Raw genomic sequence first — 144,179 nt, forward strand, 5'->3', positions numbered from 1 at the left:
GGTCCTCTTGACTCCAGGGCCAGTACTCTTATCTACTGCACCACCTACTGCCCCTAGGGATGATTTCTTAGAGAGAATCAGAACTCTATAGGGAAAAGTAGCTTCTAGTCCAAGCCCACAAAAGATCTGTTCTATGAAATATTTGGGAAATGGTGAACAATTACATGTATTCATTCCAAAGATATACATTATTTACTCACAATGAAATGCAAACCCTTTGAGATTAAGGACGGTCTTATTTTTGTCTTTGTATTATTAGAGGCTAGTACAGTGTCTAACATATAGTAGCCATGTAATAAATGCCTTATTAATTGAATCAAGTCGCTTATTTCTTTGTGTGAGGTTGTCTGGTGTAGCAGGAAAAACCACCAATTCCATAGTCAATGGATCTGGGTTCAAACTTCTCTTCTGACACTGATTTTTTTAATCACTTAAACTCTGTAGGCCTCAGTTTCTCCAAGTGTCAGGTGAGAGAGTTGAATATGTTGATGTCTGTTTTTCCTAACATCTCTAGATATTATGATCCTCTACAATCTTTGTGGTCCTTCACAACTTTGAGGATCTGTAATTCATCACTCCAGGGACTTCTGCCTGCTATGTTAATCATGTCTTCCCTAAAATTTAGTAGATTGTGAGAGTTATAGACAAGACAGCTTGGTGTGATTTAAAAAACACTGAATCTGAAATAAGAGAGATTTGAGTGCACATTCCAGTTATTCTACTTAATACCTGTGTGATTTTGAGTAAGTCTTTTCAACTCCTTGGGACTCAGTTTCTCATCTATAAAAGGAGGAGGTTAGGCCAAATGATATCTGAGGTCTGTTTCAGCCCTAAGTTTGTGATCCATGATCTATAACCAAATTTGCTAATGAGTCATTCCAAATTAGGCTAGTTTGGTTCATGGAAACAGGCCTTTATTCACTCCAGAACTGAGCCCTTCTGAGAAGCCTTTCATATTTGGAAGAATATGTCATAGCTATGGCATTAGTCTGCCATAATACTGGTGAATAATCATCAAGGTAGGATTTTAGTAAGATTAGCACATTAAAAGCCCAATAAATATTTGTTGATTTATTGATGAATTGATCCTTATGAATGCTGACACATACCTCAGAACAATATGTGTTTCTCTTATCTGTTTTCTCTGACTCCAAAGATTTTCCAGACTCATGTTCCCTACACAGTTCTACTTGAGCAAAGGACAAGTAGATTTAAGTAATGGGGTACAAAGAGTTAAATTCAAAACTAGGTTACTCTTTCTTTACAGAATGCATGACCCTCAGCTTCCACAATGACATCTTTTCTGCACAGCAGCCAGATCTACTGCTGAGCAAAATACAACAGTAATGAGGGACTAGAAATCCACAGCCCCATGTGCCGTTTTGTTAAGTTCATTAGTCAACATGGGTTGTCAAGCCTTGCACTGACTGAATCCTCACCACTGGGGAGAGACATACTGCCTTCTCTGTTTTTCATCTTCTGAGGCCCAAATTGGAGTGCATTAACAGTATTCTATGCAGGCAGAGAATTCTGGTGGCTATGCTGAGTCTTTTTTTTTAAATGAAGAATTTTGTCCTCTCCATTTCTGGGTCTGGGGATGCTATTTTCCTTGACATATGTTGTAATAACCTCCACTCATTTCTTCAGAGGATAGAAGCAGGCTATCATCTGCCCCATCTCCAAACAATAAAGAACTCCCGTGGATGAAATTACAGATCTTTGGAATACTGGAATAACTGCAAGTTCCAGCTGCACCATGAAGCATTATGGGGCATGAGCACAAATCCTGGCTCTCCTATGGACGCTTATGAATAGCCTTGCACAAGATGTATCTCTGAACCTCAGTTGCTGCTACACCATTAGTGCATCAACTTAGATGACTTCTATAGTCCCTTTCAGATAAAGGGACTTCCTCTTCCATCCTTCTTCCTCTACTGCCATAGGGATTTGTGTTACTTGGCAAGACCGCTAAAAAAAAGGGAATGAAATGCCCAGAGCACAACTTTCACATCCTAGAATTAGGGTCGTGGCAGGTACTTTGTGATCCTCAGTGATTGTGGTAGGGAGAAAAAAGTGCCATGAGAGCAATTATTGTTTAACTGTTAGAGAGCCTATACTTTTCCTCCATGATTGCCATTTTCACTGACCATTGTGATGCAAAGCTTTGATTGAATAGACTTGTCCCCATTTAAAACTGTTGATTATGATGATTTTAACATTTAATAAACTTCCTAAACCTTAGCTAAACTTACACAGGTCTGCAATTTCAGGGTCCATGCTGTGGTCAGAAACTGGAATTTGAGCTATGGGTATCTTGGGTATTCCTTCTTGAGTACAAGCTTGCTTGCTGGGAGTCTTAAATGAGGCATTAAGGGCCCAGCTAAGTTTACTCTGAGTGAATAATTGTATGCATATTTCTCCATCTTGCAAATGTTCACAAATGGACTTTGATTCTCTAAATCAGTCTTCTAATGCTGACCTTTTTTTTTTAAATCTACTCTTCTTATCTCAGGAATATATAATTAGTACTCTCCAGTTCAGAGAAGACAAATGATTTCTTGTTGGTTCAACAAGTCCCCAAGTTTTATTTCCTTCAGGGGAACTTCAGCCTTCTCAGATAAGTGCTAGTTTCATTTCCTTATCCCAGCTCTTCTAGTCCTTTTTGACCTTTGCCTCCCTTACCTCCTATGGAATTTACCATTTGTACCACTCATTGTGGTACTAGCATATAACACTTGTCAGTGTTATTTGACTGCCTATGACTTATCTTTCCAACTATAATTCAAATTCCTTGACAGAGAATATTGTACAGTCAGGTCTTAATGAGTACTATAACAAATCACATGATATAGCAAAATATGGTGAATGGTTCCAGCCCAATGGAAAAACTGCAAATTCTATTAAGGTGATCATTTCAGAGGATTGGTTATTTGCAATAATCAGGACCTATTTAGCTATTTATCTCTTATCTCTGTATCTTCCTAGCACAGTTATGTACCCATAAGCTGAAATGCATCAGCTTCCTAGTAAATGATTGCTTGATAGAATTAAATTAAATTGGCTACTATTCAGTCAATTTCTCTCATTGCAAAATGATTTCAACAATGGAATGCCATATAACAATCAATTAAAGGAACTGGGGATATTTATTCTGGAGAAGAAAATATTTAAGGTAGACATGATAGTCATATCCAGATATTTGAAAGGATGTTGTCTAATATGATGTATTTGTTAGAACATTAAGATTTGAGTTAAAAGTCCTGAGTTCAAAATCCTTGGACAAGACACTTAAGCTCAATTTCTTCATTTGAATGATAAAGTGGTCGAACTAGATGGTATCTCTGGTCCTTTTAAGATTTAGATAAATGATCCTATGAGCTACGGAAGAATAATTTGGACTATTATGCTTGGTACTAGAAGATACAGCAAATAGAGATTATTGGAAGTTCTAGAGAGTTTGGTTTAAGCTTATTGTAAGGGATGAGGGGAACATTTCTCACATTTAAGGCTATCTTAAAGCAGAGTGTCATGTTTCAGGATCCTGTAGATTTCCCTCACTTTAGGATTAAAATCCATCCATCAGATATTTGTAGAGTGAATTCTTGTCTATGTATGGACCTCTGATTTTCTGTCTTACTTTGAGATGATGTAATATATTAATTTATTCATTTAAGCTACATGATGAAGGTCCCACAAAAATTTCCTTGTAACTTGAGCAAATGAATTCTATACATTGCAAGACAGAAAATGTCAAGCCAATGACCTTGCAGTCTTAATGTATAATGCTTAATAAAGCCCATTTACATGACTTAGGCAACTCAGTTGCTGCTGTGCATCTCATTTGAGAAGATGGACTGTCATCAGAAGGTGAGAGAACCTGACAAATCATAGTAGTTTAGAACTGAGCATATGGCCACTGACTTGGAACGCTTACACAGTTAAATCCTTTGTCCTTCTTAAGTAGTGTCACGAACAGCAGTGTAAAATCAAGAAAGAGGAGAAAATGGTATTATTCCTCAAATTGTACTTTTTAAATTCTGTGGTGACAAGAAATGTTTGGTTCTTAGAGCTCTTCATAAGGTCTCTTCTCATCTTTCTAAAATGTACTTCACTCCCCTCCATTCACTCTGTATTCCAGTGACACTGAACTTCTTGAGTAATTCTGACATGATACTCTATTGGTTAAATCTGAGTCTTTTCACTGGCTGTTCCTGATGCCTAGAACTCTCTCCATCCTTATTTTTACTTCATGGTATAAAAAGGTTTTGAAGTATGTCCAGATCACCTACTTGGAGGCAGCAATGTAGGAATAACCAAGAACCTGCTTCTGGGAGAAAACATTTCCTACTCAGTGTGCGTATGTGGGGGTGGCAGGGGGAGAGCATCCAACACAGAGCTGGAATTTTATGTTGTTTATCTTACTTGTGTCTTTTAGTTAAAAAGCATAAATGAAATCTCCAGACCCAGAATTGAACTATGGTGGCCTTAGAGGCAGCTGTTGCTGCCAGGAAAGTAAGGAATTCCTAAAACACAGGGATGACTGAAACTTTACCCCAAGGGGAACTTTAGACTTGGAAATTGGTGGGACTGTGCTATATAGAAACTGAGCTAAGCTAGGAAACCATTTCCCTTCTCCTCCGCAGACACTGAGGTGGTGGAAGGACATTATACCTCTAGATGTTGGGGGAATGTTTATATCTTTATTCTTGCTATATATTTGAAGTATATACTCGTTTGTAAGAGTTAATCTGACTGTTAAATGGAACTGGGGTTCAGGAGCCACTTAGAACTTTGTGAACACCATTGGGTAAAACTATAGTCAATGGCATAGAATAGACTCTCCCCAGCTCCCTTAAGGATTACTAGAAACCCCTGGGAGGAGGGGTAAAATGTATCCTATCTGGTTGTCAGGCATTCTGATATTCACTGCTAAACTGTCTTCCCTGACTCCCTTTACATTTCAGTTAAAACCCCATTACATGAAAGAAGATTTTTTTTTCTCTTTAACGTTAGTGCCTTCCTTTTGAAATTACAGATATGTGAAGTCTTCATCAGTTGGAAAGTCTTTCACAATCTGATTTTTCTATAGCACACTTTTCTGCTTAAATGATCTTTATGGAACACATGAACTCCAGTCATTATAAGGGCATTATCATGGAAGTTAAGAGATTAGTCAGGGAAAGACCAGAGGATCATAGTTTTACACTTGGAAAATACTTTAGAGGTCATCTTGTCCAAACCCTTCATTTCACAAATGAGGAAAAGAGAAATAAAGTGACTTATTCAAAACCACATAGCCAATAAGTAGGAGAAATTTTAATTGAACTGAAATCCTCAACTTAAAGTGTTAGTTATCCTTCAAAAGTTAATTTAAATTAGTTATGCTTGTATCACTATTCCTGAAACTCTTCACCAGTTTTCGGTTTTCAATGTGTCTAAAGATGATTCTGGAGAGAGGGGAGGGGGAGAGACAGTGACAGACAGAGAGGAGGGGGAGGGAAAGGGGAAGAGGGAGAGACAGACAGATAGATGGAGGCAGACAGTGTTGAGGCTTTCATGGAGAGTTGCATCTATAATTTTCATGAGTTCAAATCAAATTATTTAGTTTATCTTTGCTTTTGCTCTGAGGATGTTCTGAAATTGTCACCCTAATGACATTCTAATTTGTGAAAAGCATGGACAAATAGACTGTGTTTGCATTTTTTAACCTTCCCTATAAGATCTTTCTTCTACTTTCTTTCTTATACCTTTCTTTAGCTGCCTTATACTTCCATGAGAAGTTCTGTGGCAGAATGGATGGAAAGCCAGCCTTGCCAAAACGATGAGCTCCTTGAGATTCTGCCCCTGTCATGTAGTGGCTGTGTGACTGTAGCCAAATCACGAAAGGTTTTGTGTTCTAGGCAAATCTCTAATAAGTTTCCAAGAATATGTTAATCTGCATTAGAGGAGGGCTTTTCCACAAATGGGACTTCTCTATAACACTAAAATCCCGGGTCCAGTCCTTATACTTATATTCTCAACGTGCTTCTTTCTTCTCAATTGGCTCTTGTATTCTCCAAAGACATGAAGTTCATGATCATTGGGCAGGTATCCCTTCTGATTTGGGTGAGTGGATCCTTTAGCTCCAAAGCCTCTAAACCTTAGGGTGGTAGGCACACTGATTTCAATAAACTTTGTTTTGCATTGCAAAATATTCAAGTCAATTCATACCAAGCCCATTCTTTTTCTGAGTGCTAACTATTCACAAGAATTCTTTTCCCCTCCCCCTTTCTGTATGAATCTTCTGGGGCCAGACCATAGTCCCTTGGTAGGAGTCAACTAATAGTAATTGTGTACAGAAAGAAAAAAATGAATATTATCTAAATGCTCATTATTAGCAACAGTAGGATTGCTTATCATAAGTATTCAGGCAGTCTGAAAAATGACATTATTGATAGACTGAAGAAATGATCAAATATGTGTAGAGAAAATAGGTGAAAGATTTAAACTGAAATGACCTTCTTGGACCATTTCTGTCTATTTGTATTTTTCATTTGATCTCTTTAAAACACAGATTTATTCCTGTATTCTCTGGGGGAGGGGAGAACCACCAAAAAAATACATCAATCTGTTAGAGTTTTTCTCCATAATTTTCACTTTTTTAAAAAAATCTAAAACAATGATCTAAAACAATGGTTAGCAGGATTAACTTGACCAGGAAAACTGCTGCTCCCAACAGACCCTTAAAACCTGACAATATATAAAGGATGAAAATGAGGTGGTATCACAATACCATACAATATGATCAAGCCATAACATTTTTTACATCATCTTCCCTTCATTCTTCCTATTAGGCATCTAACTCACAATTAAGCCTTATTCATGTAAAGTAACATTGAGATACCATCACATAAAATGCACATTAATTGTCTTTTCTGGAGTTCTATATTAAAAAATAAATAAAAATGGTTAAAGAGGCATAGAGCATTAAGATAACTGTTTTTGAGATGCCATAATAGGAAATGCTGATCTATGAAAATTAGAAAAAGAAAAAGAAAAACCAAAAAGTTATCCCAAAATGGAGAGAAGTGGATGTCTTGATACACTTAGTACCACATGACTGGAAGCTAGGAGATGGGAGGTATTATTTGGTTCAAATAAAGAGTAAAAGTAATATTTTTCTTGTTTATAAGTGGCTATAAATAAAAAAGACCATATTTCAAGGAAGTTTCCAGGAAATAATTTTCAAATACATCTTAAAATGTGAATATTGTTTCACATGGACATTCAACCCTCGAACATTTCCATTTGGTTGAGAGTAGGTGCTTATATCTATACATACACATATAAAATATATATGTACATATATAAATATATATACATGTATAAATACATATGTATATGTAGATATACTCTCATATTTGCTCTCATTTTTCCAACAACATAAAACATGACACTCTGCTTAAATATGTGTCTTAGAGAGATTTGTCTGATTTTTTAAAAATTTCACAGTTCCTCAATAGTATTTAAAATCCTATGCCACCTGCTGGTGGTAAAATTACTTTCCTTTTACTTGTATGAGGTAGACAACCCAAATAGGTAAGAAGAAAAAAAAGGTATGAGATAAAAACAATTTTCCTTTTTTTCCCTTTTTTTAATAGAAGACCCCTTTCTGTTTTGTTTTTCAGGTGAGATGGATAACTTAGTCAAGGAAGTTTCTTAAAGTGACCTGCCTGACCTTTCTGATGTCTCTGATTCACCCTCCTGAGAATAGAATGGAGATGAGTAGCCATAGACTCACCCCACTTCTTGGAGGAAACTTGAAGTGGATGGCTGTGGCCTCATGTCTTCTCTGGGGACTAGAAGACTGCTGTGGAACAGTTTTACAGGTGTGATTAGCCACCATGTGCATGCTGCTGTGATAGTAATGGCAATTCTTTGGCTGAGGAGGTAGATTACATTCTTTGATATGATGATCAAGGCTGTCACATTTGTAGCATCTATAATTCCTGTTCATTGTAGTCAAGTCTAATTGTGCATCAAAACTGTGTCATGGCCAAAATTTTTGGGACAGAGTCAAAGCCATCCTTAGAAGAAAAATTATATCTCAATCTCCTTTTGGTTTTCTATTTTGCAGTGTCTTCTCTTTGGACTGTTTCCCACTTCCTAAGCAGGGACTTCCTCAAGGGCCCATTATCCATATTCATTCAAGTCTTTTGGAAGATTTTTAGATTGTGAATTCCACTGGTTCTCCTTCTTTTAGGCTTCTGTATCTTTCCATAAACAATATGCTTTCTTGTACAAACACATAGACTGGAATATCTAAGGGTCTTCCCTCTCAGTTTATCATGGAGATGAATCCAAATCCCATTTGTATGTTGAACCATTTTCAGTGACCTGTTCTATGCAAAACCCTCAGATTCTTCATCTTGTTTCTGCAGCTCTCTGAATTTGTCTTCATCACCTTTACTTTCCCCTCTTTGATGGAAATTAACAAAAAACATGGAATTACTAGTATGATACCAAATGGCATATATTGTAATAAAAGGAGAGAGCTTAAGAGAGTGGGAAGGAAAAAACTTCATAAAATCTTTTGAATCATATTTTCTAAAAGTAAGCAATCATTTCAAAGGAGGTACCTGCAATGTTCTATAGATCAGATTAGCACCCTTGTTTCTGTATATACATGAATTTTTTTATTGAATTCCATCTTTCACTTACATTATTACACTACAGCACACACAAAAAATAGTTAGTTTAACAGTGATTCCATTTCCAAAAGGAAACGTTCAATGAAATTATTCTCTCTTTGCCAAGCATGGAGAGGAAGGAGGAAACCAGGAAGATTGCATAACTCCTTGTTATTGAAAAGCAATAAATAGTACTGGAATGAGGATTAATTTGCAATATGCATCTCCAAAGAAATAACTTTCAATTACAGTTAGGAGGGAATGGGAGAAAGAGAGCAGGTGTATCCTATCTGTCCATTTGGACACTTAGCTTCTTCCAATTAATGACAATCTACATTTTTTAAGAACAGAGATTAGGACTCATTTTAAATCTTTAAAAAAAAATATGCATCCTAAAATTGTCATTGTATTTGCATGAAAACCTTACAGTAGATATTTTAAAAGCTATTTTTGCTCTTGTTCTTAAAAATGAATTTATTTTCATATTATGTATTTATATCTATAACAGCCTATCCCATAAGATTGAGTAAGGCATTTTAAAATAATTTATTCCAGAGATGTTCTGGTAAATGTTTATCAACTGTCTCTCAAAAAAAGTTTGCAAGATACATTTTTAAGTTTAATTTACATTATCCATACCTTCTCCATCCTTTCTTAATTCTTTCTTACATTTTTAAACGATAAACAGGAAAATAATAAATCAAGTCCTACTTTATTGCATTTTCTGATTTCAGAAAATTTGTTGCATCTTCTGATTTCAAGTCTGACACTTAAAAGTTAACAATTGGGGACTGGAGCTAAGAGGGCAGAGTAGAAAGATGAATATACTCTAGCTCTTCCCCCATAGCCCATAAAATATCTCTAAAGAAAGCCTCTCAACAAATTCTAGAGCAGTAGAAGCCTCAAAACGACAGAGTGGAGGAGATTTCTAGCACAGGGTGACCTGGAAGGCCTACAGGCAAAGACTGTTGCACCCAACATGAGCAGAGTGCAGCCCTGCCTTGGCCACATGGTACTGGGAGGAGCAGGGCCTGAGCAGGCCTCGAAGGTGAATTCCCAGCCACAACAGTTGAAGTTTGCATATCCCTCAACCCACAGGCACTAAAGGTAGCTTCAAAGGTCAGTGAGAGGGCTTTTTCACCTCTGTGAAAAGGGAGCAGGGCCTTCTCTTGAACCTGGCCCCAGCCCCGGCAGTGGCAGCAGTGGTGGCAGTGGCAGTAGTGGTGGCAGTGGCAGCTGTGGTGGTGGCCACTCCAAGCAGCAGCCAGCATCCATTGTTCCAGTGTTGGAGCCCTCAGCTTAAAACCCCTGGGGGAATTGAGCAGCTGATGTGAATCTCAGCCATGAGCCAGGTCAGGGAATAAACTCCTCTCCCTTGATTGTGACATCTTGGAGGAACTAAGAACTTACAGGTACCTAGAGCATACCCTACTCTTGACAAAGGACCCAAAAGTCAAGTAACTGGTGGGAAAATGTTCCTCCAAAAAAGGAAAAAACAATAAGACTATAGAAGTTTACTTTCTTGGTGAACAGGTATTCTCTCCCATCCTTTCATTTGAGGAAGAACAATGTTTACCATCATGGGAAGACATAAAAGTCAAGGCTTCTGCATCCAAAACCTCCAAAATAAATATGCAATGATCCCAGGCCATGGAAGAGCTCAAAAAGGACTTTGATAATTAAGTAAGAGAGGTGAAGGAAAAAATGGGAAGAGAAATGAGAGTGATGCAAGAAAATTATGAAAAGCAAGTCAACAGCTTGTTAAAGGAGGTCCAAAAAATGCTTAAGAAAATAACACCTTTTGAAAAAGGTCTGTCGCACACAGGACGTCGAGCAGAGCCCAGCCCTGCCTTGGCCACGTGGAACCCAGGGGAGCAGATAACAGCTTTAAAAAGAGGCTAACTCAATTGGAAAAAGAGGTCCAAAAAGGCAAGGAGGAGAAGGAGGTTTTAAAAAGCAGAATTAGCCAAATGGAGGAGAAGGTTCAAAAGGTCACTGAACAAAATAATTCTTTGAAAGAGAGAATTGAGTTCAGGGAAATGAATGACTATGAGTTAAACCAAGAAGTTAGTAAACAAAACCCAAAATTTGAAAAAAATAGAAGATAAGGTCCAACAACTCATTGGAAAAACAACTGACCTGAAAAATAGCTCCAGGAGAAATAATTTAAAAATTATTGGACTACCTGAAAGCCATGATCAAAAAAGAGCCTAGACATTATCTTCCATGAAATTATCAAGGAAAACTGCCCTGATGTTATAGAATCAGAGGACAAAATGGATATTGAAAGAATTCATCGATCACCTTCTGAAAGAAACCCAAACAGAGAAACTCCTAGGAATATTGTGGCCAAATTTCAGAGTTCCCAGATCAAGGAGAAAATACTTCAAGTAGCTAGAAAGAAACAATTTAAGTACTGTGGAAATACTATCAGGATAACACAGGATCTGGCAGCTTCAACATTAAGGGATTGAAGGACTTGGAATGAGACATTTCAGAAGTCAAAGGAACTGGGATTGAAGCCAAGAATCACCTACCCAGCAAATCTGAATATAATCCTTCAAGGGAAAAAATGGTCATTCAGTGATATAGTTGAATTTCAAGATTTCATGTTGAGAAAAAGAGCAGATCTGTATTTAAAAATTTGACTTCCCAAGACAAGAATCAAGAGAAGCATGAAAAGGTAAACAGAAAAGAAAAGTCATGAAAGACTCTCTAAAGCTGAACTGTTTACACTACTACATAGAAAGAAAATATTTTTAACTCTTGAATCTTTTCTCAGTATTTGGGTAGTTGGAGAGATTGTACATACACACATACACACACATACACATAGATAGATAGAGAGTATAGGGTGTATTATATCAGAAGAGATGATATCCACACACACACAAAAATTAAAATGAAAATTAAGGGGTGAAGGAGGAAAATTTCAGGAAGAGATAGTGAGTAATGGAATGGGACAGGCTATAACTCATAAAAGAGATAAGAAAAATCTTATTCAATGGATTAGATAAGGGATAAGGGGAGAGGGGGAAAAATAAAGCTACTCTCCCCACATGTGGTTGAAGAAGGGAATAACATGCTCACTAAATTTGATATGAAAATTTATATACACCACACCAGGAAAGTAGGAGAAGAGGCAACAAGTGGAGCGAGGGGAATGTTAGAAGTGAGGGCAAATGTGAGAAGAGAGTCATCAGAAATAAACACTTTAGAGAAGGGACAAGGTCAATTGTAGGGGGGGGAATAAGGGGGGATAGGGTAGGTCAGAGGGCAATATAATTAGTTTTACACAACATAATTATTATGGAAGTCTTTTGCAAAACAACACATATTTAGTCTGTTTTGAATTCCTTGCCTTCTCTGTAGGGCTGGGGAGGGAGGGGTGGAGAGAGAGAAGCTGGAATTCGAAGTATATTAGAAATGAATGTTGAGAATTTTTATTGCATATAATAGGAAAATAAGAACTACAGGGATAGGGGTATGGAAATTTATCTTGCCCTGCAAGAAAAGAGAGAAGATGGGGATAGGAGAGGGGTGGGGTGTGATGGAGGGGATGGTACATTGAGCGAAGGAGTAATCAGAATGCAAGGTATTAGAAAGTGGGGAGAGGGGAGTGATGGGGAGAAAATTTGAACATGTTACAAAGTGAGGTAAAAGCAATTAGTATTAAAACAATAGACTGAATTAATTACTGAGAATAAATCAATGACATCTTTAGTTTGGAGAAAAGAATTTCAGTCTAAATTTCCTAGAAGAAGGTAATCTCAGGTAAAATTTGGCATTGGTGGAAAAGTCAAGGTTTTAATGGTAAATTTGATTTTATGATTGCCATTTAATCAGGAACTAGAACATGTATAGAAAGGCATGTAAGCCACTTAAGACCTGCCTCAAAAGATGTTCCTTAGCCAAAGTGAAACTATAATCATATTTGAAACCTGGTTATTGGAACATGCCATCTTTAGATGCTATGGGACTATTAAGTGACTGTTCTTCTGAGTCTAACTGCAGGTATGGGTGGCAAGAAAGTCAATCTGAGACTCTAATACATGATGCCAGTAAGCTGATTAGATGCTGGTATGAACTGTATAGGTGATCTCAAGGGAAGAGTGGGAGAGTGGCTGTTCAGCATGGGCTGAGGTAGGATTCTCCTGACTCAATTTCCCCACTGTCACCTGGCAGACTTTAAGTCTGACTGAATTGCAAGTGGATAATCTAATCCTGTCTGGAAAGGACATGAAGTTGGGGTGATATTGTATCCCTGAAATATCCTTACTATTGGTGGCAATTTCCTGTAGTCAAAAGGTATGTAAGCTTAATACCAGATCTATTCAATTATAGATTATGATTAGGGGAACATACGAGGTTATCTAAAATTAAGCTATTAGGCATAGGACTTTAGACCAACAACAATAAGTTTGGGTCCTTTAATTCTTGGTAACACTGTGGAGACAATTAGATCAAGAGTTTGTGAAATTAGCAACATAAATATTATTTGTGTCTCAGTTGGTTAATGATTAAAAAAAAATTCTTTTGTGGTCCATATTGTAAATGCTTTAAAAAGAAGTATCACCTGTACAAAAGTTAGAATTGCTTTATCTGTTATAAACTGTGTTAAAAATAAATAAATGAATGAATGAATGAATGAATGAATGAGTAAATAAATAAATAAATAACAGAAAATAACACCTTTAAAAATAGGCTAGCTCGATTGACAAAAGAGGGACAAAAAGTGAATGAGGAGAAGAATGCTTTAACAAGCAGAATTAGCCAAATTGAAAAGGAGATTCAAAAGCTCACTGAGGAAAATAGCTCTTTAAAAATTAGAATGGAACAGATTGAAGCTAATGACTATGAGAAACCAAGAAATTACAAAGCCAAAAGAGTGAGAAAATGGAAGATAATGTAAAATATTTCATTGGAAAAACAACTGACTTTGGAAAATAGATCCAGGAGAGAAAATTTAAAAATTATAGGACTACCTGAAAGCCATGATCAGAAAAAGAGCCTACACATCATCTTTTATGAAATTATCAAGGAAAACTGCCCTGATATTCTACAACCAGAGGGCAAAATAAATATGGAAAGAATCCACCAATCACCTCCTGAAAACGATCCAAAAAGAGAAACTCCTAGGAATATTGTAGCCAAATTCCAGAATTCCCAGGTTAAGGAGTAAATATTGTAAGCAGCTAAAAGGAAATAATTTGAGTATTATAGAAACACAATAACAATATTACACCTTCCACAGTAATGGATAGAAGGGCTTGGAATATGATATTCCAGAAGTCAAAGGAACTAGGATTAAAACCAAGAATCACCTGCCCAGCAAAACTGAGTATATTACTTTAAGGGGAAAAATGGTCATTCAATGAAATAAAGGACTTTCAAGCATTCTTGGTGAATAGATAAGAGCTGAAAAGGAAATTTGACTTTCAAACACAAGGATCAAGAGAAGCATGAAAAAGTAAACAAGAAAGAGAAATCACAAGGCACTTACTAAATTTGAACTGTGTACATCCCTACATGGAGAAATGATATTTGCAACTCTTGAAACTTTTCTCAGTATCTGGTTAGTTGGAGGGATTATACACACACACACACACACACACACACACACACACACACACACACATATATGGAGAGAGAGAGAGAGAGAGAGAGAGAGAGAGAGAGAGAGAGAGAGAGAGAGAGAGAGAGAGCGAGCACAGGGTGAGCTGAATAAGAAGGAAGAATATGTAAAAAAATAAAACTAAGGGATGACAGAGGAATATATTGGGAGGAGAAAGGGAGAAATGGAATGGGGCAAATTATGTCTCATAGAAGAGGCAAGAAAAAGCTTTTCCTATGGAGAGGAAAGGAAGGGAGGTGAGAGGGAAAAAGTGAAGCTTACTCTCATCACATTTGGCTCAAGGAAGGAATAACATGCACACTCAATTTAGTATCAAAATCTATTTTACACTACAGGAAAGTTGGGGAGAAGGGGATAAGCAGGGTGGGGAAGATGATGGAAGGGAGGGCAAATAAGAGGAGGGAGAAATTAGAAGTAAGCACTCTTGGGGCAGGACAAGGTCAAAAGAAAGAATAGAAGAAATGGGGAGCAGGATAAGATGAAGCAAAATGTAGTTAGTATTACACAACATGACTGTTATGGAAGTCATTTGCAAAACTACACATATATAGCCTATATTGAATTGCCTGCCTTCTCAGTGGGGATGTGTAGGGAGGAAGGAAGGATGAGAAATTGGAACCCAAAGTTTTAGGAACAAATGTTGAGAATTGTTTTTGCGTACAACTGGGAAGTAAGAAGTAAAGGTAATGATGTACAGAAAATTATCTTGCCCTACAGGACAAGAGAGAAGATGGGGATAAGGGAAGGGAGGGGTGTTATTAGGGAGGGCACATTGGTGGAAGGGACGATCAGAATGCAAGGCATTGTGAGGTGGGGGGAGGGGAGAGATGGGGAGAAAATTTGGAACTCAAAATTCTGTGGAAATGAATGTTGAAAACTTAGACAAATAAATGAATGAATGAATGATTAAATAAATGAATAAATAAAAAAAATAGAAGTTAACAATTGGCTCTCAAGCACAAACATATCCCTGAATTGTGCTCTTTTGAACTAAAGATCTAATACTTTGACATACTTTATCTTCCTACTATACCCACTACGCATTAAAACTATTTTCTTTCTTGGTCAAATGTTATGGTACTAGAATTTATTTTGTCATGAGATTTAGACACGAAAAGGACTTGAAAAATCATATATTTCAACCTTTTTATTTTATTGGTAAGGAAACTCCTATATTGTTATCTAAAACAATCAACAATTTAAATTAGATGACTTGAACAATTTTCTAATATAACCTGTGTACATATAATATGAAATATTTTTTCTTAAAAGATAAATCTTAATATAACTAGATCCAAACTACGGAGGCAATAATGGTATAGTAGAAAGATAATTGTACTAAGAATCTGGGGACCTGGGCAATATTTCCAATTTAGCCAATAACTCACTAGTTTACCCCAACCAAGTCACTTTCCTTTCTCTGTCTCAGTTTTCTTCATTTGTAAAATTAGTAAGTTGGACCTCCTCTTATCTAAAGGATATAAATTGCAAGCTAGTACTGTGGGAAAAGTGCAGGATTTGGAGTCAGAGGACCTAGAGTAAAATCTCAGCTCTGGCAACTTACTCATTTTCTCTAGGCCTCAGCTTCCTCATCGGTAAAATGATGTCATTGGACTAGATATCATCTAAGATTCTTTCTATGGCTTGTAAACTTGTTTCAAGTCACCACATTCTGTCATTCTTTTTGCCAAATCCTGTTGAATTTGTCTTTTGAACCCTACTTTCATGGCTGAAACAAAGACTAACTAGCATATTTTCCACTAGTCACAAGTTTCTCAATACATATCAAAAGTCTAATCATTTTATTGTATTTTTAAAAAATTCTTCTAAAACTAAATTATATCACTAATTTATTGTCTGATGAAATTTTTTAGTGATCTATTCACAAAACACAAACCCTTCTGAAAGTAACGGTGAAGGATTTTAGTTTGAGTAACTCATCTTTGGTGTCCTCATGCCACTTACCAATGGTTGCATGAGTCCTACTTGTTCCATGGGACTTCAAAGATGACACTAGAACTAAATGTTCTACCCTCCAGAGGCTCATGTAAATTAGAAGGCTCAGCTATCAGTCATTTATCAACTGTTTACTGTGTAGCTTCTTTGTAAGTGGAGAAGATGTTTTCCCAACTCTCAGGGAGGTGTAGTCCAGGTGAGGAGCCATGACAAACATTAAAAAAAATCAAAGACCATGCAGTAAATTTAATAGTTCTGTGATTTTTCCACTTAAACTGGACCTACAGCCCATATTCATCAGAATTTCAGTTAAGTAACTACCAATAAATAAGAGATTTTACTGGTGCTATCTATAATAACAATTGGCATGGCATAGAAACACAGCCTGAGGCAGAAAAACTTGGCTTTTTGTACTTGGGTCCAAGTTCACCCTCTGATATATACTAGGCAACCTGAATATGTTCTATAACTTCTCAGATCCCTAAGTAACTCTCTAAGTAGAAAAAAATTTGCAGAGCTATTAATGATCAGTATTGATAGAGGGACTTTCTTGACTAAGAATTCCCCAAACCAATGCAATTATAAGTTTGGAAGACAAACAAATAAATAGAACACTTGTACCCATGATAATTCTTTATCAAACAATGCCTCCACTTATTATTTTAATGTTTCTTGTATTCACATCTTACCAACCAATATAAAAGCATATATTAAGCACCTACTATGTACGAGGTATGATAGGTGCTAGAAAGTATAAAGAGTTAAACAGTTCCTCATCATAAGGAGTTTACATTCTTATGGGGGAGACAACATATAGGACATTTACAAGTAAACTGAAAATCCTCAGGTGTAGAAACTAAGAGTTGTATTTATTATTTTCTGTTGCTTAGTGGAAAGAAGGAAGTTTTGAAGCCAGAAGAATTCACAACCTATCTGTGATTTTTACTAGTTATACAGGTGTTAGAATCTTTCTGAACCTGTTTACTTATTAGTAAAACAGAGATAGATAAGAGAAGGAAATAAGGAAAAGAAAAAAGTATTCATATGGCACCTACTATGTGCTAGGCACTGTGATAAGAACTTTTAAAAATACCATCTCATTTGATCTTCGTTAACGACCTTGTGATGTAGGTGCTGTTTGTATCTCAGTCGTATAGTTGAGGAAAGTGAGACAAGCAGAGATTGACTTGCTCAATTCATAGGACTATTATAAAGAACAAATGTGATAATGCACATGAAAGAATTCAAAAACTTTTATATAAGTGACAACTATTTTTAAAGAGTTGATGGAGGGAGTCCCCAGTCAACTTTGTGTGCTTACAAGACAGTGAACCTTTTATTTCACCACAGTGTGCTAAGTAGACATCTCCACAGGTATTTATAGACCCAGTCAAACTTCACTGAGGATAAGTGATTGAATCTCATCAATTGGACATGAAATGCATAGAGGATGGGGACTGGACATGTGATTATTTTTTTATTTTAATAGGAAACTCCAGGGCAAGAAACTCCTCAATTATTACAAGTTATCATCTTACCTGTAACATATAGCCTTAGGGAGCAATCGAGACCACTGAAAGGCTAATTGAATTGGCCCAATGTCAGTAGGTTTCCCAGACAGAACTTGAAACCTGGTATACAAAGATATGCAATCTTTCCAAACGCTCAATAATGTATGGAGTTGTTCATGTTTGCTTTGGTTCAGAGGCAGAGAGAAGTTGAAAGTGATCTCCACATTACAGCCTGAAAAGAGTGTGTATTCCAGGTTCTAGAATCTCAGTTTCTAGAGAGCAAGAAGTAATGATACTTAGACCAGTGCTAGCCTAGGAGTCACCCATCTAGCAGTCTCAGATTTGAGAGTTTGGGGAAATGAATGATCCTGTTAGCACTCAACATCTTGGAGATAGAAGAAGATGCCAGAGTCCACCCTTTTCATGAAAGAAAGGAAAGTTCCTTATCAGTGCTTGCCTCAAGGGAAGATGATTATCTACATTGTGCCAGAGTTGGATAAAACAGGAAGCAGAAATTAAGCTACAAGGCAGCTTGTACTGTGAGAAGACCCATTGTTCATAATCACCAGAGGAGACCAAGAATGGTCTTGCAAAAGAATCCATTCCGTATTCTTATGCAATATTACTCCTAAATTTCCTAAATGTGTATACATACAGGATGTAAACACTACAATTTTGGAAGAAAGAACACATATCATTCTAAGTAAACTTCTCATTTCAACTTCTAATTTCATTGTTCATTATTTCAATTTTTAACTCTGAGAGGTCATGACCTGATTCTAAAAGACACCGACATAAATATCTGAGTAGGGAAGGAATATTTATTTTTACTCACTCTTTTTTAATAAAATAAGAATATTTTGCAAGGTATGAGAATATTTTATTATTTTATTGTAAAAAGGCTCTTATTGGTTAAGGTTTTAGGCATCCTTCAACATCAACTTTCTACTGACCACCTTTTTCTTTTCTCCAATCACTTATCACAGAAACTAGTCATTTTCAGTGTTGCACTATCTCCTGTAGTTTTCTTAGTATGTGTTTAATGCTGTGTAATGGTTACGAGACTCTCTAAAAGGAAGTAGCTGCTTAGTTGAGTTTGTGGGGTGAGGGTGGGCTCAGATGACTACAGAACTCTTGATTTGCTGTTGTTATCCACTATCTGCTTATCCCTTTACCATTTAGTGCAAGATCCTTCTTTCTACAAACATCAGTATATCCAGTGAGTAGCAACGGCTCAATAAGTATATTCTAGGAACCTGTGGTTTACCCATTTTGTAGGCCAAAAGGGAAAGTATCACATAGTGAATCAAGTGGGAATTAATAACGAAGTATTGAAAATAAAAGTGAGAATTCGGGAGGGTTGGAGAACAGGCACTAGAGAAAGGCTCTGGCACTCTTCTAAGGTGTGAGAATTTTCTGACATTATAGACAGAGGGATAGAAAGCTAACTATGATATAATTAATATAAATATACATGATATAAATATTGATATAAGAATAGATATGGATATAGATACCTTCTTTGTATGTAGTTGTTTTTCCTGTTGTTTCCCCCATTGTTCTTTGAGCAATTTGAAAGATGGAGTTTTTTGTCATTATTTAGCTTTTTTTAAAAAAACATTTCTTTGCATCTTTAGTTCTTAGCACACTGCCTGGCAAATATTAGATGATTAATAAACCTTTGATAACTTGACTTAAAAGTTTATTCTTCATTTTTAGAAATCAGGAAGGTGAATAAGACTTAATAAGTTTCAATTCAGGATTTCCAACACTCAAGTTTCTTTCATACACTCCTACACTTTTAAATGTAGTGATCAAATATGTTGACATTATTTTGGGAATGTGATGCAGAGCTCTGAAAGTGATATTTGGTTCTTAAAGATTTTGGGAGTAGAGCACAATCTCTGTAAAAACCTAAGTTGAAAAAGGTTTCAAGTATTAGCCTGGTGATAGCCTGTCTTCAAACTTATGCAGCTGTTTTTTTAATTGCATTTTTATTTTTGTTTTAAATTCTCTCTCTTTCTCTGCATCATCTTTCATTTGTTGAAAAGGTAAGAAATTATATCCATTATACATATGATATAATGCAAAAACATATTTCAGCATTAGCAATGTTCCAAAAAAAAAAAAGATAAATGAAGGGGAAAATGTGCTTCAGTCTGTACTCTGAGTCCATCTGCTCTTTATCTGGAAGTGGAAAATTTTATATCATGAGTTCTTTGGAACTGTAGTGGATAATTGTATTTATCAGAGTTACTAAGCCTTTCAAAATTGTTATCTTTCCAATACTTCTGCAACTGTATAGCTTCTTCACCTAGTTTTCCCTCCACTTTCCATCAATTCAGATAAGTCCACACTTTTCTGAAACTATCACTCCCATCATATATTATAGTGCAATTGTATTCCATTACATTCATATGCTTTAACTCTTTCAACCATTCCCCTATTGATGGACATCCTCTCATTTTTCGATTCTTCGCCACCACAGAAAAGAGCTACTGTGAATATTTTTGTACATGTGGGTCCTAAGTAAAATTTGGAAGAGTTTAATCACCCACCATAAATTTGGGCACCAATCAATAAATTTGAGGACACCATAGATGCTTCATTCAAAGGCCACAATAATCCTTTTGCTGGATGACATTCTGCCCAAAAAGAGATGCTGTTTCAGTTGGAGTCAGTAGAGGGAGGCATTCAGTGATCTGTGAACTGTGAGCCAGGATTTCACATTATCCTTCCAACATGCACATATCATTAAGCTATAAGATGATTAATCAATGAATAAACAAATATTTGATAATTTCTTTTTTATATTTTTCTCAATTACATGTAAAATCATTTTAACATTTTTTTAAAATTTGAATTCAAAATTCTCTCCCTCCCACCCCTACCCCTTTAATGGAAAAGGCAAACAATTTGATATAGATTACAACGCACAGTCCTGCTAAACACATTTACTTGTAAGTCATAATATGAAAGAAATAACAGACAAAAACTGAAATAAGCAAGAGTATCTGTGACATGCATTCAGGCTCTACCAGTTCTTTCTCTGAATGTAGTCAGCACTTCTCAGTATAAGTCCTACAGATTTGTTTTAGATCATTGTATTGATAAGACTAGCTAAGCCACAAGATGGTGGGGTATAAGCAGGAACTTGCTGGAGCTGCCCCCAAACTTTACCAAATACCTGTAAAAATGATTGAACAAGTTCTAGAGCTGCAGAACCCACAAAATGATGGAGTGAAACAAGTCTCTAGCCCAAGACAGTCTGGAAAGTCAATCAGGAAGTGTCTATAATGTAGGACTGGGAGCCTAGCCTAGTCCACATGGGCCACACCAATGCAGAGAAGGCCTGAACAGGCCTCAGGGAACTGAATCACTGGCAGTTGTGGTGGTTTTCAGACAGGTGGGTTTCAGCCCACAAATGCCAAAGACAGCATAGAAGGTCAGTGGGAAAACTCTGTGGAACATGAGAGGGGAAGGGGAACAGTACAGTTCCAGCCCTGGGGCAGCAAAGGTGGGTAGACAGCGGCATCAGCAGCAGCAACAGACAGCCGAAGTGTGGTCACCTCTTGAAAGAGATCCCAAAAGGAAAACTCCCAGGGATATTGTAGCCAAATTCCAGAGTTCCCAGGTCAAGGAGAAAATATTACAAGCAGTCAGAAAGAAACAATTTGAGTATTATGGAAACACAATCAGGATAAAACAAGATCTAGCTGCTTCTACATTAAGGGATTGAAAGGCTTGGAATATAATACTCCAGAGGTCAAAGGAGCTAGGATTAAAACCAAGAATCACCTACCCAGCAAAACTGAGTATAATACTTCAAGGAAAAAAATGCATATTCAATGATATAGAGGACTTTCAAGTATTCTTGAGAAAAAAACAGAACTGAATAGCAAATTTGACTTTCAAATACAAGAATCACGAAAAGATAAACATGAAAGAAAAAGCATAAGTTGAACTGTTTATATTCTTACACGGAAAGATGAAATTTGTAATTCATGAGACCTTTCTCAGTATTCGGGTAGTTGGAGGGAGTGTGTGTGTGTGTGTGTGTGTGTGTGTGTGTGTGTGTGTGTGTGAGAGAGAGAGAGAGAGAGAGAGAGAGAGAGAGAGAGAGAGAGAGAGAGAGAGAGAGAGAGGCACAGGGTGAGTTGAATATGAAGGGATATCTAAAAAATAAACTTAAAGGGTAAGACAGGAATATATTGGGAGAAAGAGAAAGGGAGAGATAGAATGGGGTAAATTAGGTCCCTTAAAAGAGGAAGAAAAAACTTTTACAATGGAGGGGAAGAGGGGGAGGAGAGAGGGAATGAGTGAACTTTACTCTCATCAGATTTGGCTTAAGGAGGAAATAACATATATACTCAATTGATTAGCTTACTCTACAGGAAAGGAGGGGGAAGGGAATAAGAGAGGGAATGATAGAAGGGAGGACTGATTAGGGAAGGGGGTAGTTGGCAGCAAACATTTTTGAAAAGGAACAGGGTCAAAGGAGAGAATAGAATAAATAAGGGGCAGGACAGATTGGAGGAAAACATAGTTAGTCTTTCACAACATGACTATTATGGAAGTGTTTTGCACAACTACACATATATAACCTATATTGAATTGCTTGATTTCTCAATGAAGGTGGGTGGGGAAGAAAGAAGAGAGAGAATTTAGAATCTAACATTTAAAAAAGAAGTGTTAAAATTATTTTTCATGCAACTCGGAAATAAGATGTACAAGAAATGGGGTATAAAAATCTATCTTGCCCTATAAGAAAGTGAGGGAGAGGGGGGATAGGAGGGGTGTGATAGAGAGGAAGGCATACTAGGGAAAGGGGTAATCAGAATGCATGCCATCTCAGGGTGGTGGAGGGGAGAGATGGGGAGAAATTAAGAACTCAAAGTCTTGTGGAAATGAATGCTGACTAAAATAAATGAATTCATAATATTAATAAAAAGAAGAGCTAAGCTATTCATGACAGATCATCATACAAAATTGCTGTTCCTATGTACATTGCTCTCCTGGTTCTGCTCATTTCACTTTGCATCAGTTCATATGGATCTTACCAGGTTTTTCTGAGAGCATTCTGCTCATCCTTTCTTAAAGAGCAGTAGGATTCTATCACAATCATATATAACAACTTGTTCAGTCATTCCACAATTGATGGACATCACGTCAATTTCCAGCTCCTTGACACAATTAAAAGAACTGCTATAAATATTTTTCTACATATAGGTCTATTTCCCTTTTTTATCTGTTTGGGATACATATCTAGCAGTGATATTGCTAGTTCAAATTGCTATGGTTCATGAATCTGTTAACTATTATTTTCTCAATGAGGATCATTACTGATTCTCTGGGGTTTTCCAAGTAAACTATCAGTAAACAGGCATGGTTCTACCTCCTTTGTGCCAATATTTATTTTTTAAAACCCCTTTCTCTTATATTATTGCTATTATTAGCATTTCTAGAACTATATCAGGTAATAGCATGAAAAGTGCATGTTCGTGGTTCCCTCTTGTACTTATTAGAAAAAGGTTCTAGTGTATCTCCATTGCACATGATGCCAAATTTTGGTTTTAGATATATGTTTTTATGTTAAATCATAAGATATTAAATGATTATTAAGTTATATTAAATCCCTCTATGCCTTAAGAGCATTTTACTATTTCAAAAGCTTTTTCTGTATTTATTGAGATCACATAGTTTTGGATGTTTTGCTTTTAACATGAGTAATTGCTTTTCTAATGTTGAGCCCTTTTTGTATCCTTGGTATCTCTCTTATAATTTTTCTTTCTCTTTTAAATCACTCAGAAACAAATGTGTTGTGTTTCAATGTTCTCAAGTTCCATAGGTCTCATCAAGTGTTGAATCATTTTCCTTCATTTTTCAGTCTATATTTATAGATGCCTGAACTTGTTCTAGATATAGAGTCTATATTTCCTTCTATTGTTGCCATTTATGTTTTTATGTTCAAGATCATTGAAATTTCTTCTTCTTAGAATTTTTGGTACTTTCAGTCACTCTGTCCCCTTATTTTTCTCATCATTCACTTCTTATCCCCTCCCCTTTGCTTGTGGTTTCCATGAAGGCTGGATTTCAAAATGACTGAGCCTCCTCTCACATTGGACAATCTATGGTTCGCCAGCATAGGTATTTGCCCCAAATGACTTTTGGGTGGTGATAACTGGCATGAGCTGAATTTGTACTCTTTAGCTGAGTACTGCAAAGCTCCTTACATGCATAGTATCTTGTCCCTATTACCTGTCCCATTCCCTCTATTCCTTAGTTCTCTGATGAGAAGAGGCAGATCACAGCTTGCTGGCACCTAGAATCCAGTCTACTTTTTGCATAATAACAGAAGCTGCATTCCCCAATCCTCATGTCTGAGGAAGCTTCCACAATCTGTAATGTGGGTTCTACAACACTGGAAAGAATAAGAGGAACTGGGGTACAGGAATGAATTTTGATGTAAGTCTTTGTTGTGTCCTTAAATCTGTTAATACAGTCTCAATGCCATTTATGTGGGAGATATAGGAGGAGTGAGCACAGGGTCAATTAACTTGTGTGTGTGTGTGTGTGTGTGTGTGTGTGTGTGTGTGTGTGTTACCTGGTTATCCTGAACCATGGAATTAGCTGAAGTTGCTTTATTTTTGATACATAATGTCTGTTTAGGAGAGGTGTGAGAGATTATAGGAACTGGATAAAATATCTATTTAGCCACCTCATTCCTCAAGTGACCTAGAAATCATTAGGTGACATTTTCTATCCGTGAAACTCTCTCTACCCTAAAATAGTAATGATGGAAAAGAACAAGGCCTTGACAAGGATGGGCTAGATTTTAAAAGCAATGATACTTGTATACAGATATTGATTCTACTGATAATAGGACTAGAATGGATGAACAATTTCCTTATGGTTCAATGTTATTTCTATCATAATATGCAAGTTTTATTTCAATGAACATGTCCTGATGCTAAGTATGTCCAAATCAATGTAATAAGGAGCACTATTCTAAAATAGGATATTTACAGTATAAAGAAATATTTCAGATAATTTTTAAAGCCAATCCTGGAAGCGATATTTTGTGACAAGTAGAAATGATTGTGTTAAAAGTTCAGTTTCACTTTAATTATAATCCACATGGAGATGAAATTATCATAGGCAGAAATATTAATAAAACTCATATTTACTTAATGCGTTAAATTTTGCAAACAAGTTCCTTATATATCTATGTGAGGTTAATGGTGTAGTTATTATTATCCCATCTTATAGATGAGGAAACAGGGTGTCAGAGAGAACAAATTACTTGTCCTAGTTATAAAATTCATGAAAATGGCATTAGCTTTGGACAGAGAGGACCTGAGCTTAAATTCCACATCACCCTTACCAACTTTGTGTTTTTGGGCAATAATAATTCACTTAGCTTCCTTGAGTCTCAGTTTCCTCATGTGTCAGATAAGAGGTTTATATTAGATGGCACTTAAGGTCACTTCCAAATCTTAGATCTATGGTCATATAATATTAAATCTGGAGTAAGATTTGAGCTTGTCTATTGAATCCAAGTCCATGGCATCATGCTGAAGCCAACTATTTGGTACAAATTATTACCTGGGATTTGATAGAGAAAAAGCATGTCATAATTGAGCAATATGGTTTATGAACAAGGGAGTTCAGAAGTCGTTGAGCCTAAAGCCTCCTTGTATATGAATTCATTCTCCAGCACACCCAATGAGTGGTTCCCATCCTACATTTTCTATAAGATATCCACAATACTGAAAAAAATGAGCAAGGTGAAGTGTCAATAACGCTAGATGTGAAATCATTATAGACTTTGATTAGACCTTGCTTCTGACACTTAACTGCCTGTGACTATGAATAAATCACTTAAATTTTCAGGTACTCAGATCCCTCATCTGACAAATTGGGATGTCAGTAAGACTCCATAACACCAACACCACTAGGTTCTTGTGAGGATGCGATGAAATAATTTATGTCAAATGATTTATTAACCTTAATGTGCTATATCAATTGATATTTTCACATTTTCCAGAGAATTTGCAACCCTTTCTCTCTCAATGCTCATTCTCCAGCTCATCTTTCCTTGCAGGTCTCTTCCTTGCTAGGCTTCGGGTGATGAAAAGAAAAGTAGGTCAAATCCTAGAAGCAGAATGCATTTCTAATGCTCATCTTGCTCCCATTAGTTGTTTAAAATTTCAATGTATCTATTCAAGCATGAGCAATCTTCTGTCAATCACGGGGTTTTGTACAGTTGGTGAAATTTAGTTCTCACAGTTAAATCCATCTGAAGCGAAAGATTTCCTGAACAAGGCCCAGATGTATTTTGTGGTCATGGGTTATCCAAGGCAAACTTTAATTGTCTTTAGTCATCTCTATTCATGAATCCATTTTCCCTATACTGTGTAGGTGGTGCTTGAAAATTTAATTTAAATTCAAATTGTTGCACTTCCATTGTTTAAACAATTCAGTTTCCTTCCTCACCTACAGGGATACTGCCAAGTGAGTTTGTTCTATGATGATTTCTTGAGTGACTTCAACAAAAAATCCTTTATTTGGAATGAACAGATAAATTGGTTCAAATCCTGGCTCCACCACTTTCTATCTGGATGATTCAGGGTTATTACTTAACCTGACTCAGTCTCAGTTACCACATTAAAACAGTCCCTGTATACCCCAGGTCTTAAGTCAAATATTATGGATTGAAAAGTATTATACAGATGTGACATTACCATAATTAAGTTTGTAACAACAACATTAATAGCTGAAGGCATGTATATATATATTCATATACAATAAATACATATATTCATATATATGTGTACATATATACATATATGTACATATACAATAAATACATATATTCATATATATGTGTACATATATACATACATATACTCATATATATATATAATCAATAAAGGACTAGCCTTGGAGACCTAAAGATCTGAGTTATAATCCTTGCTTTGGAATATACTACATTTGTGACAATGCCAAAGTCATTATATCCTTAGGAAGTCATCAAAGGCCATAAATGTCAGAGATAAGTTTTGTTGGCATTGGTGGAATGATTTTTTTGTATTTTGATGGAATCACAGAAGTGAAACTCCTATCATAAATAAATGAATTAATAAAAGGAAACATTATGAAAATGTTACAAATTTCCATTACTTTTCCAGTGATCCAGATGTTAAACCATAATTATAGAGGGGGCTTAGACTAATTTGGATGCCATTAAATTTTAATTTAACTTCAAATTAAAATTTAGCTCCAAAAAATATCACTTGGATTTCATTCCCTTTTCTCCTGTCTTGAAAAACAATAGAAGCAGAGAGAAGGCTTATTATTTGCAAATCCTTCTGATTAGAAATAGACAATTGCACTTTAAGGTATTTACTAACTTTTGAGTTATGTACCTTCATTTTATTCAGGACATTTCAGTATTATTAATCATTCTAAGTATGCTTGAGCTTGAAGTGTTAAGTTTGAACATATCCATATTTCATTTCTTTCACTATTAAAATCATCACTGAAAAAAAGAAAGAATGTTAAATACACAAGGGTTCATGCATAGGCAATAATAAGACTGCTTTTACACCTGGGTGTTTGCCAAATTTACACTGATTTCTAAAGATGATGATCTCTCCATGTTTGCTTAACTGCTAACAGCTAAATGAAGGTTTGGTGTTTTAGGGATATGTCATTTTCTGTGAGTTATAGTTTACAAGTCAAAATGTCTCATCCCCTTAACCTTCTTGTAAGAAAAGAAACATCCTGAAATCAAAGGCACTAGCACTGGGGTGGCCCTCTCTGGGGTGGCCCTCTCTGTGGTGGGAGAGAGAGAGAGAGAGAGAGAGAGAGAGAGAGAGAGAGAGAGAGAGAGAGAGAGAGAGAGAGAGAGAGAGAGAGAGAGAGACACAGAGAGAGACAGAGAGAGGAGAGACAGAGAGAGAGAGACAGAGAGAGAGACACAGAGAGAGACAGAGAGACAGAGAGAGAGAGAAAGGTTGACAACTTTTTGCAAATCTTCCTTCAATTTATACATGTCAAATGATAACACCCATACCATTTTGCCCCTTTTATCTGGCAACAGGCAAGTTTTGAAGCAGTCAGTGTGAATAAAATAGGAGTTGTAGTCTCAACTTCGCAGATAGGTGGCCTAGGTCATAGGGTCATCTTCCCACTAGACTGAAGCAGTAGTGGGATTCAGCAGTCCTCTGGGTCTTTGAGCAAGCTTTTAAAAGACTGCACAGGTCACCTCAGAGTGAGGAAGGGGCTAGAAAAAGTATCCTAAAAATTGTATCCTTCACTTAACCCATCCCTGGCCTGATTATTGCAGCAGCTGAACTTTCTACCCTTTGGTTGAAACACACACACACACACACACACACACACACACACACACACACACACACACGTACAAAAACCTTTGTGAAGATGATTCATTAACCAAATAACCACTTTTCTGAGAGACAACATGAAATCCAGCAGACCTTAAAGGACAGCTCTTTTTGTGAGAGAACTTGGCAGGTATCACATCTAAATATCAGTCCTAAGTGAAATAAGGCTGATATTAGAAGGTCAGTTTACTGAAGCCAGAGGCAGATACACTATTTTCTAGAGTGGCCATAGTGCTGGGGAGTGGAAGATGGCATAGTTTTCATAATCAAAATTAGTCTAGTCAACTAGCTTATATGACTCTCAAAAAAGAGTGAATGACAGGCTCATGACAATATGAAAGCTACTTGTAGGAAAGCATCATTCTGTCATCATCCATGTGTATGCTGTCACCATGATGATACCTGATAAGGTCAAAGAAAAAAAACACAAAGACCTGGAGACCCTCATTTTCAGTGTTCTGAAAGAGGATAAGCTTGTAATTCTGTGTGACTTTAATGCCAGAGTAGGTACAGACTATCAGACATGAAAGCAAGTCCTTGGGAGGAAGGTGTAGGAAACTAACAAAATTGGTCACTTATTGCTAAAGATCTGTGTGATTAATGACATCAACATCAACACTGGATTCGGTTTATACAATAAACCTTCCTGGATACACCATCACAGCAATCACTGGCATTTAATAGACTATGTCACTGTAAGGAGAAGAGATGCGTAGAATGTAAGTGTGACGAAGGTGATATATGGCTCAGAGACTTGGGCCCATCATAGACTTATCTTCTCCAAATAAATATTCAAATTCAACAAAAAATGGTGACCCAAGACAAGATGATTGCCAGAAGACTTAATTCAGCAGATTCTCTTCTCCATATGTGAAAGGTTTGTTGCTAACTTGAAAGGAAAGCTGAGCCAACACGTGGCAACAGTGAAGCAGAAAAGGATTGGGCAGCTTTCAGAGCTTTGATATATAGCATCACATTTACTTATCTGGACCAGAACACTTTCAAACATCAAGATTGGTTTGAAAAAAAATGTTGGGGAAATTCAGAAGCTGCTGAGCAAAAACCAAGAACTCCATAGCATAGCTTCATTTATCTCTAAGAAGGCAGTGCTTAACTCCATTAAAAAGGTAAAGTGAAAGCAAAGATAGAGAGATGCAGGATTCTTGACTCAGTAAGATGGAAGATGAAATTCATTTTTATGCCAATAGTAACAATCCAAAGTGTTTTTTGATACTCTGAATGTCATTTATGGGCCAAAGACCTATGGTGCATCTCAACTGCTCAGTGCTGATGGAGCCACATTGATTAGTGATAAGGACATGATACTGGAGAGGTAGACTGAGCACTTCTATAGCATTCTCAACAAACCATCATCAATCAATGCTGAAGCCATGGACTATATACCTCAGGTTGAAGTCAATCCCTCTCTAGCTGAACCTCTAACAGAAAAAGAGGTTTTGAATGCCACTAGGCTCTTCTCATTGTGGTAAAACACCTGATGCTAATTCTATTCCAACTGAAATTTCCAAGGCAGGGAATCCATTGTTTATATAAAAGTGGACTGATATTTTCCAGGTTATATGACAAGAGGAGGTTATCCCCTATGAGTTTAAGAATGCCTCCACTGGGGGCGGAGCCAAGATGGCGAAGTAGAAAGACGCACATACACATAGCTCCCAACACACAAACCACAGAACGGCTAGAGGGGACCAAGCCAGGGCGAATTCTGCACCCAGAGACCACGGAGTATTGGAGCTAGGGAGATTCCTGCTCCAGAGAGACCTGCGGACCTCTCGCAGGGAGTCCTTCGCGCCACAGACTGGGCGCTGGGACGGGGAGAAGAGTATGGCCCTGCCGCGGCCGCGACACTGAGGGGAGGAGATCCGAGAGGGCTATGGGGACGGGATCTCCAGCGGCCACGCGGGTCTCCCCACCCACAGAGGGACCTGCAAACCTCTCGCAAAAGGTCCGTCGCGCTGCAGACACGGAGCCCAGCCCGGACCTGCGGTGGCCGTGGCTCCGAGAGGCACAGATCTGAGAAGGCTCCAGAGACGGGATCTCCAGTGGCGGCACAAGCCCCCCCACCAACAGGTGACTGACAGGGGTAGGTGAGAGAGTCTCTTTGGCGGGTTGAGAGGGGAGTGGGGTGCCCCCATGGCTCGGGCCCCCCCAGGAGATAGAAGCTGAGAGGTGGCTACAGACAGGGGCTCCCCAAACGGGCAGGAGCCTGGATCCATTGTGGAAGGTCTGTGCATAAACCCCCTGAGGGAACTGAGCCAGAGAGGCGGCCCTGCCCCTGACCACCTGAACTTAATTCTCACACTGAAAAGCAGCCCTGCCCCCGCCAAAAATCCTAAGGCGGGAAGCAGCATTTGAATCTCAGTCCCCAAACACTGGCTGGGAGGACCAGGAGGCCAGGTGGGTGTGAGAACATTCAGAGGTCAGGCCACTGGTTGGAGAAAATGCCAAGAAAAGGGAAAAGAAATAAAACTATTCAAGAGTACCTTATTGGAGAAAAGACACTTCCTCCCTTCCTTTCTGATGGGGAGGAACAATGCTTGCCATCAGGCAAAGACACAGAAATTGAGGATTCTGTGTCCCAGCCCACCCAATGGGCTCGGGCCATGGAAGAGCTCAAGAGGAATTTTGAAAATCAAGTTAGAGAGGTGGAGGAAAGACTGGGAAGGGAAATGAGAGGGATGAGGGAGAAGCATGAAAAGCAGATCAGCTCCCTGCTAAAGGAGAACCAAAAAAATCTTGAAGAAATTGGCACCTTGAGAACTAGCCTAACTCAGCTGGCAAAGGAGGTGCAAGGGGCCAATGAGGAGAAGAATGCTTTCAAAAGCAGAATTAACCAAATGGAAAAGGAGATTCAAAAGCTCACTGAAGAAAATAGATCTTTCAAATCTGGAATGGTACGGATGGAAGCTTTGGACTTTTCGAGAAAGACAGATATCTCAGAACATACCGCGCAGATTCGAAAAATGGAAGATAATGTGAAATATCTTATTGGAAAAACAACTGACCTGGAAAATAGAATCAGGAGAGACAATGTAAAAATTCTGGGACTACCTGAAAACCATGATCAAAAGAAGAGCCTAGACATCATCTTCCATGAAATTATCAAGGAAAACTGCCCTGAGATTCCACAACCAGAAGGCAAATTAAATATTCAAGGAATCCGCAGAACACCGCATGAAAGTGATCCAAAAAGAGAAACTCCTAGGAGCATTGTGGCCAAATTCCAGAATTCCCAGGTGAAAGAGAAAATATTGCAAGCAGCTAGAAAGAAACAATTCAAGTATTGTGGAAATACAATCAGGATAGCACAAGATCTGGCACCCTCTACATTGAGGGATAGAAGGGAATGGAATAGGATATTCCAGAAGTCAAAGGAACTAGGACTGAAGCCAAGAATCACCTACCCAGCAAAATTGAGTATAATACTTCAGGAGAAAAAATGGTCTTTCAATGAAATAGAAGACTTTCAAATTTTCCTGTTGAAAAGACCAGAGCTGGAAAGAAAATTTGACTTTCTAACACAAGAATGAAGAGAACCATGAAAAGGCGAAGAGCAAAGAGAAATCATAAGGGACTTACTAAAGTTGAACTGTTTACATTCCTACATGGAAAGACAATATTTATAACTCTTGAAACATTTCAGTATCTGGGCACTGGGTGGGAGTACACACACACACACATGCACACACGCACACATACATAGAGACAGAGTGCACAGAGTGAATTGAAGAGGATGGGATCATATATTAAAAAAAAAATGAAATCAAGCAGTGAGAGAGAAATATTGGGAGGAGAAAGGGAGAAGTTACATGGGGCAAATTATCTCTCATAAAAGAGGCAAGCGAAAGACTTATTAGTGGTGGGATAAAGAGGGGAGGCAAGAGAAAAACATGAGGTCTACTCTCATCACATTCCACTAAAGGAAAGAATATAATGCACACTCATTTTGATAGGAAAACCTATCTCATTATACAGGAGAGTGGGGGACAGGGGCACAAGCAGGGTGGAGGGAAGGATGGAGGGGAGGGCATGGGGAGGAGAATGCAATACCAGGTTGACACTCATGGGGAGGGAAAGGACCATAAGAAAATAGAAGTAAAGGGGGACAGGATAGGATGGAGGGAAATATAATTAGTCCTATACAACACAACTAGTATGGAAATCATTTGCAAAACTAAACAGATATGGCCTACATTGAATTGCCTGTCTTTCAAGGGGAAGGGGTGGAAAGGGAGGGAGCTAAGGAGGTTAGAACTCAAAGTGTTAGGACCAAATGTAATGTTCTTACCACTGGGTAACAAGAAATACAGGTGAAGGGGTCAAGAAAGCTATCTGGTCCTACAAGACAAAAGAGAAGATGGAGACAAGGGCAGGGAGGGAGGATAGAGAAGAGAGCAGATAGGTCACAGGGGCAATTAGAAAGCCGGGGTTTGGGGGGGGGAGGGGATAAAAGGTGAGAAAATTTGTAACCCAAAATTGTGTGAAAATAAATGTAAAAAATTAATAAAAAAAAAAAGAATGCCTCCATTGCCCATCTCTATAAAAAAAAAGGGAAATAAGTTGTCCTGTGACAATCATGGGGGTGGAGGGGTCTTTTTTCTCAGTCATTACTGGCAAGGTTCTTCCCAGAGTCGTTTTAATTGTCATATCATTCAGCTGAAAATGATCATCTACCTGAGAGCCAGTGAGTTTTCAGAAAAAAAGTCAATATGGTTTTGCAACTGGACAACCCCGGGACAAATGCCAGAAGCAGAACAGAGTTCTGTATGCAACATTCATCAATCTGACCAAGGCTTTTTATACTCTTAGTCAATAAGGGCTTATGGAAGAACATGGAAAAATTTGGTTTTCTGAAGAAGTTCATTATTATTGTAGACCAGTTCCCTGACAGCATACTTAAATGGATTCTAGATAATGAATGGTGCTCTTGCACTTTCCAAGTCATCAATGAAGTGAAGCAGGACTGTGTGCTTGTTCCCATGCTTCTTAGCATGATGTTTTTAGCTATATTGTCAGATATGCTCAGCAAGGACAAAAACATCAAGGTCAGCTATTGCACTGGTGGTAAATTATTTAACTTGAAAAGGTTACAAACCAAGACTAAAGTGGAGAAAGACTTGGTGCATGACTTCATTCACAGATGATTGTGCAATCAATGCAGAATCTGAGATTGAAATACAACAGAGGGTAAATCAATTCCCTGCATTTGTTCTAATTTTGGCCTGACAATTAACACCAAGAAAACTAAGGCTCTCCACCACCCAGCACTGTATCACCATACTTGGAAGCATAGGTTACAGCAAATGGAAACATTCTGAATGCTGTGGATAAGTTCACTTACCTTGGCAGTATACTGTCTAAGGATGTGCACACAGATGATGAGGCTGATTCAAATATTGCCAATTAGCTCAGTGTTTAGGAGACTCTGAAGGAAAGCATGGGAAAGAAGAAGTATTAGATTGCCTAAAAATTGAAAATCTGCAGAGCTGTTGTGCTGACCTTATTGTTTTATGCCCGTGAAACCTGGGCAGTATCCCAGTGCTATGCCAGGAAACTGAATCACTTCATTTGAATTGTCTTAGGAAGATTCTGAAGATCACCTGGCAAGATAAGGTACCAGAAACCGAGATCCTTTCTTGAGCTGAATTGCCAAGCATATAAACTCCTGCAGAGAGGTCAACTCCAATGTGCTGGCCATGTTGTTCGAATGTCGAACATATCTTTGCCTAAAAAAAAGTATTATACAAAGAATTCACTGCCAAGATGGAGGTCCAAAGAAGCAATAAAAGGCAATCTAAAGATCTCTCTGAAGAACTTTGGAATCAATTATGAGATATGGGAGACACTGGCACAGAACTGTCCAGCATGGAGAGTCCACATCAAAGAAGGCACTGTGCTCTACAAGCAAAGAAAAATTACAGTAGCTTAAAGGAAATGTGAGATGTACAAATTTGGAGACATCTCCTCTCCAAATGTTCATATGAACTATTTTTGTCTAACCTGTGGTAGAGCTTTCTGAGCTTTTCTTAATTCGATCAGCTACAGTCAGCTACACTCCACCTTGACCTGCAGCTAGTGATGTCATTTTGTTGCTCCTCAAGCATGAAGGACAACAACCAACCAACCTTGGATCAGTCATTTGACTTCTGTGACTTTTATTTTCCTCATATGGAAAACAGTGGGGGTGAAACTTGGGAATCTCACAAATTCCTTCCAGTTCTATAATGATAATTTGTTTTAACACTTGATGGTTATCTCACAAGACCATCCATTCCATGTTTGTATAGCTTATCTGGCTGTATGGTATTTTCAATCTATCAGCTCTGGACCTGGGTTTGAATTTATTATTTGCCTTTCAGTACCTCAGTTTTGCCAACTGATGAGTGAGTTATAATGCATGGTTCATCACAATCCTGCAATTTAAATATTTATTTATTACTATTTTTTCATTTATTATTTATTATGCTATGATCCTGAATTTACTTTCCCTTCTGTGTGACTGTGCATCAAAAATTTAAAGCCCACTACAATATCTCAAACCAAGGTAGTAATCAAAGTTCCTATTGCTGTCCATATATTATTTTTGGAAAATATTAATACTTCTGGTGATCCATAAAGTGGTAACACTCAAGTAGGGTTAATACTGTTAAAATTGAAAAACAAAGAAGAAAAACAAAACCGCCCAACTGGTTATGTTGTCAAGAGAGCTCAGTTAGCATATTCTGGCTTCTGTGGAAGAATACTAGCAAGCTATTCTAATATTCTAATAGCAGCATGTTGCCAACTTTATATCTAAGATATCAGAAAAGTCAATAAGGACAACTGCTTATTAACTTTCCATGGATAATTTATATGTAGCTGGAGTTCTCTCAAAAGTGACTAAAAATAAGCAATATTCAAGACAGTATATTCAGTCAGTTCTTAGTTGAGTGCTGGCTAGATTTGAACTCAGGGTGACTCTCTTGCCATATTCTAGCTGTGTGGTCATAGGCAAGTCAAATAATCTCTCAGTATAATAGGAAACTGTCTGTCTTTGTTAGTTACAGACAGTTGCCTATCTCCACTACCAGAGAGAATTTTCATAGTGGGAGTCCCGAACTCCAGTGATAGCAAATGAAGGCCACCACACTCTTCATCAAAAAGAAACAGTTTAAAAATTCTAAGGGTAAGGATAGAAGAAATAAATTTCTGGGAAAAGCAATTCAGGAAAACCAGGTTTATTTATTTTAGCACTATCTGATTTGCAGATGGCATAGACAATTGGGAAAAAGTTTTGAATGGTGGAGTGCTTAGATTTTAAATTGTATGGAATAGACAAAAAATGTGACCTAGACTGATGAGTTCATTTGGAACATATGAAAAGGGAAAGGAAAGGAATGAGTGTGTATTAAGGATATAAAATGTATATTACCTCATTTGATCTATTTGAATGACTCCCATAGATCTCTACCAATTTCTTTGCTTACCGTGCCAGGATAGTGTTGGACTTGTGTGTCCGAACAGCTCTTTGCTTGATATCAATCTAATAAAATTAGTATATTTCTAGGATGTACATTATTACCATGTTTAAAGCCTTGGGAAAGAATTGAATTGTTAACTTTATGCTGGAAACCTGTCAGGTCCAATTGCTATTTAAGGTGATAGTGGCTATGCCCCCACAGAAACTTCCATAATGACCACTTTTAGTGAAAAAGAAAACTATACCATCTTGCTCTTCATAATCAACTGTTAAGGTAATGATGCTTTCAGTCACACGGATGCTGCTGATGACAGTGATTAAATTGGCTACTTGAGGAGTTTCCTTGATTAAAGTGTTATTAAATCCATTAGAATTTCACCCCCGCCCTTATGTGGGTTTCCATCATTTCTCCTGTTTAGAAAGCTGTCTTTCTGTAAAGACTCAAAGAAGATTCATATTGACTTCATTGGATTCTACAGTTACAAGGCAGGTAAAAGGTTTTTTAATGTTTGATGGTTGGCAGCTCATTTCTCTTAGAACACATCACTTCAAAATTGAGACGTGTTCTTTCAGCAGATGAAGGTCAGACCTTTGGAGAATAGAGGTAGGTAGAAAAATCCTTTTGGCCCCAAACCATCTTTACTTTGAGTTATCAGAATCACTCTTTCAGCTCTCACCTTCATTTTTACTGGTAGACAAGGGATATTTGCTAGTTTTCTTAAAGGTTTTTTTTTCAGAAATAGATTTAAAGAATGTTAGATCTATAAAAGGACAATAAATATAATTTAAATCGCCTCTCATTTTAGATATGTGGAAACTGATATCTGGAATATACTGCAAAATTTGTCCAAGGAAACCCAGATCATTTGTGACAGTTTAGATAAGTACTTCGAAATACGCTTCTGTCTGTTTTCCAATATACTACAATGTTGCCCCCTTTGAAACAGAAATTCTCTAAAGGGTCCACTGTATGGCAAATATGTTTGAAAGGTTTGATATCTATATTGAACCACCAATTCAGAATGGATGTTCATGTGTTCAGTTCAATGTATCAAATATTTAAGTTTCTATTATGTACAGAGTACTGTGTAGGAGCTGGGGGAGATGCAAAATTTAAATGGCACCTCCTTGGACTTGGCCTGCAATCCTGGAGCTTGCCAGAAGAGAGACTTCAGACATGAAGGTTAGTCAAGAGCGTGAGTCCTTGTCTGTGTTATCACAGACATTCTCTTACCCTTTCAGATGCAGACAAGAGAGAGGAATTTGTGTTATGGAATTATGATGGAGTTGATCTCCATTTCTATTGAAGGTATCACTTTCCTTCCACCAAACTAATTTTGAAAACATGTCTTCAGCTAAAATACTTTCCTTCTGCTGACCTTCACTTGAGTTATCATATGATGGTGATTCTGTCTTCACTACATTGCTGGAGGCTAGTCTACTGTGTTCACTCATATAGATGCTATCTTAGTGTAGGCCCGACTCATCTCTTGCCTTGAATGCTGGAGGATATAGAGAGGTGCTGGAGATGTGATTTCCTCCATGAAGATCCTCAATGAGTGAAATAATGGGTGGTGAAGTGATTTGTTCAGCTGTATTGGCAGTGTATGTCAAAAACAGGACTCCTCAGGTCCTCCTGGCTTTGAGGCTAACTCTTTAGCATTATGCCATGATGCTTCAAGTAGACCCTTTTCACAGGCCGCTAACTTCTCTTCCTGCTATCATCTCTTTCCTCTATGATCTATGATCACTCTAATCGCTACAATTAGAAATAGATAACACACGCCCAGACCAAGACAGAAAGAGACAGAGAGAGAAATATTAAATGATTTTCTATTGCTTCTATGACAATACTCAAATTTCTCACCCTATCAGCCAATACTCTACACAATCTGACTTTAATCTTATTTCATGTTTCCCATCTACATTAACTCCACATCACAGTCAAAATGGGACTATTTACTGTTCCTTAAAGTCAATACGCTAATGCCTGTCTCTTTGTATTTACACAGACCACTTCACATAACTATACTGCACCTCATAGTCATCCTTTTTCAAGGATCAGATAGGATGCCATCGACTTGTAACTTTTTTTGATATGCAGTGTAAAATTCTCATCTTCCTCCTCCACTTTTCCTATAACATTGATCTAGACTTTTCCTTAGTTTTCATCATCACTTGCCTGGTATTGTACTGACATTTAAATATTATATTTTCTAAGAAGAAGATAAGTTTCCTGAGTGTCATTTTTATCTTGTATATGTTATCAAATGTTTGGGGATTTGGGATAGCTACTAGTTTTGTTTTGATTTTCGTTTCTCCCATCCCTAAATGCTACATATTTTAATTATTGGAAAATTTTAGCCTCAGATTTAGGGTCATACAGGACCTCATAGGCCAATAAGTCCCCACCAAAATAGCCTAGAGATGAGGAAACTGAGGCCTGAAATATTAAGGCTATAGCTTCAAGTACTATTCTCTGTAACATCGAATTTCTTTTAGGATCTATTACAACCCTTAAATTTGGTAGAAAATAAAAGAGTAAATAGACTAGCACATAAATTTTGAAGAGGGTAGATCAGGTTATTTTACAAACACTTTTTATTTCCTCAGAATTACACACGCACACATACACACACACACTCACACACACATACACGTACTGGTTTAATTATGCAAACAGCCTTTATGCATATAGCCTTTGCTCACAAATCAAAAGACTTAGCGTATGAACTTTATGTACTGATCTCCCCTAACATGACTTAGTGGTCAACTGTTGAGGAACTTCTTAGTGCTTAGTCATACTGGTCCTCAAAGAAAACTAGATTCTGGGCACAAGACTAAAACATATTCAGTAGAAAAGTACTTGCCAGAAATTCATTACTCTGTCAGTGATGTTTTTAAAGTATCCAGAATCCATTTCATGTATGTGAGCAAGTGTATGAATAGGAATTCAGTGCAGATTAATTTCTACTTGAATACTTAGAGTATGGATACTTTTTTTCATGTAGGAGCATATTTGATAATGTTGATAATAAGCACTGCCTGACTTCATGACTTAGCTATACAAAATCTCCCATTAACCAGATTTCTGTTAATGAGTCTTTCCTAGCTTATGTTGACTTATCTTTAGGCACTTGATATACTCAGTGAGACATATCACATAAAAGTGACACAGTTTGTGCTCCACTGACAGAAGCTTTGAAACTTAGATGACATTTTTGTGTCATCATGAGACATTTAAGAAAATGTAACATAATTCTTAACATAATTGTAAAGTTAAGATAGCTTATTAAAATTAATTAATGCTATGGCTCATTTTTTTTTTTACTGGTTGAATGATTATTTATACAGCTAGATCTCAATTGGTGTAAATAATGAATCGTCAAAAATGGTCCCATGTATTTGAATTCACACTATTTATAGTTATAACTATATAAAATATTATAACTGATTCCAATCCAAAGGAATTATTGAGTTTAAATTGAAATAATGAACTAGCTAATGAGTCATTATTTACATTAATTAGGATCAGTATATAATATCTGACCATTTTAAAAATGGATTTATTCACTAGACCAGAAGTTCAATCTTGTGATTATTAGCAGATTATCATAAAAAAATATCATATGCATACTTTAGTTGGTTTTTCATTGACTTGTTGACATAATTTTTCAAAAACACTCATAGAATAACTTAAGAAAAAAGTCTAGAATAAGAATAAGTCTAACTATACTGTGAGGACACATATTTCTTGTCCTAAAACTTAGTTGACAAAGATGAGCTACTCAGTTAGGTATTGGCTAATAGAACACTTAAATGCTTAGGAAAGACTCTAATTTTTCAGTAAGCATATTAGTTTTAGAAAAATCTAGATTTCACCAAAATCAAATTGTTTGGAACATGCTGAAAAAATAAAAAATTTGGATTTTGAGGCTTTATGTATGATTATATTACCAAAATTTTGTTTTGTATTTCTAAAGTTTTTAAATTGTTCATTAGAATTTACTTTTGTTGATGATTATATAAACCATTATTAAGTAATTTTGAAGCAATAAAATGGTAGAATTTGGAAATGCAACTTGGTTATATTTTAGTTCCGTCCTATAATAGGAATTCATCTTTTCTTTCTTTGTCCTGAGATAGTACTATGCTCCTACCTCTCTTATGCATTTCTACCTTAGTTCTTTTGAGAACTATTTAGTTATATGTGTATATGTATGTATGTATGAATATGTATATATGGGTGTGTGTGTGCATGATCATGCACACATTGATAGTAAAACTTCTTACGGAAGGGGACCATATCTTGTCTTATGCATCTTTATAAAGACTTTTCAGTATTTAGCACTTGAAAATTTCTCCCTTCTGCATGGGTTTCAGATCATCTACCTCTGAGGAATAAGACACTGAAAGAAGTGAGGTGTGATTTAAAGGGAACTAAGCATCACAATAAAAAGTAAATGGATGTCAGAAAAAAAAAAAAAAGGTCTGTTTTTGGATGTTTCCTCTAGAAGTAATGGGTATAAATTTAGATATTCTGCTTAAATTCTCTTAAATATTTTAAAATCTACAAAATGAATATAGTACTTTGGCAAGCAAATCCTAAGTACTAGGAAACTAACAGAATAAAAGATTCCTGAAATTTTTTACTTTTACTTCAGAGAAGGTAGTCATTAAACACAACTTTGATACTGAAAAGAAGCTCAGGGAGCGCTTCATTTGACTCATTTACTTTATAGGGGAGAAACTGGAGGACCGAAAGGTGAATTGGAACTGGAACCAAGCACTTAGAGATGGAGAAACTAAGGCTTAATGATACTAAGTCCTCAACTTCAAGCACCTCCAGTGCTTTTGTTAATATTCTCTATAATATTGGATTTCCCCTGGGATCTGTTAGAACAAATAAATTATCATTTGGTGGAAAAATACGTAAATAGGCTAACACATGTATCAAACAGTCAACAATTTGAGGAGAGTAAATCAGGTAGCTTTATAGTTTTTTATTTCTTTCTTTTGAAAACAGCCTTTATGTATATAGTCTTTATAATGTATAGCCTATCATTCCTAGTCCAGTATTAGACAAAGCTGCTTCTTTCATTTGTATTGCCCTAACATACTCAAAGCAGTTTCTCAGTTTCTTTCACCTCTTAAAATGAGGGATGCTCAAACTCTCTCATGTACTGTAGAATATTTCTGAATTCATTTCTCATTTCCTTAGACGTTTCTCCAATTTCCACCAGGTGACACTCATTTTGGACTTGGAACTCTCTTTTTTCATTCACTTTCACTAATTTTCTCCTCACCTTTTTCAGTTTGCTTTTGCTCGTTGTTTTCTCCCCCAGGTAAGCGCTTCAAGGGCATTGACTGTCTTTTTCATATTTGTATTTCCTGCATTTATTACCTTCTACAGTTGTTTAATTTTTCCAGGTGTGTCCAACTCTTTTAATCTCATTTAAGGTTTTCTTAGCAAAGATACTGGAATGGTTTGCCATTTCCTTCTCTGCTCATTTTACAGATGAGGAAACTGAGGCAAACAGGGTTAAGCAACTTGCCAAGGGTCACAAAGCTAGTAAGTATCTGAGGCCAGATTTGAATTCAGGAAAATGAGTTTTCCTGACTCCAGACCTGGTGCTCTATCCACTGTGCCACCTACCCACGCTGCCTTGTACATAGGAACTTAATACATTTTTATTGACTGTTGACCATTGACTTTCAGCACCAAATCAATGACCCCAAAATCTTACCATTCTATGAAATATTACCCATGGTCACACTTGAAAATCATTAGAGGACATGCACATGGATTCCAGTTGACTTCAGCAAGAAGAAATAATTAGTATCACTTTGATAATAGCAAGTAGAATTCTATGAACCAGCTAAATTCTAATCTAGTGTCAAAAGAGACTTTTCATAATTGTATGAAGAATGAACATCTCTCATGCCATACTTAGGTGTTAGAACTCATAAAACCCTTGAAAGTTAATTTAGCTCCTCAGCATGGAGAGGCCAGCAGTTTTCATGGGTGGTTTGATTCTCACAACTGTCTGCCAATATTAAATCACAGACAAAACATGCATCAATTTCCCAAGTTGGAAAATGACAGAAAAGAAGGTTTCCCTTTGCCTTCAGGTGCCAAGGAAATAAGAGGGAAATTGATTCAGCACCTTGGTGTTGTTGACCAAATATGTCTAAACTCTGGAAAATAAAAAGCCTCAGGAAAGAGTATAATAATATTGTTCTGTCTCCAAGTCCTCCTCCACAACACAAACACCACAATGCAGAGGAGGGGAGCAACAGCAACTGTGGATCAAACGAAAAATAAGACGTGCCATTGACTTAGAGGAAGAAGGAAGGCTGTCCCAAGCAAAGCACTACAAAGCTGCTTCCTAATTACTAATGAAGACATAGGAATCCAGCCATTTGATCTGAAGGAAAAATTAAATAGGCTTCTGAAATCAGCAGCTTTAGTATTAGCAAAAATTGGTTACTTTGTTTTAAGTTGCAATGTAAATCAGTTTTCAGGAAGGAATCCAACTTATATCAAAAGAGAACTTTATCTCCTGGGATAATCTTTTATGTGGACATAAATATAGAGGCGAGAGAGAGAGAGAGAGAGAGAGAGAGAGAGAGAGAGAGAGAGAGAGAGAGAGAGAGAGAGAGAGAGAGAGAGAGGAGAGGGAGAAAGGAAGAGAGAGATAGAGAGAGACAGAAGGGTATAGATAATATAGATGTAGGTATAACTATAGATGATATATGTGGATATAGTGTGTGAATGCAAATATATGTAGATATAGATATAGGTATATATGAGAGACAGCAAAAGTTAAGTTTCCACAGTAAGTTACTGTTAATTGGTAAAGTCATTGAGAATAAGTTAGATAATAAGAAGGCCAGCAGACTGCAGGTGGACTCAACCAATCAAAAGACACACAGTAGCCTTCAGAAAATTACAGTTTTTGATAAAGGAACCAAATCTACAGCTAGCTGGAACTAGCCAAGAAAAATAACTCAGAGCTACATAGAGAAGGCTTTTCTTCACCGTACTTGCTTAATGAACTTCATGCTTATAAGTAGACACACCCCACATAAAATTATCCCTCCATTTTTTGATCATGGGCCTTATGTTAGAGCATGTTTGGGAGTGGGGAATCTTACTAAGGGAAGGTTACATAATGGACATGTAGAAAATATGGTGACCTAATGGAGAATGGACCAATCTGTCTCCCAGTGGGAGGATCTGTCTTGGAGTAATGGCATATAGCTCATCTCACTTCTAAGTATTCAGTACTCTCTCCTCCCGAAAAGTGGGTGGGGGCCCACTTAGGCCAAAATGTTCAATTCCTCTAACCTCTGCTGTAACACATTTTACTTGATACCTTATTAGTGTTAAGCATGTTTCTCATATACATATATATATACATATTAGTAATGGCATATATACATGTGTGTATATGTATATGTGTGTATGTGTATATATAGTACACTCACACACACATATACAATACATTCACACACAAGCATACATACATACACACACATTTATGCACACGCACGTGTGTATATGTATATTTATACACCTATGGGCACTGACCAGTTAAGTCAATATTAACCCTCCTTTGAGCATTACTTTCTCAGTGGGATGCAATATTATATAATCTATGTGAAGCTTTTCCTGGAATCAGGAAGACTTGGTTTCAGATTCTTTCTGTAATTCATACTGTCTATATCATTATGGATGAGCCATTAAACTTCTCTCAACAGACCTCAAAACCAGGATATACTGGGTTCGGGTCCCTCCTCTGACAAATACTAGATAATGTGGTCTAAAACAAATAACTTATCCCCTAAGTACTTTAGGCTTAGTCTTAGACTATAAGTTGTAGAGAAGATATTGACCTATACTGTTAAAAGGATTACTAGAATATATATATAATTTTTTACATACAAATGAGAGATAGAGAGAGAATGAGAGGAGAGAGAATTGTACATAAAGGACCATTTTCCTGAAAATGTTACATTGAATAACATCTTAGTAAATGGGGGTTTGTACTGTTTTCTAAACATATGAACTTCAATTTGAATCCCCCAGATGATAAATATTTCAACATCAATATATTATAGAAGAATGCCTTAGAAATTGATAAATCCTATCATTATTATATTATTGCCCTACAAAATTTAAATATTTGATATATAAGAGCTTTTAACAAGGGATTATAGCTATTTGACCTGGATATAAAGCAGGCTCTTCAATCATTTGAGAACAAAACCTGATATATAGCAAGATTTCTTCTACCCTTCCTCTCACAAAAGATAGATAAGCTCCTATTTATTTACTCATTTAATCAAACAAAAATACCCTCATTTGTACAACCTCTGCAAGGAGTTAATGTTTTGTGATAGGAAATATGCATATACACATATGTATATCACATTTTAAATGTTTCAAATCATTTTCACATCTATATTAAATAAATGGTATTGAAGAACCATTGCTCTTTGAAGCACTGATGATTATCACTTCATTCACTGGCTTCTAAATTCTCCCAATTTGTTTTTCTTTTGAAACTAGGTTTTCCTTTCTCAGCCAGCTGGAAGTACACAGACTACCACGGGCTTCCTGTAACCTTAAAATATCAATTATCCTTTTTTAAAATGAAATTTGATAAAAACATCTGATGGTTGCATTTGAGTCTTCTAATTTTATTTTGGGATATTTATCTCATCAGATTGTTCTTTTACTTTCTGAAATCAACTGTGCCCACTAGTTTTTAACCATAAATTAAAATATACATAAATATTCAAAGCAAACTGAAAGCAAGAGATTAATGGGAATATTTTTGCTACATACATGCCTTTGAGATTTAATATGCTATATAATGGAGATGAGTTGCCTTTTCATTTCATTTGGCAGCTCATTTCTCATGTACAGCCTATGTGTTCTATTGTTAGCCTCCTGACGTAAAGAGAGCCTGAGGAAGTCCCCTTGCTAGTGGAATGAACCTGGTGTGATGATCTTATGGGTGGAATTGAACAAAGTCACTCAGGATGGACTTATTTGAGTGAGTTTCTGTCTCTGTCTTTGGATGGATTAGCCACATCTGTTAGGCTGAAAGATCTACTGCAGTGTTGGAGTACTGGAGCAAAAGAAATTGCAGAATTGAAATTCTGAGAAAAGATACAAACACAGGAAGAGAAGTCCATTTGACAGAAAAAGGCAGACAAGTTTTTTCAATGATGTAAGAAAAAGAATCATATTATTGAAACTCTTGGACTGATACATTACACTAAGTGTTGTTTTCCAGAGGGGAAAATCCTTTTAGTGGTCTTCTGAATCATATTTTATGTTATTATTATGGGTGCGCATTTTACATTAAGCCCACTTTGTTTTGTTGTGCTTTTTGTACAATGTTTTGACTTCTTACTGCATTTTTATATAAATGTATAACTGAGCCTGTCTCTTCATCTTTTAAAATAGGACTAGTACAGATAGTGCCATAATTCTAAGAAGGCTGAAAGGTCTGTTCACTTAATATTGTCAGTAAAATTGAAGGGTTCTAGTGTGTTTCTGTGTATGAAGAAATGGCAGCTGGTCATGAACCTCATTATCTCTTATATTCTAAATAATCCCAGTTTATCCCTTTACTAATGAAGCTGGAATTCACGAAGCTTTTGTTGTCCATAAGATTACATTTGAGGCTCATATTGTAGTCTGATTAGGTGTTGAAAATCCTTGTTTAATATAGAGAAATGAGATAAGAGACATACCCAGTATGAACACAACTTCAGCGGGAGGTTTGGGGTGGTCAGATGTCTTAAATAATACCAAAGGAACAAAAAAGGGCAATTGGCATTGGCATTTTGAGGTAGTTTTAAAGATGAGATTTACTCCATTTTAAAATTTCAAAAAAAAAAGAGTCAAACTGCAGATTGATTATTAAAATCAGTTCTTATTTCTTTCCTTTAAAATCATGAACAGGAATGTACATCTCCCCCAAAAATGGAGTCCAAACATAATGGAACGCAACATTTGCTCAGATGTGAAGTGACATATTTCTCAAGGTTGTTTCCTATAACCATTGCCAACAGAAGAGTGGATTTCATTTTCAAATCATTTCTTGAAAGAGGAGAAAAGTGATACACATTGAAGTCTCCTTGAAACATAATTGTCATCTTAGGCACTAGGAATGTTTCTTTACAGAACAGAAACAAAAATGAAATCAAGGTGAATAATGACAGTTATTATTAGCTCACAAGTATGGTGCTTTTGAAATCACAAAGCACTTTCCTCACAACAACCCTGTGAGGTAGGTGGTGTCAGCATTATCATCCCCATTTATAAATGAGGAAACCAAGGCTCAGAATGGTTGCACAACTAGTAAGTAATTACTAGAGCTAAGATTTGAATCCTGGTCTGCTGACGCCAAGTCCAGTCCTCTTTCCCATATTCCACGCTGTTCACCAGTTGGAAATACATAGATAGCCTACCTACTTTCTAATCTATTGTACTGGGTGTGGTTTATATTCATCATCAGGAAATGATTTATCAAATGCATAAGTGTTTAGTTGTAGCATTGTGATTGACTATGATTGATCTTAATGCTGCCAATCTTCTGTTTGAACATGTGGGGAAGGTCCAATTTTTTTCCCCTAAATTCCACATATGTAAATTCCATGGCATGAACTTATTTAAGTTTAGCCAACTTTCAGAGTTGTTTGTATTATCCAATCAGTTACAGTTAAGTGTGTACTGTGTATGTGTGTGTGTGTTTGTGTGTGTGTGTGTGCGCGTGTGTACTTGCTAAGCTTTTTACTGTTCAGGAGAATTTGCTGAAACATCCTGTGCATAAGTAAGACTCCAATGTTGACTCCTATTTTTTTATATACTTTCATGCATTTGTGGGGCAACTTATCCCTCAGTGTCTCAGCAGACATGAAACATCTTCAGTGATAAGTATGGAAATAAGTCTAAATATGGAAAACAAGTATAGAACAATGGATTTTAACATACAACGTGAGTGTAATATATTTGGTAGCGGGGTTTCGTTAAGAAAGACAGTGTTAACTACGTAAGCAAGTCCTAGAGAACTGTTGTCAGGTAAAGGTGTCATTGAGTGGTATCAAGATATCAATGGTCCCTTTGGTTAAATAGCAAGTTCCATTAAATCAAAAGGAATGTCAAAAATCAGTGCTTTTCCTGACTTGGTTTCCTCCTGGTGACTTTATCCCCTTTTTTTAAAAAAATTGCAAACATAAAGCCCAAAACTCTTTGTTTCCATCAGATGATTTGTAAACTTCAGTTTTCATATTCAACCTTAACATACTTAAAAATTCTGCCTTGTGTCAAGGGATAATGAAGGAAATAGGGTTTGTCGACCTTCACAAGGTCACTGATGCTCTAAATGGGTAATACTGATACATTGTGATCCTCAAGAAGATGAGTCTGATGTCATAAATGTTGTGTTTTTAATTCTTGCTTCTAGAATCAACATAGTTTACAAATTGTCAAAAAGTAAACAAAGTTTTATGACTCTTGAACCAGGCCATGGTCAGAGAGGGGAAATATGTTTGTTCATTCATACAAGTCTTACATTTGCAATTCATATTTAATGCAAACATACATGTGTACAATGTATACAGGAAAAATCATATTCATATGTTGATCCATTTAAGAGAGGTTACATTTAAATTCACATTTTATTGACCGAAATATTGAATTGTTGTCCTAGAATATACTCTTATTTGCCAACCCCTCCCAAAAAGGGGATCCTTGTTAGTCAACATGATATTAACAAAAATAAAATATTAATTTTCCAACAAATGATACATTATGATGGTGTGATCTTGTAATGTCATGGTACATAGGGGAAGTTTTCTGTGGAAGATTTATGGCAGGATATGGGCAGGAATTACACAGGATGGACAGGTATGGAAGATTTGCAATCTGCATCACTGGAGGGAGTGCCTAATTACTGAGATCACAGGTCTATTAAATAGGAAATAATCTCACTCAGAGATAATGATGGTTTTTTTTATTATGTTATTCCTAATTATTTTTTAAGTATTTGAGACATTATTTCAGAGTTGTTCACTTTTGACTAGATAGATGTATATGGTAGAGTATTAGATGCAAAAAAAAAAGAAAATAGAAAAACATATATGAATGCCTACTTCATTCTTTTTGTTTAGTTTGCCTCTACTAATGGCCTTTGAGAGAGAATGGAGTCTCTTTAAGGCAGATGTACATAGTATTATATGTATACTAAACATATTGAGAAATACTCTCCTTGATATGGGCATAATATGATATTTAGATGCTACATACAATTTTCTTCAGCTGGGAGTTATGCATTTGGTCTTTCAAATGGAAAACAGATCATTTAAACTTGGGGTAGAGTGCCTACTAAGAATCCAGCAAAGACTCTCTTTTGTTTTATCTATAACATCTGTCTTCATTTTCTTGGGAAAAAATATGCTAATTGTTCTATGGAATACAAGCAGAAAAAAATATATCAGATGCTGTCATAAAACACATTTCTTGCTTCAGACTGGCCATTATATTGAAGACCTTGAAGTGAGGCACATGAACTTTTCAAATAAGATTTGATTTTAAATGATGCCCTCTCTCCTGTGAGCCACTAATCTATGTGACCTTTCTCTCATTTTTCTCTGTCTCAGTCCTATAAAAGAATCAAAGTGATGATAAGTTGGAAATTTAGGGGGTGTGGAATTGAAGGTAAAGGAGTGAGGTTTAATACAGGTCTGAAATAGAACCATATAATTTTAGAGCTGGAAATGAAATTAGAGGTCATCTAGATTAGGCCCCCTCATTTAACAGATAAGGACTTGGTCTCTGAAAATAAGTGGGACACTATTTTGTTGGTAATGAGTTTCATTATGATAGTTTTCTAATACTTTCCAAACAAATAGTAACACTGATTGCTTGCTATCACACAATTAATTCTTTCATAGGCAACAATACACATGCAATCAATACAGTAATTTATGACAAGTTACCAAATGGACTAGAAGCAGGTCCTCCATTTTGCCAAGGATGTGTCTGATCAGATCTCCAAGTATCTCCAGAAGTATTAGCCAACATTGGCCCTAACTCAGAATTTTCCCCATTTTGTCCCCATTCTACTGGCTAGCCAGTTCAACAGGTGGGGGAACAGAATTCAAAGGTGACTTTCTAGGCACCTTTTAAATACATTATGGTTAAGAGTGTAAAAATATATATATTTGAGACCATTATACACTTTAGGGACAGCAATCATACACACAAAATTTTACATCTTAGTTCCTAAGAGGAAATCTAACAGGGATTTTACCCCAGGATTATCCCAAACTTTCTACCAACTGTTAGCTCTGCTTGTCCAAGAAAGAAGAGGATCAAAGATGTGGGAATAATTTCAACCATTTCCAAGTGGCCATGCCTCATTTAATGTGAGATCATTGGTACTCCATGGCACATTGTCACTGTTCATCTTTAGTGGGTTAGCAGGGGAAAAGATCTTTAAAAGTGATGCTTGTGTCAACAAACACAAAGAACAAGACAGATGCCCAAACACTTGGAAACCAGATTTATCAGTATTGTTTGGGACAGAAATGGAAGCAGAAGGAACAAAAAATAAACCCCCACAGTTGAGAATACAATGTTTGAAATGTTGGAAACGTTGGAAACCTTTGAAAAATCAGGACAAATTGGGTTAGGAATGTACTAACAATTAGAAGACTCCAGAAAGTCTGATAAAAAAGAGTGCTTAATTTGGGATCTTCAATCTAGAGTCCTCTCTACCCTCACTGTTTCTTTAAAAGGGAAAGTAAGAAGTAAAGAGGAAGAGATAAAGCTTATTCAAAGGCCTGTGACCTCCTCTGTGTTGGTATGCATTAAATGATGGGGACAGAACAGATGTCTGTGGCTCTCTATCAAATGAGCATTGTATTTCTTATGACTACAGTACAAACACAGTTGACATGCCATAGTTGTATACCATATACTGAATTTACACAATTGAATAGTAATAAAAAAGTGTTCATTATATATAAAATATAGGTTTCCCATATCCAAAAGCACAAACAAAAACCCTACCCCTCTTATATGCAGGATAGATTTAGTTGGAAAATTTGTTTCACAACAGTTGTTCCGGGGCAATATTTCCTTGTCTTTAGGGCTTGGCTAGAAGGGAATCACTATTGCTGACAACAGTGCAAGATATATGATACTAACAGTTCTGCCATCTTGATCACTAGGAGCGGGGATCTAAAAACTAGGCTTGACCAGCAATTGAAACTGAAATGAATGGTATTTGCCACATTTGAATAACAAGAAGAGAAGGAAGGTTTGGGTTTTCTTTCTCCCTCCCTATTTTCTGATTCAAACTACTCTTTATAGCTGACAAGTTCATTTGGTACAACTTTCCCAAGGTTGGTCCAGATTCAGGGAGCTCACTCTGAAACATCTGAATCTTTACATAGTCACAGCTTTCCAATGCGTGTTCCTGCTAAGTGAGTTGAACCTTTAAAAATTTTCTCTTTTTTCAGGTTAATTTTTAAAATTATTAAGCAGAGCATCCATAAGGCCTTGGAAAAAAAAAAAAACTCAGTTCACATCTTTCTTTTGCCACTTAAAATAATGAAAGCCCACTAGATATGTGACTAATTCACAAATGACAAGTCCTTAACTCAAAGCAAGATGAGATGACCACCCACAGAGACATAATGTAACTCACCATACCTCCCTTCCCCAAGAATATGAGGGGCAAGTTCTGGGTGTTAATCTTCCATTCCCAGTCCTTCTTCTTCCATCTCCCATTCATTAATGATATTGGCATGTTTTAGTAATCCCTGCCAAATAATAACTCTGCTTTTAGTGAAGAGACAGAAAGAAGTACCATAATATAACACAATAGGTAAACTTCATTCTGAAATGGAGAATGAATAGCAAATTCAGTTAAATGAGGCCTCCTGATCGTATAATCAAAAAGGGGGAGAACATTAAAAAATAAGTGTCTTATTAAACCACAAAGATTTGCCTAATGTGCTCAAAGGACAAGAAACTAACAAGCTCCAGATGTTTCTGTTTGAGATGACTTTTAAAATGTTGCTATGCAGATCCTTTAAATTCATACATATGAATACATGTTTTCTGCTTGTACATTTTTGGAATGGGACATTTCCTTAAATAGGCAGAGTAAGTCTTTAAAACTCTTTAACAGATAAATTACTAGAGAATTTTTGTTTAAAAATTAATTGATAATTACTCAGATAAAAACCCAGTTGAATAATTCCATTATGTCCACTTCCATGATAAGTCAGGATTTTTATGGGACTATATTGTGTGATTAAAAGCACATGCACTATTTGATCCCTACAATTCCATGTGCATGGAATTTCATTTCATAGTTTAAATAGCATGGGAATGTTTTAACTTTCTCATTGAAAGAATCTTAACAGAGGCATTTGAGAAAATGTAACCAACCTTTGTTTGGAATTGGCTTGCTTCAGTCTTTGCAGGACAACTAAGTTTTTGAATGAATTTTTTATGCATCACACATTGTATAACTTCTCCCAGGTAGCCAAACAGCACACAGATGTAGCTGAGGAACAGGTCCCATTGTAGTGGATACATCTACGAATAACGTGTTTTCACATACACACCTATACTGCCTACCCATTATATGGGGATACATGGGTAAAAAATAAACTTCCATCCAGCAGGAAGTTACACATATGGGGAATGGGGCACACCACTCAGAAGTTTACCTTTCTAAATCTTTTTTTTCCATTCAAAGAACTTAGATAAATATGGCATTAAAAAAAGATATATATCTTTGTCAAACTATTACAACTAATGCCTCTGTTCAATCAGTCTAACAACTTACAAAGGCAGTTTATATACAAACCACACAGTCTTCCATTGAGTAAAAAGTATTAACTCTACCTAGATCAGATCCCTCTTTACAATCAAGTGAAAAATTAACAATTTGCTGTCCTCCAACTCTACTTGGATTAAGCTAAACTTATTTTAGAACACAGCGCTAAATTCTTGTTTCTTCTTCTAAAGCAATCCCCCACTACATTTCCAATATCAAATTAATTCACAATAAAAATGTATAGTATCCAGGTTTGTTTCATAAGGGGTTATAACTCGAAGCCCTTCTGTGCAATGATAATCTATAATATGAAGTTCTAAGCAAATGTTCTTTGACCTGTGACAGAATTCTGGTAGCCTTTCAATTTCTTTGCCCTTTTAAAAGTGGAAACAAAGTAAAGATTGTAGCCACAGAAATGGTAGATAAAAAATTCTCCAGGTGGCTAAAAATGCTGATTATGAAAAAACTAGTTTCTAATATCATATGAAAAAGAACAAAAAGTTAAACCTTTAGAAAATGTTGACATTGACTTGACAGTGGTCAAAATATTGCTTTATTCCAAATGAACTTCATTCCAAAATCACAATTTACTGAGCCAGCAAGGGACGCCCTGTGAATTGAGGAATGACATGTGTCTTTCTAGTAACTTGCCCCTCTCTTTCTAATAAGAGAAGCCAAATACCTTAGTTCATGTGGAAAAAATTAGATCAAAAATATATATTGATTTTAACAATGAAGATGAGAAGGCTATTTGCTTAGTTGTATGAATAGATATAATTCAAAATTTCAAAAACAAAACAAAATAACACACCTCCAGTTTAGTAAGTGTCATCTGATGAAATATTGTTTTCTCCCTCTTAAAAAAGGTGGCAGAGAATTGTTTAAGACTTTAAGAGGACCCCACTATGAGCACCCAGGGCTCTAGGAACTTGCTAAGTTTATATATAATGCAAAAATTAAAAGAACAAAAAAAATTGACTTAAGATGGAAGCGCATTTGGCTGAATATTGGATTCCCTGACTTATCTCAGAAGAAGAAAATACATATATATCAAAGTTAAGGGGAAAAAGAAGCCAACACACACACAGGTTCATGTGAGTACATGCAGGCACACGTACACACAGACACACATACATACACACATATCCCTACAAGTGTTCCTTTGAAAATCAAGATCTTCAAAGAATGAATTTTTATGCAGTATATTTTGTGACAAATTAGGATGGTTGGCTGTTTCTGCCAGTGACAATTTTAGAACTCCTTCAGGTTCTAGGACTTTAAAACCCTTTCAAATTCTTGCTTTCCCCACAGTGCACTGAAGCATTTTGGAGGGCTTCTGCCTCTCCTGTGCTTCTGACCATTTCCAGAGTTTACGTATTTTTGTGCCATTATTTCAAAATCAGATAGGGAATATTAAAATCTGTTGCCACAGTGGAACCTGCAGTGAGCCTATTGGGTGTACAAGAAATTAAAGGTTTGAGCATATTTCAGCAACTGCAGAGACCTGTTCACCAAACATTCTGCATTTAGTGAATAGTATTCTGCATTTAAGCCTTGAAATCCCAAATGGATTTCATTGAACTTTTAGAGTGGTGTTTATGTGTGACCCAAGCCTTCTAAGAGCCAAAGAGAACAGTGCTAAAACTAACTGAAAGTGTATTCAGAATCCTACCAAAAAGCTTTTGATGTAAGCTTTATCCCTCCTGAAATGTTTCTTTCCCTTTAAAAAAATATTTTGTTAAAAAACACTATATGATATGAGGGCGATAGACTATTTGGTTTCTTCTAAGTAGATGCTTTTAAATTAATGCATATAAATAATTTGTATTTAATTTCCTCTCTTTCCTGTTTAGCAAAGCATTGAATGCACAGATCCTTATTTCCCAAGTCACTTGGTCAATGCTGAGTCTCTTTGTGTTTCATTTCTTAAGACATATTGTGCCTCTCTTTCTGATTTGGCCACAGGACTCATGGGTAGAAAGGCTGTGTTTTCACTTGCACTGTCCTCAGTTTCAACACTGGCCAGTTCATAGTCCTCTGACCTTCTTGCATCAGTCAGAATCCGGATCTGCTCCTGGACAGTTTCTAGCAATATTTTTACTTCTTGTTGTTCTACTATAAGACAATTGCTGACTGGACCACTCACATTGACAAGTTCAGCAGAACAGGAGTTTTTGCACCATTTGAGGCTTGTGATGTCAGAAATACCTGGCATTTGCATGCAGGCTTCTTCTAAGCCCACTGAAGGGATGATGGGAACAGAACTGGCCCTTGTGGATGAGTATCCCACTAGGTCCTTTTGATCCAAGCTATTAAAATAGGGTTTTGTCTCTCTTGAAGGCAGTTGCATATTTATTGTTGTATTTTGTTGGGTTTTTAATCCATTTGATGGATACCTGGAAAAGAAAGACAAAAGTAACTTATTTCAATTTCCATCAGTTAGATGGGAAACAAAGAATACATATGTAGAGTGTAAGAAGACAAGGGTTTTCTTCTTGCTTTCTATTCTTGGACAGTTGGTCTTTGTCTAACATATGAAGAAGAGATAAATGCCACCCTCCCCTCAAAAAACAATCAGGAAAGAAAACAAATGATATCTTTGTAATTTTTCATTATAGCTTATAGTGACAATTCTAGGTGGAATCATTGAATTTCTTTACTCAAGTTTTGTTTTTTTTTCTCATTTTTAGTGTCTCATTTTATAAGGGAAATGTCACAAGCCTGTCACTTTCTAAATGCTTTCAAGGCAGCAAGCTTCATTTACCAGCAATTGGCAAACTGGAATCCCTGTGCCCTCACATCGATGCCTGGAAAAGATTTGTTAACTTAACATTTGGATCCAAAGTATAATTGTCATGCTGAGCTGGGAAGGAATTACAGGACTGGATTTTCTGCATCACCCAGATTTTAAAGAGAGTGATGGAAATAGAGCCCCTTCTGCATCTCCTCTCACATCCCTCCTCCAACCTTGGGATAGGTCATTTAACAAGAAACAAGGGACCCCACTGAGACGACTCTTAGGCAGATTGCTAGTTTGGCATACAGAGGAGGCTAAGTTTATTCTCTCTCTGTTTCCCTCTCCCTCCCTCCGTCTCTCTTTTACTCTCCCCCTTCCTCCCTCCTCCACCTTCCTCCCCTTTCTGTCAGTCCATCATTTATTTTGACTTTATTTGAATCAGATTTCACAGGGTTACTCCCAAACCAAATATTTTGTTTCAGTTATAACCTGGAACCAAATCACATGGGGTCCATTCATGCTCATCCCCCAATACTTAAAGGGATTACAATGTTTTTTATCTTCTTCACCATTAATAATTGTTAAATGTCAACCTTACTCCTCTTTACACTGCTCAGGACTATAAACATTTTACTCAGTTTGGATCTCCTGGTGTCATGGACAAGAATGGGTGAATGTAGAAAAAAAATTGTATAGATTGGTTAAATCTTCATATAACCCAGATAAATTTTTTTAGGGCATATATGATGGTACCTGATGAGTACATAGCAAGTGGTACAAAGGCACTTTTTCTTTAATATGATATTTCAGTTTAGTGTGTTAAGGTACCAATCTGCTCAAAGTTATAGAATTTCTGTACCTCTCTTCTGCTTTCCAATTTTCTTTTATGTGTGTACAAGTAAAAAAGGAGGACCATGTGTATACTAGAGAGAGATGTGGAAGGAACATTCAGAGACTTTTCTCTTCTTTCTTTTTAATGTACCAAAAAAAAGCTGTTTGGTTCCCATTTGTTACAGAATATTTATTTAATCCCCCAAAACACTCCAAGCTGTAGAATCAGATACATGCCTCCTTTCTGTTCAATGATTATCTATCTTCTTCCTGAAGCTGGTCCCAGAAGAATGGGAATGACATGGAAATGTTTGTTTGCTTAAGGCTCTTATTAAGAGAGGATTGGTCTACTCCTTAATTAGTACATGCTAATTAATTATTCAGCAGATATGAAATTTTCTCAACTCCTCCATCCTATTGCTGTCAAAGTTGGTTATACAGATGTTCATGTTTCTCAAGGGCAAGAAAAGTTTGCTTCACATGGGAAGAGAGAAAACAGAAGAAGAAATCTCCAGTTCACCACTGAAGCATGGCAATTAGTTATCTTGAGGAGGAGACTGGAGTAGTGTGATATCATGTTCTCAAGAGCAAAACCTTAAAAGAATCCATTTTCTTTTTACATATATTGGTAACAGAGTGTATGTACATTCATGTACACACACATATATTGTCTACCACTGGTATATATGTATTCTCTACCACTAATATTATATGTGTGTATATATGTGCGTATACATATATATATGTGTGTGTGTATATATATAATGTGTGTGAGATGTGCATGTGTGTATCTACTGTCTATCTATATATCTTTACTGAAATAAACTAGTCAGAGGGCTATGTGATTATTCATTAAAAAATAAGAGAGGATTAACATTTATGTGTAGACAATGGGGTTTTGAAATATGTATGATAAACACATTAATTTCCCTTGACATAAAATAAATTAAGTTCAATAATATAATTCTACAGCCATCTAAAATATACATATATAAATTCAAATATTGTATCCATGACTACAATACAGGCAACAATTTAGAAAAAGACTCATTCCCCTTTCATGCATTTTATAAGGATATGGAGGCATAGGGTATATCCATGGACAACTGTTTTGTAAAATCATATTGCAGTGAATCAGAGAGATGTAAAGCAAAGACTTACATAAGTCAAGGGAGAGAAACATAGTCATTAACTGAGAGGATCAGAGACGACATTGGAGAGATGAAGGACATTTAATTTGAACTTTCACAGGCAAAAGTGGAATATTATAACATCACATATAAGGGCAAAGAATTGGAAAAATCATTGGATATACTTGAAAAATAGACACTTGGACCAAACCATTGAACATAAGGAAGAAGTTGGAAAAACTGATGGAGACTCTTGTATCCCAAACTAAGCTGTTTAAAGTTCCTTGAGTAGACAACGGCCAAGTAAGAATCACTGAAGATTTTTTGAGGAAAGTATTTATTTGACCATATCTGTGCATAAAGGTAGGCAACTAGGTGACTCAGTGGATAGAGACTGTGCCTGGAGTCCAGAAGACACAAGTTAAAATACAGCCTTGGACACTTAAAAGTTGTATGACCCTGAGCAAATCACTTAACCTCTAGTTGCCTTATCCAATGGACAAGGAAGTGATAAACCACTCTATATCTTTGCCAAGAAAACCCCATGGACACTATGTTGGACATGACTGAATCAATTCAACAACACCAACAATAATGAATAAGGACAATTAGTAGGGTCACAGAATGAGAAAATGATGTTTTTGTTGCTGTTTAGTCATGTCTAGCACACTAGACCCTTCTATCCCCCACTAACTCTTGAACCCAGTTTCTATCCATGACATTTATCTATTTCATTCTCTGCTGTCCATTTATTTCTTTTGCCTTCAATCTTTACCAAGATCAGAGTTTTGTTTTTTTTTTCCAAAGAGTCATGTCTTCTCATTAGGCGGCCAAAATATTTAAGCTTTAACTTCAATATCTGACCTTCCACAAACAGGCTGAATTAAATTCTTTAAGCATTGATTGATTGCATCTTATTGCTATCCAAGAGACCCTCAAAAGTCTTCTCCAGCACCATAGTTCAAAGGCACTCAGAGAATCTGATATCTATGGTGTCTATTATATACATCATAGATACATAGATACATAATGGATACATATGTATACGCATGCATACATACATATTCAACTTTTCTTCACTTGAAACAACTCAGTGTGATAGCTGGATGAAGGAAAATGATATTGAAGTTCATATGGAGAAACTAAGAAATTGGGTATTTATGTGATGTGATGCTTAGCCCCAGTTTATCTACTTTTTAAATTCCATTCAATCTTTCAAGAAACATTGACGATGCGAATATATAGCACTCCAAATAATGTCAGAATTTTTCAGTTTGTTGGCTGAGTTGGAATGGTTTCCTTTTCTTATAAACTGTTAGTTACAGTAGATACCTTATTAGTAGGGAGGCAGTGATACAGTCAAGAATTCAGATTGTGTAAAAGTAAACTATATCAATAAAATTATTGTGAAAGGAGAATTTTTGTAAAACAATGTGTTAGGCACTGGGAGAGTTATGGTGGTTAAGTTAGACAGGGTCTGTGCCCTCAAGGAGTTTACAATCAAATTAAATTTAAGGGTTTGAGCCTTGATAGAAGAACATGGTCAGCTAGGTATCCTAGAGAATAGATCAATGACTTGGAATCAGGAAGACCAGAGTTCAAATCCAAATGTGGATACTTATTAGCTGTGTGATCTTGGGCAAGTCACTTAGCCTCTGTTTGTTTCAGTTTCCTGATATGTAAAATGAAGATGATAATAGCACCTACCTCCCAGGGCTGTTATGAGGATCAAATGAGATAAAAATAATAAAGCATTTAGCACAGTGACTGGCACAGAGTAAGCTCTATAAAAATGTTATTATAAAGATTTTAGCCATACTTATGTGTGTTTGTCCTTCGTTCCTGAAGAAGACCATGTCTTCAGAGAAATGATGACATGACTTGCACTTGACTTTGTTTTGAGTGAAGGAGGGCTGTGCAGGTCACCAGCCTCACTTCTCCTCCAGAGCCATCTGAATCCAGTGACCAGATATTCATCAGGATGACTGGAGATGGCCCAGGAGGAGGCAATAGGGGTTAAGTGACTTTCCCAAGGTCACACATCTGGTGAGTGTCCAGTGTCTGAGGAGACATTTGAACTCAAGTCCTTCCTACTCCTGCACTGGTGCTCTATCTACTGCACCACCTAGCTGCCCCTGATGACCAAGTAGCATTTATACCAAGGAATGCAGGGCTGATTCAATATCAGCGCAATTGATCATATCAAGAACAAAACTAACAGAAGTCATATGAGTATCTCAATAGATGCAGAACCAGGTTTTGACAAAATACAACATCTATTCTTATTAAAAACACTAGAGAGCAAATAACTATTGAATGCATATTTCTAACATGCCCTATTCAAAGGAGCACTAGTGCTTTCTCACCAGCCATGGGATAAAACACAAACTACTCTATAAAAGGCCTTTGTTGATTCCTTGATTGCTAGTGCCCTCCAATTTACCTTGTATAGAACTTGTATTTATTTATCTGAAAATATGTAATTTCCCCCCAAATGATATAAGTTTCTTGAGGACAAGGACTGTTTCTCATGGTACAGCGCTTGGCACTGCTAACACTCAATAAATGCTTATTAAATAAATGAACTATGCAGAGAAGACAAGAAATCACATTAAATATCTAGATTTGTACTTTTGTTACAACTGCAATTTTACTGGCCCTGAATTTTCATAATGCTTTTTCACTAGGACAGTCAGATTACCAGCTGTTCTGTTCAGAAGCTGCATAAAAATTTTATAGGCTGCTTCTGTGACCTTATTTTCAAATATTGTACTTATATTGATATTATAGCACCCCTTGATTTATGATCAGTCAGAATTATAGGCAAGTGTATTCCATAAGGGTGTGGAGAAAGGAGAGCAGAGGATGGGACTATTAAAACATAAATAACCTTGATATCTATGTTGAATATGTTGATAAATTTAGTATTGATCTCCTGAAATGCACTACAAATCAAAACAGTTTAACTCTACTTAAAACAGAATTTTTTTTTTTAAATCACAATTTTGAAGAAGTATTTATTTGGTCTCCATGGTTTCCAAATAGTTTTATCAGCTATTTTTTTCCTTTCATGGATTAAAATGGGCTCTTTTGATGTCAAGTTGCTTTAGATTTGGATGTTCTAGAATAAGAGTTGTTAACCTGAGATCCAAAGATTTATTTGAACAGGTTTCTGGAATTAGATGACTGAAAATATTTATTTTCACTATTTTCTAACAGATATTAGATTTATTTTCAGTTATGAGGATTTTGTAAAAAAATTCTTTTCAGAAGTTTCTATAGGCTTCACCATGCTGTCAACTGCATTCTTGAAACACACAAAAATATTAAGAAATATTCTTTTCTCTTCTAGAAAATTCTATTTAAGAAAAGGAATTTGAATTTGCTTGGTTTCCTAGTAGAAATTCTGACCCTAATAACAAGAGTGTCTTTTCTTCTGATCTGATGTGCTTGTATGTTGGCTTAATATGTCCTGTGGATGGCTTACCATATCCTTATTGGTTTGCACCAACTTGGCAGGCAATGGTAAACATTTCATCAGGACCTAACCAAGTTACACACTTCATTTTGGCAGAAGAGTTCACAGCAATCAAGTCTTCCCTTCAATTTACAACTTAATCTGTTTTGCCAAAGGATGCTACTAGGAGCTAGACAGGATATTTGGGAATTGCAAAATGGACAAAGAAATACAGTGGGAGCCTGACTCTCTGTCATTATTACCAACAGATTTGAAAGATGCTTCTAACAGTAAATGGCTGATGGTTCTCAGAAATCATTTCATTCCACCTTCAGATTTAGGTCAGATTTGGGGTAGACCTTGAACTGAGAAATTCTATTACCAATAAAACTTCCAATCTTTTGAGAGATATTTCCTTCTTCTGACAGGAATCACATTAGATATTTTGGGTAGCCAAGAATGAGATCAAATTGCCTTATTTTAATCTACAAATGATCCTTGTCCTTAGATTCAATATTTATCAACATTGGATATATATCATATAACAGAAAAATCCAAAGGAAAATTTGCATAAAGATAATATTCTGAACAACTTTCTTTTAAAAATAAAGTAAAAGAACACATGCACTTTATATGATAAGAAATTTCATCTCCTTTCTGGTGAAAAGGACTTAGTGTCTGACAGATATAGGACATGTCATTCTTGAATATGAAAATCACTGAGGCCTTAAGAGACTTGTCAAGTCAACAAGATTCAATTAAAACAGCCTTTGTCTAATCAGGAAAGGGAGGGGAGAACAGAATGGAATATTTATACATGATTACTATGTACCAGTACTGGGGTGAGCCCTTTTTTTTTTTTTTTTTTTTTTTTTTTTTTTTTGCAAATATTATCTCCTTTGACCCTCAGAACAACCCTGCAAGGTAGGTGTTATTATTATTCCCATTTTACAGCTGAGGAAACTGAGGTAGATATGGTTAAATGACTTTCACAGGGTCCCACAAACAATAAATATCTGAGGCCAGATTTGAACTTAGCTTTTTCTGACTCCAGGCCTGGCTCTCTATCCACTACACCATTAACTTCTAAGAGTGTTCTAAGCTATCACCTGGGCAGAACATCTTCACATCTAACTTAGATCTCATTGCTCCTTATGGATATCCAAGCAGAAATCAAACATCTAAATGGCATCCATCCTCTTCAATTCAGTTTAAGGCAACAAACATCTATTGAGAATTGCGTATATGGGAACATTGTGTTAGTTGCCACTTCCTTAAAGAGAAAAAAAAACCATAATAATCCCTGCCTTCAAAAATCAGAACAGTTATATAACATCTACACATATAAGTTAATCCAAAGAATAAGTAAAATGGATATGAAGTTATTTTCAGGATAGGAACAGAGAAATGACTTATATAGGAAGGAGCTGATCTTTGAGCTGAGTCTTGAATGGGTCTAAGGATTCCAAGAGACTTAGGTGAGGAGATAAAGTATAGGGAATGCAGAGAGGTCTGTGCGGACTTGGCCATTACTCTGATGTGGCATGATTTGTCATTTATTCATTTGCTTAACTCATATGCACCTTTGGGTCTAACCTCAGTCACTGCAAAAATGATATTTGTGGATGAGCTTCTACTCATGCCTTGGTGAGAAAATTAAATTTTAATTAAAAATCATTATTAGTGATTAATAAGCAATATCACCAATAAACAATGTTAATTATCTGTAGTTAAGGGATTAATGATTAATACATTCTCAGAGATAAGGCAAACAGAAAAAAGTTTCCCAAATTTCATTATGCATTTCAAATGACTCCTCTATTTTGTTGCATTTCCAGCTCTCATCCCAAATTTGTACCAAATACATTGTTTTCCAATCTGCAAAAGAGGAGCTGCTTGTCATTTATCTTCTGTTTTTGAACCTTACTGAAGAAAACTGTTCCTATTTTTGTCAGAAAAGTCTGAGCCATGAACAACTTCATACTCAGAAAAAATTCAACTCTCCCCCATCCCCACTCCCAAAAGTAACAAGACCAGTAACTTCTTGCTACTTCTCTGTCTGGTTTGGCTGTCATGTTGGCAGCAACAGTAAGCAAAGTTTGTTAGAACAGAGGAAGAAAAAATAATATATACAGTTAGGTACTGATCAGATTGATCAGAAAATTGGATTGGATAGAGCCCTGCTATTACAAGAGTTCAACACTGATTGATCTGTTTTTGTATGGGCAGTGATAGTCTGAGTGTACTTTACTGTCACCATTCACTTATGTATTCATTCAGTGAAAATTTGTAAAACATTTACTTAATTTATTAAAAATTTATTTTAAAATGATTAAACATTTAAGGCATAAAGAATGTAAATAAAAAAGAAAAATAGTACTTGAACTTGAGTAACTTACATTTTAATTGAGTGAAGAGAGTGGGGCAGATAACATTTAAGAATTTATTTGTTTATTTGCTTGTTTATTCACTCATTCAACCATGTGTTACCTCAATCATTTATTTATTTATGGAAGAGAAAATACTAACCAATAAGGTGCATGGAAGTTGTTTCTATAGAGGGTGATTCTAATAATTAAATCTTTAAGAAAGCTAAGGCAACTTCTTGGAGCCAAGATGGCTGAGTAAGCAGTAAATCACTGTCTTTCTCCCATATTGACCTCCAAAAAATCCTCCATAAAACAGTGCCCCAGAAAAAATCTTGGAACAGCAGAGCCAGTGGAAATACTGTGTGAAGCAAACTTTTAGACAAGGAAACTTGGAGGATCGGCAAGAAAGGTCCATCTTATTCAGATTAAAAGGGAGCACATTCCAGGAGAGGAAGCATCTAATATATGCAACATCTCAGTAATCCAATGGGAGATATTTAACCCCAGGTGGGTGGAACGGGAACACACTAACACCAGTATCCTCCATGTGCCTTAACATAGCCAGGAGAATTGGCAGATTACAGCTTGGAGAACCACCCCAGGCTTCAGTGTAGACCTGGGTGGGCGGGCTTCCTCTAGCTGCCTGACCTCCCTGTGTTTCAGCACAGTCCCAGGGAAATGCAGAAAAAAATGTAGCTGGCCTTAACACATGCCAGACACCACTACTAGGACCCAAACTCAGCTCCAGGTAACCTGCCAGACCCCTATAGCCTCAAATTGTCAGTATCTGAGGCCCTAACACACAAAGCCAATGTCCAGACCCCCAAGGCCCAGAAAAAGAAGCTTGAGATAGTGCCAGTTATGCTCCAGCAAGAGAGTTCCACTTTAAAAGCCAGAAAATAGGCAAACAAGATGAGCAAGAAGCAAAAATGAAGCATGACCATAGAAAACTACCATGGTGAAAGGAGAGATCAGAATACAAACTCAGAAGAGGACAGCATCATCAATATAATTGCGTTTGAAACCTCAAAGGAGTGTATGAATTGATCCCAAGCCCAGAAAGCCTTACTGAAATAACTCAAGAAGGATTGTAAAAGTCAAATAAGAGAGGTAGAAGAAAAATTGGGAAAAGAAATGAGACACATGCAAGAAACAGTCAACAGTTTGGAAAAGGAAGGACAAAAATCATCTGAAGAAATCAATTCCATAAAAAAAATACAATTGACAAAATTGGGGGGGAAAAACTCCACTGAAGAAGAAAACTCCATAAAAAGTAGAATTGGTCAAATAGAAAAGGAGGCATCAAATCTCACTGAAGAGAATAACTCCTTAAAAAGCAGAATTTGCCAAATGGAAAAGGAGATACAAACACTAACTGAAGAAAACAATTTCTCAAAAATTAAAATTTGGCAAATGGAAGCTAATGACTGTATGAGATATCAATAATCAGTCAAACAAAATCAAAATAATGAAAAAATAGAAGAAAATATAAACTACCTCATTGGAAAAAAAACAATTGACCTGGAAATAGATGCAGGAGACATGATTTAAGAATTATTGGTCTACCTGAAAGGTATGTTCACAAAAAAAAGCCTGGAAAGCTTCTTTCAGGAAATTAATGGAGAATACTACCCTGATACCCTAGAATCAGAGGGTAAAATAATCATTAAAAGAGTCCACTGATTACCTCCTGAAAGAGATCCCAAAATGTCCAAAATCTCCAAGCAATATTGTAACCAAAGTACAGGATTGTCAGGTCAATGAAAAATATCATAAGTAGTTGGAAAGAAACAATTTAAATATTGTGGAAACAGTCAGGATTATATAGGACAGAACAGCTTCTAAATTAAGAGACTTAAGATTTTGAAATATGATATTGTATAAGGTCAAAGAGCTTGGATTACAACCAAGAATCGTCTACCAAGCAAAACTGAGCATAATCTTTCAGGGGAGGAGATGGACATTCAGCGAAATAAGGGGCTCCCAAACCTTCCTCATGAAACAACCAGAGCTTGAATAGAAAATAAGATCTTGAAATACAGGACTCAAGAGGAGTATAAAAAGGCAAACAGGAAAGAAGAATAAAAACAAAACGCGTTATTCAATAAGGTTAAACTGTTCACATCCTTACATAGGATAATAACACTTGGAATTTTTGAGAACTGCATCTTTTTTATGGCATTTAGAAGGAGTATACATAGACAGAGGGTCTGTCTATAAGTTGCTTTTGATGTGATGATAAAAATTTAATTAAGAGGTGAATAAAAGGATTATATCAGGAAAAGAGGAAAGGAGGAGGCAGAAAAAGGTAAATTACATCATATAAAGAATAGCAATTATCAATTACGATAGAGCGAAAGAAGGAAGGGATGTGAGCATTGTTTGAACTTTAGTGTCATCAAATAAATAACCTACACATTCAGTTGATTATAGAAATCTCTCTTACTCTATGGAGAAGTAGGAGGAGAAAGGGGAAAGTAAAGGGAGTGGAGAAATAGAAGGAAGAACAGAAGGGAGGGAATAAGTAGTAGGGTAACAAGAGGAAAGAAAAGGGAGGGAGTCTGATAGAAGTGAGGAAAGATTGAGGGAGGTGGTAGTGAGAAGAAAAACAATGGTGAAGAATGAAAGGGTGGAAGGAGAGAGAAAAGTATAAATGGAGGGAAGGACAGGATGGAGAGAAAGATACAGTTATAAATGAACTGTGAATGTGAATGGGATGAACTCTCCCATAAAATGGAAGTAGATAGCAAAGTGGATTAAAAACCATAATCTTACAGTATGCTGGTTTTTTAAAATGTTTATTTATTTATTTTTAGTTTTCAACATTCATTTCCACAAAATTTTGAGTTCCAAATTTTCTCCCCATCTCTCCCCTCCCCCTACCCCAGAACACTGAACATTCTGATTACCCCTTCCCCCAATCTGTCCTCACTTCTATCACACTCCTCCCTTCCCTCATCCCCATCTTCTCTCTTTTCTTGTAGGGGAAGATAGATTTGCCCATTACCTGTATTTCTTATTTTCCAGTCACAGGCAAAAACAATTCTCAACATTTATTCCCAAAACTTTGAGCTCCAGTTTCTCTCTCTTCCTCCCTCCCCACCCATCTGAAATAAGAAGGCAAGCAATTCAATATAGATTATATATGTGTAGCTTTGCAAAAGACTTCTATAACAGTTATGTTGTGCAAGACTAAATTTCCTTCCATCCTATCCTGCCCCCCATTTATTCTATTCCCTCTTTTGACCTTATCCCTCCCCAAAAATGTTTACTTCTAATTACTCCTGCCTCTCATTTGCCCTCCCTTCTATCATACCCCTATTCCACTTGTCCCCCTTTCCCCTACTTTCCTGTAGTGTAAGATAGATTTTCATACCAAATTGAGTGTGCATGTTATTCCTTCCCTAAGTCAAATGTGTTGAAAGTAATCTTCACTTTTTCCCTCTCACCTCCCCCCTTTCCCCCTCCATTGAAAAAGCTTTTTCTTGTCTTTTTTATGAGAGATAATTTGTTCCATTCAATTTTTCCCTTTCTCCTCCCAATAAATTCCTCTCTTACCCCTTAATTTAATTTTTTTAGATATCATCCCTTCCTATTCAACTCACCCTGTACCCTCTCTCTCTCTCTCTCTCCATATATATATACATATATATGTGTGTGTGTGTGTGTGAGTGTGTGTGTGTGTTGTGTGTGTGTGTGTGTGTGTGTGTGTGTAATTCCTCCAACTACCCAAATACTGAGAAAAGTTTCAAGAGTTACAAATATTATCTTTTCATGTAGGAATGTAAACAGTTCGACTTTAGTAAGTCCCTTATGATTTCTCTTTCCTGTTTACCTTTTCATGCTTCTCTTGACTCCTGTGCTTGAAAGTCAAATTTTCTTTTGACTTCTTGTCTTTTCATCAAGAATGCTGGAAAGTCTTCTATTTCATTGAATGACCATTTTTCCCCCTGAAATATTATACTTAGTTTTGCTGTGTAGGTAATTCTTGGTTTTAACATTTATTTAAAATATTAGCAAGCATTATATGTAGTGGGTATAAGCTAGAAGCACTTCCACTAAGATCAGGGGTGAAATCAGGATGTCAATTGCCACCACTATTATACACTATTGTACTAGAAATATAGGTTTAGCAATAAGAAAAGAAAAAAAGAAATTAAGGGAAATAGAATAGGCAATGAAAACAAAACTATCACTATTTGCAGATAGTTATTAATAAAAAAATTCATCTAGAGTAACAAAAAGTCCAGAAATATTAAGGGAATCAATGAAAACAAAATTCAAGAGAAGGTGTTCTGGCCATACCACATCTAAAACTGTATTATAAAGCAGAAATCGTCAAAACTACATGATAATGACTAAGAAATAGAATGGTTGGTCAGTGGAATAGGTTAGGTACACAAGACATAGTAGTCAATGACTAGCAATTTACTGTTTGTTAAACCCAATTATTCTGGCTTCTGTAAGAAGAACTCACCATTTAACAAAATTTGCTAGGAATACTGGAAAATAGTGCGATAGACTAACACCTCATGCCATATACAAAGATGAAGTCAAAATAGGTACACGATTTAGACATAAAGTATGATACCATAAGCAAATTAAGAGACTAAGGGATAGTTTATCTGTCAGATCTATGAAGAAGGAAACAATTTATGTGAACATTATAAAATGCAAAATTGATAACTTCAATTACATTAAATTTAAAACATTTTACACAAAGTCAATGCAATCAAAATTTGAAGGGAAGTGGTAAGTTAGGAGACATTTTCTACAGCTTAAGTCTATGACAAAGGACTCATTTCTAAAATATATAAGAGGTGAGTCAAATTTGTAAGAATTCAAGTCTTTCCCCAATTGATGAAAGGATATAAACAGGCAGCTTTCAGGTAAAGAAATTGAAGTTTTCTATAGTCATATGGAAAAATAATTCTCTAATTCACTATCAATTAGAGAAATGCAAATTAAAACAACTCTGAGGTACCACCTCACATCTATAAGATTGGCTAACATGACAGAAAAGGGAAATGCTGAGTGGTGGTGAAGATATGGGAAGTTGGAATACTAATGCATTGTTGGTAGAGTTGTGAACTAATCTGACCATACTAGAGAGCAACTTGGAACTATGTCTATATGGTTATCAAACTGTGAATATCTTTTGATCCAGAAATATCACTACTAGGTCTATATTCCAAAGAGATTAAAGAAAAGAGAGAAAAGAATGCACATATACAAAAATTTTTACAGTAGCTCTTTTTGCGGTGCCCTTCAATTAAGGAACGGCTGAACAAGTTGTGGTATATGAATATAATGGAATACTATCATGCTATAAGAAATGATCAGCAAGCAATTTAAAAAAAAAATAACAACAATTTGGAAAGACTTCCATGCACTGATGCTGAATGAAACGAGCAGAACCAGGAAAACATACATAGTAAGAGCAACATTGTGTAATGGCCAAATCTGATAGACTAAGCTCTTCTTAGCAATGCAAGATTCTAAGAGAGTTCCAAAAGACTCATGATGGAAAATAATATCGACATTCAGAGAAGGAACTCTGGAGTCTGCATGGAGATTGAAGTATACTATTTTGTCTTTGTTTTATTTTCTTTCTTTCTCATGCTTTTCCCTCTTGTTCTGATTCTTCTTTCACAACATGACTAATGTGGAAATATGTTTAATATGATTGTATATGTATAGACTATATCAGCTTGCTTATCATCTTGGGAAGGAGGAAGAGGAGAGGGGGAAAATTTGTAACTGAAAATCTTATAAAAATGAATGTTGAAAACTAAAAATAAAAAAAATAAAGTATACTAAAAACAATTACAAAAAAAGAGCGGTAAGGCTTTTGAAACAGAGGTTAGAAGAGAATGCAATGTAGGTATGGACAACAGCCTGCACAGAGGCAGAGAGGCAGGAATACTTATTTGGTTAGAACCAAGAGTATCTGGATTGAGATAATTGGATATAAATTAGACTGCATAGCTAGACTAAAGTCAGACAGTGAAGTGTTTTTAATTCCAAGCTGAGCAGTTTATATTTTGTTCTGTAGACAACAGACAGTGTCTTAAAGATTCTGGACCCAGTATATGATATGAGCAGACCTTTAGGTATTTTATTTTTGCAAGTGTGTAGAGGACAGAATGGAAAAAAGAAAACTGGAAAAAGGAATTCCTAATATGAGAGTACTATAATAGTCTAGGTGTGAAGTTGATAAATTCCTAAATGAAAGTATTAATGATATGAATGGAAAGAAGGGAAATGTCAAAGATATTGTTTGAAGTAACATCCTAATACTGTATAATTATTTTGCAGGTAGGGATTATGTTGTTTTGAGTATGTGCAATCAGTTCCTTGAATAGTGCCTGACACATAGGTGACACTTTAAAATGGTTGTTAATTAACAAAAATTGCTGGAAAACCTGGTAAACAGTCTGGTAGATTGACCAACATCTTACATCATACACCAAGATAAGCTAAAACTGGATAAATGACTTAGGTATAAAAAGTCATATTACAAATAAATTGGAGGAAAAAAGGAAGAAAATGTCTGCCACAATTATGGACACAGGAAGAGTCCATAACCAAACAAAAGATACAAAGCATCCCAGAAATCTTAAAAATAAGTGTAATGGAATCTTAAAAATCCTAAAAAAACATTTGTATAAAAAAACTTATCTTGTTAAAGTTGGGAGGTTAAAATAATGTGAAAAGGCATCTTTACATAAAGTTTCCTTGATGAATTCCTTATCAAAGATACATAAGGAATTGATTTAAATTTATAATAATAATAATTCATTCCAAAATAGACAAATGTCCAAAGGAAATGATCTGAGAATTTTCAAAAGGAGAAATCCAAGCTGTCAAAAAGCAGAAGTGTTTCAAATCACTAATAATTAGAGAAACACAAATTAAAACAACGATATGATCATACCTCATACCCATCAGATTGCAAAGATGATGAAAATGGAAAAAGACTACAATCATGACCACCAGGGACAGTGAAGAAATGATTCAGGACAGTCTGGACTCAATAACCTCATGTTCCTTTCCTTTCTGTTTTTCTATGATTCTATCATTTTGTTATCCTCCTCCATTTACTAATTGAATTTCAGTATGTAAACCACTTAACTACACTGGTCTTCATTTGCAAAATGGAGATTAAAGTAAGAGTTATTCTACTTTCCTCATAGATTTCTTCCAAGTAAAGTATTGCAAATTTTAAAGCACTTATTTGTTTACTATTACTCTTTTTGGAGGTAGGGGTTTTACTTACCCTTGGCAAGGAATTGAATCTTGATCTGCAATCCTTGCCTCTTCCAGTTGTTGATATGCTGGTCCTGCAATCCCATTAAGTCGACTCCTAGGAGAAGGTGGTGTCCTTCGAAAAGCATTCCGATGTAGCATCCCAGTCCGTTGTCCTGGGCTACAGCATGAAGAAAGACTCCTATACAAGAAAAGAAGGGAGGGATGAAGCTTACAGAACAAAAGTGCAGATTGGCTCCACAGAAAAACATCCTGACAGAAAACACAGCAGGGACTGTATCTGTTTGGTCAGGTTATATAATGTATATTGATAACATTTAATATCATTTTTGGACTTTGATAAGGGGAAGAGCTTGAATTAATCAAGCAGAAGAGCCTTGACCTAGCATTCTCTTTGTTCTTTGAAGTAAACTAAGAGAATATCTCTTCTTATGTCAACAAGGCCAGATGGGGCTGACTTAGCATACTTTATGAGACCCTTAATCCTAGACACTATTTTGAATAATAGGACTTTTTCTGTATCTTAATATTTTGTGAACATATACTATGTTATGGTATGTTAATGGTAAAGAAAACACAGATATGCTAGGTTGTAATTTCAATTGACACTGTCAACTCTCTTATTTGATTGTATTTACAACTTATTCAGTTAAGAAAATTCCTTTCTCGTGGTAGAGTTAAACATGTAGAGACCATAAATCTGATTGACACAGATATCCTTGGATTGTTCTAAAACAGATTTAAGCCTGGTCATTCCTGTAACAGTCAGTAAGAGATTTCCTTCTGGCTCCATGGCCATGTAACAGCTAGCTTTAAGGGAATAAACAATATGCATTCAACCTGTTTGCCTTTTTAAACCAAACTTTCAGGTTGACAATATCTATATACCTCCCACAGAAATTCATAGTTGTAAATCTCTGAGCCTGTGAATTATAGATGAAGGGAGTGTGGCATAGTTGATAGAATGGTATTCTTAAAGTCTGGAAGACTTCGGTCTGAATTCCATCTCAGGTGTATATTAGGAGTGTGAGCCCTGGGTCACTCAACCTGTTTCCTCTTTTATAAAATGGGGGTAATAATAGCTACTATCTGACAGGTTTTTCTTTTTGTGTTAAAGTGCTATATAAATATCAGCTGTTAGAGAAGGTGATGATGGTGGTGGTAGTGGTGGTGAGTTTATTACGTGTCCATTCCTGTACATTAGGGATACATATGAAGGAGAGTCCCTGCTCTCAAGATGTTCGTAATGTAATTGTGGACGTCAAAATACACAGTGATGGGGTTATGGGATTTGTGCTGTACTCCTAAAAGGAAAAGACCATGTCTTTGAATGCCACTCAGCCTCTTAACTTTCCTACACATTTCTACCTAGATACTCAATCATCCTTTTAGCTACCCTTATACTGTGGCCCTCTGCAGACACCTTAACTCCTTTCATTATTTGCACCTGGCCCACCCCAGGCTACTTGCCACTCCTTAATCCATCCAGTTCTTCTCACAGTATTTTTCTGTATAAATCATCAAATTTGCAGATTTACTGGGAATCTTGCCTGTCAAACTCGTGTTGCAATAAAACATCACTATTCTGACTGAAAGAAGTTTAAGTCATCAAATTCCTGGAGTCAGACCTGCCTTGTACCCTTGCATTTTTTGCTTCCCAGGGCCCCTAATCACAACAATAGGAATGTTTAACTGAAAGAAAACTGGAAAGGTCAGTTGCACTAATGGTTCAGCAGCAGGGTAGATGACCAGGTCCAAGAGTACTTGACTTCCTTCAGAATATGTGGTCGATAGGGTGGGAAGCATGTACTATTAGAGGGAAGGTATTGCAGACTCTGGTTTATACTTAAGAAAAATGGAGAGGCAAAGGCTTCCCAAGATTTCTTGCATAACAATGTAAAGCAGAAATAATGATAATAAAAAAACTGCTGAAGACTGAATCAGGGTCTTTGTTTGTTTGTTTTGTTATACAAAATTCCCACCAAGGCCCATCCCACTAAATTCAAGTCATCTTATCCTCTGATGCAGTTTGCTCAGGGAGAAATAAACCAGTTTTATTATTAAAGACCAACAATAAATAAACACAGAGAGCCCTGCAGGGATTTGTCTGGAAATTTGCACTTGTTTCAGCTATCATGTAAAGAAAGCTTGTTGAAATTGACATTCTCTTCTTAGCACACAATTTCCAACTTAATGCCTGAAATTTTCAGCTATCATGCGATCCATATTGGTTTTCTTTTCAGTCTGCCCCTAGATACAACTAAGTATACACTCTACAAGTAGAGTTTTGACACATACATATGTTTTGGCAGTATTACTAAGGCACAGGAGTCTTGAATGAATTTCACTGTAAGCCCTTCCTACCTTAGGCTGCTAGGGTGAGCCATCTTTTCAATCAAATAGTTTGATTTTCCTCCCTTCCATTAAATTTTTAAGTTTATAAGGAAAATACTATCAGAATTGGAACATTAAGATTAACTAATCCAAATCTGCATTATTACAGAAGCAAAAGTTGGAGCTCAGGAAGGAAAAAATAATTTGTTGGAGGCTGTATTACAGAGTAAATAGAAGTAAGGGAATTTAAGTGTCCTTTGTATTACATCAAGCTGATTCAATTGACCCCCTGGACTGGTCTATATGTTGTAATTTAGCATTAGATTTTAGAAAGTCCAGTCAAAGTGGCTCTAGGCAGAGTTGCAATCTTGATGTGAATTTGATATTTTTGCTCCAAATCCTCACTTAACTTAGAGAATATCTACATTATTCCATGAAGAAAGATGCGAAAACATGTCCCCATTCAAAAAGACCTTCTGTAGACTGACCACAGGAGGCGGCATGATACACTCTTTCCACGAGGGCTGGGATTTACCTTCATTTACAGGAAATGGATCAATATTACAGCTCTCCCAGATATTGCCTTATTATCTCAGACAAGTTATTCATTTACTATGTGTCAGGCACCGTGGCTAAGTGTTTTACAGATATTTTATTTTGATGTACCACATAAAACAGTTATTCTTATCATTGTATTTTACTAAAATCTCCATCAATAATATGGGCAACTTCTTTAAGAATGTTAATCTCCACCATCCCACATAAAGAAAATATCGTTGGTGGATGTTATATCTCCTTCTTCCAACAATTCAAATTTGTATTAAAAATGTACATTGAAAAGCCTAAAATTAATAGTTCATTAAATCATAAATGGTGATTTAATAATATACACAAAGTCTATAAACAGATTCCACTGCATAAAAATACTTCAAGAAAAAATATGATTATTATAGTATTATTGTGATTATTGTTTTTATGGGGTAATATTTCTTTCAATGGTCCCAAATAAAAGAAACACTCAATTTTAAAGATGTCTTCAAAAGATATTTCTATGACTGACTGCTAGCTGCAATTCAGAAATTATTACTTTTAATGAGTCACATTTGAGATGTATAATCAGAAATTAATTATTTGCGATTTAAACCTATCACAACACTAGTCATCAAGAATGAGCTAGTGACCCAACTGAAAACGAAAAGGATCTTTTTCTACTACTAATCAATCAGCCAAGTAGTGCTTGTAAAACAGTGACACTTGGTAAGTTATGGAGCAGTTCGCAGGATGTATAAATCAGCAGTTGGGTGATCAGTCATGGAAATGTTGAAGTTTACAGCATGTCTTACAAAACAAAAGCCTGATCTATTAAACTGTAAATTACCAAATTACAAAAGCACTTCTTTATCCATCAAATCCCATCTATTCATCAAAACAAAAAATATACGTGAGGGACAACTAAACTAATGCACTTTAGGAATAGTCCAAAACAAAAGCTTCTCTTGAAGACTTCATTGTATAATTTATTTGTAGTATACTTAGGAAAAGTCATTTAAGCAAGGCACAAGAGACAGCACATTTGCCAAGAACAGAAATACAATTGTTCATCAAGCTCTCTCCTGCTTAAGAAAAGAAAAAAATCCATTGTTTCAAATAATCTCAATGTTTATATTTGCAACTTCGTTTTATGATGCTGGAGGAAATATAATGGGTGAGATTTTGAGTAGTTTTAATAATACATGCTACACTTTTGTCTTTTTAATATCTTAGGGAAACAGCTTTGAATAAAATATTTTGCTTCTAAAAGAGTAAGATATTTGGATCTTTTCTTTTAAAAAAATTCCTTTAAGGAATAAAAAATTCCCATGAAATCCTTCTATATGTAACACTACACTGCTATAAGGCAAATGTCATTATTCTGATGGAGAGTAAAGTGAATATTCTAAATTATAATGCATTAAATTGAAAATTATATGCAAAGCACTTGGACATTTTAAGTTCATAGGCAAAAGATGTTAGAAAAAAATAAAATCTTAGACTCATAAATTTTATAACAAAGTTAAAATTCATAATGTATTTAGTCCAAACTTTATTTAATACATAAAGAAACTGAGTTTCAGAGAACTTGTGACATTCAATGTCTCATCGATCATAAGTGGCAGGACAGGGAACCAAACTCAGATCTCCTGATTCCTTAGCTGACATTTTTTTTTCTGATATCCTGTGTTCTATTTTTTTTCTAAGTAGATTTGTCAAGCCATAGATTTATAATTTTAGAAGAGATCTTAAGAATCATATATAATCATATATATTTTTTATTGATTTGTAACCTGAGTCCTTGCATGAATTGCCTAGATCGAGTCATATTTATCAGCAGATTGATCCATAGCCCATTGTTTTATAGAAAAACACAATAAATTAATAAAAATAGTTTACTGAGTTTTTTACTGCTAGATTCCCTTTTTCTTATTTTTGATAGCTGTACATTATGGGCATTATCATATACTTCAAGAGATGTCACTGATGCTAATTCCAAATGCTTAAAAAAATACTATTGCCATGACAACCAAATTAGAAGAATGCAAACCATGAGCATCTATTTAAATGCAGTAGATGTGGGTTTGAGTTGCTTCCATGTGCCTGTATTTAGTTAAGCCATTTATAACTATTCATATTTTTAATCTGTAAAATAAGAATATTCAATGAGATTATCTCTAAAGTCCTTTGAAACTGAAATTTACCATCACAGAAAATACTAAGCATTCGAAACATTTCTCCAGAAAATAAGCATATGTCATCCAATCAGCTTCTACAACTCTCATCTAGTTTGTTCCCCTAAATAGAACTGTCCCTGGAGAGCACAGGAGGGGGATTTGTCATGTTCCTATCCCATTTCAAGATCTGTTTGTTTAAAGTGACTATTCTAGAAGACTGAACATTTATGATGCCATCTGCCTAAGGGGAGATGAGTCATTAACTTCACAAACTGAGATGAAGCAGAAGAGGAAAAAAGTTATAGTTTTTAATAGTTTTTCAGAATAAAATTCTTTTATTCCCTGCTCTGTGTCTACAATATTAATGGGTTCTGTTAATGCTTCCTTTAGGCTTTCCACACAAGGCAATACTATCTATGAATAGCATTCTGAACTTTCTAGATCTAACTGCCGGGAGATGTTTGGACATTAGCTTATAAATGGACTGGGGTATAGTTCACAGACTATAGATTTTCCACCAGGAATGCAATTATCAGTGGGCATATGTGTTATTAAAGTCAGCAAATATCTGCTTGATCACTTTATGTTCTGGGGGTTATTGATCCTCATTTTTCTTTCAGTTATGTTTACCTGTGGTGTTTGAAGGACTGGCTTCCTCTGTCAGGAGAATGGGCTTCTGGAAAAGCTTGGTTGCCAGTAAAACTGGATTCCATTATTTTCTCCAAGGTACGCCCCGGGTGTCTTTCTGTCTTTGAATACTGTATGACAATGACAATGCATTAAAAAAATCATGAAGTGAGGAAGATAGAAAAAGAGGAGAAAAGCTTTAAAAATAGTAATTAATAATGGGAGATACTATATCTACCTCTACTTAAGATGTATGTATAGGACAATAGGTCTTTCTCCCTCTAGATTCTAGGTAATAAATGATCATAGAAAAGCTTTCTGTCAGGAATGTCAGTCCTACGATTTCCATATTAGTCACCTCCACTCTCTAGCTCCCCTCTGTTCAGGGAAAGATTTGAGAAGAAACTTAGGATCATAGGATCCCATACCTTGAGTTTTGTCTAACTCATCCTTCCCTTTCAGTTTGCCAATTAAGTGCCTTCCCTCGTGTCACACAACTTAAAGGCTAACTCTCCCAATATATCTTACCTGAATTCGTGAGGAAAACTGTCCTCTCCCCCATCAATTTTCTTATGCATCTTGCCTGGTCTTACCTTTTGTACATATTTCATTCTCCCTTGTGTCATCATTATCCGAGTATGTCACTACCTTTGATGAGGTTGGAAAAGTCTTATGAGCAAGTCTATTGTATGACTGTATTCAAAGTACTGAGCAAAAGCCCTTGAGCATAATACTTTACACATCTTTTCAGAATGAGTGAGCCAAGGATATGACAGCCAATGGTTCCATATAAGGTTAATGGGTGCTTGCAAAAGGGAACTCTATTATTTTAATTTACGACTTCAAGACAAGCTCAACCTCCTCCAAACACTTATACTCTCTGTTTCTGTCATTCTCTTTGTATCTCTGTCTATCTCTCTCTCTGTGTCCCTATCTGTCATACACACACACACACACACACACACACACACACACACACACACACACACACACACACACACACACACACAAGAGAAAACAAACCACAGACTTTAGTAACCTTGCAGCTATATCTTATGCTGTGACATTATCAGGTCTCAGGAGATACATGATAAACTAAACTAAAAAGGAACTTTTTGACCCAGAAGAGATCACATCTGTTGCATCATTCAGTACTCTGCTAGGTAATTTTGAAATGCCTACAAGGTCCACAACACTCTAAAGGGCAGTTTGGAACATGTAACCATTCATTCAGGGCACTTGAATGAATATCCTAATCAGAAATATTACCCATGGAAATCTAAGGAAACTGGGGAGACTTTTGACTTAAAATTAACCAGAAGATATAACATAAGTCAAAGATATGGAATGCCCTTTTAAAAATACCTTTCCTCTTGAGCACACACATGCAAAAAAATACCAGTTTGAAAATGGTTTTAGATTACTGAGACAAAATTAATTTCATATGCTTAAAAGAAGCAGGTAATATTATCCTCCATAATATTTGTTTTTTTAGAGAGGCTAAATGGGATGAGAGAGACAGACAGACAGACAGGGACAGAGAGAGACAGAGAGAGACAGGGAGAGAGAGACAGAAACAGAGACAGAAAGAGAGATCCTTGAAGCTAAAAATCTGAATTCAAATCCTGTATCCAATATATATTTGTCTGGCCCTGGACAGTTCTCTTTACTCATCAGTGCCCTAGACAGCTCTCTAAGACTGAAAGATAGATAGAACAGGTATTAAGTATTTAACATGTGCCAAGCACTCTGTGTAAAACTATGAGCTATAGAGAAAGTTCCAGCTTGTGTTAGAGAGAGTAAGCTTACCAGAGTTTCCTATACCAATGAAACCCCATTTCCATCCTCTATTCATCTCTCTCCTCTCCTCTCCTCCTCCTCCTCCTCTGTCTCTCTCTTTCTCTCTGTCTCTGTCTCTGTCTCTGTCTCTGTCTCTGTTTCTCTGTGTCTCTGTCTTTGTCTCTGTGTCTGTGTCTCTGTCTCTGTCTCTCTGTCTCTCTCTCTCTCTCTCTCTCTTCCCCTCCCTCTCTCTCTTTCAGTTGGTGCTAATGGATATCACAGAGACTGCACAAAGCTATAAAAGTGAAACTTCAATGGGCTATTTCAAAATACACTCAATCTATATCAGTCACACAGACCAACAAAGAAAACAAAACAGTGAAGGACTTGATGAACTGTTCAGGGAGCAAAACCAGGATTACACACATTTAATTTTAAAAAGTTTGAGCCATATATCATTCCCTTGGTATTTTCTCAATCAACCACTAAGTGGCAGCACTGACCACATTTTGAACAAAATAATCTTGCAGAAAGGGAATACAGATGCTCCTCAAATCCAAAATGTGGTCAGGTGAGTCAGAATTCCATCCCCATTCCCAACACACATACTATTACCACCAAAATAATTCTGAGAGGGACTTGAATGAGAATTCAGCTCATGATGCTCACCCACATGCATTGATCACTCTTTATAAATGAAGTTAAAATTGTACCTAAACAATGTAAAACTTACATGTGAATATTGAAAACATCCAGAAAGTTATCTGCATATATATTAAAATATCTTTGCCTGGGATCGTAGATACCATGTGTCTGACTATGTGATCAGTTTAGAATATGGGTTTGTAACCAGGTAACCTAAATACCTGCTTGCTATAAAAATGGACATAGAAGTAAAGAGTAAAGAAATATAATCTGCATCAGAAGAAATTTTTTGCTTGCACCTGGAATTCTGCAGTATTAATTATGCACATTTTCAGTGTAAAAGGACAAAATCTTTAAACTATTTTTGCCATTAAGAATCAGGACATGGACAATATGGAGTCAAAAAGACTGGTTTCATATCCTGTCTCTGATGCTAACCAGCTCAGTGTCTGTAGGCAAATTTCTCAACTTCTTAAAGTCCCAGTTCCTTCATCTGTAAAATGGGTATGACAGCACAATGTAGTAGATACAAGGTCAGGCTCTGAATCAGGCAGACTGTGTCCAACTCCAGAATCTGATACATGCTGACTGAGTCACATTGACCAAATCACTAAATCTTTCATTGCCCTAGGATACTTTCTAATTTACAGAAGACTTGCAGGTATACATTGAGAGAGAGAGTTACCTTACCCAGAGTTCCCTTCAGCAGTGAAATCTTAGGATCAGGAAAAAAATAGCTTGACAACATGTGGGGAGTTAGTAAAAGCATGGGCATCACAAAGTGGTTGTGAGATTCATAGCTAACATATGAAAGCACTTTCCAACCCTTATAGCACAATATGTCTTTTATCATTGATCATGATCAATATTTGTATTCTGATCCTCTATTAATTCTCTCTCTCTCTCTCTCTCCAGAATTCTCTAATGCCTTAGCACACCTGTTCTTAATCTGGTGTCTGTGACCTTTTAAAATATATATATATATATATATATATATATATACAGAACTGTATTTCAATATAATTGCTTTCCTTTGTAATTTTATGTATTTTATTTTATGCATTTAAAACATTATCCTGAGGACAGATCCATAGGTTTCACCAGGCAAGGGTCTACATCCCAATAAAAAAATAAAAAAATTCTCTCAGTGAGATTTGCATTTCTGTGTATTTGTTTTAATAATAACAGAATGTAAGCTCCTTGGGTTCAAGGGATGTTTCATTTTTGTCTTTCTGTGCCTAACATCTAGTTTGGTGTCTGGAACGTAGTAGGTGTTTAATAAGTGCTTATTGGCTAATTAAGCACTTGAAATAGGATATCAGATTTAATGTCATGTAAGTATTTTCATGAAGAACCCTTCAGTTTTTCCCCTTCCCTCTTTTTCCCAGTCCTCTAGGTGATCCCCAATGCTAGAGTGGTTCAGGCCCTCCACCAAAAAGATATTTTGTTCTTACATACACACACACACACACACACACACACGCACATGCACATGCACACACACACACGCATGCACACACATACACACTCCTACATACTCTCTGGATTGCTTATTTCTTCAGAGCATAAAACATTACTTATTACTTATCCTTCATTCAGTGCAGGTCTAAGAAGGGATGCTTTAGGAAAAAAAAATGTATGATACCCAGATAATTTATTAGGGCCTAGGTCACAAGCACAAACAATTTTATGTCCTATATGTGCATCTCGATTTGCAGTAATGAATACTGATCTGGTAAGTGGCTTCAAGATTCCACATCTGAGAGAGCTCCAGGAAAGCCTGAACTCGAATGCAATTGAGATGCCAGTCTTGGACTCCAAGATTTGGAATGTATTCATAGAGGTCCTGCTCTGTTAACTTCTTTGATCCTAACATTTTGTGGATGATGCACTGAAATCAACAGACTATTCACAGGGAGCAGGGACACACTGGCAAAAAAGTGGCAGGACTCGCCCCTTCCCTCCCAGTAGTTCCCAGTGTGGATAGGCATTCACAGCAGGAGTGAAGAGGGCAAATGAAATCACTCATTTTGTCAGGGAAAGTAATGTTGACTGTATTGATGAACACCCAGAAGAGAATTCTTGACCAAATTAAAAAAGAACGCAAAAAAATAAGGATTTGAGAAAAGGAAGAATGTTTTAAAACATGTTTAAACGTCATTCCCTTTACTTTGTCTCCAACTGATATGTGCTGGTGTGTCAAACAGTTCCTTAAATATGATTCCTGTTTGGCAGTAGAGGGTAACTAAATTGAATGAATATAGAACGTTTTAAAAAGTCACTTCTGCAAAAAGCAGCATCTACAAGCTTTTCAATCCAAGTTGAGATTTAGTTTTTATTGTTATATTTTATACTATGTTATAACAAGTGGCATCAATAAGTTTTGCAATGATGCACAGTCCCTGGATAGAGGACTTTGCTGTTAAAGAGTGATAGTTATGGGGTCCAATGAATTAAAGAAATATACTTAAACTTAGATTTATAAAGTTTCAGAAATATGCTACAACTTAGAGCACTGGCCTTGGAGAAAGGACTGTCATGGTTCAAATCAGCATTCCAACATTTAAAAACTGTGTGACCTTGGTAAAGCCCTTTATTTCTCTAAGACTCAGTGTTTACATATGTAAAAGAGGGAGTAGTAATACTTTTACTATTTATCTTACTGTAAGGAAAGCCCTTTGCAAAATTCAAAGTGCTATATGCCTTATTAATATTTTAGTACTATTATTAAAAGTAGTCATACTAGGATTGACATCCAGATCTGTGCTTTCATTGGCATATGGATCTCCTGCTGTGTAAATTCCCTCCACCAATGCAGGATGGTGATTGGACAACCTCTCTGTACCTCCAGATAGCCACCTCTTAAAAATTGTGTGAGGCATTGGTAAATCAAGAGGTTCCATAGTTAATTTATGTCAGAGGCTGGTCTTGAACTCAGGGATGTCTAATTCCAAAACCTGCCTTATATCCACTTTGCCATGCAGCCTATATTACCTGATAATTCCCCATTTTTCTGCCTCCATGAACAGCATCTGTCCCATCTGTAGCTTTCTCATGAATCGCATCAACTTCTTATCTGAGGCCTCATCACCTCTACCCTGAACTATTGTAGGAGTTTTGGATTGATCTTTTCCTACTCTGTCATCTTCCACCCAGTTGCCAAAGTAATTTTCCTTTCATGAATTTCTGACCATGTCACATTCTTATTCAATAAACATCAGTGATTCCTTAATGTCTCTAGAAAAAAGAATCAACTGCTCTGTTTGGCTATTAAGCCAGGCCTGCATCTATCAAACTAGCCACATTATGCGTTTTTCTCTCTTTCTCTCTTTTTTCTTTATAGTATGTGGTCCAGTCAAAGTGGTCTTCTTTGCCTCATGTCTGTTATACTCTGTCTCCCATCTTGTTACCTCTGCACTGGCTTCTGCCAGCACAGTACAATATATTCTCATCTGACCTCAAAGTCTAGACTCCTTACTTATTTGAGACTCAGTCCAAAGAACATGTTTTATATAAAGCCTTCTTGACTCCCCTGCCAGTTGCTACTGTTCTCCCTCCTGAACTTCTCTCACTTAACTGTCTTATATTTCTTTTATATTTCTTCTGCTTGCAGTTACATGTCTATGTGTTTCCTCCCTGTGATGGCTTATAAGGTCCTCGAGAGTAGGGAATGTTTTATTTTATTTTTGTATCCTTAGTACCCGGGAAAGTGACTGTCACATAGTAAGTACTTTATTTTTAGCAACTGACACATGGTAGGCACTTAGTAAATTCAAAATGATTGATTAACTTTTCATAGCTATTATTATTATTGAGTAAGTACCTATGTTTCATTTTTGATTCTTCCACTATTCCAGAAAAGTGGTATCTCCAGGAATTCACAAGGCCATTATTCACATATTTCAAGGCATAAAATTATGATTTTTTAAAAAATGTCACTCAGTCAGCCTCCTCTAACTCTAAATAAATGTCTCATTCTCTTCATTCCCCTTGCCTTCTGAAGATTAGAATCTCTTTGAAGATGACAAGATTTCCTATTTCTCTAGATCAGAATCCAGACTTTCCAGTTTTACTCTATCAGTAATCATTGCTGCTTCCAGAAAGAATATGTGTTACTTCACTAGACTATCTGTTCCACATCTTGTTAAACAATTGTAAAGTGAAACCCTTTCCTATGAATGTTTAATGAACTTAGGGGAATGTCTAACATTGAAGATTCATTTGTTAAACACTGTGAATAGGAAAGAATTCCAAGTAGGCAGACCTGACTTCAGGACACAAGACTGGTTGGATTTCCCTCAAGAGGAAAGCATTCTGATCATTGGAGTGGCCCCTCACACATCTTCTGGAGCAGATAAGCAAACTTTTCTTCTGCTGTTGGGCCTGCCAGATGTAGTGGACTTGCCTTGAGTGGAAGGAGAATGGGCCTTCCTATTTCTCTTCTGTTTCCTAATTGTCGTCTTTCAGTTCAGACCACAGAAAGAAGGAAATCCTACAGGTGCTAGAAAAAGTACCCTCTCCTTAGCAACATGCTAATAAAGTAGATGGAGTGCTTGAGGCAGATGGAGCAAGCAGGATGAAGGATATGAGATATGAGACAAAATACAGGATGAGACAAGCCAGAAAAAGTGATCAGAGAAGACTATGCATTGAAGTCCCCACTGGGGACTTACCTGTGTGCTTTCACAAAGCAGTCCCTTACTTGACATTTCAAAACATCTCTATCCCTCCCCTTTTCCTATTTCCTTTTCCATTCTTTTTGCTTATCTGTATGACAAAGGCACCTCCAGACTAATATCCCAGGCATTCCAGAGTCCTGCCCACCCCTCCTCCCCTTCCTTCTATTCCATTGAGTTGTATATAGACCAAACTCCTATCCCCAATAATGACTCTGCCTCCCATTGGGGAGCAGGGATCACCACCTATGCTGTGCCTCCTATGGGAGCAGGCCCTCTTGGGTCTGCAACCCCAATAAATGCCTTTCTTTAACTTGGAGAGTTGTCTGAGTGAATTTCTTTCAGGACACTAGAACCCAACATTCTTGGGATGTACCCTGAACTTCCTCAATACTTTGCTACTCTTCCTAAATCTGTCTTGCCATCATCTTGGGAAGTAGCATGGTCATCATTTCCTCATCTTTAAAATGAGGTTTTCAGATTATACAGTCTCAGAAGTCCTTTCCAAGCCTAAATCAGTGATTATATGATTATTCAGTTAATAGATATTTTAGCACCTACTATGTGTCAGGTTCCATGCAAAACATTGGGGATAATGAAGAATGCAAAAGATAGTCCCTGATGATTGTTATAAGGGTCATTTATGTTTCTAACTAAGGTATATGCCTTAATAGGATAACTAGACTATACTGTCATTCACAGTTCTCAGAACCATTTGGACTAGGTTCCTGAATTTTAACTTGAATCAAAGCAAATCATCCAGGAGAATCAAAGTATCCTAGGAATGAGAAGACTGGCAATTCAAAGCTCTACTTTATTTGTGGCACAAACTCATTCTAATCTGTGCAGCTCCATGAGGCTATCAGATATTTACTCTCTGGGAGTCACCTCTTTCCTAGGTCTGCTGCTTTACTGACCAGGATAGGTTATAACTTCTGGCTAAGGCAATTTATTTGGAGGATGTCATGAAAATAGCAGTGAACCAGGAGATTAAAGGCCACAGGCACTGGAATAATGTTGATGAAAGATGCAAGTAGAACAGGAAACTGGGGTAGATTAGAGGTTAAGTAACTTGGCAAAAGTCACAAAGTAAGTAACTTGGAACTTAAGCCTGCCTCTTCTGACTTTAAGTCCATTGCTATTAACTTTACACTTTGCTAGGTAATGTTTATGCCTCTGTCAATGTCAAGGAACAATTATGCATTTGCAAAATGCAGTCTGTTTCTATACTAGAGAATATACATACTAGATGAGAGGCATCACTCTACTTTTCAGATTACTAGGGAGAGTGATAATAAAGTTACCTAATTCATGGATGACAACAAGTTCAGAAGGATAGCTAGGGTCAAAATCAGGAACTGAACAGATTCTTTCAGTACAGAGCTTTGGGTTTCATAGGGATGAATTTGGAATTTCATAGGGGTACATATAATACTGGACAGTTAGGTCCTCCCCCAAAATCAGTGAAGAAATATGGGATGGGGGGGAGATATGAAACAGAATTGAAGATTTCAGGAAACTCCAACCTCAATATCAGCTACTTTTAAAATATGGCAACCCAAAATAATAAGGTAAATTCAGATTGCATTAATGGAAGTATAGTGAGACAAAGGAGGGAAGTGCTAGTGATGCCATGTTCTGCCAAATGAGGACTGGTTATAGGAACTGAGAATATTTAGTCTACGAAAGAAAGAATTAAATGGATATGGTATCCATTGCCATATGTTTGAAAGATTGTAATTGGGAATAAAGAACATATTTGTTCTGCTTAGTCCCCTGGGACATAGCTAGGAACAATGAATAAGATATTGTCAAGAGGACAATTTTACCTTGATATGAGGAAGATTTACCTAATCATTGAAGTTCTCTTGAAATAGAATTGATAGCCTTGGGATCTAGGGAGTTCCCCAATACTGGAACTCTACAGGGAAAAGATGAAGGACCAGTTGGTGAGCAAATAGAGGACAAAAAAGGATTGGATGAAGTGATCTTTGAAATCACTTCTAATCTAATATTCTGTGATCCTTTGTTATATGATGACCTTTGTTATATAGTCTCAGCTGAGCATTTAATAATTAGTTGGTGTTTGTTAAATTTCTCTCAAACTCATCATATTTTTTAAAAATGAAGATTGTTGCCTGGAAAAAATAAGAAAATGATGAGTAAATACTGTACAAATCATAAAATGCTATACCAAATTAAGATGCTTTCATTCCACTGAAGGGTCAATTGAAGAATCACGGGTTGCCTGTTATATAATAAGCACGAAAATTTATATAATTCCTTTAAAGTTTCTTTTACATTAATTATGCTTCCTTTATATCAGAGATATATGTCATACAAGTATTAGTACTCCTTCTTTACAGATAATAGAACTTAGATCAGAGAGATTAAGAGACTTCTCTGTGACAAAAAAGCAAATTAATATTGGAGCAAAATTTTTTATTGCAGTCCTCTTAACTTCAAGTCCACTGCTTTTTTTTTTTTTAAAAACTACAGCCAGATGCTTCTCTAAGATTAACTAGTAACATATATAAAACAAAACATCAAAGGACTTCAACTCACAGGAGATTAAGACAGAAATATGAAGAATATTTTAACGTTATATCAGAAGTGACTAACATAATCATTAGTGAAAATTCAAACTTTATCCTACCACTGCAAAATCAAAATAAAAGCATAGTATCATCCTTCTTCAACTATTCCAAAAGGAAGTTTAGCAAAATGTTGGTGTGAGAAGATTATCATTTGTGGGCAACATCTAAATACATCTGTTCTGTACAACATAATGACATTTTTGGTAATGATTTCTTAGAATCACAAATGATATAAAAATTTGGAGCGATTTAAACATGTGGAGGGGCTTTAATGTATCCTGGGTGATTGCCTATTCTACTGAAATGCTTGGTTTGTACCAATGGCTTTGTTCCAGGGCCTTTTGTTCATCAGAAGCTGAAAATGCTACATTATAGAGAATGGAAGGAAATGGTACCCTTGGATAGAGAATAACTATAAAAAGGAGAGAAATACCTCTGTGTTTATCAAACAGAATTCTCTTCTTTTTAATTGTTTTGTACTGTTTTGCATAACTGATATTTTTGAGACTCTATCAAAGTAACATTGCTTCAGGCTGCAGATAGGAGCCACGTGCAAAAAAGCCAATGCTTGGTCCTTGATAAAATGCCTTCTCAGCTTCAACAAATAAGAAATGTTCTTTTAAGGAACATGTGCAAGTGCATGTATGCGTGTGCATGTGTGTGTGTAAGTATTTGTACATATATATTCACATAACATCCATACATATATCTTCTCAGAGTTATATATGCATGTGTGTATACCTATACAGACATAAATACATATAGACGTATAAACATGATAATTACACAACATTTGTGTCTTAGTAATGAAAACAATACAGAAGGTAGGCAGGCAGGCAGGAAGGAAGGATTATCAAGTTATTACCCATATCCCATGCAGTTTAAATTAATGGTTAAAAATTGGAAGGTTACGTTATCTCCTATACTCCAAGTACTGTACTAAGTGCTTTTTGATTTTGATCCTCAAAATAACCCCATGAATGAAGCGCTATTATTATCCCTATTTTGCAGTGGTTAAAACTCAGTCAGATACCATTAACTTGTTCAGGGTCACACAGCTTGTGTCTGAGGTTGGATTTGCACTTGGATCTTCCTGATTCTAGGCACAGAGTTCCATCCACCATGCATTTTAAATTGGGCATTTCAACACATTTTAAAAAAATATTAATTTTTCATTCCCAAAAACAGAATTACCAATAGCATCTAGCATCACATATTTAGAGTTAGAGGGGAGTACAAAGGTTATTCAGCCAACCCTAACATTTTGCAGATGAAGAAACTTGGCACTAAAATTTTCCATGACTGCCCAGTGTCACACAAGTAGTAAGTATCAGAACTGGGACTTGAAACCAGACTGTCTAACTGTAAATGAGCTGTTCCTTCCAGTGCCCCTGCTGCCTCCTTTTCATAGTACTGAAAGTAGTCCATAGCTCCTAAATTTCACTAGTAAACTGTTTAGAAGTTGCAATTTATGACTGCCAAAGTCTAAAAACAAAGTAGCTTCTGTTCTTTTTGCCAAAGTCCCTTTGCCCTTTCTCCCATGTCTACCCTTAAGACACAGAGCCATCCTTCCATATACAGAGATTCAGCACTTCTGAGACAGTTCAAGCTCAAGTACAGCCAGCACCAGGAGCACCCATTATCTCAGTGAATCCAATTGCATTGCTCCAGGGCACACTTGGTCAGATCACTTACATTTGGCTGCTGGCCTCTGCTCTGTGCCACATTTTCTGACTTGACCATCATGCTGGAGGCATTGAGGCTGTATTTTTTAACATTCTGCATTTCTTTCAGCTGCCCCTGTATTTGTTTAGCTTGTTTCCTGCAGGTAGAAATGAAAAAAAACAAACATGTATTTGTTTATATTCAAAGATATTCAATATGTATGCAATTTTGACTCCTCAGAACAAACACCATTCTTATAACCTCTGACATTTACGATTTTCTAAAGATAGCAATATTAAATTACCAAGGAGTTATCATTCCCATCACACTAGGGAACCACATGCAATGAATCTAATTGAGCTGAAGTCTCCTATTATCCATGAAAATACTGAGGAGTGGGCAGATGTGTCATTCTTAAATGGAGTTTATGTGGGGGAGGAAAGATAAATGCTTTCAGCCTCCTGGCTTCTCTGACTTCCTTCAGGACTCATGCCAAATCCAACCTTCTATAAGAGGCCTTTTTACTATGTCCCCCAGTGTCTTCCCTCTAAGATTTTGTCCCATTTAGACTATATATATGTATCTTTTGTGTACATAATTGTTTGAGTATTGCATTCCCCTTAAAATGTGAATCCCTTGAAGGCTGGGGATAGTTTTGTTTTCTTTTGTATTTTTTTTTGGGGGTGTTATTTGCCCTTTATATTCCCAGTGCTTTGCACAATGCTTTGTGTACAATAAATACAGAATAAGTACTTACAGCATACCCTGTATGTGTTGCTCAAAAGGTTTTAGCCCTGAGTTATTTAGTATAAGGAATCTGAAATAGAATAGTAGCAAGGAGTGGAGTCAAGATGGCAGAGTAGAAGCAAGGACCTGTTAGAGCTCTCTTCACAAACCCCTCAAGAAACCTATAAAAATGACTAGCCAAATTCTAGAGCAGCAGAATCCACAAAATGACAGACTAAAGAAAATTTCTAGCCCAAGACGATCTGGAAGATCTACAAGAATGGTCTATCACACCAGACTGGGAGTGGAGTGTAGTTTGTTGTGGGCCTAGCATGGAGAGAATGGTAGCAGGTCTTAGAGAACTGAGTCACTGGAAGCTACTGTGCTTTTCAGATTTCTCAAGCCACAAACACCAAAGACAGCTTCCAATATCAGTGGAAAGGTCTCTCACTTGGTTGAGAGGGAAGTATGACCCTGTCCCAGCCCTAGCCTTGACCCTATGCCCAGGGTGGCAGCAGCCACTGCTGAAGCAGAAGCAACTTCTGGATCCTATCACTTAACAAAGAGCTCAAAAGTCAAGTAATTGACTGGGAAAATGAGAAAATTGGGAAAAAGAGACAAACTATAGATTCTTACTTTTTCAATGAAGAGATATATTTTCTTACATCATTAGTGACAAGGAAGATCAAAACATATAACCAGAAGAAGACAACAAAGTTTAAGCTTCTGCATCCAAAGCCTCCAAGAAAAATATGAACTGGTATCAGGATATGGAAGAGCTCAAAAAGATTTTGAAAACCAAGTGAGAGGAGTAGAGGAAAAATTGGGAAGAGAAATGAGTGATACAAAAAATCATGAAAAATGAGTGAATAGCTTGCTGAAGGAAACTCAAGAAAGTGCTGGAGAAAGCAACACCTCTAAAATTAGACTAACCCAAATAGCAAAAGAGGCACAAAAAGCCAATGAGGAAAAGAATGCCTTAAAAAGCAGAATTGACCAAATGGAAAAGGAGGTGCAAAAGTTCACTGAAGAAAATTAAAAATTAGAATGAAGCAAATGGAAGCTAATGATTTTGTGAGAAATCAAGAAATTATAAAATAGAACCAACAGAATGAAAAAACATAGACGACAATGTGAAATATCTCATTGGAAAAACAACTGATCTGGAAAATGGATCCAAGAGAGACAATTAAAAAAATATCAGACCACCTAAAAGCCATAATCATAAAAAAGAGCCTAGACAACATCTTTCAAGAAATTATCAAGAAAACTGTCCTGATATTCGAAAACTAGAGGGGGAAATAGAAATGGAAATAATCCACTGTTCACCTCCTGAAAGAGATCCCAAAAGGAAAACTCCTATGAGTATTGTAGTTAAATTCCAGAGTTCCCAGTTCAAAGAGAAAATATTGCAATCAGCTAGAACAAAACAATTCAAGTATTGTGGAAGCATAATCAGGATAACACAAGATTTACCAGGTTCTACATTAAGGGAATCAGAGGTCTTGGAATATGATATTCCAGAGGTCAGAGGAGATAGGATTAAAACTAAGAATCACCTACCCAGCAAAACTAAGTATAATACTTTAGGGGAAAAAAATGAAATTTCAATGAAATAGATGACTTCCAAGCATTCTTATTGAAAAGACCAAGCTGAATAGAAAATCTGACTTTCAAATACAAGATTCAAGAGAAGCATGGAAAGTTAAGCAAAGAAAAACTATAAGGGGCTTATTAAAGTTGAACTTTTTACATCCTTACATGGAAAAATGAAATTTTAACTCATTAGAACTTTCTCAGTATTAAGAGAGTTGGAGGGAATATATATGTGTGTGTGTGTGTGTGTGTGTGGAGAGAGAGAGAGAGAGAGAGAGAGAGAGAGAGAAAGAGAGAGAGAGAGAGAAGACAGAGTGTGCAGAGGGTGAGCTGATTATTAAGGTATATCTAAAAAGAAAATTAAATGTTGAGAGGAATGTACTAGGAGAAAGAAAAAGGGAGATGTAGAATGTAGTAAATCATTTCATAAAAAAGGTAAGAGAGAGTTTTTGCAGTGGATGGGATAAAGGGGAAGGTGAGAGGGAATAAGGGAGCTTTCCTTTCATTGACTTTGGATTCAGGAAGGAAAAACATACACACACAATTTGGTACGTAAGTTTATCTTACCTGACAGAAAAGCAGGGGGGAAGGTGAGAAGAGAGGGGAGATAATAGAAGAGACAACAGATTGGGGGACAGGGTAATCAGAAGCAAACACTTTGGTAAATGGACAGGTCAAACGAGAGAATAGAATAAATGGAGGGCAGGACAGGATAAAGGGAAATATAGTTAGTCTTTCACAACATGACTGTTATGGAAGTGTTTTGCATGACTACACATGCATAACCTATTTTGTATTGCTTGCTTTCTCAATGAGGGTGGATGGGGAGGGAGGAAAGGAGAGAATGTGGAACCGAAGTTTTAAAAATAAATGTTAAAATTTGTTCTTACATGCCACTAGGAAATAAAATATATAGGCAATGGGATATAGAAATCTATCTTGTACTATAGGAAAATGGAAGAGAAGAGAATGGGGAGGTGAAAGAAGGGAAAATAGATTGGAGGAAAGGGTAATCAAAATACATACTGTCCTGGGGTGAGGGAAAGGGGAAGATAGGAAAAAATTTGAACTTCAAAATTTTGTGGAAGTGAATGTTGAAAACTGAAAAAAAATATATATATATTTTTAAAGAGAGAACAACAAAAGAAAAAAATAGAACAGCAACAAGAATCTGTAGGGAAGGATCCTATTTGTTGTCTCAGTGGGAAAACCTCTCCTGATGCACACTGGAGGGCCAGTTCTGTAAAGAAAAGAGGGTGGCATCTACATTCTTTGCTTTTGGAGTATTTCATTGACCTCAATGGGAAGGTGAAACCGTCTTTTTATGTTCCTCTACCTTTTGTTGTGCTGACCTACATGGTCTATTCCTCATGCCTAGAATGTTCTCCTTCTAGCTTCCTTGCTTCTTTCAAGTCCCAACTAAAACCCCACATTTTATAGAAATCCTTTCATAATTTCCCTTAATTCTAGTGCTTCTCCATGCTATTTTTTTCCTCTAATTTATCCAGTTTATAGCTTGTCAATGCAGAGTTGTTTGCCTATTGTCTCCAGATTCAGTGGTGAGCTCCTTGAGGAGCTTTTTGTTAGTTTGTTTTTGTTTTGTTTGTTTGTTTTGCCTTTCTTTGTATCCCCGGTGTAGGAGTGCCTGGCACACAAGAGATACTTATTAAATGTTTGACTGAGTCACAGTTGATCATCTCAATCAATGTTTATAGAATACTCTGATTCAAAATAAATACAAGTACTATCTGTGCTGTAGACCATTTTAGTCCCAGGATAATTGTAGAATATTTTAGGAATATAATTTCCCTTCTTACGTCACCTGAAGTGTGTTTCTGTAGAGGTTCTAGGCAGGAAGCAGCAGTTCTCAAGGGGACAAACCTCCTGAAAGAGGTTATACCTGGGCTGTGTTCTAAAGGAATCCAATCTGGAAGCTACTGTCTCATTTCTGCTGCCACCTCCTACAGGAGGTCTTCCTGATTCTCTTCATTTCACCCTCAACCCCGAGTCAGTAGCACTTTATCCCTCATAAAATGAATATATATTAACCTGTGTATACTTTATATTTTCTTAACTGTTTATTCCTTCTATCACTGCCATTAGAATGTAAGCTCCATAGGAGGAGGCAATGTTGCCTTCTTGTCTTTGTAACCTTAGTGCTTGATGTAGGTCATGACACACTGTAAGTGCTTAAGTAATATTTGTTGTCTTATTGAATATGAATCATTTTTACCTGAAATATGAAAGCACAGTTCATATTTTCTGTGTGCCTTATAGCAAAATGACCTTTGGTTGCTATGGTAGTTTTATTTAGAGGGCACTGAGAATTATAGAATTCTTTGACTTTATCATACAAGTTCAATGAAATGCTGAGAATACGGTGTAGTTGTGCCCATTCAGACATTCCTTTTATCTTCTCAGTTCTCTGAGAAGCTTTTATCCTCTTCCTGGCTTTAATCTAGTCTTAATAATCTAGCTACTTCCCAACAGCCAATCTGTAGACTATTGTTAGAAATAAATCCATTATATTTGCATTAAAAAACTCCATCACAAAATCGGTTATCATTGCTACAATAGGATCAGTGATTGAGACACTTAATATGGTGTTGGGAAACCATGGTTCAACATATTTGTTAGAAACACTAGCCTAGCTAGCATTAGGTATGTGGGCACCAAGGCAATACCTATCTATTAGATTAAAATATTACAGTTAAGTAACTATCATGGTCACCATCTTGGTAGTCCTTATCGTCATACAAAGCAGTTATATGTAGGATCAAAGATGGAGAGTGTCATGTCTTTAGAAGATGGCTTGCCCAACTCTCATTTTGTAAGCTAAAAAATTGTTCATTCACCAAAGATCAAATTCTGGACCTAAATCTTTCTCAGCTATCTTAGTATCTTTTTTCTGTTTCTGAGGATCTCCCATAGACTTCTTTTCTTTTTCCAACCTCTCTTCTCCAATTTTAAAATTCCCTCAACAATCAATCAATAGCATTTGTTAAGCATCTAAAATGTGTCAGACACTAAGTTCATGGGATCATATATATACAGTTGGATTGATAGATTTAGATTTGAATTGACTGAAGAGATCATCTAGTCTAGCCCTGGAATTAAGATGTGGAAATTGAGACCTAGAATATTAAAAATAAAAATTCTCCAGGAACACAAAAAGCACAAGATGGAATTTGGTTCTCCTTATACCATGTCCGGAGCTCTTCTCACTATATCAGTTATTGAAGAAGATTTAGGATTTAAACCACTATATGGAAGAATATAGTATATGAACCTCTCAGATTCTCCACCTAAATTCTATGTAGTAATCGCTTCTGCAGTGTCAGAGGAGAGACTGAGATATGTTTAAGAGGTATTGCAAAGGTGAAATAAACAGACCTTGGCAACAAGGTTTGGGGTGGAGAGGAGTAAAAAACAGTGAGGAGTCTAGGATAATTCCTGGCTTGTGAACCTTAGGGACTGTGAGGATAGTATTGCTTACCACATCAATAGGAAAGGGGGGAGGAGGAGGGAGTTAGGGTGAAAGATACTGAGTTTTGTTTTTGATATATTGAGTTCAAGATATCTACTGAATGTTCAGTTAAAAATGGCTAAAAGGCAGTTGAAGATGTGAGAATGGAGGTCATCAGAGAGTTTGGAGAAGGATATGCACATTTGAGAATCATAAGCATGGAGACAGTAATGAAATTCATGGAAGCAGATGAGATTACCAAGTGAAGTAGTATAGAAAGAAAAAAGAAGGCCCAGGACCAAAGTTTGAGGGATAACTATGGTTTAAGGGAATGACCTGAAAGAAGATCCAGCAAAGGAGACCACTTTTCATATTTAACTCCATATAAACATTTCAGTTTATTCTTAGAATTTATGATGAATAATGAATGTAGCACTGGTGCTGATTTCCCTAAATTTTGGTCACATTTAGAGAGGGTTTTTAATATAATCATAGAATGGAAATGTACATGATACAAGCCCATTCCTTTGTTTAGAGGACAAGGTATACAAACATCACACTCATCATCCTCTCCAGGGCAATGGGATTTAAAAATTAGTTTCAAATACATTATGGGTCAAGAAAAATGAAGCAATTTGAAATGAAAGACTAAGAATCTTTAGATTTCCTGTCTCACTCCAAATATTATTCTCCTTGTCACTTTAGCCTGCACTTTTAAGCATACGCTGGGAAACTTCCAAAGAAAAAGCCCTAAAATGCAACATAAAAGCTTCTCCAGAACATAGACCTTCTCTCATGACTGGCATAAAGGTAACAGCTCTCTTTGCCTCAAGGTCTTCCTTGGGTTCCATCTGGTCAGTCAGAAAGGCAAGCAAGTTCTGTGTCACTGCTCCCCTTTTGACTTTGGCTCTTTTGAGCCTCTTTTAATGACTGGTATTTATAGATGTTTTCATGTTTATACATCAAGTCCAATCCAGCCTGAGCCTGTGGAAGGTTATTGTTCATCTCTCTGTGCCCACTCATTGCCCAAGGAAGTAAGAGATTGACAGCTCTGAAAGACTGAAATCCTCTATTTATCCAGCTGTTCTCCATTTCTCCTGATTACCATAATCAGTTTTTAGTTTAAATGTGGTGCAACTACAAATTATACTCTAAAAATAAGTGATTAACTACTTCTTCAAAGTAATTTGCTTATTGTTAAATACACAATTTCTTCCCCATACACAGCACTTATGAAGAGACCCTTCTGCCGCCTTGATCATAACTGATATCCCAATCCTGTTGCTGCCATGATGAATATCCTGCTCTCCCAAATTGGTGGCCACCAGGTTTCAGTGAGACAGAGAGTGAACTGAGCTCGCTGAATTCGGCAAGCCCTCTCATACAGCTCTCAACTTTTTCTCAGTTGTCTCTAACACCAGAATCAGCAGTTATGGATGAGCTTTTATTTTGAGTTTCAATTTTATTATGAAATACGGTTGTTATTATCCTTTAATACCATATGCATATATGTATATATTATCAACTGTTACATAACCCTTTCAGGCTTACAAAGTATTTTACATTCATTAATCCACTGGATGCTCACAGAGTCCTTATGATATGTCCTTTCAATACTTAGATCCCAATGTGGGAGGTACTCCCTCCATCAACGGAGGTTGCCACTCATCCATGCCTTCTCGTGCTTTCTGCCACTTTTGTCTATATCCTCTCACAATCATCCAGAGGGCTAGGTATCTTAATACTATACTTTGACCAATAAATCTTGGGCTTCCTTTCAGTTGTCTTTTATTCTTGATACCTGACTGACTCACCTTCCTGTCTGGTCATATTTCTCTCTGACAATGTCTTTTATCTCACTTCTCTAGGAAAATTCTTCCTTAGCATTATGGTCCTGCTCATCTACTTCTATCCAGTCACTCTCCATTGCCCTTTGGATGATCAATTCTTTATGAAGGTGGTAATTCATGACTTAGAGACGTGTAGCATTATGAGAACAATATTGTTTAAAAAATGGTAGCCTTTTGTTTCAGGGTAAAGCTTGGAGTCAGAAAAGACTCTGGTCAATATCTTAAAGAAATCCAGCCTTTCTATTTCATTCTGGGGCAAGTTCATTGACGATTTATTGGTCTACCTAAGATAAATGGATAGGCTAGCTGTAAGCTTTGTCCATTCAAAGGCTTCTCATAGTCTGCACAATGGAAATTTTTTTTTTTTATTTTATTTATTTATTTATTTATTTTTTACTATTCAGTTCTAACTATAGAGATTACGGGGCAAATCACTTTGAGCTACACCTTATAGGAGAAGTCTGGAACGCTATGAGACTTTTTGCCATTATCCACAAACAAATGTATCTGGGGGATTTTCACATTTCATCTTAAATCTCTACACCTTTGTATAAGCTTTGTTTTCACATCAACCTTGTAATCTTTTTCAGTTACACTGATATTTATTGATATTTTCATATTTATACACTAACTGCAACCCAGCCTGAGACTTTGAAGAACTATTGTTCATCTCTCTGCCTACTCACTCCCCCAGGTAGTGAAAGATTGAAAACTGAGAATCTGAAACCCTTTATTTATCCAAGCGTTCTCCAGAGTTTAAATGTCTCCTTAAGATGATAGTATACTCTCCCTTAAATTTCCTTGTATTTTTTAATATATTTTAATGTATATATATATTTTTTCTCTCCCTAATAGGATATATATTCTTAAAGGACAGGGACTATTTTTTTTTCTACCTCTAGTTCCTGGTACCTACTAGGTACTTGCAAAATGATGACTGGCTGGCAGATTGTTCTATAAGGAATGTCTCCATTTCAACTTTGCACTGGATATTTTACATGATAATGGTTAATATCCTTGGTGAAGATAGAGTCTCCCTATTTTATAGTTTGGTTCATGCTAATAACCAGAGGGTTAATAAAAAGGAATAATAAGGAAAAAGGAATAATAAAGAAACTGAAGATCAGAGAGCTTAAATGGCTTGCCCAGATATATTTTGAAGTCTGAAATTAAAACCAAGTGTTCTTGAATTTTACACCATTCAGTTTTTCCTGTATTACATTATTGCCTCTCATATGCATGTATGCAGACTGTACATGTACATGTACATACATATATAAGTATATATACATGTTGGCATACATGTAGGTATCTGTACATGTACATCCAAATTTGTGTGTATATGTACATAAACACATATGCACTTTGAAATACACCCTTTGTGTGGTTTTCTGTATTTAACACTTTGCCAAATTACATACAACATGTAGAATATTTGGATCCATTCATAACCTCTAATACTCTAGTTTCTGAGAAGCATACTAAGTGAGAACTCATTCTGCTTTCCCAAAATTGCTCAAAGTTGATTCCTCACCAACTTTATGCACCACAAATGACTTTTCATTGGTTCTAGAGCCATGCTTACTGTCCTTATAAAAAGTGGTGGATGAGGACACTTCAAATTTTCCAGCCTTAATAGACCTCTTTCAAAATGAGCCAGACTTTTCACTGTGTTAAGTGGATCCCAATATATTTTCCCTTTGAGCATGACTGACCGCCTCAATCAAAGACATGTATGTTTATTTGGAAAGCACCCACTTCTGCCTTCTCTAATAGCATTCAGATCTCAAAAAACAGATTTTCTGAGTTGAGTTACCTATATTGACATGTATGTTAAATGATCTTTCTGATTTTATACACAATCTTTTTAGTGGGGTTACTTGTTAATTTACCGAACATATTCCCTGCATCATGAAAAGTGAAGATATGGAAAACACTTTTTCCCCCTGTTAAAGTGAAATTTCATGCTCTCCATTGAATGAGATGGTAGCCTGTGTGGTTCAGAAGTAATCTCCTATTTTCAGGAAGGTTATGTATATCCTGATAGAGAAGATACTAAATATGTCAATATAGATTCCTAACAGATGAAAGTAACAGAAATAGTTCTTGAACGCTGAAGCATAACGGAATCTGTCTCATTGCTGATAAGGAAAGATAGGCCTATCCCCAACATTCTTAAATTCATTAGTCTTTTTAAAGTTTGAGGCCCAGACATTGAGATTTGATGAGAAAAGATTCTCCTGTCAAACCAGCTGGTCTAGTGCCTCCCAGGGGATGCTTCTACTTTGAACATGAGCTGTAAAATAGAAATGTTGTTAAGAGCCTACGCTGAGAAATGACTTTATGACACAAGACAGAAAGAATCTTACTTGTTTTTGAAGTAGAATGCAGCACAGAGCATGCCCACAATGATGATACCGAAGATGATACAGGAAATTGAAAGCACCTGCCTTTGGTAAACTTCTTCACTCTCTGTGAATAGAAAAAAAAATGAGATTAGTTTTTGTTTTAATTGAGGAGTGAGGGAAAAAGTTTGTAAAGAAAGAAGAATTCATTATTCTTTCATTTTTTTCTTATGGATTTTGACAATCAATAACTTCTTTGAAAGATGCTGTTCTCTCCTATTATGGTATGAATAATAACCATGGAAGTGAAGAAAATGACAAGAAATTAATAAGTTATTATCTCTCCCATCTTTTCTCTACCACCAGCTTCTGGAATTGACTATCTTGAGATCTTAGACAACGCAATTCATCTTTCCAGGTTTCAGATAACTTACCTGGAAAACAATAGGATTGGACTAGGTGATCTCCAAGGGTTCTTCCAGTCCTAAGTCTATGAGTCTGTGTTATAGTCTGTAGATTCTTCGAATTTGGTGTTTCTATGTTTTAATCATCTGGGCTTCTAGTAAGCGTTTGTATACCGTGAAATATTTGGCATAACATACATATCAACAGTGTGTCTAATAACCCATGCTGATTGTTTAAAATTTAAAACAATGAACAACAAAAACCCAACAAATTAAAGTAAAACATAAAACAACAAAACTTTCAGTTTTTTTCATTTGCCAGACTTTTATTTGCTGTTTTCCCAGTGTTTCTGAGTGGCTTCCTGGTGGGCAAATCCTCATATCCATCCTCAACCATGCGTTACTTGCATTTGTATGAAATGTTAAGAACACTGAGTGCTACTTGCTAAAGCTCCTTCTGGTATCATCATTGTGGTGGTCTCTCGTTCTTGTCTTGGCACATGCTGGCTTGTTGATAGTCTGAAGTCAATTTAGACCAGTCAGAGTCATGAGTCTGTCAGAGGTATTGTATGTGTTTGCTGTCAAGGCCAATCAAGAATTCCCTCAAATGTAATGGAAACCTTCCAGTCCTTTGCTGAGCTGAGATTGTTGTTTATTATTCTCAGTTACCTAAAGTGTCTGTTTAATTCCTTCATATGAGAAAAAAATGTCTTATATAACCAATAATGGTGGTAAGGTAATGAAAGAGTCTTGGACTTGGAGTCAGGAAGTTGTTGTCATTCAGTCATGTCTGACTCTTCATGACCCCATTTAGGGTTTTCTTGGCAAAGATACTGGAATTGTTTGCTCTTTCCTTCTCCACTTCCTACAGATGGAGAAACTGAGGCAAACAGGATTAGATGACTTCCCCAGGGTCACATACAGCTACTAAATGTCTGAGGCCAGATTTGAACTCAAGATGATTCTGTCTGACTTCAGGCCTAGCACTCTATCCACTGTGTCACCTAATTATCCAAGGGTCAAGAAGACCTAAGTCCAAATCTTTCTTCAGACACTTACCAGATGTGTGACCCTGGGCAAGTCAGTAAAACTCTCTCTTTCTGTTTACTTAGCTATAAAACAGGAATAATATTAGCATTTACTTCCTTGGATTTTTATAAGGATCAAATATAATAATATTTGTACAGTTATTTGCAAACATTAAAACATTATATGTATAATATGTAAATAAATATAAATAATAAACAAAAATTATATATTACTCAAGGAAGCCAGGAACTGTAGGGCTAGAATAAGGTTTATGACTGTCCTAGTATCCATGAACTTTTCCAAGATCCTTTGACCACCCTTTAGACAACGTTGGCCTCTGCCTAGCCTCAATTTAAAGGTATTCCTCTTGAAGAGCTTCATGACTCACTGTTTCCATAGCAATAGAATCCCTGCTACTAGATGATTTTCTCATCCCAAATATATTTGTCTCAAGTTGGAGAGAGAGAAAATAGAAATTGTATCATTAGAAAAGCCACTGAGAAGCCACACAACATCTTAACATCTGACCCAACTAGACTAGTATTTTCTAGAAAATCTTTGAAACATGACTAAAAAAGTTTCACGTTTCAGAGACTCAACTTTTAAAATGTATTGGAATATCAGGTTAAAAAAAACATATTTCTTCACATTTCTTTCACCTCACATTGGAATATTTGTATTAGAATTTTCAAAACTTGTAAACAGTCAGGCCAAGGCTTAAAGATTCATTTAGCTTGACTGCACATTTCTTTTGTTAATTAATTCAGATACATTGAACATAACTTGTTAGTGAGACAAAATATGGAAAATGATGTGAAACAAGAAGCTGAGGAAAATATTTAATTCATAATGAGGATACTACACATTCAAGTGAATTAGCATCTCCTTAATTTTAACTGATGTTTCCAGTCTAGTGGACAAGAAAAATCTATAATTTAAAGTCTAAGGTAAAGGCAAATGCTAAAAATAACATGGTAATTTCCAAACTCAGATGACGATGATGACTTCATTCTACTTTTATAATGTGCTCTAAATTTTTCAAAATGTTTTACCAAATGTTTAACCTTTATGAGGTTCCCATTTTTATTTGAGAGTGGGGACATGTCCTCGTAGAACTGGTTACTCCCCCGATTTTTCCTATTGAGTGTTACAGCTATTTGTTAGAATCATGAATGATTTTTGGATGCTATTTCTTTGAATAGTATGGATATTTTAGGCATGAATATTTAAGATTAGAAGAGTGGGACTGTTCAGCGCAATATCATACTAATGTTTTACATGTGTGTGTATATAGTACAGAACTTGGTTCAGTGTGTATGCTGATGTTTTAGCATAGAGATTCTGCAGCGGAGTTTAAGCTTAGAAAAATGTGATTAAATTAAAGAAGTAGAGAAATATAGTGTATAGAGCACTGGCCTTGGAATAAAGGAAGACCTGAATTCAAATCTTGTCTCAGATACTAAGTTGGATGAACCTGAATAATTCATATAAACTCTCTGTGCCACTGTTCCCTCACAAGAAAACATTGAGATAGGACATGCTATATGTCAGGTACTTGGCTAAGTGGTTTATGAATATTATCTAAAATGATTTTAGACTCAATGACTTCTAATATCCTTTTCAGCCCTAAATTTTTAATCAAACTGGAGAAATTTTTAGCATCAATCTAATGATTGTTGGTTGCCTCATGTCCAATCTGGGTGTTTGAAAAGCTTCATCTCCAGGTTGGTGGAAGAGTGATGACATTTTTGACCATAGCAAATGTGAATGACCATCTACTAAGCAAAAGAGTAATCATCGTATGTGTCAGAGGAGGAATTAACCACAAAAACAACATTCACAATGATGAAATACTGAATTAAGTATACAATCATAACAGCAACTAGTATTTATATAATCTTTTCAGGGTTTCAATGTGCTTTGAATATATTATTTCATTTAATCCTCTCTTAAAAGTGCCATTATCATGACCATTTCATAAGATCTGCAAAGTTCTTTATGTACATGACATACACACATATGTGTGTACCTGTATATAAATATGTATATACTATAGGTAATATATTATAGAAATATTGTATATCTCCCTCCCATGTTTATATATATATGTATGTGTACACATCACATATATGTATATATGTATACATGTATGTATATGAAGGGTTCTGCAGATCTTATGAAATGTAGCTATTTTATTATATTGTGTTACACTTGTACGTTTCTTTCTTTAAACAAATCTTACATCATTTAGATGATTAGTGCTTTGAATTATTAATCTAAATTCAAAACATTTCAATTCAGCAAGCATTTATTTTTTGTTCAATCATTTTTCAGTGTTGTCTGACTCTCCATGATCCCATTTGGGGTTTTCTTGGCAGAGATACCAGAATGGCTTGCCATTTCCTCTCTAGCTCATTTTTCAGATGAGGAAACTGAGGCAAACAGGTTTAAGTGACATGCCCTGGGTCACACAAGTGTTCCTTATTTCTTACTCAAATTATTTTTATTAATTTTCTCAACCCCATAAGGACTTCTTGTTCTATCTTAATTTGTTTGGATCGAGTTATAGATCTTATGCCCTCATGTTCCCCTCCCACCCTTCTACCATGGATTTCTCCTTGGTTTCATTTGTCCATCTTGTTCTTCATTGTACTATGATACCTTTTGTTTTGTATTGTTTTATCATTTGTTCAGTCTCTCTCTGCTGGTTTATTCTGTGGATTTGTCCTTGTAAGAATTTCCTTTCTTTTCCCTCTGTTGTACTCATTACTTTATTTCAAGCATATCTTGCTGTTCTGAAACATGAAGTATATCTTAGTCCAGGAACTCTCATTCAGTGATTTTAGAAAAGTTTTTCTCTACTATTTTTTGTCACCAAGAAATCATAGATCTTTCAGTTCTTTGAGAATTCTGGGCCTGGTGACTTGAACTAATCAAAGACTGTTCTAGATGTTCCCACCTGATCTATTTATCTTTATTTTTCTACTTAATTTGGGCATCAATTCCTTTTTTCTCTCCCCTCCCCTGGTCCTTCTAAACTCAAAGAAGATTCTCCTTGGAAGAGAAAACAGAAGCAAAATATGAGTTAAGCAGCTGTGTCTTTCCTATCATCTGCTTTATGTGTGTGTGTGTGTGTGTGTGTGTGTGTGTGTGTGTGTGTGTTTGGAGCTGAGAAATACCTTAAAAAGAGGTCATTGAGTGGAACTTCTTCATTTTATCTCTGAGATAACTGAAGACCAGAGAGGTTAAATGATTCGTCCAGGACCACCCAGCTGGCAAGTGTCTGATGTAGACTTTGAACCTAGGTCTTTATTGACTCCAAACTCAGAGCTCTATGAAACACTTCCTTTCAACCTCTATCACATAACAGCTTTATCCCTTCCTTGATCATCCTTTTCTTTCTTCAATACGAGTGTAAAACATTACTTCCCTTAGCTTTTTTTACCAGCTTCAGCATATTCTGTGCTTTAACATTTCTGACATTATGTCACAATCATTTCAAGTTTTATATTTATTTTCTTTTCTCTATCTTTGTTTCCATTTCTTCATCTGTTTATTTAAAATTTAGGATGGTTGAGGGATTCCTTGTCCAGCAAAGTCAATCTTTTTAATCAATTAGCCCCTTTCCTCCTCATCAGAATTTTTCTCTTTGTTTTAATAGAATTTTCTTTTCAGAGCTTCCCATACCCATTGGACTGATTTCTCTAGCACAACTTTTGTTCATGGTAACTGATCTATTTTCTCTAAAGGCATTACAGCCAAATCTTCATAATTTTAAAGTGTGTATTATTCTATGCTCCATTTTCTTCTCCTCTGTTACACATTAGATGGTGCGATTGTTCTCACGTTTTTCTTCCTAGAAACCAGTACCTTCTTAGATGAGAAACAGATCTAGAATAGCATTTACCTTAATTGATGCTTCCCTTCTTTTGGTGAAGATGGCTTGTATCTATGGTGCATACCTGTTTTGTCCTATAATGTCCAATAGTTTATAGGCTTGATATAAACCATATTTTATTTTAACCTTGTTTCTTTCACAGTGCTTGTCAATATAACAAAAGTTAGGTAAGTCTGTTTAGCATAATCCTTTTATACAGAGATGTATAAAAACCTCAAAGACTTCATGACCTAATAGTATAGTAGTAAATAATTTTTAATTGAGGGTGGCTAGGTGGATAGAGTGCTAGGTCTGGAGTCCAAAAGACCTATCCTCCCATCTTCTATCAGAAACTAACTAGTTCTGTGACCCAGGGCAAGTCACATAGCCCTGTTTGCTTCTGTTTCCTCATCTTTAAAACAAGCTGGAGAAGGAAATGGCATACCACTCCAGCATTTTTGCCACAAAAAAAAAAAAATGAGGTCACAAAGAGCTGTACACAATTGAAAAACGACTGAATAAACAAAAACATTGTTGAATTATATCATGTCTTATCGCCCTATTAAACTGCAAACTCTCTGAGAGATCAGTGACTATATTTGATTTGTCTTTTATCTCACTCAATGACCAATATAATATCCTGCTCATAGCAAAGCCCCTCCCATTTTGCCATCTGAAAAAGTGGGGACAGCAATAGTTGGCTATCCTATTCATTTCACCTCTCATCATTTTAGGACAGGCTAAGCACTTTTAGGACTGGAGGGGGGAATCCAAGAGGCAGAAGATCTTCAGCCTCGACGTAGAGGGAGCATGGTGCGTGATAGTGAAGTAGGTCAAATCGTGACAAAGGATATTTTAAGAGCATATGCTGATAATCTTAGAATTGCTGCTTATTAAACTTAATGCTAAGGATCACACAATTCATTTTTATACGTAGGAAAAGTACAAATGGGGAAGAAGGTCTGTTTTAAGATTGTACAGAAGTAAAAGCATAAGGAAGTACAAAGAAACAGAGCTAAACAGTTATCACTCATGTATTACACATCCTTTGTTTTTTTTGTTGTTTTCTATGTACATTTTTTCTTGTTGTCACTAGTTGTTTTGTTTTCAAAATAGTTGGACCTTGCGGAACCTGAATCTATCAGGTAATCAATAAGTCAATAAACTTTTATTAAGCTCCTACTCTGAGGCAGACACTGTTAAATTCTCAGGATACTAAAAAAGGTAAAAGATAGTTCAGACCCTCGAAGACCTCACAATTTAATGGGGGAGATAATAGGCAGACACACTTCAGAGAGTATAATTAGGAAGTAAGTAAGAGAGGAAGGCACAAAAATTAAGAAAGGTTGAAAAAGACTTTTAGTTGGGACCTGAAGAAATCTAGGGAAATCAAGAACCAGAGATGAGGAAAGAGGACATTCCAGACATGGGGGATCATCAGAAGAAAACACACACACACACACACACACACACACACACACACACACACACAAAGCCTAGAAAGGAAGTATCTTGTTCATAGAATAGCAAGGAGGCCATTCTCACTGGATCTGATCAAATACTGAGCAGGGAGGATATGGTAAGATACATACAAATGTGATAATGGTGATGGAGAAGCTATTTAAGTGTTAAGACTCTCAGCTAAGAAAGTTTCCCATTCACAGGCATATAGCCTTGTCTTCACTCATGCAATTGCTGAAGGTCCTAAGATTTCTGAGAGCTAGGTCATGGATGAAATAAAGAAGGAAAAGTGTCTATGTATATTTGTTAGAGAAAACTAGACCCACACAGCATTTCTGTATGCCTGCCAAGTTGAGCTGGATTTTGGAGTGCTTGTTAAAAATCTCTTTCAGTGGCCTATATAACAAATGCTGAAAAAGCTGAACCAGATGCTTATAGGAGAAAACATTCACTTTGCTCAATGAGTTCCTCAGATGAACATGTAGGAGCAAAAGTTATAAATCTTTAACCCCATTATTATTTGCAACCAGTGGTCCCAGTTTTTTTCTGGACTTGTGGGGACCTAGTTTTATATCTTGAGGACTTTTCAATAATTAATTCTCTCTGTAGTTTGTGTTTGCTCTCACCTAGAGGGTCCCTTTGGGATTAATATTGTATCACTTATTTCAATTTTACCTCCAGGTTTCCTCAAATCCTTTTAAAATTTACAAAGCGTGTGCTATGGAACAAATTTATTCCATACAATAAAGAATAACAACAATAAATCCTGGGCATTGTCCTTCTCAGATAAAAATCTAATAAACAAAGATAAAAACATCCCAAAGCTTGTACAACAGCTCTACCACACTACTCTGCAATTAACCATTAGTGAATGAATGAAATGGTCACGATGAGTTATTTTCATTTAGCTCACCAATTGGATCTAGTGATAAAGTTTTGTTTGAGAAGGAGTAAAATAGAAAATATCACCCATTCGATGTTTGTGGTGCAATGTGCTACTTTCTAACAATGGACATGTTTCTCATTTCTTAGAAATTTTTATTCTTGTTCAATAGGCTACATGAGTCCATTCCACATTCTGCTTAGGGCTATTTCTTTTTCACAGCTCCAAGGCTGTTGGCGACATCATGTCAGTGGGTGAAAATGAGTTGTCCCTATCTACAATGTTCCAGTTGAAACATAAAACAGCCTTCCAATGTACGAGCTGGATAGTTGCTTTTTTTCTAATAGGTAAAATGTGAAATATAAACACTCAAATAAATTCCACTTAAATGGAATTTTTTCCATTTCCACAAAAAATTCCACTTAAATGGAATTAAATTAAATTGATGAATTTAAAATACATTAAATTAAATTTAAAAGCAAATAGTTATATATACACACATATATGCACATATATATGTATACACTCACATATATATCTATAAATATATATACACACACACACATAAAAAATCAAATGAATGAATGGTTTTACATGTCCTCATCAGTTCTTTCCTTTATATTAGAAGTAACTCAGCACAAAAATAACTTTTTAATAGATCTCTCTCATTTCTTCCCAATTCTATCAATCCTACCAGTGGTTTCAGGAATATGTGGTTAATGTACAGCTTTGACCATATTTACTTAACCCTTGAGAAGACCATCTACAAAAGGTGCCTTCACTTTTTGTTCTCTCTCTCTCATCTCTCTAAAATTTGGCATCCAACCTCATCCTTCAACAAATCTGTGCTCTTCAAAGTAACCAGTGATCACTTAATTGCCAAATTGAATGACCTATTCTCAGTCTTTATCTTTCTCAACCTCTCTGAAGTTTTTGACATTTTTGATTATCCTTTTCTCCTCAATACTCTCTTTTATCTAGACTTGCTGAATACTATTCTTTCCTGGTTCCACTGCTGTCTCTTTGACTATTTCTTCTCACTCTTATTCTTGGTTCTTCATCTAGGTCATAGGTATTAACAGCGGGTATTCCACAGGGCTATGTCCTGGATCTTTTCTCTTCATTCTCTATATTACTTCACTTGATGATTTGATCAGCTCCCATGGATTCAGTTACAAACTCTATGCTGATGATTTTTAAATTTATTTATCCTCACTTCTCTACTAACTTTGAATCTCAAATCTCCAAATTACTTCCATACATCTAAAAATGGATATTCAACAGACATCTTAAATTCATCATGTCCAAAACTGACCTAACTGAAATGTTTGGCACTTCCTTCTCTAGCTCATTTTATAGATGAGGAAACTGAGGCAAACAGGGTTAAGTGACTTGCCCAGGGTCATAGAGCTAGTAAGTGTCTGAGGCTGGATTTGAACTCATCTTTCTGACTCTAGGTTCAATGCTCTATATATTACGTGACCTAACTGCCCAAGAAGGCCACCATCATTCTCCCAATTTTTTCTCCATCCCCCCTTCACATTCATTCTATTGTTAAGACCTATCCTCTTTGCATTATCTCTTGAATATGCCCCCTTACTTCTTCTGATACTGTCACCATCCTGGTACAAACCTTCATTTCCTCAAACCTGCACTACTACAATAGCTTGTTTATTGGTCTCCCTGCCCTAAGTGCCTTTCTAGTCCAGTTCAACCTCTATTCAGCACCCAAAGTGATTTTCCTAAAGCCCAGGTCCAACAAAATCACCTTTCTTGTGAAAGTTACATTGATTTAGTTACTCCATTGTTGTCAGTCCTACTTGTAAATTAACGTTAAGGGAGGCTCTGTTGAGGGAGGTATCACCCAGTCTGAAACTTTTGTACCACCTGCTATCATTCCATACCAGGCTATCATCAAACATCACATACAGACAACAGGGGAGGAACTGAGAGATGCAATAGACTATCCTTTTTTTGCAGATGTGGACATGTCTGAATTGTTTTGATCCTGTTAGAAAAGTTATCAATAAAAGTTGGCTCCATCTTGAATCTCTTGCTGATTGATAACTAGTGATCAATCCATTAATGTGTTGCTACCTTGACATACTTTTGAAAAGCTGCATTAAATTCTCCTTTTCCTGAGTTTTGCTCATTAATTGGGGTGAAAGCCTGAATACAATTTTTCCTTTTAATACCCTGATTCTCTATTATCTCCATGATCAAATCCAAGACCTCTATTTAATTTTCAAGGCCCTTGATAGGACCTGCCCCCTTATCTTTCCAGTCATCTAACACCTTACATATACTCTTCTTATATCTACATTCTCTTTAGTCTAGTAACACCAGTCTCCTAGCTGATTTCAGAACAAAACACACCATCTCCTGACTCTGGGCATTTTAGCTTACTATTTTTCCATGCCTGGAATGTTTTGCTTCCTCATCTCCAGGCTTCCGTGACTTCCTCCTAGTCCTAACTAAAACTGTATCTTCTACAGGTTCTTCGTTGATTATTACTTATCTTGTTTGTATGTATTTATTTGCATGTTGTCTCCCCCTTAGATTATAAATGCCTCGAGGGTAAAGACTCTCTTTTGTCTCTTTTTGTATCTCCAGCAGGTAGCTTGGAGCATGGCACATCAAAGGCTGGTAACGGAGGTTTACTGATTGATTTATTATACAGCTTGTTTGTACATATTTGCTTGCATATTGTCTCTGACATTAGACTGTGAGTTCCTCAAGGGTATGGACAATTTTTTTAGCCTTTTTTTTTGTAAACTCAGAGCTTAGCACAGTGCCAGCACATATTAGGGCTTAAGAAATGCTTTTTGCCTTACTGGCTCAGATAATCAAAACCAACCAATATCAGTCCAGTGCTTATCAAATAAAGTAAAAATTGTTTATCTCTAAGCATAATTTATTCTGATCCCTCAAGGTTTCTCACTTCTACCTTTTTTGGAACAATTTCAACACGTGGACCTTATAAACCCTGAGTACTAGAAGAGAATAAATGGAAAAGCTCTGATAATTTTAACCTAAATAAAAACTCAAACTACCATGAGAATTTTAACAGTCTAATTCCATTCTCTGGAAATCTTTGCAAACAGCAATGAAATATTCACTTTGTGGGCCTTCATTGATGTTTTGCATTTAAGAAATATATAATTTTAGAGTCACTTCATTTATTCCCTCATATGTGTCCCTTCGTGGATTTTCCAAGTTTTCTGTCAGCCCCATCTGATATGCCTGAACCTTCCATCTCAGTGCTTCCAGTTTGAAATCACCACTGCTTTCATCCCCATGTGATTTTTCATCTATTTCATCAGAGTAAATATCTCTCATTTGTTCATCAAACCAGTGCATGGTCATGATCTAATTTTAGCCTTTGTTTTAATTAGACATTTTAAAGTCGATGTTGTCTATATTATTATCTAATTTTAGGAAGTTACTGTCTTCTAGGGTGAATACCTTAACTGACATTTGATCATATTTCAGAAAGCAACTCACAAAGCACAACAAACCATACCACTTACAAAGAATGACATTTTACCTAAAAACTTCATTTTAATTAATCTCTGCTTTGTAAGCTTTCTTCTCTGAAGAGTTTCTAATGCAGTTTATATTATCATATGAAAGATCCAAGAATATTTGTTAGCTAGTTGAGTGGTTTCACCCCAACCCCAACTCCATCTACAGTAGAATGTAAATTCTTTAAAAGCAGCAACTTTTTCCTTTCTTTTGTATTCAGGGAGACTAGCCCATTTCAGCCACACAGTGAGCAGTTAATAAAGGCTTGTTGAGTAAGAGCCTGTGGGCTAAAGACCACTGGATAGGCAGGGAATCTTTGCAAGGCACAAGTGAATCCATATACATAAAGGGAAATATCATTATATATTTTCATACCAACTGTGCCAATATATGGTACTGAAGTCTGTGACATTTTTGATAGGAAGGAACTCATACTGGAACCAGTAATCCCTAGTCTAGATAGCCTTTCCATGTATTTTCCATTTATGGATTATAATCTCTTTGAGGGCAGGGATGATATCTTTCTTTGTTTTTGTATCTCCAGAGTTCAGAAGTGATTAAATATAATAGGTGTTGAAAATACTTGTTGATTGATTTCTTAATCGTGGCATCTATGCAATTCAATGCCTGTTCATTTCTACTTTCTAGAATCCCTCCCTTCCTTTACAGTTCAATGCAGGGATCACCTATGCTCTGAAGTCTCCCTTTATTCTCTCTCTTTCCTGCTGTGGAAATGTCAAAAAGTATTTTGCACTTGCTACGCTGTTATACCCCACCTTGTAATATTTAAAGTCATTGGATAAGAGACTATGCCTTTTTTACTTTGAATAACTTCACACTAAACTCTGCATATAATAGGAATTTAATAAATGTGCCTTGAATAGAGTTAAATTGAATTGTCTGATGTTTTTCTTTCATGAGGAGTTTGTAATAGGTAATATGGTACCTTTCCAACATTAAATCGATAGTCCCATCCTTTATTAGAAGCCTTCTTCAACCTCTCATAATCCTAGTACCTTCCCTCTGCTTAATTATTCTCTATTTATTCTGCATATAACTGGCTTTACAAATATTTGTTAACCTGCTATTTCTTCCCCTCTTAGATTGTAAACTTCTTGAGAGCAAGAACTGTCTTTTGCTTTTTTTCTAGTGCTAATCACAGTGCCTGGCACCTTAGTAGGTGCTTAAGTAACGTGTATTGATTGATTGATATTTCAGATGCAGTTTTTATCTGATATGGTTTGTATAGATGGTCAGAGTGGATCTATGAGATTATGAAATTCTGTGATCTTTGTGATTCTGTGCAGTGATTCATTTGATGACAAAACTGACTGCAGACATAGAAGGCTGACTCCCTTGTCACAGTCTTATGATGAGCTCCAAGTTACCTTATATTTCAAGTCAGTTCCATTCAATCCCTTCCTCTGACAATAGAATATGCACCCCTTCTGCCTGATGATTCAGGGTATTGCAAGTTTCTAGGGGCAGTCAAAAAGTGACACTGTACCTTTATCTGAGGTATGCCAGGTGTCATAGAGGCTACTGTTTCTCATTTTCATATTCCTTAGAGTCAGTGGTAAAGGGCATGATTTTAAATATTTAGAAAAGTAAAAGAGATAATTGCCTCATAATAAAATGCTGAAGCTTAGAGTGATATTTGATGATATTTCCTTGCAAAGTGCTTTTAGAGGTACATTATCCATAAAATTTGATATTTGAGAAAAATAACAATTTAAATTTCTAAACACATTTATTCTCAGCCTGTAATACCCTCTCTTCTTCAACTCATGCTATATTCCCCCACCCAATTCAAACCGTCCTCTATAATAATCCCTTATCTCCTTTCCTCCCAATCCAAACAGTACAGCTCTGGCTGACTACAGATAAGTGAATGTCATAAAACAAAATTTTGGGAGGAAAATTATTAAAAGCCCAAGCTCTTCTCATCAGCATGTGTGGCATGTACTGGCTTCCCAAGTATCTTTTTTTCCCTGCTAATAAATTATAAGCAAAAAGGAAACTATATTAAATAAATCTAAGGGTGAGTTTTCAACTCCGAAACTTTCAAACTTACTAACTTAGCATTAACTGCATTGAGTTTTATTATATTTCCTGGGTCTCTAAAAATTCTGTATCATGCAAACCATCTTTGACACTTACCCTATCTCATACACATTGCTCAAGACGTACTCTCATGTTATCATTTAGGATATTCTGAGCTCTGCTTTAATAGAGGGCTAAAGGATAATCTGGGGCTTTGCGGGGGTATTTGGAGACATATAGTGTGTTTCAGTTTCATGGCACTAGGAAGGGTTTGGCTCATTGTTTTTAATAGACTTCTATAGGTCTTAACCTGACTTTGTAGAACTAACCCACATAAATGGTTACAACCCTGACTTCTATAAGCATGCTTTGACCCAGAGATGAGTTCTAGACAAAACTGGCTAAAGCAATTTAGAATTTAGAGTATGATGTTGATTTCATCTTGGTATACAGTTTGGCAGAACTAGGGCTTGTGTGTGGAAGTGAGAGGGAAGCAGATTTTTATTTGGAAGAATTCTATAACTAGGAATAGCTTGTCCCCAGGAGTTGGCTGAAGGACCACTTATCTAAAATTCCCTTTTGATAAGGGGATTATCTCTCAGGGAAGGAGTGGGCTAGATGGTTATAGTCCCTTCTGAGTATTCTGAGATATTGTAAATCTATGGATTCTAAGTGTGTGTGTGTGTGTGTGTGTGTGTGTGTATGTGTGTGTGTGTGTGTGTGTGTGTGTGTGTGTGTGTGAAATCCTGGAAAGAAAAAAAAATGTCCATTGATCAAGAAATGGCTGAACAAATTCTAAGAGTGTAATGGGATCTTATGATGCCACAAGAACACAAATGAGGAATACAGAAGGAAAACTGAAACAAAACAATGAGAAGGCTTGTATGAATTGAAACAAAATGAAGAAAACCAAGTCTAAAATGTAATACAATTCAAAACTACAAAATTCAAATGAAAATAATGTTGAAAGATAGTTTACATCAGATTAAAGGAAATGGCCAATATTTGACTGAGAGTACGGATAATGAAACATACTTCTTTCTTCTTACTTAAGAGATTTCCTTAGGTAAGATGTTTTTTAACATCTCAATTGCAACCCCTGTGTCATTTGGTTTATCACTTTTTCTTTGGGGTGAGGAGGGGCAGTTATAGGGTTTGAAGAATTGGAATTAGGGGTAATAGAAGAGGTATTAACAAATATTTATGATGTAAAAAATTTAAATGCCACTTTAAAACTTCTGTGAAAGATGAAAAGAAAGTTTATCTCTGTTTTAATTAGAATTTGCTGAGTAAATAATAACACACACAGCACATTTTAAAGTTTAAAAAATGATTTTGAAATGTTTACAAATTAAGTACAAACATAAATTTAAAGATAATGCATGACTTACTTGTCAACAAATTATTTCATCTAGACATATCATTTTATAGCCTGCCCTCCAAAAACAAATGTAAATTTATAAATTGTTAAAGCAGTTATCTTAAAAATGAATACAAGAAAATTCTACTGCTTCTACCTATTCAATGTATTCGGAAGTAATGACATTGAATTTCTTTTTAAAAACCTCTAGTCCCCCAAATATTCCCTCTTTCAGACTAGTCTTCCTTCATTAAATCTATATTCATGATAGTTGACTGTCTGGGCTATTTGGTATGAGTAAGTCAGGACATGAAATAATTACTAATACAACCATCTCTTTTTCTCTGGCCCTGAGGCAAGGTGTCTCATGCAAAGGATGAACTACTCTGTGAGAATAAAACCTTATATCACAGCCTCCTCCAGATTTTACTCTGCTCTCCATATCTATACCTTACAGACACACACACACACACACACACACACACACACACACACACACACACACACACTTTCTTCTAGGAAACTAGGAAAGTCTTAAATACTTTTTCCCCATCACTCACTACATTTAGGCTATCAAAAGTACTGCAGAGTAGATAACTTTCATTTTAGAAAACATTCCTGCGGTCGTCCCTAAAAGGCTAGTTCATCACAAACTCAACTCCTACAGGAAAACTGACCTTATATCGTTAAGAGTAGCACAAAAGATGCTTAGGAAGATATGCAGAGAAACACCTTCCCCATTGTGGCAATCCTACTAATAAGTTCACTGAGAAAGAAGCAGGTCATTATTCAGTCATTTCAATAGTGTCTGGACTTTCTGTGGCCCCATTTGGGGTTTTATTGGCAAAGATATTGGAAGGGTATGTCATTGTCTTCATCAGTTTATTTTACAGATGATGAGGAAACTGAGGCAAAAAGTGTTAAGTAACTTGTCTAGGGTCACACAGCTAGTAAGTGTCCAAGGTCGTATTTGAACTTGAGGAAATGAGTCTTCCTGCATCCAGGGCCAGCACTCTATCCACTGCACCACCTAGAGATATGTGCTCATATGCAAAACTTCTCACAGCATAAATATTGCAATTATGTCCTTTCCTTGCCCAAAACACTCACTTTGAATACTGCTGAAAAATCATAGAATTCTTTTTTCTTCTTTAATATTCTGGCTAAAACCATAATCGTACACATACACACACACATACACACACATATACACACATGCATGCACGCATGCATGCATGAACACCCATGCACTGCCAGTATTGCAAGATGAAATGCTGTCAGATGATGACTCACCATCCTACTTTCCTACTCTTAGTGGTAATTGATACAAATACTATATAACTCCCATCCCCTAAGCAATTGTGCCAACTACTTCTTAAAGAGTGGTAAGAAAAAAACAAAGAAAAGTCTGAAAACACAGAAAAATGAAGACATTTTTCACTGAGTCATTAGACTATTATGATTTACCTCTTTTTAATATCACCATTGTTATTCTGCTGCTAAATTGCTGTGAAATTTGGTTTCCTTCAAATTAATCATGCCCTTTGGCGTCAGGGCAAGTTTGGAATTCATGTCAGCCATTATCAGCATTCACATTTAACTAGTATTAAAAACCTTAATTAGGTACTTTCAGTATAATAAATTCATTAAATTTTAAACCTGAAAGGGTTCGGTAGCAACTAAATGGATAGGGAAAAAAAATGTTTATTCCTTTACAGAGGGTTGGCGATGATAATAGATGAGGAGTTTCAGTTATTGACATCCCATCGTAAGATAAGAGAACATAATTTTATTACTAGCCTTATTCATTCTTTTGCTATCTTATCTAAATCAGATGTTATTCATTTGTCAGAGACACTTTTCAATTCTATCTCCACAACTACTTTTTTCCCCAAACCCACTCCAAACTCCTTTTAAGGGAAACATGTTAATCCATTGTGAATATCTATATAGTAACAAGTAGAATTTTGTCTCACCTGAGGGAACAAATATGGAGAGAAGGCAACACTAACATTTCCATAACAGCTCAGAAGTTTGACTATAACATTTTAGACTATTTGCTCTCCTTCCTCAACTAGGTAATGGGAAAGGAGGGAGCTTGTACTTTCAACATTACTAAAATGAACATCTGTTGGGCAGGAGGGAGAAGCTCTGTACTATAGAAAAATAGCAAAGACTGAGTAATAGATAAGTTCAAGAATCTGCAAATTGATACACTAGTTCTAACTCTGCCACTGATGAGCTGAACAGATCATTTAAGTTTGGATGCCTCATTGTTAGCATCTGTTTAATGGAGATTACATCATTTGCCCTGTCTTTCTCTTGAAGATGTTGTGACACAAATTAGTCTTAGTTCATGTAAAGAAAAGGGATAATAGATAGGAAGATAATAGGAAAGTTAAAGGACCACCAAAAATTATAAACTGTTCTTCACTTTTCCTTTGGTGTTCATGAATGAGGTTTTACTCCAATAGGAAAGGCAAAGGTGAAAGGCAAGATAGAAATCATATAAGAGATCTGGTTAAGAAAGGGAAAAAATATCAAGAGTTGGGGAAGTGTTTTTAACTTTATATATTTTAATTTTATTTTTAATGAGAAACAAACGAATTTTTCTTCTTATTACTGACCCAGCCCAAGTGACAGAAAAGAAAACAATAAGAAAAATGAAACATGTATAACAAATATGTGGAATTAAGTAAAATAAAAGTGTGCATTGGCTATGTTGAATAAATATTAATCTCATTCTTCACCTTGGAGCAACAACCTTTTTGTTAGGAGATGGGAAAAATGTCTTACCATTGCGATCTCCTTTGAAATCATGGTTGATGAGAAGTTTTTGCACAACCAAACCCAATGCAACCAAAATCCGGAGGGATGTAGTAAATTGGGAAAGAATTTTTACAGCTAAGCTCGGGGATAAAGGCCTCATTTCTAGAATATATAGAGAACTGACCCAAATGTATAATCATACAAGTCATTCCCCAATTGATAAATGGTCAAAGGATATGAACAGGCAATTTTCAGAAGAAGAAATTAAAGCTATCTATAATCATATGAAAAAATGCTCTAAATCACTATTGGTTAGAGAGATGCAAATCAAAACAACTCTGAGGTACCACATCACACCTATAAGATTGGCAAACATGACAGAACAAGAAAATGATAAATGCTGGAGAGGATGTGGGAGAGTTGGAACACTAATTCATTGTTGGTGGAGCTGCGAGCGCATCCAACCATTCTGGAGAGCAATTTGGAACTATGCCCAAAGGGCTACAAAAATGTGCATACCCTTTGACCCAGCAATATCGCTAGTAGGACTTTATCCCCAAGAGATCATAAAAATGGGAAAGGGTCCCACATGTACAAAAATATTTATAGCAGCACTCTATGTAGTTGCCAAAAACTGGAAGTCAAGGGGATGTCCATCAATTGGGGAATGGCTGAATAAATTATGGTATATGAATGTAATGGAGTACTATTGTGCCATAAGAAATGATGAACAAGAAGACTTCAGAGAGGCCTGGAAGGACTTATATGACCTGATGCTGAGTGAAAGGAGCAGAACCAGGAGAACTTTATGCACAGCAACGACCACAGTGTGTGAGAGTTTTTTCTGGTAGACCTAGATTTTTGTAATAACACAAGAACTTCTTACAAAAAAAAAAAATAAATAAATCCCAATGGTGGTTCTCAAGGCAAAATGCCTTCCACACTCAGAGAGAGAAATATGGAAATCACTCACATAATGTAACAGATCATTTTTGTGTATCTGTATGTGTTTGTGTATCATGTTCTGATTTGTTATACGATTTCTTTCATTTATCTTAGTCTGACTACATAGCATGACTATAGCGAAAATATACTCAATAGGAAAGTATATGTAGAATCTATACAGAATTGTATGCAGTCGTGGGGAGGGAGGGGGGGAGCGGGGGGTAGGTGGGGGGGATAAAATCACAATTGTATGGCAGTATTTGTTAAACATTAAAAAATAAAAGAAACAATAAAAAAAATACCAAAAAATAAATAAATAAATAAAAATAAAAATTGTAATTATTGGGTAGGTATTATAACAGTATCAAAATAAAGGTCTGCCAAAGTCTTTTTTCCTCTGAAAAAAAAAAAAAAAAGAAATCATGGTTGATCACTCCATTGAAGACTCATTAAGTTTTTCAAAGTTATTTGACTTTACAATTCCTTCATTGTATAATTTTTTGTTATGTTTTTGGCTCATTTTACTTAATATCAGTTCATACAAATCTTCCAAAGTTTCTCTGAGTCTGACCTTGCCATAATTGCTTACAGTGGTATAATCTTATGCCATCACATTCACACATCATAATTGGCTCCAACATGCCTAGTTTATGAACTCCTTGGTTTCCAACTTTTTGCCACTTCAAAAATAGCTGGCATATACATATATATACACACACAAACACACATATATTTTGTATATTGGTCCTTTGATTGCCTAGAAATTCTAAAGAGTTCCATTAGATGATCACCACATTTTAATTCAATTAATCAGTATTTATTTTGTGTAAAGTACTGTCCAAAGGGCTCTCCACAAATATTGTTGACCTACTCAGACGAACTTGTGAATACCTAAATCAAGCATCCAGTTCCACTTACCAGGAGTCCTTAGACATGGTAACCTACATTAGACCATCAGGAGCAATAATGAGTGCTACCATAACCTCACATTACCTGCAGATCTGGATTTCTTCTCAAATCCCATAGACCAAGTTTCCAGCATGTTTCCCAACTACATCATTTTAGGGGGGCTTTCAGAGAAACCTCAAAATATAAATTCCCTAAAATATCACTTGTTGCCACTCTTGATTAAATCAGTTAACCTCCCTCAATCTTAGGAATTTCTTCTCTAAAACTGGGCAAAAGGACGGTCTTCTGTGGATTCTATTGCTCCTTCAAAAATATTGAAGTAGCTACTGTGTGTGAGGAATCATGCTAGGCACTGAGAAAGAGAATGAAGACTAAACTATGGATCTTTCTACCACTCAGCTCCAAACCCTCAACCTCAGGAGGAAACTCCTTTCTCAATCCACCTTAATTGCAATTACCAATCCTCTTCTTGCTTCTTCTAGAATTGTAACTCTAGTGGCAGAAGTGACTTCAAAGACCATTTAGTCTATCCCCTTCATTTAAGAGGTTTACAAGTGGAGGCTCATGTAGGCTAAATGAGATGCCCAATGTCACAAGGAATACAAGAGGTAGAATTTTAACCAAAGTTCTCAGATTCCATAACTAGTGTTCTTTCTGCTTGACTATACTGAGTCCTTGAGCTGCTGTGCTTTTCACTCAGACCAAATAAATGCCCTGACTAGTGTTTCTTCCATTCTAAGTACTCAGTATTTTGCTTATTATAGTTTTCCATATTTTAGTACACTGTCATTTTAATATTTATCCTTCCCTCCAATACCTAGGAAGCTATCTCTTGTAGCAGAGGAGAGAGAGAGAGAGAGAGAGAGAGAGAGAGAGAGAGAGAGAGAGAGAGAGAGAGAGAGAGAGAGAGAGAGAGAATTTCAGCAAAATTAAACAATATATAAACCAAGTTTGACAGTATATGGCTTTCAGTTTTGACTCCACTGAATGAGTGTCCTCCGATGAAGGCTTCCCTTTTTGATCCTGAGTGGGACTCTAGGAACCTCTTCTTGATAGTTCCCTCCTAAACTCCCATGAACTCTAAAATTTTCATATGTTTCACAAATCTACTTTTTGGCATTATCAATCTAGCCAAATGGGCAGGATCACTTACCCTCTCATCAAGTATTTCCATTCTTTTATTCTTAGAAAAGCATTAAGCTTTTGTTTCTAGGACCAAATTTTATACAATTCAATTTAATTTAATAAATACTTATTAAATATCTACTATGTGTCAGGTAACATACTAAGTGCTGGACATCAACATTGAGGAATGAGGGCATTTATAGTTCACTTGCATTTTAGTACCATGGTATAGATCCAGAATGGACACATTCCTGCTTAATGAAAATTATTTTTTAACCTTTAAAATCTATCTGCAGAAGTTGAGACTATTTATAAAAGCTATAGAATGGTTTTCACTTTACCTTTTTTGCCCTACCATTTTGTTTCCTTATAAATTTAAGGTTCACTTATTATTTTCATCTTCTTAAGATACATTCCTTAGCAACTTGGGTACTTTATTTCATGAATTGCTATCCATACCATAGTTTAGGAAGGAAGAAAGGAGTTGAGCTTCATAAGCAGGGACTAGAGGCCTCCTGGGGCAGGATGCTTGGTTCAGCTCACTGGCCATAGCAATCTTAGGCATCAGCCACCTCCTCTAAATTATGAGCTACTGATTGAATCATTTAAACTTTATTGGCTTATAATGAGTTCTCGAGCTGTGACTAAAGCTCAGGCTTATAAATTTAAGATTTAATTCCAGTAGCCATTTTAGATGTCGGGTATTTTTATCATCCTAATTTTCTCAATATTTTTTAACACAGGCTGCATCATAAATATTAAAAGTGTGCTTTATCCCCAAATGCCTTCGAAGTCATTGAAAGGAAAAACTTGTATCACAATTATAGCTACAACTCTGTACTTTTGATTTGTGGGGTTTGGGGGTACAAATCATGTATTCTCTTCACTAGGTAACCATGATCCTGTAGGAAAGCCTGTCCCCTTCTTAGCATTCAGGCTTTCCTAAAAATAATGCTCTTCTCATCACCTCTACTAAAAGACATTCTAGGCATTCATAAAATTAAATTCCATTCCCACTCCTTTCATAAAATTTTCCCCAGTGACTTCAGTCCATTGTAAACCTCTTTAATTCACAAAATGTATATGGTGGAAGGAATCTATAGAGACATTTCCTAGTATATCAGAAAAAAGAAAAAAATTGTCTTAGCAGTCAGGATGCATATGTGCAAATCCTGACTCTTAAGCTTAGTGTGTGTGAACTTGAATAAATCACTTAATCTCCTTGGGCCTCAGTTTCTCCAAATGTAAAATGATGTTTTTGTTCTTGATGACCCTTGATGTCTCTTCTTACTCTAGACCTTTGATCCTATGACCCTATACTTATTCAGCCATTAATAAAAGGAATTCTCAATACAAAATCTTTACCAAGTGCTCTAGGACTTCTACTTGAAAACCTCAAATGAGGAGAAACCCTACCTAATATTACTTTTTATTGAGATAGCCGATCCCACTTTGGGAAAGCTCTAACAGGTGGTTTTTCCTTAAATCATCCCTCTATCTTCATTTCTGAAAATTCTAGCCTTTGTTCCTCAAATATTTTCTGGGCATCCTTGAACACTGCTTTTAATTTCTGAATCACACAAATAAATCATCCTCACTATTTCAAATTACACCTTATTCTTCATAATAATGCCTAACATTCATATAGTCCTCTAAGGTTTGTAAAACATTTTACATGTGTGACTTTATTTTATCCTCAGAAGAAACTCATCAAGTAAGCAATAATATTATTTCCATTCTACAGGTAGGGAAACTGAGCAAGAGAGGTTAAGTATCTGATGCAGTGTTTAAACTAGGGCATAACAGACTACAAGCCCAGAATTCTAGCCATTTCAGCAGCAAACGTCTTCTTGACCCAGTATATTCCCACTTAATTACTCATCTAATTTACCAGATTTGCTTCCCTTTGACTTTGTATCCATTGTCCCCAAATCATGAAAAAGAAATCTCTCATTCACTTTTTTTTGCCATTTAACTATTTTCTCTATAGCCAATATCTAGTATAATTTTACTCTCAGACCTACAAAACATTTCTTTTCCTAGAATAATAAGCCCTCTTCAACTGTCTAAAAATAATTCTGGCAGGTTAATCACCTAGCTCAAGTTCTTTGCTCAGAAGACAATGTAATCTAAAGACAGTACTTCATGCTTATTCTAATTATTTGACATTTACAAAATAAAATACATGGTAATATACAAATGGCTTAGTTGTCTCACGAAGAGATTGTAAGTGCCGTAATAGAGCATGCAAGTAGTGCAGTGGATAGAGTGCTAGAGTCAGGAAGTCCCGAGGTCAAATTTAATCTTAGATACTTACAAGCTGTGTATGGCCTTGGAAAAATTCCTTAAAATCCTTGCCTCAGTCTCTTGATCTATAAAATGGGGTTAGTATCTCCCAAAGTTGTGGTGAGGGCCAAATGAGGTAACAACCGTGAAGCATTTAACATAATGCCTGGCAAATAGTAAGCATTATATTTGATATTATTACTGTTGTTATTAGCAGAAAATATTTACTATTCTGGTAAGATAAGTTCAATGAGAATTTCTTCAAGGCACTATGCTGGGTGCAGAGGGTGTAAATACAAGAAAACAGTACTAATCAAAGTGCTTACATTTCTCTGAGGGGTCCATATTATGTACTCTCAAATACTCAAATGTATTTCCTCATGAATTTGTACTGTCTGTTCAACAGATACATGATATTGGAGAAACTCTTTACGGTGTTTATCCAAATATACATTGCAATATGAATAATAGGTATTTATTGTCTAATTGTTATTTCCTGTTATTTCAAGTGAATTAATATGTAATTAACAGCTAGTGCATGCTAGGCACTGTGCTAAGCACTGGACTTACCAAAATAGATAAAAAGAAATTAAATAGTACCTGCTTTCATGGACTTCCCACTCTAAAGGGGGAAACAGTATGGAAACAGCTCTATAAACAACATAGCTACAAGATAGATTAGAGATGATTTCTAAGTGAAAGAAACAAGAATAAGGAACATTGGAAAAGGCTTCTTGTAGAAGATAGGGCTTTAGCTGAAACTTGAAGGAAACCAAGAGGTAGAGATGAGGAAGGATAGAGAGCTAGGTAGGAGGAAATGTTTGTGAAAATGTCCAGATTTGGAAGATGAAGTGTCTTGAATGAGAAATAGCAAGGAAATCAGTGTCACAGAATTGTAGCGTATGTGGAGGGGAGAAAGGTATAGTAAAACAAGAAAGGCAGATAGGGTCCAGGTTACAGAAAATACAAGTATTTTTATAATTGCCCTGGATATAATATGGAGTCAATTAAATAGGGTTGGTGATGACATGGTCAGATTTCAACTTTAGGAAAATTAATTTGACATATGAGCTGAAGATGGACTGAAGCAGGGAGAAATTTGTGGATGAGAGGCCATCCTTTATCTTTTTAATCTACTTTACCTCCTTTATAAGCACTCCATGTGTGCATCGTGTGCACAGATATATTGATGAAAAGTCTATGGAAAGTAAAACAAAGAGGATTAGAAAAAGTCTTATGTAGGAGGTGATTCCAGTAGCTGATATATAGTCATGATTTAAGAAATATTTAAATATGAAGAGTGGAGTGATCAGAACCAAGAGAATATTTTATACTGTAACAGCAATATTGTTTTAAAGACCACGATGAACAACTAAGTCACTTTGTCCATTACAAATAAACCAAATTAACTACAAAAGACATATGAAGAAAGACACTATCTGCAGCCAGAGAAAGAACTAATAAATAGAAGCATGTCAGAATGATTTTACATATATATGCACATATACACACACATACATATATATGTATGTATGTTTGTATACATATTTGTTTCACATGATAACCATCTCTAGGGCAAGGATGGAAGGAGGGAATATAAAAGGGAAAAAGAAATTTACATGACAACTTGATCATATACTTAAAAGGAATAGCTAGTAATGCATAGTAGATTTGCAGTTTCATGAGCAATATTTTTTTTTATTTGACTACACTGTGGAAATGCTTGCATTTATTTCAAAAATTAAAATAAAATAAACAAAAGGAAAAAAAAAAACTTTTAAGGCATGGTTGACTGCATTCTTCTGACCTTTATCATGTATGCAAATGGCTCTTTCATCAGTAATCTATTACAGTAGTCCAGATGTCAGATGATGAAGGCCTGTACAAGAATGGTGACAGTGGACCCTTTCCCCCAAGAAGGTGCTGAAGACAAAGAAGGAAGTCATTGCTGCCCCCCCTCAAGACAGAAGTCAAGTCCAAGGCCTTGAAGGCAGTGTTGAAGGGTGTCCATAGCCACAAAAAGAAGAAGATTCGAACATCCCCCACCTTCCGGTGATCCAAGACACTAAGACTTCACAGGCAGCTCAAATACCCTTGGAAAAGTGCCTTGCTCCAGACAATAATACTTCAGATGTTGCCAACAAAATGGGAATCATGCAAATTGTGTCCAGCTATCCCACTGCACCTACAATAAAAAGTTTTCCAGGAAAAAAAAAAAAAAGAACGGTGATAGTGTCAGAAGAGTGCAGAGAGAATATATAAGACATGTGACAAAGACAATAGGAACTGGCAACAAATTAGATATGGGGATGGGCAGAGTATTTGAAAAAGAAATCTTACTTGCTTGCACTTGAAATTTGGAAGAATGGATGGTTGGGGGTAGTGGTGAAAATGAACTCAATATTGGCAGGTAGAGATATGAGACTGAAGATCAAGACAGAGGCTAGGACTAGACAAATAGATCTAAGAATCATTTGTATTGTGACAAACCCACAGGTTTTGAAATCACATAGAGTGGGAATAGTAGAGGACCCAAGACTGAGCCTTAGGAAAACCCCATTAGCTAACATCTATTTCTCTTCCCTTTAATGGAGAACCTCCTTGAGAAACCTATCTCCAACCAGCCTCTCCCTCTGCTTTCATAGCACTCTTCTTAAACCTCTACAGTTTGCAAGCTAATCTCATTATTAAACTCAAACTAAACTTTGCAAATGAATTCTGAATGGCCAAATCTAATCACCCTTTTCAAATTCCTCCTACTTCTTCATGAACGAAGCCTTTGCTTGAACTCTGCAAGTGTTCAAAAACGCTGATTTCTTCTGATTCTCCTACCTATCTGACTGCTCGTTTTCTTTCTCTTTTGCTGAGTGGATGGTCATTTGAGTGACAGAAGAAAAGTAGAGGAGAAGAGGGAGATCTCTGCAAATGGCCTCAATTGTTTCAGTGAAACAGGAGACCAAGTTTTTATTTGAGAGGGTAGTGGGAGAGGAATCCATGGAAAATTTGAGGAGGAATGAAAAAATTTCAAAAGTTTCCATGATGAGTAAGATGATGCATTAATTTGGGAACTAGTAAATGATTACCTTGATATTATATAATATAAATATATAGTGGTACTAGTCAGAAGACTTCTATGATTTTCCCCCATCCTCAACCAACAGCATGTGAAAAGGAATGAAGCCAATATTTGCGCATAGTTTTGCTTTGGGTTAGTCTCTAACAAATGCTTCTTTCTTACCTTTGCCATTTACCACATGGCCCAAAGATTTGTAAAAACAAAAGCCAAGATCATGTAAATAATGCTGATCTCACATATAACTTATGCTTTAAATTATAACAATTCAAGATAGCAAGGACTAGAATTTGACTCCTTTTAAACATCATCCAGAATAATATAAGGGCTAGCTCTATGTTAAGATGCTGATTAGTTAAAATAGATTGTTAGGTATTTTTGCGGCAGCTATCATGCTATCCTTTTAGTCAGGAATACCCAAGTACAAATCCTTCCTCAGATACTTAACTAACTGTGTGACCCTGGGCAAGTCACTTAACCTTTCTCAGCCTAAGCTGCTTCATCTGCAAAATAGGGCTAATAATATTACTTCCAGAATTGTTGTGAAGCTCCAAAGGGGAAACATGAATTGATTTTTAAACTAAAAAAAACATTGTAAATCCTATTTATTGTTATTATTTATTGTTATTGCAGTTGCTGTTATTGCTACTGCTATTTATTCTGGTGTCCAGTGCATCTATATACATATAGTAAAGGCAGATTTTGACAAGTATGGTTAGGAATCAAAATTGTTGAGAGGTGGAGCAGAAGCACAGACCTACTCTAACTTTCCTCCCAAATCCCTTAAAACACCTGTAAAAAATGACTCTAAACAAATTCTAGAGCAGTGGAAGCCACAAAATGACAGAGTGAAACAGATTTCCAGCCAAAGACAGCCTAGAAGGCTGATAGGAAAGGTTTATCACACCAGGCTTTGAGCAGAGTGCAGCCCAGCGTGGGCCATGTGACACAGACAGAACTGGAGCAGGCTTCAGGGTGCTGAACAGTTGCTGTGGTTTCCAGATTTCTCAACCCAAAAATGCCAAAGACTGCTTCAAAGGTCTAGTGAGAAAGCTTATTCACCTGGGTGAGAGGGAGCTTGGTAGTAGCCCCAGCTCCAGGGCAGTGGCAGCCACTGTGGCAGCAGCAGCATCCACTTCTAGAGCTCTCAGCCTACAGACATTGGGGGAACCAAGCAGCCGATCTGGGTCTCAGTTCTGAGTGGCTGTCCTGAGGTGAAGAGGAGCCTGGCATGGTGGAGCTGGTGGCAGCTGTGAAGTGGGAATCCTATTCACAGTTTCAGGGCAGAAAAGACTGCTTTTGGTCCCTCACAGAGCAGAGGGCAGGCCAAGAGAGGAGTAAACACCTCTCCCTTGACTATGCCACTTTGGAGGAACTGAAAACTTGCAGGTCCTTAGAGGTATCTCAGAGAACAGCTGCACAAAACCTCTGAAACCTAGGGTAGTATGCCCACCACTTGACAAAGGGCTCAAAAGTCAAGTAATTGGCTGGAAAAATGCCCAAAAAGGGGAAAAATAATACTATATAAGGTTACCTTCTTGGTGAAAAAGTATTTTCTTCCATCTTTTTGGATGAGAAAGACCAAATCATACAACCAGAAGAAGACAGCAAGGTCAAGTCTCCTACATCCAAAGCCTCCAAAGAAAAAATAGGCGATGGTCTCAGGCCATGAAAGAGCTCAAAAAGAATTTTGAAAATCAAGTAAGAGAGGTGGAAGAATTATGGGGAAGAGAAATGAGAGTGATGCAAGAAAATCATGAAAAGCGAGTCAACAACTTGCTAAAGGAGACTCAAAAAAATAAGACCTTTAAAAATCAACTAAACTCAAATACCAAAAGAGGTTCAAAAAACCAATGATGAGAAGAATACCTAAAACGGTAGAACTGGACAAATGAAAAAGGAAAAGCTCACTCAAGGAAACAGTTCTTTAAAAATTAGAATGGAGCAGATGGAAGCTAATGACTTTATGAGAAATCAAGAAATTATAAAACAAAACTGAAAGAATGAAAAAATGGAAGACAGTGTGAAATATCTCATGGGAAAAAAGAACTAACCTGGAAAATAGATCCAGGAGAGAAAATTTAAAGATTATTGATCTACCTGAAAACCATGATCAAAAAAAGAGCATAGACATCATCTTCAAGGAATTATTAAGGAAAACTGCCCTGATATTCTACAACTGGAGGGTAAAATACAAATGGAAAAAATTCACCAATCACCTCCTGAAAAAGAACCCAAAAGGAAAATTCCTAGGAATATTGTAGCTAAATTCCAGTGTTCCCAGGTCAAAGAGAAAATATTATAAATGGTCAGAAAGAATCAATTCAAGTATTGTGGAAATACAATCAGAATAGCACAGGATTTGCAGCTTCTACTCTAAGGGATCAAAGGGCTTAGAACATGATATTCCAGAGGACAAGGGAGATAGAATTAAAACCAACAATAACCTACCAGCAAAACTGAGTATAATATTTCAGAGGAAAAATGGAATTTCAATGGAATAAAGGACTTTCAAGCATTCTTGTTGAAAAGACCAGAGCTGAATAGAAAATTTGGCTTTCAAACAAAAGAATCAAGAGAAACATGAAAAGCAAAATAGGAAAGAGAAGTCTTAAGGAACTCATTAAAGTTGAAGTGCTTACAATTCTACATGGAAAGATGATATTTGTAACTTATGAGACCTTTTTCAGTTTTAGGGTACAGGGAATACACACACACACACATGTTGGTATGTATGGGTATGTATGTATATGTATACTATGTATGTGTAGGTGTGTATATTTACATGGGTATATGTGTATATACATATGTGTGCATATATGTGTGTGTATGTATGCAAGTATGAATGTATATATAGACATAGACAGAGGGCACAAGATGAGTTGAATATGAAAGGGAGAATACCTTAAAAATAAAATGTACTCTTGAGTAGAATGTATTAGGAGTAAGAGAAAGGAAGAAGTAGAATGTAGTAAATTTTTTCACCTAAAAAAGGGAAGAAGGAGCTTTTACAATGAGGGGGGAGATGAAAGAAAATAAATGAGCCTTACTCTCATGGGATTTGGTTACGGAGGAAATAATGCACACTCAATTGGATATGGAAATCTATTTTACCCTTTGGGAAGGGCAAGGGGACAGCAGAAGGAAGATAACAGAAAAGATAGCAAATTGGAAATAGGGTCAATCAGAAGCAAACACTATTGTGGGAGAACAGGTCAAGGGAAAGAATGGAATAAATGGAGGGCAGGATAAGACAGAGGGAAATGTGGCTAGTCTTTTACAACATAGCTATTATGGAAGTGTTTTGCATGGCTACACATGTATGACCTATATTTAATTGCTTGTTTTCTCAATGAGGGTGGATGGGGAGAGAGGAGGGGCGAGAATATGGAACTGAAAGCTCTAATAATGAATGTTAAAAATTGTTAGCATGCAACTGGGAAACCAGATGTACAGGCAATGGGTATAGAAATCTATTTAACCCTATAAGAAAATAGAAGGGAGAGGGATGGAAGAAGAGGGGTTATTAGAAGGGAGGACAGACTGGAGAAAAGGGTGGATGTGGTGCATGCTGTCCTGGGCTAGAGGGTGGGGAGAGATGGGAGAAAATTTTGAATTCAAATTCTTGTTCAAGTGAATGTTGAGATCTGAAAAATAAATAAATTATAAATATAAATATATATATATATGCATATATATACATTATATATATATATTTAAAGATTCAGGATTGTTAGTGTCAGTCTCTTCAATGGAAATCCACTTTCACCTCAGGGCATGCCCATGTACTTAAACATGCTAACACCCTATTCCTCTTTTAGGAAAATATGAAGGTTGGACCCATTAGGTAATTTCCCTCATTTTATGATCAAGTGGTTATAAAGCATCATTATTTTCTCTCATTACCCATAACCACTGTGACAAGAATAGAGCTGGAGGATCATTTTCCAATCGTAAGAATAGTTCCAAATGTTCAAGATTTCTAAATGCCATGATGAAGTACAAATCAAAGAAAAGAGTAAAGAGATTTTTGTAAAAGTAGAACAATTATCTGGAAGAGTTGTGGGGCAGTACTGATTCAAGGTTAGGTGATGATTCTGTGGGTGGAGGATGGGGGGAAGTGGAAATGTAATAAACCTTTTATATACTACTTACCAACTACGGACCAGGCAATGTGCTAAGTGGTTTACACATATCACCTCATTTGATTGTCACAACAATCCTGGGGAGTGGGTGCTAGTAGATTCCCACTTTAAGTTTAAGGAAACCGTTGCCTTTGAAACTCCTGTGCTCTCAATTTCATTCCATTCCTGGCTCTTTTCTTTTTCTAGTCATAGAACTTTTTTTAATGGCATCTTATGGCTCCTGCTGGCAAAGTGGTCTTCAAAGTATACTATGGACTCTTTGCCTCTACCATGCTTTCTTTTTTTCTATTATACTTTGTATTTTTCAAAGTGCTTTCCATCTACTTTCATCAAATTTTGTCTTATGCACTTTCAGAGTGCTTTCACATCTTTTTTTAATGCAATCTTGTCTTAATTAATCTCTAATTACAGAATTTAAGGCACCAGCAAGAACCTAGTGGGAGAGATATTTTTGTGCAGTGGGAGTTTTCAAGAGCCATAGGAAGGAGACTAATCTGCCTACATGTAAGGCTGGCCTAGATCCACTGATGTATTCTTAAATTCACAGATGATCAACTTTATTGGAGAAAGTTAAGATCAAATTGATCACTGAGATCAAAGCCTATTGACTTCTCAAATGAGATGTATTTTTTAAAATTATCTATATTTTATTTTCCAATTAACAAAAATGATTTTTATCCCTCCTACTTCCCCTTTCTCATTGTAAAGGAAAACAGTACTATTGTACCAAATATATAGACAAACCAAGAAATGTTTATCTCCCTAGGTCACATACAAAATCTTTGCGTCTCCATCTATATTCTCAATCTACCATCTCTTTCTCAGGACATGGTTAGCATGCTTTAGCATCAGTGGAGCCATGATTGATGCTTCTCTCTTTGCTGTGCATGCATATGAAGATGCTTTCTGGAACGGATAAGAAGCTTAGATTCTCAGATTTTATCTCCAGAAGTACCCCCTGAAATCAAGAAAGTGCCATCCATGTAATTTATGCCTCATGGGAGCTCACAGTCAGCTGACTGTAACATTGCAAAAGAGATGACACGTTGTATCAGAAAGACTTTTTAGTTTGTAGGCTGACAAAGTAGCTTCATCTCCCTCCAATATGACCTTGGGCAAGCAGTTAACCTCTCTGTGCTTCAGTTTCCTCACTTGTAAAATGAGGTGACTGGAATAAAAAGTTGCTAAGGTCCCTTCCAATTCTGTGTGTAGAATCGTATTGTATGTAACATGGGCAATCTCCCTTAGGATTTACAGGCTGGGGAACTGGCATTATCTCCATGCTTATTTAATGTGAAAGAGCAAGAAGAATCTAACAGGATAAGAAATGACCTGACTTCTGGAAGTTTTCACTGACCTGGATTTGGGTCCTATACAAACAAGAAACTTTAATAGAATCACTGCCCAGAAGATCCAACTAAAAGAGGCCAAGGGAGATGACCAGTGAATGGCAATTGGACAGACAGACAGACAGACACAGAGAGATAGAAATTAAAAAAAAAAATAAGACTTTGGGGGATTTATTTTCAATTAATCATAGAAGTTTTTTGTTTGTGTGTTTGTTTTGAGTAAATGAAATGGTTGAGAAAGGGTAGAAAATATGAGGGAAAAAAGTCAATGCTTTAAAATTGAATCCAAATTCTAAAATCAAATGTTGCCATTGTCCCAGCATTAAGGCAGGGACAAGGTAGTCCTTAAGCGACTCTAAAATAAATTAGTTCAGCTCAGATGGGCAAAAACCTATCCTAGAAATCCATGTAGCACATCACTAAGGCAGCTCAAAAGGAACAAAACACTAGCAAGAGCCCTTAGGAAATAAAAACACTAAGGCTCCATGGCAGTGCCCCAGGCAAACATAGATAACATGAGGTGTGTTGACCTGTCCCAGCCCTTACCTAATAGCTTTTAACCAGTAATGTTCAAAAATCCTCTAGTAAGGCTGTCTCTGCTTTAATACCAGGAATAGAATCACAGAATCAAAAAATTTCAGACAGAAGAGACCTCTTCCTAGGGTGGAGAATCTGCTTTAAGGATGCAGGCTCCCCACCCCTGGAAGACTATCTTCTAACCTGAGCCCTGATGGAATAAGGATTGACTGCATAGACTCCTGGCAGTGATCATCTGTCCTTTGCTGAATATCTCTTGTGAGGAGGAACCCAATATTTGGCTGTATTTAGACAGCTTTGTTAAGAATTTGTTTGTCTATTCGTTTGTTTTTCCTTAAGGGGGATCTTGTCCCTTCCTCCCTGACAGATGGGTTAGTACAGCCTCAAGGACCTTTATTTGTAAATAATCCCCAAGCTCTCGATCTACAGTTGAGTTGACTCACATCAAGCTCAACCCAGATTCTTTCACAGTTAACAGGTTCCCCAAAGCCCTTTAAATACAGAACAAATTTATTACAAGATGTGTTAAGCACAGGAAGGAGAATGATTTCTGAGCTCTATTAGCAAGGGAACAAAATCATTTCTTTATTCTTTTTCCTCAGAATGTCATTCCCCATCCAGGCAAAAGAAAAACACAACAATAAGGGGAATTCCAGGAATTTGAGTGGAATTGTGGGCTAGGAAATGATTCAGGAGCCCCCTACTCCCCTGTCACTCTCTTCCCTTCTGGCATCTGAGTTCCTTTTTTCCCACTCCAGAATCAGTCATCTTTGTCCTTAATCCTAGTCGCAATCACATTTCCAATGCTGTCATTTTTAGGGGATGCTCCTGCATCACCTGGCTTGGCTCTGGAACTTCTCACTCATGTCCAACATCTGCTATTAGCTTGTATTCGTCATCACTACCTTTTTAGACTTTCCCTTCTGCTCTTCATGACCACGGTTCCAAGAATGACCTTCCCTCTTCTTTACAAACATTCAGCCTAACAAGGACCTTTCGTCCATAACCACTTGAGTCTTTAGTAATATAATAATAGTAACAGTAGCTAACATTTATATAGTGTGTTCTATGTGTCTGTCACTGTAATACATGTCTACAAATATTATATTATTTGATCCTTATTACAACCCTGGGAGGATGGGATTATTATTATTTTTATTGATTATTATCCCCATTTTACAGATGAATAAACTGAGGCAGAATTTAAATGACTTGCCCAAAAGCACATAGCTAGGAAGCAGTATTTGAAGACAGTTCTGCCTAACTCCAGACCCTGTGCTCCATCCATTGCCTTACCTATCTGCCTTATAACATTAATGCTACACATATATTAAGCTCATATCTGTTTTTCTGCAACTGCCCTCCCCACTTTCATCCCCATTCCTCCTAATTTTGCCTTGTGCCTTCGCCCAGAAGAAAATGTAGCCCATCTTCCACAACACTGCCTTTCAAATACTCAAATATCTGTCATGTGTTTCCCAGCTTTTCCTTCAAGTTAAACATCCTTAGTTCCTTCCACTAATATTTATGTGGTATGATCATAAGATTCCCCACTCCCTTTGTTATCCCTCTCCCTCAGATGTTCTTCAGATACATTAAGGTATTTTCTAATATCTACTGTGGAAAATGTACATAATACTCATCTTGTTCAGTCATTTCAGCTGAATCCAATTCTTCATGATCTCATTTGGAGTTGTCTTGGCAAAGATGCGGAACAGGTTTGCTATTTCCTTCTCCAGTTCATTTTACAGAGGAGGAAATTGAGGCAAAGAGGGTTAAGTGATTTGTCCAGGCTCACCCAGCTAGTAGGTATTTGAGACTGGATTGGAATTCAGGAAGATGAGGTCTGGCACTCTATCCGCTGTGCCACCTAGGTACCCATGATACTCTAGCTATGTTATAACCATGGCAACGTTCAGTGGAATGGGCGTTGGGTAAGCATATCACTCATGTTTTGGATACTATGACTCTTCATGCCACCATTACATTAATGTCCTTGCATTAAGGGTGCCAAGAATATCTACTACAACAGCCATCAGCAGCACTTCCCAGAGATGGCTTGGTTCTTTTTTCCCCTTTTTTCCTTGTTAAACACTCAGGATATAGAGCTTAAAAATCAATGCCCAATGGCTGTAGAGTAGATGCACATAATGATTTTGCTATTGTCAAGTCACACTGGGAGGAATACTTTCATCATTGAATAATGCAGTAATGTAACACTGACCTGTCTGCCCTCTATATGCTACAGGCAACATGGTCACCATTACAGAGGCAGAATATACAGCCCAGCTTCAGATTTCCTAGGAAGAACTAGAATAGCAAATATGAACACAATTTAATGAAAAATTAGATCAGAAGCTAAAATGCTACTGTCTCTCTGGTATATTTCATTATTGATATAACTATAATTAACTTTTATACAGTACTTAAAGGCTTACAGATTGCTTTGCAATTATTTCTCATTTTATTTTATAATACCCTTGGGAGCTAGGTATTTTTGTTATTATTATTACCTTATTATAAGGCAGATATCATTGTTGTTGCTATCATTTTAAAAATTAGGAAACTGAGACAGAGAAAGGTCACATACCTCTAATTGTCTGAGCCTGGAGGTGGAAAACTCTCTTCACTGAGCCACCTCACTACCTCTATGTTTTCAGCCAAATCTGAATGGAGAAATTTAAGGCAAGTTGCTACGTGTCAAGTATGCAACATAAGGAGCATTATTTTCAATAAACTGTGGATTCTGTTTATAAAAAGTGATATGCTGATGAATTTAGGTAAGCCATTTCCCTCCCAAATCTCTGTTTTCTCATCTGCAAAACTAATGGCTTGACCAAATAATTTTATTTCCTCATGGGCCCACTTGATATTCTGATAGTGCCTGAGGATCTGTTCTCATAATAAAGTATTTAAAAGCCTAAAATAAAATTCATCATATTACAGAGGAAAATAGTTATACTGAAATAGTTGTCAAAAATTGTTTTAATATAAGTTTACATACCTCAGGTTAACAACCTTTATACTAGATCACCCCTAAGCATCTTTTCATAGATTTTTGAATTTATGAGCTTAGGTCTTTCAAAATTCCTCTAAGTTCATCAGATTCTTTAGTCTTAGGTGAAAATAGGAAAACAGAAGATCAATTAGAGCCATGCATCTATGCCCCAGAAATTGTTAGGGACACATTATGTTTCAATTCATTGTCATTTATCCAGTTGCTTCAAACTCAAAGGAAAACTCATTCATATGAGTATCCCTTGGTAACTGACATGAATGCCTCAACATGACCCAAAGCCTTGACAGCTTTCAAGCTGGAGATTCCAATTCCTGGACTTGTCTAGCATTATAACAATTCTTTCCTCAACATATGAAAAAGTGTTTATCAGGTATAAATAAGAGGAAAAGAGAAATCCAGTATCCATATAATTGTCCTACTCTGGAAAAATAAAACCCCATCTGAGAAAGTATTGCACAGGAAAACTAGATGAGCACAAAATAATCAATCAATCAATACCTATTTATGAAGAGCCTACTATATGTCAGACACTATGAGGAATACAATAAGAGACAAAAGACATGTCCTTCCCTTAGGACACTCATAATCTAATGAAGGAGAAGGCAAATAAATACACACACACATATGCACACCTACAAGTTATATGTAGGATAAGTAGGAAATAATTAACAAATGGAAGGTAGTAGAATTAATAGGGGTTGGGAATAACTTCCTGTAGGATGAGATTTTAGTTGGGACTTAAATTTAGGAAGTCATTGAAATGGGTTGGCAGAGATTAGTAGGCCAAGCATTCCCAGGCATGGAGGACAGTCAGTGAAACATGACAGCTTAACATGTTATATCTACGGAACAGCAAGTCACCGTATCAAAGACTGTTTGTTGATGTTCCTAAGGCTCCCCCTCCCCATGTAGACTGAGCAAAGGCAAGATGAGGCCTATGTTGGCCAGTTAGGTGAGCAGCCATAAAGTCAGAATGAAGCAGATTTATCACTACTTGAAATTTAAGAAGCAGTGAGGGAGGAGTAATGCCTCTGAACTTTGCAGGAATAAGAATCAAGCTGGATGTGAAATACTATGAAGATCTATATTTCCTGACTATAAAGTTGGACACAAGCTACATAAGTATGTCTATTTCCCGTTGCTCCTACCTGAGCGTATATGGGTGCCATAAAGGATTTAGATAATTCCAGGTTCCTTCTGAATTAACCCTGACCTCAGAAGGCTAAGACAGAGGGAAGCTCAGGAATCTGAAGACAGTAGCTTTTACTGATTGGTTTAGATATCTTGATGCATTCTTAACATCAGTGTCTATTCACATTCAACCTTCTGAGCTGTCTACTAATCCCCTGGCTCACACTTCCAGGTAGATTATTCTACCTGGCTCTCTGCCATCACCTCAAGCTTAAAACGTTTACTTATATATCTGATATTTCCTTCAAAACAAGTCTCTTTTTTTCTGACTTCCTTGTGGCATCCAGTGCCACATCCTTGTGCCAACCAGTGGCATCATTGCCTTCTAACCTTGAAGTTAAATTTGATCTTGCCATCTCTTTTACCCTGTACATTCAATCAATTGCTAAATTCTCTTAATCCTACCCCTACAAAAAGGTCATATTCTTTGACCATTTCCACTCCCAGTGACCTAGTTCATGCCCTCATTAACTCTCTTGGTAGAGTTAATAGTCAAACTGCTCTCCTTGACTCTAGCCTCATTCTCCTTCAAATACTTGAGGGAACTGTCAAAATAAATTTTGCTAATGTACAGCTCTACTCATATCAACGTAATGATCAAAATCCAGTGGTGGCTCCTAAATCACTACTGAAAAGATGTAAACTCCTTACCCTAACATTCAAAGTTCTCCACCCCCAGGCAGCACCATGCTTTTCCAACCTTATCTTATATTATCTCCCCAATACCAATGATGACCCAAGCCATGTGTGTATCACTCTCTGTGCCTGCTCCATGGTTTCCCCTCTCTGTATGTTTTGTTCATATTATTGCTCCCTCTGTCTAGAATGGCCTGTCTCCCTCTCCTCATTTCAGACTGTTGACATCCTACATATAAAGGTAATATTATGGTTAAAAAAAAAAGTTGACCTTAAAATCAGGAAGATTTGGGTTCAAGTTCTACTTTTAACTACAACCATAGGTAAATTACTTAAACTTTTTGAGCCATAGTCTCCTCACATGAAATCAGGTTAAGGATACTTGTATTAACTACCACATAGGTGTTTCTGGGTTATTGTTGTTTGCTTGTTTGTTTGTTTGTTTGTTTGAATGAAGTGATTAGGGAATGACAGGGCAGCTAGGTAGCAAAGTGAAAATTTCAAAAGGTCTGGAGTCAAGAGGATCTGAGTGCAAATGTGACCTCAGATATTTACTAGCTGTGTGATCCTGGGTAAGTCACTTATCTCTGTTTGCCTCAGTTTCCTTATCTGTAAAATAAATTGGAGAAGAAAATGGCAAACCACACGAGTATTCTTTCCAAGAAAACATCAAATGAGGTGACAAAAGAGTTGGATGCAACAAATGGGATGACAGACTGAACCTGTGATTTTATGGGTTTAGGGAGACACTAATAAGGACCTTACACTCAGGCAAATCAGCACCTTCTCTGTAACTTATGGTGTAACAGGGTTATATTAATTTACATAGAGATTGAGTTACTTGGCCAAAATCACAGGGCAAGTATGCATGAGATGAGGTACTTGAACCCAGGTCTCCTAACTGTGAAGCCATAGGGTTTAATAGACTCAAATAAGATAAGGTTTCTAAAGGGCTTTGCAAAATTCAAAATATTAACTATATGCAGTTCATTTATTATGATTATTGTTTGAGACAAGTTTTAAATGACAACTTTTCCATGAAGTCACAAATGTTCTCTATCTTAATTGTTTTCATCATGCTATCCTTACTATCTCATCACCGCATACTTGTAATGCACAACTCACATTCTAATGCAGGGATGGGGAACCCTAGAGGCCACAGGTTCCCCACCACTGCTCAGATTCATGCTATATTTATTACTCTTCATTCTTTATACCACTAAATAGATTGTAAACACCTTGAAAATAAGGATCAAGGGAGGAGCCAAGATGGCAGAGTAGAAAGACACACATATGCTAACTCCAAACCCATAGCGCATAAATTACCTGTAAAGAACTCCCAACAAATTCTGGAGCAGCAGAAGCCACAGAACAATGAAGTGGAGGAGATTTCTGTTCCAGAGAGCCCTGAAAAACCAATCTGAAAGGTCTGCCATGCCCAGGCGCAGAGCAGAGCCCAGCCCTGCCTTGGCCATGCAGCACTGAGAGGAGCAGATCCGAGCAGGTTTCAGGGACAGAATCTCCAGCGGCCGCGCAGGTCTCTCCACCCACAGGTGCCGAAGGTGGGTGAGAGGGTCTCTGTGGCTGGTCGAGAGAGAAGTGGGGTGTCCCCATAACTCAGGCCCCCTTGGGAGGCAGCAGCAGAGGCAGCAGCAGACAGAGGCTCCCAAAGCAGGCAGGAGCTTGGATGCATTGTTGAAGGTCTCTGCATAAACCCCCTGAGGGAACTGAGCACCTGTGAGGCAGCCCTGCCCCCACCTGAGTACCTGAACTTAATCTCACACTGAATAGCAGCCCCGTCCCCGCGGAAGCCCTGAGGCTGGGAAGCAGCATTTGAATCTCAGATCCCAAGTGCTGGCTGGGCAGATCTGGAGGCCAGGTCGGGGTGGAGAGGACACTCAGAAGTCAAGTCACTGGCTGGGAAAATGTTCAGAAAAGGGAAAAAATGTAAGATCATAGAAGGCTACTTTCTTGGTGAACAGATATCTCCTCCCTTCCTTTCTGATGAGGAAGAACAATGCTTACCACCAGGGAAAGACACAGAAGTCAAGGCTTCTGTATCCCATACATCCAAAATAAATATTCCATGGGCTCAGGCCATGAAAGAGCTCAAAAAAGATTTTGAAAATCAAGTTAGAGAGGTGGAGGAAAAACTGGGAAGAGAAATGAGAGAGATGCAAGAAAAGCATAAAAAGCAAGTCAACACCTTGCTAAAGGAGACCCAAAAAATGCTGAAGAAAATAACACCTTGAAAAATAGGCTAACTCAATTGGCAAAAGAGGTTCAAAAAGCCAATGAGGAGAAGAATGCTTTCAAAAGCAGAATTAGCCAAATGGAAAAGGAGGTTCAAAAGCTCACTGAAGAAAATAGTTCTTTCAAAATTAGAATGTAACAGATGGAGGCTAATAACTTTATGAGAAACCAAGAAATCACAAAACAAAACCAAAAGAATGAAAAAATGGAAGATAATGTGAAATATCTCATTGGAAAAACAACTGACCTGGAAAATAGATCCAGAAGAGAAAATTTAAGAATTATGGGACTATCTGAAAGCCATGATCAAAAAAAGAGCCTAGACATCATCCTTCATGAAATTATCAAGGAAAACTGCCCTGAGATTCTAGAACCACAGGGCAAAATAAGTATTCAAGGAATCCACAGAACACCACCTGAAAGAGAGCCAAAAAGAGAAACTCCTAGGAACATTGTGGCCAAATTCCAGAGTTCCCAGGTCAAGGAGAAACTACTGCAAGCAGCTAGTGTTCTAACCCTAACCCTAACCCTAACCCTAACCCTAACCCTAACCTTAACCCTAACCCTAACCCTAACCCTAACCCTAACCCTAACCCTAACCACAATTCAAGTACTGTGGAAATACAATCAGGATAACACAAGATCTAGCAGCTTCTACCTTAAGGGATTGAAGGGCATGGAATAGGATATTCCAGAAGTCAAAGGAACTAGGACTAAAACCAAGAATCACTTACCCAGCAAAACTGAGTATAATACTTCAGGAGAAAAAATGGTCTTTCAATGGAATCAAGGACTTTCAAGCATTCTTGATGAAAAGACCAGAGCTGAAAAGAAAATTTGACCTTCAAACACAAGAATGAAGAGAAACATGAAAGGGTAAACAGCAAAGAGAAGTCATAAGGGACTTACTAAAGTTGAACTGTTTACATTCCTACATGGAGACAATATTTGTAACTCTTGAAACTTTTCAGTATCTGGGTAGTTGGTGGGATTACATACACACACACACACACACACACACACATGCACGCACGCGTGTGCACGCACTCACAGAGACAGAGAGCACAGAGTGAATGGAATAGGATGGGACCATATAAAAAAATGAAATTAAGCAGTGAGAGAGAAATATATTGGGAGGAGAAAGGGAGAAATGGAATGGGGCAAATTATCTCTCATAAAAGAGGCAGGTAAAAGACTTTTTAGTGGAAGGAGAAAGAGGGGAGGTGAGAGAAAAACATGAAGTTTACTCTCATCACACTTGACTCAAGGAAGGAATAAAATACACACTCATTTTGGTATGAAAACCTATCTTACAATACAAGAAAGTGGGAGAGAAGGGGATAAGCAGGGTGGGGGGGGATGATGGAAGGGAAGGCAATGGGAGGAGGGAGCAATCTGAAGTCAACACTCTTGGGGAGGGACAGGATCAAAAGAGAAATAGAAGCAATGGGGTGCAGGATAAGATGGAGGGAAATATAGTTAGTCTTACACAACACAACTATTATGGAAGTCATTTGCAAAACTACACAGATATGGCCTATATTGAATTGCTTGCCTTCCCAAAGAGAATGGGTGGGGAGGGAGGGATGAAGAGAAGTTGGAACTCAAAGTTATAGGAAAAACTGTCGAGTACTGTTCTTGCTACTAGGAAATAAGAAATACAGGTAACGGGGTATAGAAAGTTATCTGGCCCTACAGGACTAAAGAGAAGATGGGGACAAGGGAAGGGAGGGATGATAGAAGAGAGGGCAGATTGGTGATAGGAGCAATCAGAATGCTCTGTGTTTTGGGGTGGGGGAAAGGGACAAATAGGGAGAAAATGTGGAACCCAAAATTTTGTGAAAATGAATGTTAAAAGTTAAATAAATAAATTGAAGTAAAAAAAAAAAAAAAGAAAATAAGGATCAAGTCTTATTTATCGTGTCTTTTCATCACCTTTCCCCCAATGCCCAGTATAGGTACTTGCCCAGAGTAGGTGTGCAATAAACATATCTGAATGTTTCTGATTCCAGAAAAGGTGTCCAGTTTATGTAAAGATATTTTCTATAATAACCTTAGCCTTTTATATGTTCTTTTGCTCTGCCTTTACCTCTTTTTATGCTTGCTTTCATTTAAGCAGAACTAATCCATTCCCAAACATCATAAGCCACACAGTTGGATGTTATATGATTTTTTTCCATTTCTAGTTATTCTAATTGAAAAAAAATACCTTAAAATATCATTCTAAACAAAGGAACAGAAAAATGAAATATACTGCATGATAGGATAGTCTCAAATCATTAGAAAAAGCCCTGAAATGGTCATCTCAATCCTATCTATGAATAAAGTAAACAGAAAGTCAAATTTCATATTCATTGGCCTCCATGGTGCTACAACTCAGCATGCTTCCAGAGATTAGAATATTGTTTCTTTCCAAAAAAGCAAAGTGTACTTACTTTTCTCCAGTAAAATGAAAGAAAAAAACTGCCCTTCTGAACTCCCCTTAAAATTTAAACCCACAAGATATAAAAGCCAGCTTCTCCAAACATCTACAATGCACAATTTCTATGTTAGGAACTGGCAAGACAAAGATAGTTTAAAATAGTCCCTGCCCTCAGAGAGCTGACATTGTAAGGAAGGTAGCACTCTGTATACGTAGAAGTAAAAGTATAATGTAATTTCATTGGGGAGGGAAACTAGCAGCTAGGAGTATCAGGGAGGCACGAATTGATTACACATTATAACACACCTGAAAAGTTTGGTCATGTAGCCCCTGCTAAGTGGATAAAATGGATAGGATATTGGGGCCTGGAATCATGAAGAACTCTCTTCCTGAATTCAAATCTGGCTTCAGACACTTATTAGCTCTGTGACCCTGGGCAACTCTCTTAACCCTGTTTGTCTCAGTTTCTTATCTGTAAAAAGAGCTGGAGAAGGAAATGTCAAACCAGTCCACTGTCCTTGCCAACAAAACCCCCAAATGGGGTCTCGAAAAGTAAGGTATGACTGAAACAAATGAACAACAACAGCCTGTTCTTAAAATTCTCCAAGATATAAGAATGTACCAGTTCTCATGGAAACCTACTCCATTTTTGGACAGCTCTAATTGTTTGCTTCTTTCCAGTATTCTCCCATTGCTTCTTATTCTGCCCTCTAGCTGTAAAGAGAATAGTTCTAATCTTTTTACCACATAATTGCCCTTCAGATATTTGAAGACAGCTATAATGAGGCTCCTGAGTCTTTTTTCCCTTCCAACTACAAATGCCTGGTTCTTCAGTATTTCAAACAATCTCTATTTTTCTTTCTGTCTCACCCTCCTTTCATCTTTCTCTCTTTCCCTCTCCATCCCTCCTCTCTCTTTCTCTCTGAATTTCTCCTTCAACATACATGCATGGGTTTGAGTCCCACACACGTACACATATATCTAAGCATATCCACATGAATGTATAGATTCATGTGTGCATTTACACATATGTGTATATGCACATGTATATGTGTATATCTTGTATGTGCCACCCCAGTTGCCTCTCATTTCTTGCATTTGGCTAGACAAACTGGTATTGAGAGAAAGTAGTAATTTTGTCTTCCTCTTGGGTCCAGATCCCTCCTGGCTGTCTGTACCACCATCTAGCTTACCTCACTGACTCACAACAGATTCAACTACCATCTGCTACTTTGGTTAAATTTATATTTATAGATATATAGCATTTTGAGTCTTATTATACATAGAGCCATATATATATATATATATATACACACACACACACACACACACAAACACATACATGTGCACATGCACATGTGTGTGTTTGTGTGTGCATCTACAGGACTCAAAGTTCTTCAAAATCCTGGTTGCCCTGCTCTCCAGTTTCTCAATTTAGTTCCTAAATCACAGCTCAAAACTGAAGAAAATACTCTGTAGGAAGTCTGCTATAGACAGAGGACAAGGGCCTGACATCTATATATTCCTGCATACTATGATCCCTAAGGAAGCTCAGGATTGGACTAGACAATTGAAACAAAATTGTTTTTCAGGGCAAACCCCTATGGTGGAGAGAAGAGATGTAAAAGACACTCTTCATACCAGCTATGTACTGATTTCCTTGGTTTTCTAAACTTTCCTTTCAGAATGGCATTTTGCCTTCATGTGTCAATATCTGGGGCATATGTAGGCCAGAACCTCTCATGACTTTCCTATGGTTGTCAAAGGAAATCTTTCTTGAAATTTCTAACTAATCTTCCTATTATTTTAAATGTGATGAGCATCAGTTCCTGGTTTTCCTTTATGCCTGTCCTCCTCAGCTCAGAACTATTCTCTTTTCATCACTTCATAATAGCTAACATTTATATAAAGCACTTTGCATTTTACATATATGATCTGATTTACTCATGACTCAGAATTTTGTAATAGACTCTGTTTGGTATCTTTTCTCTTGCACCTGCCACACCCTTGTCCTGTACTTCTTGAACTTGGCTAGAAATGCTAGCATTGGCACAATCATCAACTTGACTCATTCTTGCATCCAGAACTATCCTACTTTTCTGTTGCTGTGTCTGGATTGTATCCCTGACTCACATGAGATTTTTTTAACCGAAAATTTAGCTATCACTAACTACTTTCTTTTGCTGTGGGGCAAGTTAACCCCTTTATTCCTTAATGTTAGAATTTAGGCTGATATGTTTTCTAGCTGAGAGAAATAAAATGATGGAGTAAAAGCCTATCAGAGACAGGGAAAAAAAAATTCATGTCTGAATGATGAGACAAAGATTTGAAGACACAATTTCTGGGAATAAGGAGAAACATTGAAAAGTGCTTTGAGGGGGCTAGAATCAAGATGGCAGAGTAGAAGGACAGACATTCTCTAGCTCTCCCCACATAGCCCATAAAAATACCTTTAAAAATGACTCTAAACAAATTTTAGAGTAGCAGAAGCCACAAAATGACACAGTGAAAGTGATTTCCAAACCAAGACAGCCTGGAAGGCTGACAGGAAAGGTGTATTGCACTGGGCTCAGAGCAGAGCACAGCCTAGCTTTGGCTGCATGGCACAGACAGGACTGGAATGAGTTTCAAGGTGCAGAATCACAGGTAGCAGCTGTAGTTCCCAGATTTCTCAACCCACAAATGCCAAAGACAACTTCAAAGGTCAGTGAGAAAGCTCTTTCACCTGGGTGAAAGGGGTGTGGTCTGACTCCAGCTCTGGCCCCAGGGTGACAGTAGCTTGAATTTTGGGGCCACCTAAAGACCCTGGAGGAATTGATGATTTGATCTGGGTTTCAATTGTGAGTGACAGTCCTGGGGTGAGGAGGAGTGCTGGCATTGTGGAGCTGGTGGTGGCTTTGGAGAGGGAATCCTACTCACCAGATCCTGGGCAGAAAAGAGTGCTTGTGGTTGCTCACAGACAAGATCACAGGCTAGGAAAGGAATAAACTCTTCTAACTTTGTTGTGCCACCTTGGAGGAACTGAGAACTTACAGGTCCCTAGAGTATACCCTCCACTTGACAAAGGACTCAAAAGTCAAGTAACTAGATGGAGAAATGACCAAATAGGGGGAAAAATAAGACTATAGAAGGTTATTCTCTTGGTGAAAAGGCATTGTCTTCCATCCTTTTGGATGAGGAAGAACAAAGCATACCATCAGAGGAAGACATAAAAGTCTTCTACATCCAAAACCTCCAAAAAAAATATACAATGGTCTAAGGCCATGGAAAAGTTCAAAAAGAATTTTGAAAATCAAATTAGAGAAGTGGAGGAAAAATTGGGAAGATAAATGAGAGCAATGCAAGAAAATCATGAAAAAATAGTCAATAGCTTGCTAAAGGAGACCCAAACATGCTGAAGAAAATAACACGTTTAAAAATAGACTATCCCAAATGCCAAAAGAGGTCCAAAAATCCAATGAGGAGAAGTGCTTGGGGTCCAGAATTAGCCAAATGGAAAAGAAGGTTCAAAAGCTCACTGAAGAAAATTGTTCTTTAAAAATTGGAATGGAGCAGATGGAAGCTAATAGCTCTATGAGAAACCAAGAAATTATAAAACAAAACCAAAAGAATGTAAAAAATAGAAGGCAACATGAAATATCTCATTGGAAAAAAAACTGGCCTGGAAAATAGGACCACAAGAGATAATTTAAAATGTATTGGTCTACTTGAAAACTGTGATCTAAAAAAGTGCCTAGACATCATCTTCGACGAAATTATCAAGGAAAACTGCCCTGATATTCTAGAATCAGAGGGTAAAATGAAAAAGGAAAGAATTCACCCACCACCTCCTGAAAGAGGTCCCAAAAGGAAAACTTCTAGGAATACTGTAGTCAAATTCCAGAGTTCCCAGGTCAAGGAGAAAATATTACAAGGAGCCAGAAAGAAACAATTCAAGTATTGTGGAAATACAATCAGGATAGCACAGGATTTAGCAGCTTGTACCCTAAGAGACTGAAGAGCTTGGAATATGATATTCCAGAGATCAAAGGAGATAGGATTAAAACCAAGATCACCTACCCAGGAAAACCAAGTATAATACTTCAGGGAAAAAAATAGAATTTCAATGAATTAGAGGACTTTCAGGAATTCTTGTTGAAAAAATCAGAGGTGAATAGAAAATTTGACTTTCAAATACAAGAATCAAGAGAAACATGAAAAGAAAAACAGGAAACAGAAGCTTTAAGGAACTCATTAAAGTTGAACTGTTTACATTCCCACACTGAAAGATGTTATTTGTAACTCATGAGACCTTTTTTCAGTACTAGTTAGAGGGAATATATATATACATATATGTACGTGTGTATGAGTATGTATGTATGTGTATATTATATATATGTAGGTATATATTTGCACATGTATTTATGTATATGTGTATATATGTACATGTGTATATGTATATATATGTATATATATATACATACACACATACACATAGACAGAGAGCACAGGGTGAGCTGAATATGTAGGAAGAATAGCTAAAATAATAAAATTCATTGTTGAATGGAATGTACTAGGAGTAAAAGAAAGGGAGAGGTAGAATGTAGAAAATCATTTCAAATAAAAGAGGCAAGAAAGAACTTTTACAAGGGAGGGGAAGATGGGGGCATAAAAGGAAATAATTGAGTTTTACTCTCCTGGGATATGTCTTAAGGAGGGAATAACACACACTCAATTGGATATAGAAATCTATTTTACCCTGCAGGAAGGCAAGGGGGAAGGGGATAGAAGAAGGAACATAATAGAAGGGAAAACAAATTGGGGAAGGGGATTATCAGGAGCAAACATAATTATGGGAGGACAAGTCAAGGGAGAGAAAAGAATAAATGAAGGGCAGGATAGGACAGAGTGAAATGTGGTTAGTCTTTCACAAAGTAACTATTATGTAAGTGCTTTGCATTGTTACACCTATATTGAATTGCTTTTTTTTCTCAATGAGGGTGAGTGAGGAGAGAGGGAGATAATATGGAACTCAAAACTTTAAGAATTAATGTTAAAATTGTTTTAGCATGCAACTGGAAATTAAACTATATAGGCAATGGATTATAGAAATCTATTTTGCTCTACAGGAAAATAGAGGGGAAGGGGGATGGAAGAAGACTGAGTAATAGAAGGGAGGACAGCCTGAAAGAAGGCATAGATGGGGTGCATGCTGTCCTGGGGTGGGGGTGGGGAGAGATGGGGAGAAAATTTTGAATTCAAATTCTTGTGGAAGTGAATGTTAAGAACTGAAAAATAAATAAATAATATATTTAAAAAAATAAAAGCAAGACCCCCCCCCCAAAAAAAAAGAAAAAGAAAATTGAATGGGAATAAAAACAAAAGAAAAGAAAATCGGTTTGAAATGCATTTGGACAATCTAGTATAACATTATTAAATTTAAATCAACAGTTCTTAATGTTTTTTGAGTCAGGGACTTATTTGGCAGTCCACTGAAACCTGTTCTCAGAACAATGTTTTATTGCTTAAAAACTACAAAAAAATTATACATACATTCATATATACATATATCCCCACAAATATGTAAATATATAATGTATTATATATAGTAATATGTATATACATATTATATATATTATACAATGTAATATATAATGTAATATATTATATAATACATGTAATATATTATATATGTGTGTATATGTGTATATTATATGTATGTATGTGTATGTATATGTATATGTATAAGTATACATGTGAGTACATGAAAGATGTAACCTGCATCTCGGGTTAAGAAATCCTGATCCAGAGCTAGCATTTTTCCTGTCTCTTTACACCAACAATCTAAGTATTTATATTATATTTTTCTTTCCAAAAAAGAAAATGTCAACATGAGTTGAATGGAGTGGAAATGAAGCAAACAAATAAAGATTTGTGAAAGTGCATCTAAATTCAAGGTACCTAAGGAGATAAATTTTCTCAGTGAGTTTAAGCCACCTAATCAGGATGATACATATCTTAGCATACTGAAAAAAGTGTCAGAAGTCACTGCTGAACCCCAGTAAACCTTTGAGTGATCAAGGAGAATAAAAGGCACTCTACAGAATGAATGAAAGAAAAACTAGTGTTATCAAAATTTTGTTTTTGAAAAGAGAGCACAGTCTACAAACTACAAGGCAATGAGCTTGTCTGCAATTCCAGAATACATTATGAAAAAGAGTATTTGTAAGCACCTGTAAAGAAAAATAGTGATCACTATGTACCAGCATAGGTGCATCAAGAACAAGTCAGGACATACTGACATGTGGTCCTTTTACTGATGAGGAAACTAGACTAGTAGGTAAGGGGAATGTTGTCAGCCCAGGTTCTCCAGATCTTATGGTTGACGATGTTTACTAAAGCTGAAGGTACTCCACAGCTAGACCAGATGTATAACATATTGACTAACAGTCAGAAAGCCAGTAGTTACTATAATGAGGTAAGAATAATAAGATATTTAGTACAAAAATGTAAAGATGTGTTTGCGAGTTCAAACAATCACTTCTCTGGTATAAATGGTGGAGATGCAACTAGATGATGAGAAGCGCAATTATATGATAGCCTCAAATATT

At 36.5% G+C, this 144,179-nt stretch overlaps 1 protein-coding gene and 1 pseudogene across 1 annotated transcript; both read right to left on the bottom strand.

Moving 5' to 3' along the window:
• Window positions 1-7,548: 7,548 nt before the first annotated feature.
• On the bottom strand, window positions 7,549-8,483 carry LOC140513092 (protein lin-28 homolog B-like; annotated as a pseudogene).
• Window positions 8,484-47,113: 38,630 nt separating this feature from the next.
• Window positions 47,114-115,686, bottom strand: LOC140513152 (pro-neuregulin-3, membrane-bound isoform-like). Its single transcript, XM_072622574.1, has 6 exons — window positions 115,638-115,686; window positions 96,373-96,475; window positions 86,396-86,522; window positions 75,007-75,134; window positions 69,345-69,515; window positions 47,114-53,937 (listed from the first exon to the last, which is right to left on the bottom strand). The coding sequence occupies exons 1-6, from the start codon at window positions 115,684-115,686 to the stop codon at window positions 53,430-53,432; spliced, it is 1,086 nt and encodes a 361-aa protein (XP_072478675.1). The 3' UTR covers window positions 47,114-53,429.
• Window positions 115,687-144,179: the final 28,493 nt, after the last annotated feature.

Source organism: Notamacropus eugenii, chromosome 1 (genome assembly GCF_028372415.1).
Source record: "Notamacropus eugenii isolate mMacEug1 chromosome 1, mMacEug1.pri_v2, whole genome shotgun sequence".
Taxonomy (NCBI): Eukaryota; Metazoa; Chordata; class Mammalia; order Diprotodontia; family Macropodidae; genus Notamacropus; species Notamacropus eugenii.

Coding starts and splice junctions, on each gene's coding strand:
- LOC140513152 (XM_072622574.1), bottom strand. CDS start 115,686: ATGCTGGAAACTTGGTCTATGGGATTTGAGAAGAAATCCAGATCTGCA. Junction 69,516..75,006: donor CAGTCCTTCAAACACCACAG/GTAAACATAACT, acceptor TTTCTTGTATAG/GAGTCTTTCTTCATGCTGTA. Junction 53,938..69,344: donor GATTCAATTCCTTGCCAAGG/GTAAGTAAAACC, acceptor TTTCTTTTCCAG/GTATCCATCAAATGGATTAA.